Source organism: Aethalodelphis obliquidens, unplaced genomic scaffold, assembly GCF_003676395.1.
Source record: "Aethalodelphis obliquidens isolate GAN/ISIS:26980383/991018 unplaced genomic scaffold, ASM367639v1 scaffold64, whole genome shotgun sequence".
In the NCBI taxonomy this organism is placed as follows: domain Eukaryota; kingdom Metazoa; phylum Chordata; class Mammalia; order Artiodactyla; family Delphinidae; genus Aethalodelphis; species Aethalodelphis obliquidens.
Window position 1 is genome coordinate 1,784,276 of NW_020838008.1, and position 144,179 is coordinate 1,928,454.

The 144,179-nt window shown below is 41.4% G+C and overlaps 2 protein-coding genes across 2 annotated transcripts; one reads left to right on the forward strand and one right to left on the reverse strand.

Annotated features, from left to right (window-relative positions):
- The first annotated feature begins 17,331 nt into the window (after positions 1–17,331).
- RIGI (RNA sensor RIG-I) lies at positions 17,332–50,255 on the forward strand. The gene is given in 20 exon segments (XM_027088903.1): positions 17,332–17,473; positions 18,512–18,628; positions 20,326–20,427; positions 21,180–21,333; positions 21,911–21,924; positions 21,927–22,053; positions 22,055–22,163; positions 24,436–24,541; positions 24,544–24,594; positions 26,030–26,107; positions 28,115–28,138; positions 28,255–28,353; positions 28,356–28,411; positions 29,350–29,483; positions 30,230–30,380; positions 32,918–33,008; positions 35,822–35,992; positions 37,687–37,838; positions 45,360–45,501; positions 47,069–50,255. Coding segments are annotated over 20 exon segments (2,346 nt in total). The 5' UTR covers positions 17,332–17,346; the 3' UTR covers positions 47,410–50,255.
- Positions 50,256–52,949: 2,694 nt separating this feature from the next.
- ACO1 (aconitase 1) lies at positions 52,950–112,795 on the reverse strand. The gene is made up of 21 exons (XM_027088902.1): positions 112,705–112,795; positions 91,776–91,894; positions 90,554–90,722; positions 89,364–89,501; positions 81,724–81,793; positions 81,410–81,593; positions 80,701–80,840; positions 78,867–79,038; positions 77,472–77,572; positions 75,953–76,069; positions 74,691–74,850; positions 73,292–73,427; positions 70,805–70,889; positions 69,868–70,024; positions 68,366–68,490; positions 66,410–66,514; positions 65,798–65,940; positions 63,161–63,308; positions 58,867–58,989; positions 55,415–55,600; positions 52,950–53,827 (listed from the first exon to the last, which is right to left on the reverse strand). The coding sequence occupies exons 2-21, from the start codon at positions 91,870–91,872 to the stop codon at positions 53,714–53,716; spliced, it is 2,670 nt and encodes an 889-aa protein (XP_026944703.1). The 5' UTR covers positions 91,873–91,894; positions 112,705–112,795; the 3' UTR covers positions 52,950–53,713.
- Positions 112,796–144,179: the final 31,384 nt, after the last annotated feature.

The following is a 144,179-nucleotide window of genomic DNA, read 5'->3' on the forward strand; positions in this document are numbered from 1 at the left end:
ATCTGTTGTATATAGTCTGGTTTTTTCTATAACACTTCAAAAATGTTAAAGCAGTTTTTAGCTTGCAGCCTGTAAAAAACAAGCCACATACTAGATTTCCCTGCAAGCAATAGTTTGCTAACCCATTACCTAGCAAGACCTCAATCTGGATGAACCCAGCTCTTGTCCCTACATGCGTCCTGCGAAGTATTCCTGAAGGAATCAGTAACTGTATAGATTGGTATCACCGTGAAAACACAATCACCAGCCTCAGCTTCATATATACATTACTGTACAAGTTTATTATTCTTCCCCATTGACATAATGAATATTTCACACCTTTTCCTCCTCAAATCTCCCATTTCTCTCTACCACACAACTTTCCATATTGGCTGGGCAGTTCTGGTCAGTGTCAAGGTCAGGCAAACACAAACTCAGCCTGTTTATCAAAAACAGTACCTCTAGCACATTATTAGGGACACTGCCTGCTTACTTGGTCTCGACTGGCTTTCTCATGTGTTCAGTCAACTGGTGGGCCTGCTGATCTAGGATGGCCTCAGCTGGGATTATGGGGCTCTTTCCATGTGGTCATTTGTCTTCTAGCACATTAGCCTGAGCTTGTTTCTATCGTGGTCACAGGGGTCCAAGAGAGAGCAGAAGTGTGCAAAGTCTTTTGAAACCTGGGCTCAGTATCAACACACTGTCATTCCCTCATTGTGTTGCCTACGGCAGTCATAATTCCAGGCAGATGCAAGGGGAGGGAAAAGAGACTCCACTGTTGATGAGAGGAACTGCAGAGTTACACTGTAAAAGGTGTAAATATTGGGAAAAGTGACTTGTAATTTTCGCTCTCTACCTACCATGACGTTCATCTCTCCACTCAGTGGATGAAGCCCTCTTTCTCTAGGCCTCTGTTCTCAAACTTTCACACGCATCAGAAGCATCTGGAGAGTTTGTTAAAACATGGATTGCTGGGCGCCACCCCCACAGTTTCTGATTCAGAAGGTATGGGATGCCAAGAATGTGTTTTTCTAACAAGTTTCCAGGTGGTTCTGATGCTGCTGCCCTGCAAACCAGTTTGAGAACCACTGATGGAGGCTAATCCTCCCTATGTGCTCTGGATTTCACTTACCGTCACTTTAATCACAATTTTGAGGTCTCAGTTATCCTCCTTCCTCCTTTATCTCTTGTTTTTCAGTGACTTTGCTACTCAGAGTGAGGTCTGTGGACCAGCAACGTCAGCATCACCTGAGAGCTTGGTAGGAATGCAGAGTCTCAGGTCTACTGGATCAGAATCTGCACTTTAACAAGACCTGTGGGTCATTCGTGTGCGCATTAATGTTTGAGAAGCACCGCCTGTGGGTAGTTCTCATCAGCAAGCAAGCGAGCATGTTCTTGATGTCCTCCTCCAAGCTTGCCTCTCTTCCAGTGTCCCTGTTAATAGTTGGCACCACCATTCGTGCAGCGCCTCAGGTTAAACAAATGGGAGCTCTCCTTGACTCCTCTCGCGCATATCCTTCATCCAGTTCAACAGCAAGTTTTGTGGGATTTTAAGGTTATATATCTAGCAACTTCACCACTTCCACTGCTTTGATCCTAGTCCGATACGCCATGTCTCGCACTGGGACTACTGCTATAGCTTCTTACCAGGTCACTGCTTCCCCCTTCCCCCTTGCAGTTTGTTTTCTGTTCTCCCTCTCAAAATCCTGCAGTGGTACCCCAGCATATTTAGGATCAAAACCGTTGTTCTTATCTTGATAAGTCTGTCAGGCTTTACGTGAACGGCCTTGGCCACCTCTGTCTTCCCTCTCCCCAACCCATTCCACCCCACAACCCTGCACACCTTTTCTTTTGCGGACCCAGTTCACTACTGCCTTCCCGCCTTGGTACCGTCTCTATTTTTTGAGTGGAATGCTCTTCACGCAGTTGGCATGCCCTCACTTCGTTTGTGTCTTCCCTGATGAACTCATGTAGTATAAGTAGCCCCCGTTACTCTTTATTCCCTTATTCTGCTTTATTTCTCCTCATTGCCCTTACTGCTACCTGGCATCTACCAATACTTTCTTATCCGACTCCCACACTAGAATGTCATAAGCTCTAAACTTAACTTCTCCATTTTAGTCATGGTGCTACCATTTTCACAGTCATTCAAACCAGATACCTGGACTGTAGCCTTGATTCTTTATCCTCTTCTTTTCTGCTGCCGTTCACGCAATTCTATCACTAAAATATATCTCTTCTTCTACTCCCACTGCCACTGTGCTTATCTAAGCCCTCATCATCTCCTACTTGAGTCACCTCCCAACCGAACTACTCGTTCTGTGTAGGAGCCAGAGAGTTCTTTCAAAAAATGTGATGAGACTATGTTATTTTTTGCTTAAAACCCTGCAAGGTGTTCCCAGTGTACTTCATTCCTTGTATTTCAAGGTCCCATTTACCTCTTCATCAGCACTGCCTACCATCTACCCCTTGTTCTTGAAGTTCCAGCTACAAGTGTCTTTCACTTTTTCTTTTTGACCTATTTCTGTTTCTGTCCCCCTGCATGGAATCCCCCGTCCCAGCTTTTTTTGAATAGTTGATTCCTTCTCATTCTTAAAGATTCAGCTGAAATATGACCTACTCAGAAAAATATTCTCTTACCATTGTATTAAAATAGTTTTTTCCAATGTCCATTATTTTCCATCTCATGACTCTGCTTGCTTTCTTTGTATTACTTCACATTTGGCAATTTCTTAATTGTTTACACTTTTACATCTTTATTGTCTGCTCCCTCCTCCAATCAGACTCCAAGCTTCTGAGGGCGACTGTTTTTCACGTATCTCCAGATACCCAGTTCTTTTCACAATACCTGACATACAGTAGATACTCTGTAAATGCATTGGATGAAGTAATGCCCAGGTGAGGTAGAGAGTCTGCTGAATCCTTTCTTCTCACCATTCTGTGACACTTCCCTTCTTCCCCGACCTTGGTCAGATTTTACGTACAGATCTATCACATGACTGTATCTCTGGGACTTCAGTTCTTTGAGATTCTACACTATAATTGTTGATGTTTAATAAATCCACTGTTATTCAAAGCTCTGTTGTTTCCTACTGGTAGCATAAAAGGAAGCGTGTCTTTTTTTTTTTTTTAAGGAATTTTGGATCTGATTTCTTTTTCTCAGTTAAAAATCTAAACCCAACTAGTGGCAGAATAGCTTGTATAAGTGATAAAAATGGACGAAATATAAAGAACAAATACTTGAAGGCACTGAAAAAAAATCAAAAGGCAGAAACTAGAGGGAATTAGACTACTGAAAGACAGGAACTGTACTGCATGAGAACTGCATTTGGCTTTTCTTCTAAGGGTTCCCCCCCACCCCCAGTCCACATGGAGGTTTGTAGACAAGCAGAAAATCACAGGCATTGAATTAGAAGATGAACCCTGGGGCTGCCAAAGTGATGATACTGAAGGGGAAAATTCTGAAAGAAAGGAAACACAACGGGGGACTCCTAGAATTTGTATATAACCTTCACTCAAATCCTTAGCTGTCCTTGCAATGTATACATGCAGGGGAGAATCCAAGGGGCCCAGGTAAGCAATAGCTGGAAGGCTGGAAAAGCTCAACAGATATCTCAGCTGGGAAGGGAAGGCCGAATTTGGAGTCTGAGTCCCACCAACTTGGAAAGGCAGTGGAAACATGTAGGGCTTTTCACTTGAAACCCCTCAGGGCCCTGCCTTAGCAGAAAAGACTATACCCCTGAATAAGGGAGTCACCTTTCATTAAAGGCAAAACTTTAACAGATGTGTGAAACCCACCACAATGTGTGAAACAAGGCCTCTGTAATTTCAAAATGAATAGCTGGTAAGTTAGCATGCTAGAACAAAAAGCAACACTCTTCAGAGAAAATAATAGAATCCAGAGTTTCTACAGCATATCTGTAAATGTCCAGTGTAAAATAAAAAATTATTAGACATGTGAAGGAATCCATAGGCAAGAGAAAAAACAGTTACAAAAACATGCTGTGAGATAATCCACATGATGGAATTAGCAGACAAAGACTTTCAAGACACTATTATAAATATATACATGAACTTAAAGAGAAGATAGCTATAATGAACACAGAGTTTCTCAGCTGAGATATTGAAAGTAGAAAAAGCCAGTAGAACTGTTAGAACTTTTCAAAATAATACTTGAAATGAAAAATTCACTGGAGCCTAAACAACATATTGGAGGAGCCAGAAGGGAAGTGACATCAGATGGAAAGAAACCAGTATCTACAAATGGGAATGAATAGCATCAGAAATGGTAAAAAGCACAGGAAAATAGAAAAGACGCTCATTTTCTTATTTTATTTAAAAGACAACTGACTTTTTACAATAAAGCTTATAACGTTGTATTATGTGGTTTATAATATATAGAAGAGTAAAAGTTAGGACAATAGCACAAATGATGGGCTGGGGTGGATGGAATTACATGGTTGCAAGGATTTTTTACTTTATATTTACTTGATCTTATCATATTGATTATAAGTAGACTGATATAGGGGCTTCCCTGGTGGCGCAGGGGTTAAGAATCCACCTGCCAATGCAGGGGACACAGGTTCGAGCCCTGGTCCGGGAAGATCCCACATGCCACGGAGCAACTAAGCCCGTATGCCACAACTACTGAGCCTGCGCTCTAGAGCCCGCGAGCCACAACTACTGAAACCCACACGCTTAGAGCCTGTGCTCCGCAACAAGAGAAGCCACCGCAATGAGAAGCCCGCGCACCGCAACCAAGAGTAGCCCCCGCTCGCCGCAACTAGAGGAAGCCCGTGCACAGCAACGAAGACGCAACGCAAAAATAAAATAAATTTATTTAAAAAATTAAAAAAAATAAGTAGACTGATATAAATTAAAGATGCATGTTGTAAACAACAGAGCAACCACTATGTGTACACATATATGGGTGGGGGGAGGAAGAGAAAGCTAAAAGAAAGAATTTATAGCTAAGAAAGATAAAAGTAAAATATATATTTGATTAACCCAAAGGAATAGAGCAGAGGAACAAAATCAGATGCAACAAACAGCAAAATTGCAGTTTTAAACCCATATAATAATTAAATGGAAATAATTTAATGCTCCAATTAAAAGGCAGAGATTGTCAGACTGGATAAAAAAGGAACACCTAACTATAAGCTATATACTAGAGGTGCACTTCAAATATGAACAGAGAGGTTGAAAGCAATAGGATGGAAAAAGATATACCATGCAAACAGCATAAGAAAGATGTTACGGGTTTTGTAATAACACATGACGTAGACTTCGATATAACAAGTATCAAAAGGACATTTCATAATGATAAAGACATAATTTATCAGGAAAACAACAATCCTAAATGTGTATGCATCTAATAACAGAGCTACAAAATTTATGAAGGAAAAACTGATAGAACAAAAGGGACACATGGACAAATCAATAATCATAGTTGGAGATTTTAACACCCCCCTCTCACTACTTGATATAACAAGTAGACAAAATTAGTAAGGGTATAGAATACTAGAACCACACTAATAAACCAACCTGACATAATTGAAATTTATCAAACATTATACTCAAGAACTGCAGAATATACATTCTTCTTAAGTGTATCTAGAAGATACTTGATATATCAAGATAGTCATTATATGCTGGGCCATAAGGCAAGTTTCAGTACATTTCAAAAGACTGAAATCTTACAACGTATACTTTTGGATCACAACAGTTTAAAATCAGAAGTCAATAACATCAAGCTGTTTAGGAACTTCCCAATATTTGAAAAATAAACAGCACACTTCTAATTAACTCATAGGTTAAAGAAGAAATCACAAGGATACTAGAAACTATTTCAAATGGAATGACATTGAAAATACAATGTATCAAAACTGATGGGATGTTAGAACTTAGATAAGAAAAGGGAAATTTATAACCTTAAATGCTTATATTAGGAAAGAAAGATGTATAAAATTAGTGATCTAAACTTCTACCTTAACAAGCTAGTAAAAGAAGAGCAAATTAAACCCAAAGGAAGTAGGAGAAAAGAATAATTTTAAAAAGGGCGCTACATCATGACCAGATGGGATTTATCCCAAGAGTTCTAGGTTGGTTTAATATTCAAAAATCAATCAGGGCTTCCCTGGTGGCGCAGTGGTTGAGAGTCCGCCTGCCGATGCAGGGAACACAGGTTCGTGCCCCGGTCTAGGAAGATCCCACATGCTGCGGAGCGGCTATGCCCATGAGCCATGGCGCTGAGCCTGTGCGTCCGGAGCCTGCGCTCCGCAACAAGAGAGGCCACCGCAATGAGAAGCCCACACACCACCACAAAGAGTAGCCCCCGCTCGCCACAACTAGAAAGAAAGCCGGCACATAGCAACAAAGACCCAACACAACCAAAATAAATAAATAAATAAATATCAATGTTTAGTATGTTAACAGAGTATATGATCACCTCAGTAGATACAGAAAAAAACATTTGAGAAATTCAACACCGATTCATGATAAAAACTGAGCAAACTAGGAATACAAGAAAACATTAATCTGATAAAGGGCATCTAAGAAAAAACAACAGCCAACTTGTTTACCAAGTGCAAGCTTGTACTGCTTACCAAACGACAGGCCAATAAATCAAGAGATGAGGTGTTGGGGCAAGGAATAGCGACTTTATTCGGAAAGCCAGTGGACTGTGAAGATGGTGGACTAGTGTACCAAAGAACCATCTTGCCTGAGTCACAATTCAGGCTTCTTTTATACTAAAAGGGGAGGGGGTGTGGCTGGTTGCTGCAGACTTCTTGGTGCAGGAATCCTTTCTTCTTGCAGCTGTCGAGGTAGCCCTGGTCACATGTTCCTATAAACCCCAACAAGACAAATGCTATTCTCTGTTCTGCAACTTTTAATCTCTATATGAATGGAAAAGTGTTACACCTTTAAAGGTCAGAGCCTTGAGAATGGGCTATCCTGTCTATTTCAGGCTGGAGGCAATATTCTTTTGAGTTTGAGGAGCCCTTGGTGCAGAGCCAGCATGACTAAGCACAGGCAACAGAACACGAAGGTTAGAGCTAAAGGAATAGATTCAATATGGAGTCAGGTTTGTTCTTCTCTGTTACAAACTTTGTAATTAAAGTGAAACATTGTTTCCCTGCTGAGACAAATAATAAGGGTGTCAATTCTCAGCAGTTTTATTCAACTTTCTGTTGGAAGCCATAGGAGGTGCCATAAGGAAAGGAAGCAGAATGAAAGGCATAAGGATTGGAAAAGAAGAAGTAAAAAACATGTATTCAAAAATGACATGATTGTTTACCTAGAGATTTTTAAGAAATCTATAGAATAATCACTACAACTAATAAGTGAATTAGTGAATTCTATATACTAGCAACAAACAATTTGAAAATGAAACTTTAAAAACAATTCAATTTACAGTAGCATCAAAGAATATAAAATAGTTAAGAATAAATTTAACAGATATGTAGAAGATCTGTACTCTTAAAACTATACAATATTGCTGAGGGAAATCAAAGACCTAAATAAATGAAAATTTACGTTCATGGGTTCAAAGGCTTGACATTGTTAAAAATGTCACTTCTCAAGTTCATCTGTAGGTTCAATGTAATTCTGATCAAAATCCCAATATAGTCAAAATCCCAGAATAGTCAATATAATCTTTACAAAGAAGAATAAAGCAGTATCAGCAACTAGATAAGTGGATCAGAATAGAGTTAGAAATAGACCTGCACACATACAGTCAACTGTTTTTTTTTGACAAAGGTGCCAGAAGCCATTCAATGGGAGAAGGAAGAGTTTTCAACAAATGAAACAGTTTGTGCCGAACAATTGGAAGTGCAGTAATAAAATGAAACCTTGACCTCTGCCTCACACCACAACAAAATTAATTTGAGATGGCCACAACCTAAACGTAAAAGCTAAAAGCACAAAGACTCTTAAAGAAAACACAGAATATATTTATGACCTTGGAGTAGGCAAAGATTTACTAAAGAGGACACAAAAGGCAGTAAACAAAACTTTTAAAAACCCTATAAATTAGATTGCACCAAAATAGATTTGTGCTGAAAAGACACCCTGAAGAAAATGAAATGATAAGTCACAGACTGGGAGAAGATATCTGGAGTACATATATTTGACAATAATGCACCATTTCACACCTGGCAAAAAACCAAACCAAACCAAGCAAGCGAACAAAAAAACTGACCGACGCGTGTATTTCCTGGATGTGCATCACCTGGAGCTGTCTCACACTCCAGGAGGGAAAGGACCATGGGATGGCCATTTTGGAAGACAGGTGACAGTTCCCTGTAAAGTTAAGACACTTGGCCACAGGACCCACACAACCTAGGGAAGGTGGTTACACACGCATACATTTTCCAAAACTCAGAATTGTAAATTAAAATCTGTGCATTTTATTTTAACTAAATTTTACCTATGTAAAAGCAAAATAGAAAGTAAGATGAATAAAATGAACATCAGAAAGCAATTCGCAGGGTTCCTCTTGGGTCCCTCTGGATCAGCCTGCGCCCGCGGGTGGGCGGGCCCGGCAGCCAGAGAGGAAACGAAATCGCGCAGGGGACCTGCGCGAGCGGAGACTGGGCGGCCGCTGCCTCCCACCCCTGATTGCTGTTTTGATTTTTCCTTGGCAGTCCTGGTTTCCCTGCAGCTTCGCGTCTCGGCGCTGGGTGCTTTTCTTGGACAATCCCTCTCGGCTTGCTGGGCTTTCTTGGGAGCTGAGCGCAGGGAGCGGAGCGCAGGCGATGCGAGGACCTCGCGGGGAGCGAGGAGCGGCAGAATCTGCACGCCTTCCGGGACCATGTCAGGAACATAGTGGACTCTACCTACATCCTGAGCTACGTGACCCCCTGGTTTAGGGACGGTGAGTGGTTCCCAGCGGCGCTTGCCCCTTGGGGCAAGAAAACAGTTCAGGACTTATTTCCGCCTTGCTTTTCCCCGGTCTTTCAATCAATACAGGTAGCCTACTGGGAACACCGGGTTTGTGGCAAGATCTCCACAGCGTTTTAGACTAGAGATTGTCAGAGTTTGAGGAGCACTTGGAGGCCCAGATGGGGAAACTGAGTCCCAGCGAGGTGAAACGACTTGCTTAGGGGGGCACATCTATTTAGATTTAAAGCTGGGGAAACAAGTCGCTGTCCATTTCATTTATTTTTACTAATACTTGGCACCTCCTGTGTTTGTCTTTGGGCTGACATCAGAGATTCAGAATAAGATACAAGCCCTTCCTTAAAATACTTTAAAGTCCAAGGGTTTGGAGATGGAAGACTGTTGAGCACAGAAGTACACAAATGATTGCAAAGTGCTGTCAGAACTCAAAGGAAGTTGAGGCTTACTCTGCTGGATCTCGATCTTATTTGCATTACCAAATAACTGGAAATTTTTTTTTAATTTAATTTTTATTTTATATTGGAGTATAGTTGTACAGTGTTGTATTAGTTTCAGGTGTACAGCAAAGTGATTCAGTTATACATATATCCATTTTTTTTCAGATTCTTTTCCCATATAGGTTATTACAGAATATTGAGTAGAGTTCCCTGTGCTATACAGTAGGTGCTTGTTGATTATCTATTTTACATGTAGTAGTGTGTATACGTTAATCCCAGACTCCTAATTTATCCCTCTCCCCTAGGGTTCCCCTTTGGTAACCACAAGTTTCTTTTCGAAATCTGTGAGTCTGTTTCTGTTTTGTCAATAAGTTCATTTGTATCACTTTTTTAGGTTCCACATATAAGTGATATCATATGGTATTTGTCTCTGTCTGATTTACTTCACTTAGTGTGATAATCTCTAGGTCCATCCATGTTGCTGCAAATGGCATTATTTCCTTCTTTTTTATGGCTGAGTAATATTCCATTGTATATATGTACCACATCTTCTTTTTTTTTTTTTTGATACGTGGGCCTCTCACTGCTGTGGCCTCTTCCGGACGCGCAGGCCCAGCGGCCATGGCTCACGGGCCCAGCCGCTCCGCGGCATGTGGGATCCTCCCAGACCGGGGCACGAATCCATGTCCCCTGCATCGGCAGGCAGACTCTCAACCACCGCGCCACCAAGGAAGCCCATACCACATCTTCTTTATCCATTCCTCTGTCAGTGGATATTTAGGTTTCTTCCATGTCTTGGCTATTGTAAATAGTGCTACTGTGAACACTGGGGTGCATGAATCTTTTTGAATTATGAGAGGAGCAAGACTCCCTGGAGTGAATGGCTTTAGGCTTCAATTCAGGTGTTTCCCTGTGGTTTATAAGTCCCTTGATGATGGATAATGGCCATTTTACAAATTTGTATTGAAGTGCTTTGTGGCAGAGGTGAGCAGAGGCTTGGGGAGAAGAGAAGGGAGGTGGTGCCTGGAAGGGTTGAGATGAGAGAAGGAATCTGCTCTAAGTGCCTACGTAGCTTTCCTGATGTGAGGTGGTTTTTGGAAATTGCATTAAAGCAGACAGGTAACTTGAGTGCTAATTGTTGTGCAAAAGCAAAGCACAGGTTGTGTGGAGTGAGGAGTGAAAGAATGCCACCAACACAAATAGACCCCTACTTTCTAGTTGTACCCAGAGAAAAGTAACAAAAGAGTAGCTTGGGCCCTTGGAGAATGTAAGCCATGCAAGACATCTGTCTTTTCTAGAAATCCTTGGAATGAGTGAAACCCTAACAATGCTAGGAATCCCATTCTTTCATGCACTCATGTATTGATTCAATTACCAGCAACTTAACCCCAGTTAAGGTGTGTGTTAGGCATTAGGCTAGCATTGGAGACAATTAACACATATTACTACATATATTATTTAATAGGAAGCATCCTGTTAGGAACTGAGGGTTCACTGGTGAGCTGGATAGAAATGGTTCCTGCCCTAAGGGATTAGAGTGCACATGTGAAGGCAAGTAACAGAACAATGGTAATAAAGTGTGCTGAGTGCTTTGATGGAAAACCATAGTGTGCTAAGGGAGCATATAAGTGGGATAGCTTTTAATATATATTAGTTTTAATTTATAGTTACAATACAATCACAATAAAAATACCAAAAGCTAAGTTAGGAAAGCAAGCTGAAGAACACTGTATAATATTTTCTTATTTTTGACTGTTAACGATACCATAGAGTTTTTAGTTCGAGCCCTTTCCTGGAGGCAGCTGTTTTCATTTAGTTGGTTTACATCTTTCCTGTTCATTTCTTTATATTTTATCACATAAACTCTTTGCTTTCTCCCCATCTCTTTCTGTTTTCTGTTATATTGATAAAGTTTTCTATCCCCTATTTTTTTTTTTCTTGGCTGCTTTGGAAGCTCTGGATTCTATTGGTTAACCTTAACTGTGACAAATATATTTTATCATCAGGATTCAGTGAAGGAGCACAGACACTAAAGAGCATTATGGCTGGATAGAAGCTTCTTGACTCATTTTTTTTTTGCCCTCATTAGAAGGCAGTGGGAGCTTATCCATACTCTCCTTATGCCCATACATTCCCCATACACACACACACAGATACACCAATATGTTTAAATTACACTAGCAACATCCACTATCTCTTACTATAATCCTTCTCTCCGCATGGTGGATATTGTGCATGAGGTGCCTCTTGCAACAGGAGCACTGCAGCCATGTTTCTTCTGGAGAGTTTGCTTGGTAACTGGGGTACCTCAGGGCTTTGCTTATTCACAAGTTATCCAGGATGTTTCAATGTAGACCTGGGTGTGGGCTACAGATTTTTTGTAATATGCCTTTGGAGTCAAGACTAACCCTTATCCTGGAAGGGTGCTGGTGGGCAATATTCTAAGCATTTCTCCATTCCTTCAGTAACATATTCTGGACACATGCATGAGCCGGGTACTTTGTTGATGATTAGAAGACAAAGATGCAGATAAAATGAGTACAACATGCTCATGGTCGTGGTCTAAGGGAGAAGACAGGCCCCCAAATGATTACCATATACTATGCAGTGTCAGTGCTCCAGTCAGAGGCATGTAAATTAACTGAAAGCACAGGGAAAGACCAAGAAATTCTGCCTTGGGGAGCTGAGGATAGCATCACAGAGTGGCCAGGATGGCAAAAGGAGTGAGAGATGCTGCCTGCCCAAAAATGCGAGTTTCCATGCATTGAACTCCCAGTGCTTTTGAGGAAAGTTACACTACCTAGTAGCAGCAGATATTGGGGCCAGGCAGCATCACAGTGGGCCCAACCACGTGCAGAGTAAAACTAAACTGCCCAAGATCTGGCGAGGCAGTTTACCTGGGAAGGTCTCAGTTGTGACTAGACGCATCTGGACCTCCATGTGGACTATCCGTAATGGCTCATAGGTAGCACGTCTAGCAGAAGAACAAACAGCAGCGAAGCCTGGGAGCAAGAACCCAGCTGTAAGGACTAGGTTTAGGAAAAGGATTAACTATTGCAAAGGGTTGTGTGCCCAAGGATGCTGGGATAGGGGACAAGATAGGTTACTGTTATGGATTGAATTATCCCCCAAAAAAGATATATTGAGGTCCTAACCCCAGGCTTCAGAATGTGACCTTATTTGGAAATAGGATCTTTACAGAGGTAGTTAGTTAAGATGAGGTCATCCTGGAGTAGGTTGGGCTCCTGATCAAATATGACTGGTGTCCTCCTAAGAAGACAGCCATGTGAAGACATAGAGGAACAAAGAGAATGGCATGTGAAGGCAGAGGCAGAGACTGTAGTGATGCGGCTGCCAGACAAACAGAGGGGAAGGTAATGTGAAGAAAGAGGCAAAGAGTGGAGTGATGTGGCCGCAAGCCAAGGAATGCCAACAGCCACCAGAAGCTGGAAGAGGCAAGGAATGCCTTGTCCCTTACAGCCTTCAGGGAGAGTGTGGCCCTGCCAGCACCTTGGTTTCAGACTCTGGCCTCCAGAACTGTGAGAGAATACGTTTCTATTGTTTTAAGCCACCCAGTTTGTGGTAATATGTTACTGCAGACACAGGAAACTGGCTAAAATTAAAAAGATAGTAAAAAGTGTTGGCAAGGATGTATAGAAATTGGAATCCTCATAAATTGCTGGTAAGACTATAATATGGTGCAGCTCCTTTGGATAACAGGTTGGCAATTCCTTACAGCGTTAAACATGGAGTTACCATAGGACCCAGCAATCTCATGCCTAGGTGTATACTCAAGAGAAATGAGTACATATGTCCACACAAAAACTTGTACATGGATGTTCATAGCATTACTATTCATAAAAGACAACATGTAGAAACAACCTAAATGCCCATTAACTGATGAATGGATAGACAAAATGTGGTATATCCATACAATGACATATTATTTAGCAAGGAAAAGGATTGAATGATAAATGATACACAATAGATGAACCTTGAAAACATTATGCTAAGTGAAGGACCACAAAGACCACATATTATCTGATTCCATTCATATGAAATGTCCCAAACTGGCAAATCCAGAGAGACCCAAGAAGATTAGTGGTTACCTGGGGCTAGGGGGAGGGGAAATGGGGATGACTGCTAATGGGTACGAGATCTATTTTTACAGTGAGGAAAAGGCACTAAAATTAGATTTAAAACTCTAAAAACTATTGAATTTTACACTTTAAAAGGGTTTGTTTTAGTGTTGCAGAGGAGGAATGCATTCTTTCCTTTCTTCTTTCATTCATTCAGCATACCTTTATTAGGTGTATATTAAGTACTAGGTCTTCTTCTAAACTCTGAAAATACAGAGGTTAACCAGCCAGACAACTGGCTTACTCCATTGGAATTTACATTCCATTGACAATGGGGAAAAAAATGGAAAATTATCAAATGTCAGGTCATGCGAAGGCAAAGTTTTGGTCACCAGCCCAGACGTGGAGTTAGTGTACAAAATCAGTATGACCACCAGCTGGTTGGTGGATAGTTTTCTGTTACCTGACCTCACTGTGTTTCTCTTTAGCTTCTTTTGCTTTCTCTTTTCTGCTATATTTCCTACTGTCTGTTGACCTGAAATGAATAGACTGCCAGATATTTCTCCAGCAAAGATGGGTTTTTTCAGGGTCAGCAGAGAATTGCAATCTGGGGTCTGCAACCATGGCAGCCGTGTGCAAGTCCCTGCAGGGCAAAGGGAGGAGAACACTTTTTTAGAGAGGAAAGGAGGCTGGGAGGGCTGTAGTAAACAAAGAGTCCATGGCTTTTCATTGGCCGAGTGGTTACCGGGAAAGAAGAGTCTGTCTTCTTCCTCTTGGGCTCTGCTATGTTCACAGGGCATGAGAGCGACCCCTTCTGGTCTCCTGACTATTTAATTGAGATTTCTGTTTATTAATTTTTTTACACGTCTTAGCGAAAGCCTGGAAAAAGGACAATGAAAGTATCTCTGTTTATCCTAACTCTGCTTGCTGTGTCCACTGTAACTGTTACTGATGACATGAGTGGTCCTATCCTCCCACTCTTTTAGTCCTGTAATTAATTTAGACTTTTGAACAAGAAGCTATCAAAATGTTAGAAGAAGACTTTGTTCTTCCACCTAACCCGGTGCTACCCTAACTTCTCTCTTGTTATGGGGAGACTCTTGCAAACATCTTTAAGAAACTCCTTTTCTTAAGGACTGCCCTCCAGCATGTTCCCAGACTTCCACACCAAACTATTGAGAAGTTTTCAGAGAGGATAGGAGGGGGATTTGGTCAAGAATGGGCGTGATTGGCCTGGGCAGAGAACTTGCTGCCTTCCTGCAGTTCCTTTCGTTGCTGTGATTTGTTATACTCCCCAGTATCATTTGAGAAGGGGTCTGACAACCAACCCTTCCAATGATTAATGGTTTTACTTCCAATGATTAGTTTCTGCAGTTTTTTTTTTTTTTTTTTTTTTTTTTTGCGGTATGCGGATCTCTCACTGTTGTGGCCTCTCCCATTGCGGAGCACAGGCTCTGGACGTGCAGGCTCAGCAGCCATGGCTCACGGGCCCAAGCCGCTCCGCGGCATGTGGGATCTTCCCGGACCGGGGCACGAACCCGTGTCCCCTGCATCGGCAGGCGGACTCTCAACCACTGCGCCACCAGGGAAGCCCAATAAGGTACTATTATTATTTCTATTTTATACAGGAAGAAACAGAGGCTTAGAGAAACTAAATAACTTGCCTAAGATCACACCACTAATAAGTGTTTGAGCTTGGATTAACAAAATGTATTTGTGTCCAGAACCTGAACACTTAACCACTGGAGTCCATAGCCTTTTTTCTTTTTATCCTTTTTTAATTAATTAATTAATTAATTAATTGGCTGTGTTGGGTCTTCGTTGCAGCACGTGGGCTTTTCTCTAGTTGCGGCGAGCGGGGGCTACTCTTCGTAGCAGTGCGCGGGCTTCTCTTGTGGAGCATGGGCTCTAGGCATGCGGGCTTCAGTAGTTATGTCAGACGGGCTCAGTAGTTGTGGTTCGCGGGCTCTAGAGCACAGGCTCAGTAGTTGTGGCACACGGACTTAGTTGCTCCATGGCATGTGGGATCTTCCTGGACCAGGGCTCGAACCCATGTCCCCTGAATTGGCAGGCGCATTCTTAACCACTGCGCCACCAGGGAAGCCCCCTTTTTTCTTTTTATTTGCTAAACTGTTTGATTGTATTTAAGTTTGCATAAAGTATTATTCTCAAAAGTAATAAAAGAATTTTATCTGAAAATAGGGCAAACCTGAAAAAAACTTGCGACACAAAAATTACTCAGATCACAATTAAAAGTACTCTTCTAGGTAATTATGCCTTAGATTTGAGGACTTTTGTAGATTTCAGTGATCTTGCTCAGGTCTAAAATAGCATAGAAAATAGAAGACATTCCCCATGTTCAAATTTTTTCCCCAAATTCAATATTTAATATTAATTAAAATACTTGAATAATTTCTTCACATTCCTGATTAATTAAACGTTCAGATATTTCAAGAAGGATACCTTTTGGATTGATCGTGGTTTTAAATTCTGGTTGTAAACACTTTAAAAGTAATCTGTACTCCTCCAACCTTTCAATTTTTTGGAAGTCCCAACTTTCAATGGCATCATAAAGTCCAGAATAACCTGAAAAGTAGGAAGAAAATGGGGCTTTTAGAACGCCAACTAAAAAATACTTCGAGATTAATATCTCAAAATCATGATATGAAAGAGAACTGAAAACATATCTGTAAATCACCTCCATTATTTATGATCTTTCAAAAAGAAAATTCAGTATTCATTTTAGGCACCCCACATTTCAGGTCCTCTAACAACGTTTACCATCTCTTAGGAGAAAGTACTAAGGATAAATTTGAAGTCTTACATTTGGTCTTAGTATGAAATCTTCCTTCCAAGGTACCCCATGGACTTCACCTCAGCCTCTGATTTGCCTTTCAAATGAGTCAAACCGTCATGCTATTAAGTATCTCCTCAGTGCAAATTAGTAAAAAAGGCAAAAAGAAATAGAAATTTTAATTCCCGCCCCTCAGGGGCTTACCTCCTACATTATTCCAAGAAAAGAATAGTAAGTATAATGGGAAATTTGAGGAGAAAAATTTATTTTCTACTGTAATAATTCAAGAATGCTTGGCCCTAAGATTCTTAGCAGAATAACCAGGCTTGTCTGACTATAAGGCCCACACTCTTTTCATTAGGCTATAAAGACTATAACCACAGGGCTTCCCTGGTGGCGCAATGGTTGAGAGTCTGCCTGCTGATGCAGGGGACACGGGTTTGTGCCCCGGTCCGGGAATATCCCACATGCCGCGGAGTGGCTGGGCCCGTGAGCCATGGCTGCTGAGCCTGCGCGTCCAGAGCCTGTGCTCTGCAACGGAAGAGGCCACAACAGTGAGAGGCCCACATACCGCAAAAAAAATAATAATAAAATAAAAATAAAATTAATAATAATAATAGTACCTTATTAAAATGGTATTTTTATAGGAATTGAATGAGATAATATCTGTAAAGTGCTTACATATCCCTGGCACATAATAAGTGCTCAATAAATTTTAATTATTGTGATTAATAATAAAAGTCATGTAAGTCCCACTACCCAGAAAAAAGCATTTGTTAATATTTTGTCATATCCTTCCAAATATACCTATGCCAATATACCCATATTTTGAATGGGTGTCAGATAGGTTCATTGTCTTCCTAATATAGCTGATGATGATACATATAACATCTCAGAGGAGGTAAGAACACATGGCTTGACATGTTGATATCACATGTAGAGGACAAGGATGAAGGAAAGCGTATCTTAAATGGTTGAGTTGGATGGGGCAAGAACGGTCATGAAGGAGACCTAGTGAACCAAAGTACACAATGATTTTAAATCAGATAGTAGTTGAATTGATATTTCTTCAGTAAAAACTCAAAATGAAAACTTTTGAACTTGATCAATCAACTGCATTTGTCTTGCTTAGATTTGTTCCAACAAGGGGCTGATGGCAGGTGCAGAGAAAATGGTTGAATGCCTTCTCAGATCAGACAAGGAGAACTGGCCGAAAACTTTGAAACTTGCATTGGAGAAAGAAGAGAGCAAGTTCAGTGAACTGTGGATGGTAGAGAAAGGTAGGGTATTTGGAAGGGTGGGAGGGTCTGAAAACATGCCCTTCCTCATAGTTCTACTTAGGGCTTCCTTCAGTCCTGCCTGTTTTTCTCTCACTGTCAGAAGCATTTCCCCTGCAAATACTCATGGTTACATCTCTAGTGAGAGACCAGCATGAAATTGAGTTCTGGAAGGCAGGTGGTTTTTTAATCTACAGAATTAGTTAGGTTGTATATAACCCCTAACAAACCACTCTCATCCAGAATTAGCCCATCCTGCCCAAAGCATTTGGGTAAGGCAGAGTCTGAGCTCGCCGTCTGGGTTTAGATTATCAGAGAAATACCTTGAAAATTCTAGAGTTAAAGGTTCAAACTCCAGGACTCACCCCCTTTTCAGAGTAGAATCATGATGGACATTGCCTGGTTCTCTTGCCTGGAAGCCATCTGGAACTGAACTAGAACAGGATTGGAAAAAAGAATCTGTTGTGATTAAGTATCTGAGCCATCATTTGGCTTCCTGAAGCTAATAACATCTTCTCAGAGCATTATTTTAAAGGCTGAGTTTCATAAACCATCTGAGCGTCTGCTCTTAGCCTTTTTGTAGGCTTCTTTAAGATCACAAATTGTTCCAGAAATAATCTGTCTAAATATACATCTGATTTCTTGGGTTGGGTCAGGAATGGAAGACAAGAGTGTCTGCTAAATCGTGCTTCTCTTTGGTTTGATTGTACATCACAGGGGAGCTTGCTAAGATGCAGATTCTGATTCATTCGGGGCTCAAGAGTCTGCATTTCTAACAAGCGCCTAAAGAAGTTGCTGGTCCATGTTTCACACTTTGAATAATAAAGTTCTAAATGACACTGGAGTTCAAACTCCAAATTGAGATTTCAATTTGAAATCAAAAAGATTCCTTTGGTTGTTTTAAAAGGTGGAGGGAGTAGTTGTGAGAAATCTTAATGGAAGTTTAAAATTTTAGTATTATGATCTCTTTGTAGGGCTTTCACCATCAAGATCGTAATCAAATAATGTAAAGATTCTAAGATGTGTTTTGGTCTCATAAAGGTGCAAAAGATGTCAAAATGAAAGATTTTGAGGATGATGAAATGAAAACTTTGGATGTACAGGTTTTCTACTGGGAAGAACCAGAAAACCAGAATCTTAATTCATGCCCTTCTTCAGGTACTCAGCATCGTTTGTTCTTATCCATAATGATGCTCTTTAGGTATTTTGTGTGGGGTCATGTTTTGCAGTGCCAAAAGTCATAGCCTAATGAAAAGTTATTTAAGGAAAAGTCAGAAAGAAAAGAGAATTTATATTAAAATGGATACTTTCTCTGTAATTAGAAATGTCATTCTCTCCCTTCCATAGCTATTGCTAGCTTCTCCCTTTTTTTTTCTTCTTTTTTGTCTTCTTTTATCACTAAGTATTTGCATGTATACATTGAAAATGCAAATAGAGTCCTCTCAGAAACTCAATGTCTATGAAATCCAAAATCAGCCCTGCTTTCTAAAGAAATACTTCTACTCTTTGTGAGTCACCTGCTCAGTTTCCTCTCAATATCTCAGGGCTGCAGTGTATGTTGATGAAATGTGTGCCCTGCACAGACCTGTGGAGCTGAGAGGTTGAGTGGGGCTGAGATCCAGCCTGTCTTGTTTGGCAAACAATACACTGAGGGGCTGTGTCCTCCAAAAGGGGCTCCTTTCTCTAATTCTCACATAAGTTAGCAACGGCCCTATAAGGCCCACTTTATGTTTCTTGAAGCATATTTTCATGAGGAGACCAGAAAGTTGCATAATAAGCCATAGTAAAGAGTTACTTATAGGGCTTCCCTGGTGGCGCAGTGGTTGAGAGTCCGCCGGCCAATGCAGGGGACGCGGGTTTGTGTCCCGGTCCGGGAGGATCCCACATGCCGCGGAGTGGCTGGGCCCGTGAGCCATGGCCGCTGAGCCTGCGCGTGCGGAGTCTGTGCTCCGCAACGGGAGAGGCCACGGCAGTGAGAGGCCCGCGTACTGCAAAAAAAAAAAAAAAAAAAAGAGTTACTTTTAAAAGGGCATCAGGGAAACAATTAGGATCGGTAATGAATAGTGTTAGAAGAAAGATGTGATTTGGGGATAACAACATGAGGTGAAAATTTATAGATTACTTCTGCAACCGAATGATACACATTTTTTGTTATTCCAGAATAAAATCAATGAATGTAAATTGCTTTCATTTTTTCTGACATGTAAAGGTCCTTAGTGAACTCACTTAACCTTTTAGAAATTCCCATTTTCTTTAAAATGGGTAGGTTGGACTCAACAGATGATTTCCAAGGTCTTTTCTAGCTCTTAATATTCTGTATGCTTATCTGTTAGTGAGAAAAGCCTCTGATTATTTTTTAAAACTTCTGATTCTATGAAGAGAGAATACCATGTGAGAGCCTGCAGAATCACAAAGCATGGTTGTTTGTCAATAAGAGATTACTTTGGGAGTTCATTATTCACAGTTAGGTGTTTTTCAAAGATCTAGGAGGGGTTTGTGGTTGTTTTGTCTCATACAGCATTTCCTTTAACTGGTGGCCATCTATCTTGCCCTGAATTAGGCCATTCTTGCTTTAGTTTCTCCTTATTAGGCTTCCATGATTGTTTCAGAAAGAAATCTTTGTGGGTTTGTTTTTTTTTTTTTCCTTTTTGCCATTGGTACTTTGTCATTGGGGAGAATTCTGTACTTCAAGTCAGTGCAGAAGCTGGAATGGTTAATTAGAGACAAGGATTCTAAACTTTCTTGAATGAGGCCTTTCTTTCTAGAGACAGAATTCTTGTCTGTTGGACAATACCTGTTGCCTTGATTCCTCAGAGCAGTCACTGTTTGGTAACTTAGTTTCTTCTGTTTTACAGAAGTGCCTCATACTTACAGCCCATTGAAGCCAAGAAATTACCAACTAGAGCTTGCTTTACCTGCTCAGAAAGGAAAAAACACAATAATGTGTGCTCCTACTGGTAAGCCAATTGCCATTACTGATATAGTTTGTTTCTCTTTTGCTTCCTTTTTTCCCCTTTATTGAACACTGGGACACAATGGGCAAGTTTCAGTTTTTTGATTGTTCCATTTGTCTTTTGAGACAACCATTCTATTAATATAGTCTCAAGGTATTTAAGGAACATGAGGAAGGAAAGAAAAATGCCCTCATTTATTTTTTAAAATTTATTTATTTATTTTTGGCTGTGTTGAGTCTTTGTTACTGTGCGAGCTTTCTCTAGTTGAGGTGAGTGGGGGCTACTCTTCATTGCGGTGTGCAGGCTTCTCATTGTTGTGGCTTCTCTTGTTGCAGAGCACGGGCTCTAGGTGCGCGGGCTTCAGTAGTTGTGGCTTACGGGCTCTAGAGCACAGGCTCAGTAGTTGTGACGCACGGGCTTAGTTGTTCCGTGGCTTGTGGGATCTTCCCAGACCAGAGCTGGAACCCATGTCCCCCTCATTGGCAGGCGGATTCTCAACCACTGCACCACCAGGGAATCCCCCGAAAAATGCCCTTTTTTAGCTTCCTGCAGGCCCTGACTGTCTGAATGCATGTTAACTAGGACGCAGCTTGGTTTTTCAGTCATAGTGTAAATTCTGCAGTTGTTAACCTGCCCACTTCACCAATTTACTGTCAGCTCAGTGGGTTTAGGGGAGCCTAAAATAATGACCTTTCTACAGAAGTATTTTAGTATACTATTAGTTACATGTTGTCTTTCTCTTTATATGTTAAAAGGTTGTGGAAAAACTTTTGTTTCACTTCTTATATGTGAACATCATCTTAAAAAATTTCCACAAGGACAAAAGGGGAAAGCTGTCTTTTTTGCTATGCAACTCTCAGTGTATAGGCAGCAGAAATCTGTGTTCTCAAAGTATTTTGGAAGACTTGGGTAGGTATAAGTTGGTCCAACTTCTTTTTCTCTAGCTTCATGTAACTGATGTGTTTTCTGCTTTGTGTTGCTTTTGGAAAACCATGATTCAAAAAATTTATAGTAGATTAAGCTTTTATATAATCTAGATGTAGTTCCTTCATGGATTCAAGTCTTTTTTGTTAGATAGACCTGAAATCCTAAATTCCTTTGATTAGCTCTTGTCGAATGAGTAAATGACTTAAGATAACTTTTATATTTAAATGGCACATTTAACTTTTTAATGATTTTATAATTTATTTAATATTACTCTTTTCCTTACTATTTTCTTTCTCAGTGGCTTACAAGAGTTACAGTCAGCCCTCTGTATCTGCAGGTACCACATGGAATATATTCTACTAGCAATTCTTCCTAGCTTACATTTATTGATCACTTACTATGTGTCAGGCTTCGTGCTGGCACTTAACTTTTCTCCAGATCTGTTCCTTTTGAACTTAGGGAGAATTTAATCCCTCGATACTCTGACCTGGTATTTCATATCTTTGTGGTTCGTCATTCACATCATGGTTGGTAATAGGAAATTTCTGTCATTTTCCAGGTACAAAGTTGTAGGCATTCTGGAGTAACATGTGACAATGTCTCAGTGGAACAGACTGTTGAGAACAATGGCATCGTCATTTTAACTCCACAGATTCTTGTGAACAACCTTAAAAATGGGACTATTCCATCACTCTCTGTCTTTGATGATATTTGATGAATGCCACAACACTAGTAAACATCATCCTTATAATATGATCATGTTTAATTGTCTAGATCAGAAATTTGGAGGGTCTTCAGACTCACTGCCCCAGGTATCTCTACAGTCAGATGGATTTCTCAGAAGAGTTCTAACCTTCCTAAATCCTGTTTATTTACCCTTGTGGCCATACTGAGGATGTCCTTCTGAGATCCTGAGTGCACATTGTACAACTCATTCGTTAATTTTGATTGATTCATTCATTTATTCACTTAACAAATATGTATTAGGTGCCTCCATGTGTCACGCACTGTGCTAGGCACTAGGGTATAAATATAAAAAGACATAGTACTTGCCCACAAACAGCTTAAGTTTTGTGGGGAGCAAAATATGTGAGAATTATGTTATAATTTATGGTGATGGCACATGGTGGAGTGGTACAGAACAGAAATGACAGAGATCCTAAATGTGCTATGAAAGTAAGGCAAGACCTAACAGAAGTTAGGATAGGCAAAAACTAACAAGAGTTTACAAGATGGTTTTCAGTAAAGGCTACTGTATGTCCAGAGGCAGAGAGTTATGAAAGAGCACGGGGTGCTCAAGAAGCTTCAAGTTCTTTTTTTTTCTTTGGCCACACTGCATGGCTTGCAGGATCTTAGTTCCCTGACTGGGGATTGAACCTGGGCCACGGCAGTGAAAGTGCTGAGTCCTAACCACTGGACTGCCAGGGAATTCCCAAGAATATTGAGGTTCTTGATATTTCCTGAGTGCAGAGCGTGAAGTAGTGAATAGCAGCTGGTGAGGCAGGATGGGAGAGAGGGAATGACTGACAGAACAGGATTCCAGGAGAGACCAGAGGGTATGGGATAGGTAGGCAAGTAGATGCATTAGTACGGGAGAGCAGATGAAACACCATTTTTGGTGTCATCAGAGAGGAGTGGCTGAGGAGAGTCAAGACAGAGAGTAGACGGAGGCAGGAAGGGTAGGGAATCCCTGGCATATAACCTCTCTTTTCTCTCGAATGTAGGAGAGAGAGATCGTTCACTGAGGATAATCAAGATGGGAATGGAGGAGGGAGCTCAGGGTGTATGGAGAGGATTTGAAATGGTCGAGACAGAACTGAGAGGAACACAGAAGAATCGCCTGGTCATACTGGGGCCAAATGAGGTTGGAAACCATGACTATGGTTTACTGATCTCACATTTGAGTTATGTTCTCTAACCTTAATAATTACCCGTTTAGGAAGCACAGTTTAAAAGAAATTCAGTATGGTGCCCATAGACAAAATTCAGTAGAAATCACAGTTCTTACAGATTTTTCTTCTAGAATAAAATTGGTAGTTAACTAGATTCCTTGCTTGATTGAATGATTCAGTCATTCAATATTTGAGTGGCTATGAGAGGAAGGAATAAATACTTATTAGGAGACCATTAAACTAAATTCTTTACAAATGTTATCTTACTGAATTCACACAACTACCGTTTTTTAAAAATTGAAGTATAGTTGATTTACAATGTTGTGTTAATTTCTGCTGCACAGCAAAGTGATTCAGTTATACATAGATATACATCCTTTTTAATAATCTTTTCCATTATGGTTTATCACAGGATATTGAATATAGTTCCCTGTGCTATATAGTAGGACCTTGTTGTTTATCCATTCTATATATAATAGTTTGCATCTGCTAATCCCAAACTCCCAATCCATCCCTTTCCCACCCCCCTCCCCCTTGGCAACCACAAGTCGATTCTCTATGTCACACAGCTACCTTTTTTTTTTTTTAAGTTTTTTATTTTTTGGCTGCACCACACAGCATGTGGAATCTTAGTTCCCCGACCAGGGATCGAACCCATGCCCCCTGCACTGGAAGCATGGAGTTGTAACCACTAGACCGCCAGGGAAGTCCCACAGCTACCATTTTAAATGGCTGTTGTTTCCCAACTTTAGAGACAGCTGAAGATACTTGTCCAAGGACACACGGACAGTGTGACATGGCTGAGATTGGAATGCAGGCGTGTCTGATTTTAGTCCTTTTCCCTTTCAGTATGTTGTTCTACACATCATGGGGGAAACAAGGGTAAAGAAAAGTCCTGCCTTGAAAGGGTTTATTCTCTTGGCTTCTATGCTGATTTGTGTTTAGCTGCTGAGTAACTATTCAGTGCTGAGTAACTATTCCTGCATTTCTTCAGTGCTTTGCCTAATGGGGACCTTTCCATTTTTGATGTCATGGAGAATGTCAGAAAAAAAAAATAACGTTCTTGCTCTTTATCTGAAGTTAGTTTAAAAAACAGAACAAAACCTACTTTAGCAGGAAAGAGTTACATGAAGGGTTGTGGAAACATCATGCTATTTCCCAGACATCTAACGGTTTGGAGTGCTCCTCACAGGTCATTGGGCTGACTGCCTCGGTTGGCACTGGGGATGCCAGAAATACAGCTGAAGCCACAGAATATATCTGCAAATTGTGTGCTTCTCTCGACACATCAGTGGTAGCAACAAAGACAACTTGGAGGAACTGGAGGAGATTGTTTATAAGCCCAAGAAGTGTAAGTGGGATCCAGTAACAAGCCCTTCGGGACTTTGTTACTCTCTGCTATTCTTAGTGCAGGGCCATTTAGATGAACCCTGAATTTTTACCCTTCCTCTGTTTAGTGGAAAATACTTAGCCCCAGACTTGGGAAGTAATCACATTTCCAGCTTCTTTCCCCAACGAAGTTCAGGAGTGGCCTGTAGACAGCAAACATTCTTACTCTTCATTTCTGCAAAACTCTTATAAATGTACTGGCAGTGAGAGATGGGTGCTTAGAAAATCATGTAGGTGGCTCAGTCCTTCCCTGCTTTCCGTGCATGAGGCAGACACTGAGTTCCCATTCATCATTTGAATATGTATCTGGTGATTTTGGTTGAAGTGAAATTATCTGAACTCATATTTTCCCTCAAAAGATCAGAATAGGATTTTATTAATAAAATCAACTAACAAATGTTTCTTGAATATGAATGCTATATTAACCCAGCAAGGGAGATGGGTACAGAAGATGCATATGAGTTCATCCCCTTGCTCTCTGAACAGGATATAACTGAATGAGTAAAAGGCAGAACATACATACCTGAAATAGTCAGGGAGCTGCTTGTAAGGAGTGTAGAGAAGGTACCCGGTCTACACCTTTTAATATCACGTACAAATTTCTTTATAGTCCAGTCCCCCCTGCCCCCTGAGTTTCATCTCCTCTCACGACCCATAAGCCCAACCAAGTCGCATTCCTTGGGCTCCTCAAACGGGTCATGTGTTGTGTTCTGTCTCTAAGCTTTGTCCATCTGAGCATTTGCACATGACTGTGCTCACTCCTTCTTGCCTCTTTATCCCACGACACTGCCTCCCCGGGAAGAATGAGAGAGTCTTTCCCATGCTCCATGACACCTTGCACATACTGTGTCACAGCACTCTGTGTGGTCATTTGGCTGTGTATCTTTCTCTCCCCTAAGAAGACAGACCTCTCTGGAGCACAGAGCCTGTTCTTTTCAGCTATCGCCAGAACGCGGCATGTGGTAGATGATTAATAAGTTTCTGTGGATACAATGCAAAAATGAATGTTAGGAACATTGTGAACACTCCTGGGGGTTGGGTGGGAAGGGAGAAGATCAAAGAACAGAGACAGGGTTTAAAATGTGGCATTTTCAGGAACAAGATGGATATCAGACTTGTCAGAGCAGGGCCTATGTGTTGAGTAACAGGAAAGCCTGAGTAAGAAGTTGAATTAGACCCAGACAGTGAAGGAGATGTTAGAATCAGTGCATTAAACACTAGGGAGCCGCTGCAAGGTTTCTGAGTATTTGTTTTATCATTCAGATGACTTGCCTGTGAGCCTGGGGCCTAGGGTTTTACAGAGGAAGTAACAAAGGCAGAGAAAGGTTTGGAGAGGCATGCTTTGAACTATGAAGTGTGCTTCCTGAAAAATACTCATTTTCCTTTGATGGCTCTAGTTTTCAGGAAAGTGGAATCACGGACCACCAACAGATTTAAATGCAACATATCTCAGTTGATGATAGAGACAGAGTCTGGTAAAGAGTATCTTTGAAGAACTTGGTACCATAACTCTTGGTGAGAATAACCTCATTTTGTACTCTCTCCATATGGGAACAGCCATCTATTGTTCACTGGTGTCTTGCACTCTCCTTAGTTCAGACAATGTCAAGACCATATCTAGAGGTTGACTTTCTTGATTATAGGTTATTCAGGAACCTTCTTAGTCCTCCTTTATTTTCTCTTGCTTTTTTTTTCTCTTTTTAAATCCAAAGTAAATCCATCTGGACATGCACACCTGAAAAATACTGTATTTAAATCAATTCATTGCTTTCGTGGCCTTCCAAATTAGCTTTCCATCCTGACCTCCCTATTTATATGAATGAAACCACCATTCCCGTGAAGGCTCAGATTCAAACCTAGGGGTGATCTTTGATGCTTTCTTCTTTTGAGGTTCTCATGAAGTCACCAAGTTCTGTTCTCCTTTTTAAAATTAATTAATTAGTTAATTAATTAATTCACCAGGTGTTGTGCCAGGTACTATGCTAGGTAATGGAAACACCAAGATTAAAGACAATCTTGCCCTCAAGGAACTCACAGTCAAACAATGAGAATCAGATGCGAATAGTTGCCATGCCGTCGGGCAGAGTTACACACTGGGCATCATGGGAGCATATGGGAGCTTAGACATGGACTGGGCTGCAGGGAAGACTTCCCGGGGGAGGTGATGCCTCAGACAGATCTTGAAGTCAGCCAAGTTAAGACGGAGAGGTAATCAAGTGAGGTCGAAAATGCATCAGAGTGACTTCCCTGGTGGCGCAGTGGTTAAGAATCCGCCTGCCAATGCAGGGGACACGGGTTTGAGCCCTGGTCGGGGAAGATCCCACATGCTACAGAGTAGCTAAGCCCGTGTGCCACAACTACGGAGCCCACGAGCCACAACTACTGAAGCCCATGTACCTAGAGCCCTTGCTCTGCAACAAGAGAAGCTACCACAATGAGAAACCCATGCACCCACAACGAAGAGTAGCCCCTGCTCACCACAACTAGAGAAAGCCCTCACGCAGCAATGAGGACCCAACACAGCTGAAAATAAATAACTAAAATAAATAAATTTATAACAAAAAGAAAAGAAAAGAAATGGCATCAGACGCAGAAGGAAGGAGAGAGTGCAGTGAATTTTAGGACCTGCAAGATTTCGTGATAATTCTAACAAGTGAGTAGTAGAAAGGAGTGAGGCTAATGGGAGAGGCAAGGGCCAGTGAAGGGCCCAGTAGGCCAAGCTGAGTTTGAATTTTAGCCTAAAAGCAATGGGAAGCAGCGGGTGATTTTAAATTGATTAGTCCTGAGATGTGGACACCAGTGAATGAAGAGAGCCAAACAGAGGCGGTGGAGATGGGGTGGTGAAGGGAGGAGGCTTGTGCAGACAGGAAGTGTTCAGCTTTAAGGGCTAGCTGGCTTTGGGTGGGAATGAGAAGGCGGGGGGGGGGGGGGGGGGGGAGGGTGGCGTGGCACCTGTGTGTGCGCCAGCAGGTGGTACTGGTTCTAGCGCTAGGAGCAGCTTCGGCAGACACAGGTGAGTTCAGAGTTTTGGAGATGTTGAATTCTTGATGTCTGCAAGGTAACTCCTGGTGTCTCGCCTTCTCTCACACTTAATTTGCTTTTCTCTTTCCTTTTCTTTCACAGCTTGATTTCAGACTTATTCTAACACCTCATTTGTCCACCTCTGTTTCCCATTGAACCCCCATTACCTGGCTCGTCTGCCTGAAATTACCAGTTTTATCTCGTCAGTGTCCTGCTGGCATCCTTGTTCTTCCAGGCCGAGCTCTAACCTGCCCATTTGAGCCCTGCTCGTGCAATCTGGTTCCGCTTCTCTTGCCAGGTTTCCCCTGTATCCTAGCTCTGTGACTTAGCATAATGATTTTGCTTCTCTGAGCTTCCATTTCCTAATCTGTAAAATATAATATCTACCTCATGGGGTTGTGAACTGAAGTGAAATTTTAAATGTAAGACATGTTGGTTCTTGGTACATAGTAGGTATTCAGTAAACAAGCGTATATGTACACAGACACACTACTGAGAGGAATATCTGTGTACAGAGAGTAAGGAAGAAAATTAGAAGGCAAGGCATGCTTAGAACCTTAAATGACTGGCCAGATGGCACAATGAAAAACTTTTTTTTTTTCAGAAAACTTATCTCAAATTCAAAATAGGAATTTTGGAACACAGAGATATGAACAGTGGATTATCACAGTTCAGAAAGCATGCATGGTGTTTCACATGCCAAAGATGAAGAAAGCAGGATTTGTAAAGCACCGTTTTTCTACACATCGCATTTGTGGGTATGTGGCTTCTTTGGAAAAGCATATTTCAGTCGTGTCACTACTGGGAGCTGCACTGTGGCAGCTGAGAGAGCATCACTTAGGAACTTGCCAGGTGGTTCTTATGAAGCAAACTCCAAAAGTTATCCCATTCAGCGTCTTCTTTGCTCTCTGAAACCTAGCACTAGAGGCAACGGGACAGAAACAAAGGCCGAGGTTGTATGTTGTGCCTCAGCATTCCCATAATTGGCATAATTGGAAAACACTGGGTGGTGATGCACATTATTGTAGATACGTGACCAGTGACAGCCATCTTTAAAGTTCAGTAGGTGGGTTGTGTTGCCATATCCTGAAGCACATGTCTTTCTGCTTTTGGTCAAGCCACATGCTGAGAAATCCAGAGTCTCTGGTTGTTTGCTGGCTAATCAAGAAGGTAAGCAACAACAACCATCATCACCTCTGCTTGTCGTGCCATTGAAAATATTTTAAAATGCACTCAGTCAGTATGAATTTGTAGAATTTTAATGAATTTAATTGACTATCTGGTGTAAGTGGTCAGCACCATCATTCTGAACAGGTGCCATTACAATTCAGTGATGGCTTTGGGTGTATAAAAAGGTTAAGTTGAATGTCTGAATTACATTTTTGTGTGATTTAATCTTTGACATGCATTTTTCTTGGAATTTTCTTTCTCTTCTAAGGTAGAATTCTAGAATCCAAAGTGATCCTAATTAATTAATGAGTCTAGCTAATTGAGGGTTTCTTTTTTATAGTGTGGTTCTAAGGTTTTATTATAGTACTGTTAGAGACCATTCATCTTAAAAAAAACTAAGTTGGAATAGATTTGAGACAAGTTTATTATTAAAATTAATTCTGTGTTAATTACAGCAAATTGAACTTGAGTACAGCGAATGCACTAGGCATTAGAAACATACTGAAACTGTTTTCACTTTCAACAGAGATACAATGATGCCCTCATTATCAATGAGCATGCTCGAATGAAAGATGCTCTGGATTACTTAAAAGACTTCTTCAGAAATGTCCAAGCAGAAGGATTTGATGAGATTGAGCAAGCGCTCACTCAGAGATTTGAAGATGGGTAGCATTTCCAGGAGAGGAAGGCCAGTGGAGCCTGGAGACTCCAAGGGCAGCCTACACATATTGTGTCACACTTAGCGACACGTGGTTACGCTCAGGGACTTGTCCCGGGCTTAAGAAGGTATTATACATGTCAGGACTATGATGCTTCAGGGAAATCTGGTGCTTATGAAAAGAAGCTGCTGCTTATACTATTTCTTGTTTTGAAGAAGGAAAAAATAATAGGATTTGCAAAGGGTACATCCCATCAAAATAGTCAACTGATAGTAGCATTTTTTGGTTTAACTTTTAGTAATTTTATAAAGGTTTAAAAATTTTTTTAAAAGTGTTTTAATGATATTAAGACTGTAATTATATATATGTCTTTATAAAGAAGAAAACCAACATGGCTCATAATCCCACTGCCTTCATATTAAGAAAAATATAGGAAAATATTAACTGAAAAATCTCTCTTCTTCCTCTCTCAAATGCTTTTCCCAAAGGTAATTACTGTTAATTTTTTTTGCCTACCAAAGTATTAACTATACATATGTGTGCTGCTAAACACTGAACAACCAGATTTCTGGGGGAAAAATGTATGCATTTATCAGTATATTTAATGTATGCATTAAATTGATGGTTATTCCTCATAAAATTCTGGTCAGAGATTGGGAGATAAACTGTTCGAACTATAGCTAAAGGTCACAGTGTGTTCTACGTTGCTAGAACTTATAAACCTTTTGTAAAATGTTCCCCTTTTGCAGAGAAGCTGCAGGAACTAGAATGTATTTCCATGGATCCCAGCAATGAGAACCCTAAACTCAAAGATCTCTGCTTCATCTTGCAAGAAGAGTACCACTTAAGCCCAGAGACCAGAATCATCCTCTTTGTGAAAACCAGAGCACTCATGGATGTAAGCTTCTTCCGCTTTGTGGGTAACAAATTGTCCCAGTACCATTTTATTGAAAAGATTGGCCTTTCCTCATTGCTTTGCAATCAAGCATCCATATATGTGTGGGTCTGTTTCTGGGCTCTTTATTCTATTCTGATTTTCTGTTTGTTTATCCTTACACTAATACCTCACTGTCTCAATCACTCTGATTTATAGTAAGTTTTAATACCCATAGAGAAAGCACTTCATACTTTTTAATTATTTTCATCAATTTAAAAAATTTTAGCTATTGTATGGGTACCTACTGGTACCTCACTAGGGTTTTAATTTGCATTTCACTAATGACTAATACGGTTGAGCATTTCTTCATACACTTATTAGCCGTTCATATATCTCCTTTGGTGAAGTATCTGTTCACATCTTTTGCCCATTTAAAAATGGGGTTTGATTGGGTTAATTATCATATTATTGTTGAGTTTTTGAGAGTTCTTTTTTCTGACAAAAATGTTCTGTGTCAGAAATGTGATTTGCAAATATTTTCTTCTGATCTTTTCATTCTCTTAACAGTATCTCTTACAGATTGAAAGCTTTAACTTTTGACAGAGTCCAGTTTATCATTTTTTTTCTTTTTGTGGATTGTGCTTTGCTATTATGTCTAAGAAACCTTTGCTTACCCAAGAGCACAAAGATTTTTTTCTATGTTGTCTTCTAGAAGTTTTATAGATTTACATTTTATATTTAAGTCTACAGTCCATTTTGAGGTATGGGTTGAGATTTTTTTTTCTTTTAGCATGTGGGCATCCAATTGTTTCAGCATATATGGTGAAAAGACTATCCTTTCTCCATTGAATTGCCTTCATAACTTAAAAAAAAATCAGTTGACTGTATTTATGTGGGTCTATTTCTAGATTCTCTATTCTGTTTCATTCATTTATACATCTATCCTTGCACCCATCCTACACTGTCTTGATTACTGTAACTTTATAGTAAGTCTTTAAATCAGGTAGTATGAGTCTTCCAACTTTTTAATTCTTTTGAAAATTGTTTTAGCTATCTTTCTTTACCTTTCCATTTTTATTTTAGAATCAGCTCATCCACATCTACAAGAAAGTCTGCTGGAATTTCATTTGGGATTACATTGAATCTATAGATAAAATTGGGGAGAAATGACACTGTAACAATATTGAGTCTTCCAGTCCATGACCATAGTATATCTCTTCATTTATAGAGGGCTTCTGTATTAGTTATCTAGTGCTGATACAGGTTACCCCAAAACTTAGTAGCTGGAAACAACAGACATCTGTCACCTTTTAATATGTATGGGTCAGGAATCTGGAAACAACTGGGTATTTCTGTCTCGGTGTCTCATGAGGCTGCAGTCAGGGTGCTGGCCATGGCTGCAGTTATCTCAAGGCTTGACTCAGAGGACCAGCTTCCAACCTTACTGTGTGGCTTTTGGCAGAAGATGTGCTTCGCTCACTCACGGGCACCTCTCCACAGGCTGGCCTCGCAACATGGCCTCTGGCTTCCTCTAGAGTGAGTGATCAAGAGAGGTTGAGGTCAATATGGAGGTCACAGTCATTTTACAGCTTCAACTTGGAAGTGATTCCCCTCAGGTCTGCCATATTTTGTTCATTAGAAGCAAGTCGATAAGACAACCTGCTATATTTAAAATAGATAACCAACAAGGACCCTGTATAGCATAGGGAACTCTGCTCAATATTCTGTAGTAACCTAAATGGGAAAAGAATTTGAAAAAGAATAGATACGTGTATATGTATAACTGAATCACTTTGCTGTATACCTGAAAGTGACAACATTGTTAATCAACGATACTCCAATATAAAATAAAAATTAAAAAGAAGAAGCAAGTCAGTAAGTCCAGTTCACACTTGAGGGGAGGGGATTAAACAGGATCTGAATACCAGCAGGTGGAAATCCCTCAGGGCTACCTTCGAGGCCACCTGCCACATATTCTTTGGTTTCTTTTATCAGTGTTTTGTCGTTTTCAGCATACAGATTCTGCACATATTTTGTTAGACTTATACCTAAGTATTAATGCTATTATAAGCCGTACTTCTAATTGTTTGTTGCTGGTATATAGAAATACAACTGATGTCTGTATATGGATCTTGTGTCCTGAGATCTTGCTAAATTCACTTATTAGTTCTACATACCCACTATTCTGAACCTTGCCTTTTTCACTTAAAAAATATCTAAGAGATTAAACCATATCAGATTATAAAGATCCATACCATTATAGTTAATTATTGCATAGACTTCAATTACAAGAAGCTTTTTTCCCTCAGGTTTATTAGTCTGAAAACTATGTAAGTATACTTGTCTGTATACTTTTTTTTAATTGAAGTATAGTTAATTTACAATGTTGAATTTATTTCTGCTGTACAACAGAGTGATTCAGTTATACATATACATGCATTCTTTTTTGTATTCTTTTCCATTACGGTTTACTTTAAGTTTTTTGCATATATTCAATATTGAATTAATACAGATAGTATACAAATAGTATCCAACTGATAATTGCTTTGTATTTTCAGTCTTTAAAGAAATGGCTTGAAGAAAATCCTAAGCTCAGCTTTCTCAAACCTGGCATATTGACTGGACGTGGCAGAACAAATCAGAAAATAGGTATTTATATATAGTGGATTAGATTTAGTATACTATATATATATAAGAACATATATAATATATTTGAATTCTTTCTTATTGCTTGTATCAGTCGGGGTTCAACCAGAGAAGCAAAACCAGTAGGAGATTATACATACATACATATATACGTACATATATATATATTGAAACATACATATGTTATACACAGACACACACACAGGGATTTATTACAAGGAATTGACATAGACACTTGGACTGGCAAAGCAAGTCTGAAGTCCATAGGGCAGGTGCAGGACCAGGTGGAACCCCACAGGCACGAGCTATTTGGAGTCTCTGAGCTCAGGGGTCACCTAAGCTCTCTTTTAAAGGGCTGACTTGATTAGGTCAGGCCCACCTAGGATGAAGTCCCTTTTGAGTAACAATGTCAACTGATTTAAGAACTTAAATTACATCTGCAAATTCCCTTCACAGAAGCACCTAGGTGAATATCTGGGGACTGCAGTTCAGCCTAACTAAGTGGACACATCAGAAAGCCATCACAGTGCTCAAATGCCAGAAATTTGTAGACTTTGCCTCCTTCCATAAGTCCTATAGACAAAACCAAAGTTTTTCTTTTAATATTGTTTGAGTATGTTACTCTCTTGCTCAAATTCTCAGCCAATAGATTAAGATTAACTGGAAACAGAAATGTTCTCTTTCTATTTTATTGTTATTCTTTAAACTATAGATACTTTATAAAATATTATATATCTTGTAATTTTTAAAAAAGTCCTAGAGATAATCCTGAAATCTAGGTAGGGGGTTAAAGGACGAAAGGCTGGGCTTCCCTGGTGGCAAAGTGGTTGAGAGTCCGCCTGCCGATGCAGGGTACACGGGTTCGTGCCCTGGTCCGGGAAGATCCCACATGCCAAGGAACGGCTGGGCCCGTGAGCCATGGCCGCTGAGCCTGCGCGTCCGAAGCCTGTGCTCCGCAACGGGAGAGGCCACAACAGTGAGAGGCCCGCGTACCGCAAAAAAAAAAAAAAAAAAATGGATGAAAGGCTACCTCTGTTGTCACCCAGGAGGATTCTAGGTGGCCGGTCCTCATCCTGACATTCTCACAGCCATGCTCCCCATGCCTCAGTGACCGGCAATGACAGGTCCTTACTGTATATCTTATTTAGTGTTATTTATAATAAGCAGTCCCCTTGCTGCCAGTCCTCGGTTGTCACCCTTGCACTTTCCCCTTATGCAAAATTTCAACTTCATGAATCTAAAAAGTAAAGTCAGATTTTGAAAAGTTGGCTTACCAGATGAAGTCCAACACCACATTACTGTGGTTGGAATTCAGAGTTCTCTGCCATATGACTCCAGCGTGAGTCTAATTTGATTTTCAAACTTTGTTATTCCTCCACACATAAGCACCCAGAAACTATTTTCATACTTGTTTGCTCGTCCGTCCCTCCATTCATCCGTCCGTCCGTCCATCCATCCATCCACCGCATTCGTTTAGAACTTACTCTGTTCCAGTCACTGTGTATCTGCCAAGCAGCGTTCCCCTCCTCCTAAGACTAGACCACCAGGGAGGGGTATCCCTCCTCCAGGCCCCGCAGCACCCAGTTCCGCCCCCATTTCATTGCTCATCACACTGAATTGTAGTTTCCTATTTATATCCTTCTTCCACAAACTAGGAGCTCCTTGTAGATAAAAATGAACCTTTTCACCATTCCAGCCTTATCTGACAGACCATAACTGCTGAATGAATATTTGATGAACAAATGGATAAGTTCAGAAATTAGTGAAGTATGGTGTCTGTCTTGGGCATGTTCATTGTTCAGTAGAAATGATGGTGGAAAAAAATTGTTTTGGCCTCAACAAAATATATCTCAAGATTTTGGCTTTCTATATACTAGGGAAAAAATGGAACTTTTATAAATTCAGGACTTCCCTGGTGGAGCAGTGGTTAAGAATACGCCTGCCAGTGCAGGGGACACGGGTTCAAGCCCTGGTCCGGGAAGATCCCACGTGCCGCGGAGCAACTAAGCCTGTGTGCCACGACTACTGAAGCCCGTGTGCCTGGAGCCCATGCTTTGCAATAAGAGAAGCCCCCGCAATGAGAAGATGTACACCACAATGAAGAGTAGCTCCCGCTCACCACAACTAGAGAAAGCCCGCAGGCAGCAACGAAGACCCAATGCAGCCAAAAAAAAAAAAATATATATATATATATATATATAAATTCTATTAACTCTGAGGTGGAGACCACTGAAATTCTTTCCTTCTCAGTGTATCAGTGGCTGGGAACTGCATACTGCTGAATCCTAGACTTAAATTCAAAGCCCGATTCTGCTGCTAGCTAGCTGTCAGTTTACTATACCTCCAAAACGTCAAGATCTTCACCTATAACAAAGGGGAATCTTAACGTTTGCCACATCAACCTAAAAGGGCCTTGTGAAATTCCAGTGAGTAAGTAGATGTGAAACGGTCTTGTTAGCTGAAAACTGCTGTGCGTGTGCAAATGTGCTAAAATTAGCTGTTAATATTTTTGCAAAAAAATCAATATTTGTTTTGATATACCATGACCAAAGCCACATAGCTAGTAGTTGCCACAGCTGGGATTTTAGGTCAGGCAGACTTGTGGCAGAGTCCAAGTTGTTGGACCCCACCTTAAAAATCCTCTCAAAAACAAAGACAAGGATAGGCCCTATCGCTAAGGGTTGTTGTAAGATCATGAATGTAAAGCACTTATCACAGTACCTGGCATGTCGTAAGTATTCCATAATTAATAGCTATTTTTTCAAGGGTAAAGTTCCCTCTTGGTGAGTTATACCTGCCTTCTGACTCTGACACAGGAATGACCCTCCCAGTACAGAAGTGTGTATTGGATGCATTCAGAACTGATGGAGATAACAAGATTCTGATTGCCACCTCAGTTGCTGATGGAGGCATTGTCATTGCTCAGTGCAATCTGGTCCTCCTATATGAGTATGTGGGCAATGTCGCCAAAATGATCCAAACCAGAGGTAAGAAAAGCTTTCATACCATTACTAAATGGCTGCCATTTTATCTGATTTGAGAATGTCTGTCATTCCAGCCTTTCTCCTTTACTGTGACCAATGGCACAGTGGACCCTGGTATCATTGGCCCTAAAGGTGGCTTACTTGGTCAGGACTGGGTGGCTACAGTTTTGTCCACTAACATATACTCCATTTTGGTTCTTGTTCACAATGAATACTGATTACTGGACCGACATTGGCTGACATATTTATTGAAGGATAATTCCAACTTTGATTGACGCTTTGGCAGTCACATGTGGACCTTTTCTGGTTGTGCTTAGGTGCTGGTGGGCTCCCTGTATTCCAGAAGAGACACTCCAAGGAGTTGTGTCCCACTTGAACTAGACAGTCTCCTAACTGGTCTCTCTTACTTTTTCTAATTTCCATAACAACGGCTGCCACATCTTTTTTCCAGAAAAACAGCTCCGAGCATGTCCCTTGCCTGTTTAGAAACTCCAGTGTTTCCCCAATTTTCTTGGTGTTAAAGCATTTTCAAAATCCAGCACCCACTTATCTTTCCAACCTTATTCCGCATTCTTCCATTTTATTCATTAGCCACTTCAGCCTACCTGACTGTATCATTTCTTCCTTTTTGAAGGAATTGTACGAGTACTGCTTCTGCTGACCTTTGTTTTTCCTCTTCTCCTGCCTCCACATCACCTGTCCCTAATTCTCCCAGCTGGCAATAATCTCTAATTTGAATGCCCATGACCCTTTTATCCATCTTTCTTTTTTTAAAAAAAAAAAAATTTATTTATTTAGCTGTGCCAGGTTTTAATTGTGGCATGCAGGATCTAGTTCCCTGACCAGGGATATTAAACCCTGGCCACCTGCATTGGGAGCATGGAGTCTTATCCACTGGACCACCAGGGAAGTCCCTATCCATCTTTCTTTTTTTTATAAATTTATTTATTTATTTTTTGGCTGTGTTGGGTCTTCGTTGCTGTGCATGGGTTTTCTCTAGTTGCGGTGAGCAGGGGCTACTCTTCCTTGTGGTGCGCGGGCTTCTCATTGTCGTGGCTTCTCTTGTTTCAGAGCACGGGCTGTAGGTGCGCAGGCTTCAGTAGTTGTGGCACGTGGGCACAGTAATTGTGGCTTGCGGGCTCTCAGGCTCAGTAGTTGTGGCACATGGGCTTAGTTGCTCTGCGGCATGTGGGATCTTCCCGGGCCAGGGCTTGAACCCGTGTCCCTTGCATTAGCAGGCAGATTCTTAACCACTGTGCCACCAGGGAAGCCCTCCCTATCCATCTTTCTTATAGCAGTTATCATTTTCCACCTATATTCCGGTGGTTGTGAACATATCTTATTTCCCCATTTCCCCATCTGTTTATTATTCATCTTTGGGGCCCTCACCATGTCATCCTGAGGGTTCATACCAGATTGTCTTTAAGCAGTATTTCCAATAATGTGCCTGTCCAGTCACACTGTACCATGGAGACCCTGAGGAAGCCTGCCTAAGGTGGGCTCCTTGTTTATCCGAATGTTTAATATGCAGGTGCACACCTGAGTTAGACTTCACACCCTACCAGCTCAGCTTTTCTAGAAAGTGGGATTCAGTGAACCAAAGTTGAATTTTAGGAATACCCCTATTTCTCTCATATTCTCAGATTTATCAGAGTTTTAAGTCAAAGACACCAAATAAAATATTTATTTTCTAATAGGCAGAGGAAGAGCAAGAGGGAGCAAGTGTTTCCTTCTGACTAGTAATGCCGATGTAATCGAAAAAGAAAAAATAAGCATATATGAAGAAAAAATGATGAATGACTCCATTTTAAGCCTGCAGACGTGAGATGAAGCAGTATTTAAAGAAAAAGTAAGTCTTTGTATCTGTGTTACTCTTTCAGAATCTGACTGTAAGTCACAAACAGTCCCTGTTTGTGAGCATGGCTGGTACCTGTTATCATATTGCTCTGAGTGTTATTTTACTTTACTATTCCATTCCATTCCATTCCCTGCACTGTGCGGCTTGTGGGATCTTAGCTCCCTGACCAGGGATTGAACTGCGCCCTTGGCAGTGGAGTCCTAACCACTGGACTGCCAGGGAATTCCCTGAGTGTTATTTTATTTTACTTTAAAATTTTTTTTTAACATTTCTATTTATTTATTTAGGCTGCGTTGGGTCTTCATTGCTGCGTGTGGGCTTTCCCTAGTTGCAAGCGTGCGGGCTTTCCCTAGTTGCAACGAGCGGGGACTACTCTTTGTTGCGGTGTGCGGGCTTCATTGCAGTGGCTTCTCTTGTTGTGGAGCATGGGCTCTAGGCACATGGGCTTCAGTAGTTGCAGCACACAGGCTTCAGTAGTTGTGGCACACGGGTGTCAGTAGTTGTGGCACGTGGGCTCAGTAGTTGTGGCTCGTGGGCTCTAGAGTGCAGGCTCAGTAGTTGTGGTGCACGGGCTTAGTTGCTCCACGGCATGTGGGGGGTCTTCCCGGACCAGGGCTCGAACCCTCGTCCCCTGCATTGGCAGGCAGATTCTTAACCACTGCGCCACCAGGGAAATCCCCAGAGTGTTATTTTAGAACCATAAGTTTATGCTTAAAATTTCACCCTGTAGTGAGCATCAGATTCATTCTGCTTTGAGTCTCAGTGAGTTAAAATATATTGTATTAGTGCTAATACCTGAAACTATGTTTTTAGATCTAAAAGGCAAACTGAGCTAAAATTGCTCTTAAGTTGACAGTTCATTATGAGCACTACACCCTAACACTGCAAGACACAGCTCTTCTTAGTCTTTTCCTCAAATCTCTCTCTCTCTAACATCCAGAGTCCTCAGGGAAAAGCTTCCAGTGCACTGTGCCTGGGAGGTGTGCCCAGTGTTGGAAGTACGTAGGTATGGATAATAGTGTGAACTTTGGAGTGGCGCACTGATTCAGTCCAGCATCTCGGTAGTGACCTTAGTTTGGTTGTAATTTCCTTTATAACACAGAAAAATGGCGGGGGCAGATTGGGGAAACACACACATGCACACACACACACATACACCCATGCTTTCTGCAGACCATTTGCAGAGATTTTATCTCAGACTCTTTGGAAGCATTGAACTCTGCAGGTCTGGGGCAGGAGCTTTAACATTAGAATCAGTGGTTCCAGTCCCAGTTCTGCCACTTACAAAATGTGTGACTTCAGGTAGTTCCTCTTTGAGATCATCATTCTCCTTGTTTGTAAAGTTGGGAAAATAACAGTATTTGACTCACAGGGTAGTTTGGGGGATAAAGTGAGACATATGCATTGCTTCCTACAGTGCGTGGTATAAAATAAGTGCTCAAAAATGGGAGTTGTTACTGGACAGAGGCGTGAGGCCTACTTTAAACTTCATGAAGATGAGTCTTACAATTTAGTAGACTGATTCCATAGGGTTCGTAATTTTGAAAAGTCATAATTTGTAGCTCAAGAAAGTATTGAGAAGCAATGAATGATCTAAAGCAAACTAATACTTATTTTAGGAAAAAATTACAGTGTTATGTCAGCGTTGACTCATTTTAAAGAACATTTCTTCCTAAAGTTTGGAGAACAAGATATTTAAAAATACCTCTTCCACACTTTCACTGAACAGAATTGAAGGGCAATTCTTTAGTTCCTCTTAATTTCCCTCCTTAATTTTACTTAGGATAGGGTTTTTTCACTGAGCCACTTCTCCATTTTGTAGCATACAGGGACACTGCTAATAAAGGCTTTAAAACCATGTTAGCTTTGGCATAATTCTTTATCTCCCTCACTGAGTAACAAGGTGCTTACACTCACATGTGGCAGAAGCAATAGAGTAAAAGTCTTGAGGCAGACGGAGGCTGGAACAAACACATAGACATTCTTTTGTAGGCAGTACACCAGGCCATAGAATGGGGTGAGGAGAAAATGGTTTAATATCTGTTGAATTAGGCTATTTAATAGCATTTGGGATTCCCCTAACACCCACAGATCAAAAACCGGCAGAGGTGGTAAAGAATCAGCAAGGGCCCAGCACAAGTGTGGCCACGAGTCATTGGCAGCTGGCAATGCCATGGCAGCTGGGAGCTCAGAGTCTTGGTGTCATCCCTGTCCTATCCTGGTGACCAGCCTCCACTGCTCTGTTGAAAGAAGAAGACCTTACTTTCAAAGGCTTAGGAGAAGTGTATAATAAGTTAGGGAAAAACGGTATGCTCTTAAAACTAGAAGGAATTATGGTTCTTGGGGTAAGCCCCCTTTCTCTGGTGTTTTGTTAAGGGTTGGGCATTGGATCTGAGCACCTGGGCCCTTCATATCAAAGAAACTCTGCAGAAGAGAGGGAACCAGTTCAGAGATCTCTAGGGTAATCCCTGGGTAGGGGGGAGGGAGACTGTACACTCTTTTCTCTGCACCCACAGCTGCATTGTCCATTGTCTACGTGTGGCTGACCTTCACCAGAGCACTGTGGCCCTTGGGGAATCTCTGGTTACTCTCCAGCCATCTGAACATGTAGAGAGCCCAGAATCATCCAAGAACTTATTTCTATGATGGAAGCTTCAGGATCTGGTAGTATTTCGTTCTGGAGGAATAAAGTATAAAGGATATTTTTCACAGTTCTAGTTGTGGAGGGTCATTTGAAATCAAAATGAGGAAGCCTACTTTCCTTTCTTATGAGTAGAGAATAAGTTATGGGTTGAAAGTTCAATTTGACGGAATAATTTCCAACGTGATGTGTACCCATGACTGCACGCAATCGGGGTTTCATAGTTTCGCTCTTTCCACCTCAGTGCAGGGAGTTAGGCTGCTTCTCAACCACAGGTGGGCAATGGGGAAGCAGTGTGCTCTAGACTTAATTTGTGACTTTGGTTGAACCTCTTTATCCAGTTACTGAGTTTTACTTAGTTTTCAGTATAGCAGTAATAGTTAGTTTTAATTTATTAGGATTTATATTTATTGCCTTTAGTGACATTTAAAATATTTGAGGTTATTAATAGTTAATGAATTTTAGTATATAATTGAATATCATTAGATATAAGTGATTTTTTTAATTGGATGCCCAAAGGGCAAGTTTATATTTTTACCCTCTTTCCTATCAAATCCCCCCCACCGTGAGCCTGCATTAGGTAGTGATCAGAACCGTGTCTGAGAAAAAGAAATTAAAATTGCTCATAGGGAAATGTATATCATGTAACCCAGGAATTTCACTTCTAGAAATTTACCCAAAGGAAATAACGGGATTAAATATACATAATGCAACAGTTTTACGGCAGTGAAAACTTGAATTGAAAATAGGAAGCATTAAGCATCCTTTATTCTTACAAAAACAATGAAGGTAATTTCAAGTCGGATGGGGTGGGGAGTTGGGGGACAGAAAATCATATTTTGATTGTTTTCCTAACCTATATTCCAGGCCTAAATTTTTAAATATAAATCAAATTTTATTTGAATTTGAAGTGCTTTAGAGATCAATGGATTCTCTATGGATGATCAGTAACCAATACAAGATATACGGGGGTGGGACATTTCCATTCACAGTGACAACAATAACTGTGACTCATACATGCAGAACATGGGCTCTCCACCAAGCCCTGCAAATGCTTGTTTATTTATATCAACGGGCCTCACAGAGTTCCATGTGGTAGAGCCTCTTATTATGTCATGCTCCAGGAGGGAAACAGAGGCATGGAAGTTTTCAGTGTCAGTAGACCACACAGCTAGTTAGGGGTGGAGCTGGCAGGGCCCATCTGTTTAACTACTACATCTATTGGCCTAACCAGAAATGTTTGAAGTGTAAATAAGGACAACTAAAAAAATTTTACTTAGAGATAGAAGGTAGATTAAGACAAAAGAAATGCCATGCTCTTGAATGGAACGCCTGAATATTTTAAAGATGTGCATTTGCTGCAGATTCTCTTATAGGTTTATCATAACCCATAATCAAAGTATAAATGATTTTTTAAAATTTATTTCTTTATTTCTTTTTGGCTGCATTGGGTCTTTGTTGCTGCGCGCAGGCTTTCTCTAGTTGCGGCAAGTGAGGGCTACTCTTCGTTGCAATGCGCGGGCTTCCTACTGCGGTGGCTTCTCTTGTTGCAGAGCATGGGTTCTAGGCACGCGGGCTTCAGTAGTTGTGGCACGTGGGCTCAGTAGTTGTGGCTCGCGGGCTCTAGAGCGCAGGCTCAGTAGTTGTGGCGCACGGGCTTAGTTGCTCCGTAGCATGTGGGATCTTCCTGGACCAGGGCTCAAACCCGTGTCCCCTGCATTGGCAGGCGGATTCTTAACCACTGCACCACCAGGGAAGCCCTAAATGATATTTTAAGTTGGTAAAATGGTTCCTGAGTTTATACAGAAAAATAAATAAATGAAAATAGCTATGACATTTCTGAAAAAATAACTCATGAATGGGTATTGCCCTACCCAATACTAAAGTACAAATCACCATCATTAACATTTTCATGGTTCTCAGCAAAAGACTAGCCTAACAGACCGAGGCTAACAACAAGGAGCATTAGAGCTACGCCAGGCAGCCCTGAGCAATTATTAACTCACCTTACCTCCCAACAGCCCACAAAGTAAATGCTATTACTATTCCCATTTTGTATAATAATTGAGGAAACTGAGGCACTTGCCCCAAATCACACAGCTGCTGAGTGGTAGGAACAGGGTTTGCACCTAGGCTATCTGGTTCCACCTGGAACACTTGATAAAAGAGAGGCAGCGCCACAAACCACTGGGACAGAGCGGATCCTTCTACAGCTGATACTGTGGAAATCACCATGTTTCTTCTTCCTTTATGATGTTTCAAGTTTTCTTCTTTTATCATGTCCTTCTGTTTAGAGAACTTCCTTTTGCTCTTCTTTTAGGGAAGGTCTACTGGTGAACAAATTCTTTTAGTTTCCCTTCATCTGAGAATGTCTTGATTTCCTTTTCATTTTTGAAGGATATATTGCTGGATATAGGCGTCTGCGTTGACAGGTTTTTCTTTCAGCATTTGAAAAATACTGTGTCACTTTCTTCTGCTCTCCCATAGTGTCTGCTGAGAAATCTGGTGTCATCCAGATTGTTTTTCCCCTATAGGTCAGGTGTCAGTTTTTTTCTGGCTGCTTTCAAGATTCTTTCCTATGTCTTTAGTTTTCTGAAGTTTAATTATAATGTGTCTTGGTGTGGTTTCTTTGGGTTTATCCTATTTGGATTTGTCCAGCATCTTGTATCTGTAGGTTTATGTTACATTATGTTAAATTTGGGAAATGTTCCGTCATTATTTCTTCCAGTACTTTTTAAGCTCTGCTTTTTCCCCTCTCCTTCCAGGACCCTAGTGTCATAAATGTTAGATATTTTTAAATGGTCCTAAAGGTCCCTGAGTCTCTGTTTATTTATTTATTTATTCATTTATTTTGGTCTGTTTTCTTTCTGTTGTTTGCATTGGGTCATTTCTATTATTCTGTCTTCCAGTTCATTGATTCTTTCCTTTTTCCTCTCCATTCTGCTGTTGAGCCCATCCACTAAGTTTTTTATTTTGGTTATTGTATCTTTTAGTTGTAAAATTTCCATTTTGTTCTTCTTTATGTCTTCCGTTTCTTTGTTGAGCCTCTATATTTGTTCGTGTTTCGAGTGTTTATGATGACTCATTGAAGCATTTTTATTATTGCTACTTTAAAATCTTTGTCAGATAATTCTCACATCTCTGTCATCTCCATGTTGGCATCAATTGGTTGTCTTTTTTTTTCACTCAGTTTGAGATCTTTCTGGTTTCTGCTATGAAGAGTGATTTTTAATCAAAACCCAGAGATTTTCATACTATATGATGAGACTTGGGATCTTACTTAACCTTCTGTGTCAGCTGGCTTCTTTCTGATATCATTCTGTCAGGGGAGATGGGGGACATTGTTTCATCACTGTCAGGTAAAGGTAGAAGTCTTGGTTTCCTACTCAGCCTTTGTTGATACCAGCAAGGGGAGGCTCCTTGTTACTGCTGTGTGGGGATGGGAGTTCTGGCCCCTCATGTGGTCTCCATGGACGCCACAGGTGAGGGGGGCTACCATTTGGCAGGACTGAAAATCCTGGCTTTCTCTGACACCAGCAGGTGGGAGTGTTGAGGTGCTTTGTTAACAGACCTGCAGAGTGGAAATCTAGGTTCCACACTTAGCCTCAGGGTTCAGGGTTTTTTGTTGTTGTTATTGTCGTTGCTGTTTTTTCCTGTGGTGTTTGGTAGAACAGCTATTGTCTGAAAGTTTTCTGTCTTGCTGGCTGCCCCTGTTCTGGTGGCTGCCCCTGTCCTGGTCTTTTGACCAGTAGCTAGAGAGATAGGGTTTTGTTGAGATTTCTTTGTCTGTCCCCATAGTCATTTCTGGTTGCCAGCTTCTTCAGCTCCATGTCTGGGATATAAGAGGCAAAACGAAAACCCAGGAAACTCACTACCATGTTGTTTCTAGGGTCCCAAGGTTCCTAGCTGGTCTGCCTTCCTCTCTTCACCCTACAGAATCTTATGTTTATTTTATATATAATGTCCAGGGTTCTTAGTTGTACTTAGCCAAGGCCTAAATTTTGAGATAGAATGTGGTCATCCTATACAGACATTTAATTTTACTGTAATTCAACAATACTCTCTGTGGTTGGAAAGGAAGAGAGAAAAAAGATTTTAGGTGGTGAGGGACTCTTCTGCCTACTGTTCCATTCAGTGAGTTTATGCCTTGAGAGTGGGTGTAATTATTCCTGAAACAGTTAATGCATATCATATGTCTGTTTGTGAAGGATTTTTTTTTTTTAAAGATTTAATTTTATTTTATTTTTGGCTGTGTTGGGTCTTCGCTGCTATGCAGTTGCAGTGTGCGGGCTTTGTTGCAGTGTGCGGTGGCTTCTCTTGTTGTGGAGCGTGGGCTCTAGGCGTGTGGGCTTCAGTAGTTGTGGCACACGGGCTTCAGTAGTTGTGGCACGTGGGTTCAGTAGTTGTGGTACACAGGCTTAGTTGCTCCGCTGCATGTGGGATCTTCCCGGACCAGGAATCGAACCCATGTCCCCTGCGTTGCAGGCAGATTCTTATCCACTGTGCCACCAGGGAAGTCCCTGTGAAGGATTTTTAAAGTTTTACCAACTACTAAAGTGGAAAGCATGGTTCACATCACTATTTCACGGACATCTTTAGTGCTTTTATGGGCATCTTTGATGAAGATATTAAAAGGCTAATTGGAGGCCACAATTAAACATTAACTAACAAAGAATTCTCCTATTAGGAGAATCAATAAAATTACCTATGAGATTTTTATGAACAAAGCCAGGTACTGTATGTTCATGGAAGTTGTATAAGAATGAATGATTATGTACATATATATGTGTGTGTATATATATCCTAGTTATATTCAAATTACATATTTGAGGAGGTTCTTTTGTTTGTTTGTTTTGTTTTTTTGCATCTAGGTTTGCCAGATACAGATTCATGAAAAATTCATCAGGGATAATCAAGGAAAAGTAAAACCTGTGCTTGATAAGGAAAATAAAAAACTGCTCTGCAGAAAGTGCAAAACCTTTGCATGTTATACAGCTGATATAAGAGTGATGGAGATAGGCAGTCTTTTTAACAAATAGCACTGGGTCATTTTTTAGCACTCATTAAAGCTTATTATCTATCAGTGAGATATTTATAGTAAGAATACTATTATTCTGTTGTTATCATGGCCATGGTCCATGTATTTTTAAAAGGCTAAAAAGTTTAAAAGAAACCCTTGATGTTCAACAATAAAGAAATAGCTTAAAAATTGCTGCACAGCTACTTAATTATATATTACGTAGCCATTACAAATAATGGTTATGCTAAATGCACCATGGTATCCTGGATTAGATCCTAGAACAGATGAAGGATATTATTAGAAAAAGTGGTAAAACCTGTAGTTCAGTGTAAATCTGAAATTACTCGAAAATAAAGTTTATTAAACAAAGTGATTAGGAAGCTTATATAGTATAATGAAAAACTTCTTACAAACTAATGGTACAGTGGGAAAATTAACGAGGATAGAAAGTAGTAAATATGCTATGATCATAGCAGTGCAAAATAATAGCAGCAATACCACCATCACCACCACCAAAAAACCACTTACGTTTGTACCAAAAAAGGCTAGAGGAAGTACACTAAAATGTATTAATATTTTGCAGTGAGACACCATGATTTTTCCTCTTTCTACTATTTTGTGTTTTCTAAACTTTCTTCTGAGGATATGGATCACTTTTACAATGGAAGCAAAATCTCCTTATTTTAAAAACATGACATGGGCAGGTTAGCTTTCTAAAACTCTTAGATAAGGGTTAGAAAAATCTCCAAAGACAAAAATTGGATGTAACTATTGCTGCCGATTGGGGAGGGTGGAGGGCCTGGGCTGGGTCAGATGATGAGTTATTACTTTAGGGTTCTGTTTAGTCTTCAGAAAGCTGAGTCTTTAATCAGTCCAACATTGGAGCAAGAAGCGTATTAGGGGTAATACTGGCAAGTTCCCATACCTTTCTGAGTCTTTTTCTTTAGCAGTAAAAGGAAGGTCCTTTCAGCTCCAATTTGGGTGATCTTCTGTTGAAATGGCCCTTTTAGACTGTGTTTTCCCGAGGGACTGGTTATGTAGGCTCTGCGTTTGTTCTGTGCACCGTGGTGTTTGTTCAGGTTTATTCTAACGTTGACTGGGGGCGGGGCCAGTGGACACATTAGTCCCTGAGCCTCTTCAGATACACATTGACCCTTTGTTGTTGTTCTCTGTATCCATTGGATTCTTCCTGTCAGGGCCACTGGTGAACTCAGGCTTCACAGATCTTCAATAAATACCTCTTTGTTTCTGAATTAATAAGGAGTATCTATTTTGGGGAGCCAGGTTGCCTGGTCCTCCTCTTCATGAGGTGTCCCCTGCCCCCTCACTTGCACCTCCACCTCCACCCTAACCTCCACCTGTGTCACTGGGGGTCAGGCTGCGTGGATTCTACTCTGGCCTTGAGGCAAATCCACATTTCCTTCTTACTCCATCTGTAAAAGAATTGGGATCCCGCCTTCTCGTCATCTCTGATTATTGTGGAGTTTTCTTTTTTTTAAATCACAATTATGTTCTGGTTCTAACCTTCTGTTTTGTATGCTACTCGATCCCTTCATCCGTAGGAATGCCATTTCCCTATGGTTGGAGTTGCTTTCAGGGAGCATTTTGTGAGTAAGTTACACCCCAGACCAAAGAGCTTTGGGAGTTTTGAGAAGAGAGCAAAGATCTTCTGTGCCAGGGAGGACTGCAGCTATGACGGGGGAATCCATGTGAAGTATAAGGTATTTGAGATTCCAGTTATAAAGACTGAAAGTTTTGTGGTGGAAGATGTTGCAACTGGAGCTCAGACACTGTATGCAAAGTGGAAGGACTTTCATTTTGAGAAGATCCCATTTGACGCTGCAGAAATGTCCACTTGAGCTCAGGACCTCAGTCTGCAGGGAATGGGTGACCTTGAGTGAGGAAGAAATTAGACCAGTGGGTGAATCACAGATCACTTGTACCACTGTCAGGATATTTTCCCTAAGGCTTGTACTGTACTGAGTATATATCACTTAACTTCTGTTGTTTTCAGCAGTTTGTACTGTATCACTTACATAAAACACGAGTGAATGAATCACAGCACTCAGTGAATCACTTTGTAGGTCAGTAGAGCTTGGGAAAAATGAAAAAGGCTTAACTTATTGCCATTCTTCCCTTCAGAACCCACTGCCAGTGTGCACCGCTAGCCACTCAGTACACATTGAGATAAATGAATGAGTGAATGGAATGTTGAAAGGTTTTCCATACTTCCCTTTCTTTCCTTAACCTACTGTAAACTGGCTTTTGCCCTTAATAATCTACTGAAATTGTTTTTGTCAAGGTCACCAGCGACTCTGGTGGCCCAATCCACTGGGCACGTCTTAGTCCTTCCCTCTGTTTGACCTCTTTGCTGCTTTTGGCCCTGTTGAATACTCCTTTCTTGGAACTCCCTCTTGGCCACTAGCGCTTCTAACTCTACTCCAGTCTTTTCTATTGGCTCCTTTTTGCTGATCCTTTACACGTTGGTAATTCCAAAGGTTCAATATATATACACATACAGGCATAATAGTCACATACACTTGTGTTCTCTATGTGTGGCATCTGATCTTAAAATTCTACCGTGGACAATTTTTAGTCATGGGGGCATTTAAATAATACAGTACTCATTGAGAAGTTGATTTCTGTTCTTTTGGTTTACTCTACATCTTGACCGATTAATTTGTTTTCTTAACCTGTGCCATTGTTCCCTTCGAATGGTCATTTCAAGCCATTTTCCAGTAATAGTTGATGGTCAACATTCGGACTCTGTTCTCAGGTAGGTCCCTTGGATGATACTGAAGAGGCAGTTTAATTTGGCTGTCCTTTCTACTTAAAAACTTAGAATACATATCCGAATGGCATTCCTGTGTCACTTAACAAGGCTGATGCTCCAGAGCTTAGTTTGGGGTTTTCCAGACACGGGGACAACTACCTGAGTTTTACTGTCTCCATCCAGGCCAAGGTATTTTATGTTCCGCTCAGGATAGCCTCTGTAGTAATTTAAGCATCTTCTTAAAACAGATTCAGATTAGTTGTTTGTAATTCACTAGGACCATCAATGGCTTTAACAAACCTCCAAAACATCATAAAATGTTAATATGCTCAGCATAAGGGGTCGCATAACTCTATTCAGATAGCACTTATATCTGAAGGCTTACTGGTGTCCAGGAGGCCACCCAGACCCCCAGATCAGTCCTGGAGATCAGTGGGGTGACCTGCTGCAGCCACTTCTTCCTCCTTTTGATCTGATGAGAGTCAGAGAACTTGCCAGTTACATAACTTCTCCTAGGCTTAATTTTCTTCATCTGTGAAACAAGGATAACACATACCTGTAAGAGTTAGTAGAGAGTTTTTAACTGAAATAACATAAAGTACTTGATATACATAGTAGTTGTTTGATAATGGTTATTAATAGTATTCTTAGTAAGACACAATAAAATGGGTTATTTAAGCCAACTTGCTTGCTAATTTTTATTCATTTTCCATTTATATTTTATTAGAGTATTAACGTTCTGGTCACCAGTTTTAATATGGGCTTTGTTCCCACACCACCAAGCAATTCACCAACGGGGTGTCCTACCATTCAATTCAATTCTGCCACTATCTGCCTGGAGATGGCGTCAGATCCCTACAAGTTAAGGGCTCAGTCCTACAAAACTGCCCCACCTCTTCCCTACTTCAGAAGCCAAATTGTTATTACCTGTGCCTCTGACCAATTGAATACAGATGAGAGGTTACAGCAACCTCCTCTGTGGGCTTAATTTGCTAGAGAGGCTCACAGAACTCAGAGAAACCTTTTACTTACTAGATCATCGGTTTATTATAAAAGGAAGTAACTCAGGAGCAGCCAGATGAAAGAGATGCATAGGGTAAGGTTTGGGGAAGGGGCTCAGAGTTTCTGTGTCTTCTCTGAATCTCTACGTGTTCACAAACCTGGAAGCTCTTTGAACCTTGTCCTTTGGGTTTAATGGAGGTTTCATTACGTAAGCATGATGGATTAAATCATTGGCCATTGGTAATTTATTCAACCTCCAGCCCCTCTCCCCTCCCCTGAGGTCAGGGGATGGGACTGAAAGGTCTAACCCTGTAATCACGTGGTTGTTTTTCCGGTAACCAGCCCCCATCCTTAGGGGTGGTCCAAGAGTCGCTGGTTAACATAACAAGAGACACCTTTGTTGCTCTTATCACGAAATTCCAAGGGTTTTAGGAGCTCTGTGCCAGAAACTAGGGACAAAGACCAAATATATATTTCTTATAAATCCCAATCTAACAAGTATCTCTTTGTATATGTGCGTGCCCTTTTTGGACGCTGCTATTTAAGGACTCCAACAGGATGTATACAACATCCACTGGAAATCTATTTGAGAAAAGTTCTTGCAAGTATCTAAATAATTCAATTTGGATGAAGGTGAATAGTACAGCCAACAGAAGAATGCAGTCTAAAGCTGAAACAAGAAAAATAATTTCCTTGTTTGACTTTAGCCTGGAGTCAAGCCATTGCAGGCATAGAGCATGGAACAGAGTAGGCATTTGGTTAATATTTATTGAATGAAAGAAACCAGTAGGTAGGGTTTTAAGAATTGCGCACTCTTAACTGATGTCCAAATGCTGGTCGTTGGATTTCTAGGTCAAAGGCTACATTTCAGAACCAACTGGGGAGTCTTTTTCATGGCACATGCCCAGCCCCCTTAGAACATCCTGCCAGGGTGTGTCTAGCCACGTGTACGTTTTGAAGTTCCTCAGGTGGTTCTGATATAATCTGATAACAACCACTCGATCTTGTTAACTCTGTGGTCCCCACCAGTGCTCACCTTGTGATATTTTCACCTGAAATGAAAAGTCACCTTCAGTCAAATGCCTGATTGTGTCACAAGGCCAGTAAACTGATTCCCACCCTTAAAACTGACATTATTATTTGAATTTAAAAACAAGCCATCAGGTCAGTGTTTCCTCACGTATGTCGTTTGAAACCCAAGTGCTGTGAGATGCTCTGAAGAAAGCAGTTCTGTGGGCAGATAGGATTCTGTATTGTCTGCTGCCCCCTCTCCCCTCAAATGAGTGATTTCCAGTACACACTGCCATTGTGTGTCCTTATGTCAATTCTGTGTAATAAGGCCCGTTTAACCCAGTGGTTCCCAGATACCCCGACCCTGGACCCCTTTTATTCATGGGACGTTGTTAACATCCTGTAGAAGCACAATAGCAGATACTCAGCCCTGATGCTGACTAGACAACCAGAACCAAACTGGAGTATTAATTTCAGGATCATACCAGTAACTCTGTTTTATTATATTATGTAATAAAACTAAATTCCACTCAACAAATCTATTTAAAAAGTAGATCTCAGTTTTGGGGATGCAAATTATTAAACCTGTTAAAAATATCAGCTGTAATTCTGTAATCTTTGTGCACAATGATTAGGCTGTCTGGGTGAACAAAAACTACTTGGATGTTAAATTCTGTTTGTGGTCATGACATTTAACAACTTCCAAAGAAGGTAGCCAGTGGAACCTTGGCTCCTGTTTTTCAGAAGCAGCTCTCCGTTGCTCCTCATAACCTGCAGGGTGCGCCACACTGTCCTAACTCAACCCTGAAAGGCCAACTGTGCCAAAAGTAAGGTTCTTCATTTAGGTGACTAGCAAACTTCCAGTATGTTTAGCCTAGGGAATACTGGGAGACAGATCTCTACAACCACAAATTATTAACTGTGACCCCAGAGCTGCCAGTGGCCATATCCCCCCGCACATGGCCCGCCCCAGAAAGAGGCCATCACAAATGAAGGGCGAGAGGGGAAACGATAGGGAAGGAACCTGTTTGAGTCATAGATCCAATCAGACCTGCCGCCATGGCCACCCGTGTTCTTCAAGTTCTTTGAGCCAATTTTTTTTTTTTTTTTTTTGCTTTAGGCAGTTTGAATTGTGCTTCTAACACTACAACTAAGAGTCATGACTAATATATCCTTCTCCTAGATTATTCTTCACTTACACGAAGGCTGTCCAATAGCCAAAGACACATGTGCTTATCTGCTGCATTAAAAAAGTTGGTCAGTGAACTCACTGTGCACACCAAGGAGCGCTTGTTTCCCTAGGAGAGATCAGGCAGGAATGGATTTAGAAAACTAAGAACAAAGGAGATGGGAATCCCATAGAGAGGAAGGAGGGGCTGGGTCTAGCGTAGAGCAGCACACTTCTAATCTGGAGAGTAAGCAGCCCAGTGCCTTCTTGAGAAACCAGGTAAAAGGGGTCTATTTGTTCAGCCTTGTGGAGAGTAAGGATGGGACACTGGCTGAGACATTTTATCAATGAACAAGATAGTGTGTTTGGAGGTAGAGGAGGGGAGTCCAGAAGTGAAGGGACCCCATTCCAGAAGTCATAGCTGCAGGAATCTGTTTCCTCATAAGCACTGATTGTGGGGAACCAGGCTGCTCCCACGCTCCGCAATGGAGGGCTAAGGGGTGGACGTCTGTTTTCTCAACCCTTCTTAGTGTTTTTATCCTAGGACTGCTCTTAATTTGAGGGTCACAGCCTTTTCTTGTGCAACAGGGTTCTGTTTGTAATTTTTATTCATGAACAGAAGCTAGATCCCAGGACGTCAGAGGCAAGGACGCTCAATAACCTGCCTTGTCCGTCATCTGGGAAGAGGTGGAGACAGGATTTGATCCTAGGTGTTCTACTGACCAGCGCACAAACCCTGAGTGCTAAAGTTGAGACTTAAAATTCATTACAAGATTAATTTGTAAGCTGTTAAGGTGCCCTGTTATGGACTGAATGTTGTCCCCCAAGATTCATATGTCGAAGCCCTCCCGGACACTGTGACTCTGGAGATGGAACCTCTAGGGAAGTAATTAAGGTTAAAAAAGGTCACGAGAGTAGGGCCCTTGTAAGACGAAGACACCAGAGAGCTCATTCATTCGTGCTTTCTCTCCGTGCACATGCACTAAGGGAAGGCCATGTGAGGACACAGTGAGAAGGTAGCTGGCTGTAAGCCAGGAAGAGAGAGAGCTCTCACCAGAAAATGAATTTGCTGGAACCTCAATCTTGGACTTCCAGACGCCAGAACTGTGAGAAAATAAATTTTTGATGTTTGAGTCACTCAGCCTATGATATTTCATTATGGCAGCTGGAGTAGCTTAAGACATGTGCCCTGAAATGACTTCAGTGATGAAAACGAGCAGATAACCTAGATGAAAATAAAAAAATTATGATCCGTTCACCAGACTACATGATTGCTACTGCTACCAGGCTATTGCTACCTTCTTGTTTGCTCCCAAATGAGGTTCAACACAGCCATTTAACCTGCATATTACTGACGTGGTTACAAAAAGAGGAGAACTCGAAGGTCATCCAGGCTTCAGGATCCTGCAGTCTGAGATCTGCTCTGCTCTACATATCCCAAAACGAGGGGCACACACACAGCAGAATTCAGTACCAAAGTCAAAAAGTTTTCCTTGAAAATAGATTTAATCGTATTCAAATTAGAAATGTTCTGCATCTCTCTCCAAAACCACATCTAAAGTTCTCTCGATACATGAAACATTTTCTGGGGAAAATGTTTGAATATAGTAAAAGAAACCTCCATATTTCTTCAGTGTTGATCTATCAAAAGGTACATAATCAAAAAATTTCAACCTCTGAGCCATCCACGAGGTGTCTGGATCATTCACTCTGGAGGAAAAGGCGGGGCGAGGGGATCACAGTCATGGCTAGGATTTGAAGTGTGAAAAAGTTCTTCTCTGCCTTGTCAGTTAACTTTGGGACAGTATGCAGAGGCAAAGGACTCTCAAGGGAAAGGTTTCATTGAGCAGAGGGTAACAGAGGAACCAAAAATCGGGCAGGAGACATTTGTGTTCAGCTGAACAGTACAGGCTAAGAGTGAAAAATCAACATATTCTGTGATCAGTAACTGTAAAGGGCTCAGCTCTCCCTTCTGGCACAACTGATAATCCCACCATTCTAAGCTTCCAAATTCTAGAAAAAGATAAAAAGATTAAGAAAAATACAGCATGTAGAGACTGCTGATTTTGTGTGCACCGGAGGGCACTGGAACCTTAGGGCACCCTGGGCTGGAAGCGCCCCTGCGTGGAGGGGAGGAGAGGGGAGGGGAAAGGCTGGGGTGGAGAGACTGCCATGCCAGGGCCTGCGGGCTGTAGGCACTGCGCTTCCTCCCCGCTGCGGCCAGGATGCCCATCTCCGAGGAAACCAGGGCCTACTTGGCCATCTTGCGAATCATGTAGTTGAGGATGCCCCCGTTGTGGAAATAAGTGAGCTCCACGTCGGTATCAAACCTCATGACAGCCTGGAAGGTCTTGCCGGTATCCAGCTGGGAGGACGAAGAAGCAGAGAAGAATCGCTGAGGGAGGAAGCGAGGCAGCCCTTTCCAGAGGCATCCTGCCCGGCCTGCCCTCAGGCTACCCCTCCAAGTGTGGTCCACACTCCGGCAGTGCCGGGGACAGGCGCACGCTGGCCCCAGCCCAGACCTGCTGAGCAGTAAGTTGCATTTTATTTAACAAGATCCCCAGTGTACTGATCTACACGGTAAAGCAAGCACTGCAGAGAATAAGTGATGGAAGTGAGAGACCTGAGAATTAGAAATAGCCTCTCAGGGCAGTAGCTAGTAGTGGCGTTTGGGATATTTTTTAAACTTCCTCCAGGGACTGCCCGAGGATGGAAGTGTCGGCAGTCACCAGATGTTTCGTTAAGGTTGTCCATTAGGCACTGGCCCAGCTGCTGACCCTGGGACACAGCTCAGCAGCTTAGTCTGTCGGGCAGCTAGGTCACTCTGGGACCATGGTGCTGGTTCTTCATCCTTACCTCATCCAGGGCACTGTGTTTTTCACCTTTGGGCTAATCAAAGTCGGCCGCTTGGGGGTGAGGCTCAGGATGGGGTGAGTGTGTCTCTTTTCACAGGTTTATAATAAAAAGGTGTTTTTTGTTTGTTTTTTTGCGATACGCAGGCCTCTCACTGCTGCGGCCTCTCCCGCTGCGGAGCACAGGCTCCGGACGCGCAGGCTCAGTGGCCATGGCTCACGGGCCCAGCCGGCATGTGGGATCTTCCTGGACCGGGGCATGAACCCACGTCCCCTGCACCGGCAGGCGGACTCTCAACCACTGCACCACCAGGGAAGCCCTAAAAAGGTGTTTTGTTTTGTTTTTTTGCGGTATGCGGGCCTCTCACTGTTGTGGCCTCTCCCGTTGCGGAGCACAGGATCCGGACGCGCATGCTCAGCGGCCATGGCTCACGGGCCCAGCCGTTACGCGGCATGTGGGGTCTTCCCGAACCGGGGCATGAATCCACGTCCCCTGCATCGGCAGGCGGACTCTCAACCACTGCGCCACCAGGGAAGCCCTAAAAAGGTGTTTTGTTTTGGTTTTTGCGGTATGCGGGCCTCTCACTGTTGTGGCCTCTCCTGTTGCGGAGCACAGGCTCCGGACGCGCAGGCTCAGCGGCCATGGCTCACGGGCCCAGCCGTTCCGCGGCATGTGGGGTCTTCCCGGACCAGGGCACGAACCCGTGTGCCCTGCATCGGCAGGCGGACTCTCAACCACTGCGCCACCAGGGAAGCCCCTAAGAAGGTTTTTAAGGTAATGTGAAAATGCCCTTTCGCTGAGATTTCATCACCGTTCTCTGGGCTGAGATTGGGAGGAACAGGAGACAGTGGGGCTGGCAGGTTTGGGAGGAAGGATGGAACTGATAACTCTATGAGTAAACAGAATAAATAATAAACCGACATAGTGTGGCATCACTGTGCTGGCAGGTCAGAAAGGTGCTAGTAGAACTCCTAAGTCTAAAGCATGTCTACTGAGGGATTTATTTTTCCTTCCAAATCCCACTGATTTCCTTCTAACAAGATTGATGATGAACACAGGGCCTTTGAGCTGGGCCTGGCATGGAAAGGCGCCGACTTACCTTGACCTGGACTTTCATTCGTGGTTTGAGGGTTTCTGGAATGCTGATAGTGTATCGTTCCCGCCCTGTGAGTCCTAGGGTGTCTGCATTCTCCCCGGGGAGATACTCGAGGGGGATCACCCCCATCCCGACCAAGTTACTTCGGTGAATACGCTCGTAACTCTCAGCCAGGACAGCTCTGATTCCCTGATGAGCCAACAGAGTAGTTTGGACAGTTTTTCTTTAGTTACACAGACACTTTACAAAGGCTTCGTAAGTCAAAACTCTTCTCACACCTAAATTCTTCATAAGTAGCAATTAATTGTTTACATAAAACATTGCCCGCTAGTTATAAATAACACAGTAGCCAGGCTTAACTGATTGCCTGCACTGTGTAGGCAGCATGTAGGCGCTGAAATGAACTCTCCTCCCACCCTCCCCCAACCCTTGCTATTATTGTGCCCCTGTACCCTAGTAGTCAGTGGTTTACCCAATATCTGAACCCATGCAGTCTAACCACACACTTAGCCACTTTGTGATACAACATTTCTCAGCAAACTTCCACTGTATCTGGAAACATCAGCACAAACAAACATAAAGAAAATTCATTTTTCCCCTTGAATTTTGCTATTATTGTAGATGCATCAGCAGACACCGAAGATTTAATAAAAACAACTTTCAGAACATACTACAGAGAAAGTAAATGATTACCTACTGTGTGCTGCTTTTATACTTCCTGTTTCAGGGATCAAATTACATTGAATATAATCTTGATATAAAGCTTCCTATAAAGTACATTTTACTATGATCTATAACTGGCAATGTACAGCAGTGATCAATAAACCAGGATACTTGATTAACTAGAATATCCCATCCTCAAATGTTAGTTAACTGTAATATAATAGTAAGATACCCCTAAAAGGTCTCAATATCTAGGGTACACTTTTAAGATCCCCTGAATCAGGGTTACTCAGGAAGCTTGTTAAAAATGTAGATTCTTGAGTCACAGATGTAGAAAACAAACTTATGGTTACCAAGGGGGAAGGGAGGGCGATAAACTGGGAGATTGGGATTGACATATACACACTACTATATATAAAATAGATAACTAGTAAGAACCTACTGTATAGCACAGGGAACTCTACTCAATATAATGACCTATATGGGAACAGAATCTTAGAAAGAGTTATACATATGTATATGTATAACTGATTAATTTTGCTGTACAGTCGAAACTGACACAACATTGTAAATCTATATTCCAATAAAAATTAATTTAAAAAAATGTAGATTCATGGGTACTACCCCAGGTCTACTGTATCAGAATCTCTAACAGGGAGCATGGGTGGGAGAAGACAGTGATTCTTTTAATTTAGGAGAACCATGGCTATAGAGCAGTAGTTCTCAAACTCTGCTGAATATTAGAATCACTGGGGAGACTTTTAAAAGCCCGATGTCCTGGCCTTTCCCCTTACCAGTTAAACCAGAATCTCTGGGAATGAGATCCAGGCACAGGTGATTTTTTAAAATATCAAGGTGTTTCCAAATTTAAAAGCAAATTTATAGAGGAAGGGCAGATTCTTTAGGACAGTAGATATTTTGTATGGATTTATGTATATATGTACTGTATACTTATTTTGGGGGAAGTGGTAATCTTTGTAAACACAGGTCATTCACATCTCAAGCTCTGTGTAAAGGGCCTTGCAGCACTGCAGATCACAGCTGTCTGTCCCTCTCTGCATGAGGACAGCCCGGGGTTGCCTAGTGGCCGAGGCTGGGCAGCTACAGAATGAAGTGTGTACTGCTGTCTGGGCAGACAGAACTTGGAGCAGTTCTGTAGAGAAGTCTAGACGTGTATGGTCAGGCCCCTCAAGATGGCTGTTCTCTTGCTCTTTGTACATCCCCCTGCTCGACCAGTCCCTGCTTCACCTCCGCCCTACTCACATGAATGTGCTTGCCCCCTGCCCCTTAAGTCAGAACGGCCCCACCTGCTAGTTTATTAAAGGGAAACATCTGCCCTAGTGGTGGTGGTTAACCTGAGGGGCTGTGAGGCACAGGCCCCAGCTGCTGGTTTCCCTGGTAACTGATGAGCCAACCTGACGTCAATCCCCCCCTATAAATGGTAGCCTCCTTCTCCCCCAGGGGAGGGAAGACTTGCTGTGTCCTGCTTGCTGTTTGCTGCACACGGTGGGGTGTTGCCCCAGGACCTTGCTTCCGATGTGTAAGAGCCCCCCTCTATTAAACCACTGATGTCTCTGTCGCTGTATCCGGGCTCCTTCTTTGGTCTTGTGGCTGGTGCAGCCCAGCGAGCCTCTAGAGAGCCCCTCGGTGCCAGGTCTCTTCTTATTTCCCCAGATCTCACTGTCCCCACCTGACTGCTCCCTGCAGCGCCCAGCTCCCTTCCTAAAATCCTTTCTTCTGTAATTTCTTAGGTTCTTTTCAGCAGTTTCTAGAAAAGGCAGGCCTTTGACAAATTACCAACTAATAAGAACATCTCCCCCCCACCCACTGCAAACTGATTGCCTAAAAAAAAAAAAAAATAGGTGTGATGTTCAAAGACATTTTTCAGAAGCCTGGGAGTCTGGAGGGCTGCCTGCCAGACAGCCATCTTTTTTTTTTTTACTGTACTTGTGGATATCAACTTACTTAGCATCTGCCAAGTGCATTGATTTGCTCGAGCCATCGTTATTTAAATTGATATCAGCTAAGCTATTCTACCCTATCCTGAGGATTAAAGTCAGTCACCAGGAGTGTGTCCTGCTTTCAGGGCAAGCAAATGCTCGAAAGGTAAAAGGTCCTGCGTGGCCCCTCCCACAGGGACACCTGATGCAGGTCAAGCCCTGAAATGGCTGAAGGTTCCAAAGAGCTGACTGTCTACATACAGAGAGGGCTTCCTTTTCTACTGAGCCTGTATGCAGACTTTTCACAGGCAGTGATAAGCAACTGTTAAAAAGTGCATTCCCCAAGCTTATCCAAAGCTCAGGCTCCTTACTTTTTCCCTTCTGTGAACCTGACGATACAGTAGCAGTAGCTTATTCCTCACATTCACCTGGGACAAGAGCCTTGAATAAACTTCAGGTGTTAACCTCTGAGAACGTTATGAAAACCATGAAACCTTCCCCATTAAAAAAAAAAAAAAAAAAAGACACATACTACACACTTCTGGATGGATAAACTTCGGGACCCTCCCCCCAACTGCTCTGTAGACACCCCCAAAGATCCACAGCTCCCAGGACAGCAATGTTTGATCTAAGGGAAGCCGGTGAACTCTAGATTACCCTTCACTCAGTGAAGTAAATCCTAATCTACCAAGAAGCAGGAGATGAATAAACATTCCCTGCTTTCCCAAGCTTGCTTTGCTCTTCAACATCTTGGAAAGTAAAGCAAAGCATTTTATTTCTGGCCTCCCTCCCAGCTTCCCTTCCGGTTCAGAGGGGCAGCTGCCTGCAGGGGTGTCTCTGCATCCTACTCACCAGTAGGAAAGGGCCCTTGGCCGCCCAGTCTCGGGAGCTGCCTGAGCCGTACTCTTTGCCGGCCAGAACTATCAGGGGAAGGCCCGCCTGCTGGTACCGCTCAGAGGCATCGAACACGTCAAGCTGAGGAAGAGAAGAGGAAGGTTTTACAGACACAGTAAAGGCACAGAGTGTGGACACAGGGCAGTGAGTCCTGGTGGGACATGCAGGGGCAGAAGTGTCTGTAGTCGGCCAAGCCAACGTAAAGTCAATGTAACACTCAACCAGTCAGTTGCCTGGTCTACAAATTTCCAGTTAACTCCATCTACGTACCTCTGTCAAATTGAATTTTATACTGTTAAGTGAAATGCCTAATTGTCCTAGTTTTAGAAAAACATTCAAATCCTAGGGCATCAGGGGAAAAATAGGAAATTAGATCAGTTTTTTTTTTTTTAACTCTTCCATTGATTAAAATATTTTACAGCTAAAGCAGAGAATCCCACCTAAACCTGGGTTTTGACTGAGTACCAGAAACTCAGTGATGGTCAGTTGTGAAGGGTAGCCAAACAGAAAGAAGGTCACGTGTTCAGAAATTACATAAAATGCAAACTCTTATTTGTCACCCTTCTACATGGAGGTCAAGGTAGAGACAGTAGAAACACTGATGGAAGCACCAATCAATAAAGGACAGGAAAGGATTAATGGACCTTTTAGTATATATGAGAAACATCTTACACAAATAGATTCATTTGTTTCTCACAGGAACTCTGAATATTCCGCTGAGCTGAGACTTCACAAAGAGATGATATCATTGCTGGTGAGTAATAAAACATTGTTTTCTCCTGGCTACTTAAGTCAGAAAATAAGATCTGTCCTAAAGAAGGAGTATTTGATTTGAAAGGAGCTCTAGAAAGGTGTCTAATCAAATTCTCAAGTAGGCTTTCACAAATTACTATTGCGGTGAAAGGATGGAGACTGTGGTTGATGTCACACGGCATCGCCTAAATCTGGGTAGGATTCTGTATGTCTTTAGCTGGATAGAGCTCATGAATATAGAAACTGTTTAAAAACAAACAAACAAACAAACAAAAAACCAGTGAAAGCCTGCTCTAGCCAAATAGCCTGGATCCTTTCAAAGACCAGAAAGAAACAACCTACCTGATATTTTCAGAGATATCTATTAGTAGCTTTGTATATTAAGACTGTGGGAGTGTGTGTTTTTTAAAGTGCTTTCAAAACTACCGCAAAGCTGACAATCCCGTGGCAAAGCAGGTCTTGGAACCCAAGATGAGTGGGACTAAGCAGGTCTAGAATTGCGAGCTCCTGGCTTTTCTCATACGTGAGCCAAACTGAGAGTAGCAAGCAGCTTATAAAGCATCAGCTCCTGTACTCTCCCGCTCTTCTGAAGAAAACATAAAATTTAGTGGTTTCTTCTGTATTGTGCCTCTGTATCCCTAAGTATTTAATCAGCCAGTTCTTCATTTCTCCTTTTTTATTGTTAATTTCCTACTTTGATGATTTAGTTCTTTTAACCACCGCGCTCCTTCCCCTGCCCCACCCCCTACTCTCCGTGGCCTTCTAATATCATTGTCATACATTTTGATTATGTAAATGCCACTTATAGCTGAGCCATATAATATACTCTGATTTCCTTTTCTTGGCAATTAAAAAATTTTTTTCCACTGGAATAAAATTTTTGTATGTGTGCTCACCTATTTCTGTGTCCCTACCTGTTAATTAATTCCCAAATGCACTGCCTAAAGTATCAATACAGGTCTTCTCTAAAGACATTCAAATCTATCAGGCAGTCTAATTTAAAAATCTTTTTCATGGGGTGTCACTCCTGGAACCCAACATTCCTATGTGGACTGATGGCTCTCTGAGGACATGGTGCATTCCTATTCTTTCCCCAACATCCTGTCGATTCCCTGTATTTCTTTTTCTTGGATCCTACATCTTCCTGTTTTTTTGGTTTATTACCTCATTTTGGTGTAATACATTTACTAAGTAGCTTCTTGAGACTGGGACTGAGGGTATTTTTAAAGTTTTTGAATAGCTGAATGTGTTATTACTTTAATCTCACTTGGCTGGAAGTATGAGGGACACAGATTTTAGGGTCCCAATAACTTTCCTCAGTCTGTTTCCTGGGCTGCTGTGAGCGCGTCTGATCCCCAGGACAATGCACATAAGCTGTTTTTCCCTCTCTGAAGTTTCTAGATCTCCTTACCTCTGCTGTTCGTGCCGCGCGGCTTGTGGGATCTTAGTTCCCCAACCAGGGATCGAGCCCAGGCCCTCAAGCCGTGAAATCGCGGAGTCCTAACCACAGGACCGCCAGGGAATTCCCAACTTTGCTGTCTTAATTTCATAATGATGTCACTTGGAGTGGGTCTTCTTTAATCATGTGGCTGGGCACTCAGTGGACCTTTGAACCTGCAATCTCAGATTTTGCAGTTGAGGAATTTTCTTGTGTTAATTCTCTAATAATTTCCTCTCAGATCTTGTCTGTTCTTTTTAGCATCTCTATTCAATCAGATGTTGGCCCTCCTCAGTTCAGTCTTTAATTTTCTTACATTTTCTAATTTCCCCTTTGTCTTTCTATATTCTGGAAGATATTCTCAACTAATCAGCTTTTCCTGTGAAATTTTAGGGGCTTTTTTTTTTTTTAAGGAGCTCTTTCTTGTCTTCTGATTACTTTACAGCAACAGAAAATCATCTCTTATCACTGAGGAGACAGTTGTTTTCCTTAGTTTTCTTCTACTCTTTCCATTATCTGTTGTCCTTTATATTCCTCTGTTCTTTGTCTGTCTTCCAAGTTCAAGGCCTGACTCAAATGTCTCTTCATCTCTCATTCTGTTTCCTTATTTAAGCTGAGGCACTAAGCAACTGACTAGGACTTCTGTGCAATGGCAGGGCTGTAAATGAGGGAGATTCACTGTGACAGTATCCTGGAGGCCTCCAAAGTCTGTAACTGCAAGTCCTTCCCCTTCGTCTCTCGGGGATTTTACCATTTATTTGTATCTTTTTCACTTAATAGTTTATCATCCCTGCTATTCACTGAGCAGGTATCTCCTGGGCACTGACTTTGTGCTGGATCCAGGTGATCAGAGTGTCTATGATGAATCTGCTTTACAAACATAGAACCAGTTACAAGTGAGGCAGTGTGTCTGGTGGTCAAGAGCGTTGACTTCGGACAGAGCCTGACTCCATGGGTTTTAATCTCAGCTCCTCAGACTTGTGAATTTAGGGAGTTACATGAGCTCTCTAGGCTCCACTTGCCAACTTAAAACAAGGAGAATTATGGTACCTTCCTCAAAGGGTTGTTATGAGGATTGAACAAGTCAGTATATGCAAAGAGCTTAGAACAGCACCTGGGATGGAGTAAGTTCCACAGACGTATTTGGCCGTTATCATTTTAAAATGATTTGTGAGGGTTATTTCTTAAGTAGCTTAACCAGTTTTCATGCGGTTTCACAGCATTCACTGGGAAGGGAAGTGACCCTGAGGACCTGCTGCTGTGCCAGATGCTATGCTAGGTGTTTTACGTGTCGTTCCATTCCAGGTTAAGCCTCAGAGCCTTAAAAAGTAGATATTATTTCTACTTCTCAAGTAAGAAAAATGAGGCTCAGAGAGGGAGATAACTTGCTGAGGGCTCCACAGCTGATATGAGGTGGAGCTGGGACTTGAACCCAGGCCTGTCTGACTTAAAGTGCAGGCTTCCCCACCTCTCATATGCCTGCCATCTGTGCACGGACAATTCCAGCTGTAATATGCCAACTCCAAGTGGTTCCTATTAGGACCCAAGCAGGCCTGCACAATCCCGTACATTCCTTCTTTTCCTAGTGATATGGTAGATTAATTAAATGCTATTAAAGTTATATTGGGTTGGCCAAAAAGTTCATTCGGGTTTTTCCATACGAGGCCACCGAAAACCCAAACGAACTTTTTGGCCAGCCCAATAAAATAGCACTTCTTCATAAATATCCTCCACCTTAACCTGGAATTTCCCCTTCAAGTACTCTGAGCTGACGAACTTTCACTCAGAGGTTTTTAAGCTCAACTCCGAGGAGACTAGACTTAGTTAAAACATGAAGCAGAATCTCTAAGCAGGAAAAGCTTTCCCAGTGTAAAGGGCCTCTCCATCAAGGATGAACTCTGATATACATGGACACCTGGCAAGAGGGACTGTACAAAGCAAGAGGTAGGATGAGCTGTGAAATAAAAATAAGACCAAAAGGAAAGTGATGGTGCCAACATCCAACCACCCAGAGCCTGAGAAATTCTGGCTTCTTAATGAAGTAGAAGACACAATACTCACAATTTCGCCAGTAGGCAGGTGGATAGTCTGTGGTGCCTGCTTGTTCAAGAATTTGTTTAATAAGCGGATATTGGCAAATGTCCCCCGCGCCATGATGGCGTCGTTACCTCGGCGGGAGCCGTAGGAGTTGAATTCTCGTGGAGTCAAGCTGATAACGAAAGCAGGAGGGGAACTGGTTCAGTGAACTGAGAGAAGATTAAACTTGGCTTACCCCGAGAAAAGAGAAAACCCACAAACCTAGGTGTTTCTCTAAGTCTGCTAAGTATTGTTCTCCAAGGCAGAAAAGCTGTTCCCATGGCTTCAACTGAGGGCAGAGTGAGAGGTGGCAGGTGGGATTGTGAATCAGTATGCTCCCAGCAGCAACCTACAGTCTTATAAACCTGAGTAGAGCAATCGGGAGGGACTTTAATAAGAGTATTTATTTTACTGATTCAGTAGGGTAGCCTATAAAGCTTCACAAAAGGTAAAATACTAAAAATGGGTAAAAAAAAAAAAAACAAAGGAAGCAAAGGGAATACTCAGGGTAGGCCAGTCAGGTAGAGCCAAGAATGGGGACACATAAAATACCTTCTATAAACTAAACAGAAGTAGGTTCAAATTTGTCCCCAAGTTACCAGGAGCTCAGTGCAGTGAAAAGACACATAACTGGCGACATGACTTAGAATTCTCGTAAGATCAAAATCAGGGCAGTGCCAAAGAGGCAGACAGGAATAGCTATCGGTGGTCCTAAAATCAAAGAAAAATCTTGTCTGTGGGTCCCAATGAAAGGACACTTTGCAAAATGAGTAACAACATCTTAAAATGAACATGGTGACCAGTTCACTGGGCTGTTTCTTATAATGCTAGGAAGCGTGTGGTTAATGATTTATTAGTTAGATCTAATTTGAAGATTGAGAGTCTATGGGCTTCAGGAGTAGGTGAGTGTGGCTATGAACCCCTGAAATTATGTCCAAAATGTGCATGTACATTTTTATGAGAAGGTATATCTCCTTTCATTCAATTCTCTAGAGTATCAATAATCACCAATCTAAAAAGGTGTTGGTCACTGCTCATTTTCTAGTTTCTTCCTCCAGCCTCAATCTTGTGTTTCTCTAGTTTCTGTTTGTTCTTAGAAGCCTTTTCTCCCATTCATTCACTCAACAACTTTTTATTGAGCACCAACTATGTGCCAGGAGCTGTTGTGGGTGAACAATGAACAAAACAAATTAAGATCTCTGCCTTTGCAGGGCTTACATTCTAGAAGCTGGAGACAAAGAAATTTTTTTAAAAAGCATCCTACGCAAGTGTTCCTAGATTGTGGTTAATACCTCAGAAAAAAGAAAAGGTAGACCAGGGCAAGGAGAACAGGAGTATGGTGGGAGTGAACTCATGGAAGGAGACTTGAACTTCGTGAACTCATGGAGGGAGACTTGAACTTGGTGAGAGAGTTAGCTCAGAGGGTATCTTGGGGAAGGGCATCCAAGAGGAAAAAACAGCCAGCTCAACCAAAGGCTCTCAGGCAGAAGGGTACTTGGCCTTGCTTGGAACATTCAATGAACAAGGTGGTGGGCAATGTGTCCCGAGCAGTGTGGGTGAGTGGAAGAGCAGGGACTCACTGACTCATCTTGAATATCACCTGCCCTTTTCTACTTGCTGATGGACTTGTGTCTCCCACTCAAAGCAGAATCATATCCCTTTAAAATCTCACAATATGTATCTGTGTATAGGCAGTTCCCACACATTTTGAAAAGTAGTTGCCCTGCGTTAAAGAAAAATCTTGACACAGACCCACTGTGCATCATCTCCTCTAGATGTGGGCTATCTTCTTAAACTTACAACACTCACATTTCTGGGGAATATGAAATATTCTTGGTCTGAATGAATAGACTGTCCCATAGGGTGCACTAGGAAAAGGCAGAGATGAGTGAGCAGGATAGAAAGGGAAATTCATGAAGAAAATGGGTTAGTCACCAGGCAAGTGAGATGAGGGGCAAGGCAGCTATCCTCTCCTACTGGAAAAAAAAAAGTGTTGAATTTCGTTCCTCAAATTGGCTCTGGGCCCCATCCCTGAAGAAGCTGATTCAGGAGGTGGGGACGGGAACCAGGAACTTTTAAATCCCCAGATGACTCTCATGGAAAGTCCCATTGGGGACCGACATTGATTGATAGTGGTATACTAAATAACAGTGGATAATACTGCTAAAATCGGTATGTGACTGAAGGATTGCTGAATGGATGCGTAAACTGCAAATCCTTGAAGTGGATCTCTGTAAAGAATATGTCTCTCAACCAGGAAATATCAATGCATTTCCAGTTCTAGCCCTGTCGAGTGCTTCAAGTGTAACCAGACTCTGCCACAGGTGAAGAGCAGAGCCTTGTACTTTAACAGTCAGCCAAGCTGGGGGCTGGGATGACAGCTGAGTCTAATGAGTACACCTGCTCAGAAAGAAGGTCCTCATCCCTGCTGGGGTTCACGTGCTGATGGATCCTCCCAAGGAAGCTTCGAAGCAGCAAACAGAAAGACCAATTGGTTTTCAAGCCCCAGGGTTCAGTGAAAAACCGAAGTGTGACTCCAAGGAGACCTCATGAAAAGAGAACTGCTGGCCTCACTCTCTCCATTTCTGCCTTCAGGCCTTCCTCCCCTTATTCATTACTTACCCTCTGTTAGTTAAGTAGCGAGCAGCAGGGCTATTTCTTGCAATATTTCCAGCCGGAGAGATGTGGTCCGTTGTTACTGAATCTCCCAAATTTAACAGCACGTAGGCATCCACTATCGATTTAGGGGGCCGAAGATCCAAAGTCTACCAAAGAACACAGTAAGTCAGTGTTTGCCCAGGTTTTCTCCAACATGTCACCAGGGGAACCCCAACAGTAGCGGTCCATGGACCTGAACCAGATGACAGCCCTATATCAGCGCATAGAAAATTCTAGTTTTATTGGTTTTTTCAGGGGTGTTTAGAAAGGTGAGGTGAATTTATGCAAAATATTCATATCTCACGCTTGAAGGGAGGTGAAGTATTGGCACTGTCCCCTCGAAAGCAACAGGGATGCTGCTGCAAACGACATTCTCTTTCTCCACATCCAGAGAAGGCCTCAGATGCTAAGGACAGCAGGAGTCCTCCCCGTCCCACCCAGGGCAGTGCAGACTCCTTGATCATCAGTTTCAGAGAAGATTTCCCTTGTTTTTATGGATATAAGGTTTAAATATGGATTTTGCAAGGCAAGAAACTTTTTGAAGAACTCGTTTTGTTAAAAAGTAAAAAGTCCTACCAGGTCTTCAAAGAATGGTGGTGACTTAATGTATGTAGATTTGGGATTCCAGTAATATAGCTTATCTGATGGGGCTGCTAAGGCATTCCAGCTCTCATTCACAGTCTTGGGGAAAAAAGAAAAAAGGAAAGGCATATCTAATCACAGTCCATCCTAAGGAAAATTTAACATGCGAACACAAACATATATTCAAGCTAAGAGCACAGTGAAAACCATTCTTATTCTAAATGGTCACACAACAGAGTTCCTCTATACTAAGACAACACCATGCTAAGTAATTTAAAAATACATGTGCTCTGTGATAGGCAGCGTCTGGAATGGCCCCCACGGACCTGCCTTCTAGGATTCACACCCCTAAGTGATCCCCTCCTGCTGAGTAGGGGCTGGGCCTAGTGACTCACCTCCAGGATTAGGTTATAAAGAGACTCTGCCTTCTGTCACTTTCACCCTCTTACCCTCGCTTGCTTGCTTACTTGCTCTGATGGAGGCCAGCTACCATTCTGTGAAGAGCAGGTGAAGAGACCCACTAGTAAGGCACTGAGGGCAGCCTCTAGCTGACAGTCAGTGAGGAGCTGAGGCCTTCACCCACAGCACGTGAGGTCCTTTATCCTGCCAACAACCACATGAGTGGTCTTAGAAATGGATCTTCCCCCAGTTGAGTCTTCAGATGAGACTGCAGCCCCAGATGACACCTTGACTGGGGCCTTGTGAAGGCACACACACCCTGTTAAGCCGCACCTCCATTTCTGACCCATGGAAACTGTGAGATAAAAAAATGCTTGTGGGCTTCCCTGGTGGCGCAGTGGTTGAGAGTCCGCCTGCTGATGCAGGGGACACGGGTTCGTGCCCCGGTCCGGGAAGATCCCACATGCCGCGGAGCAGCTGGGCCTGTGAGCCATGGCCGCTGAGCCTGCGCGTCGGGAGCCTGTGCTCCGCAACAGGAGAGGCCACAACAGTGAGAGGCCCGCGTACCACAAAAAAAACCAAAACAACAAAACTTGCTGTTTTAACTCACTAAGTTTGGGGGTAATTTGTTGCAGAGCAATAGATAACTAATACATATACTTATAATTTATGAAATAATCCAGATTGTACCCCAGGGGAAATTATGTATGCTCTGAAGATTCTGGGAAGTAGACCTCCAGGTCATAAGGACATTAGCTAGTAAAAGACAGCTGCTATGCATTCAAATTGGCTTGAATTAGCTCTACATGTCCATTGACTCAGACTTTGGAGAAATACATTTAACCCAATATCTACCAAACTCCCTTGTACCATTTCCCAATGAGCAGCTTGCGGGATTCACAGTGCATGAATATGACCCCCGTGTGACTCTGCTCCCCAGTCTGCCCTCTTGTTTCATTCAAACCAACAGCCCCAGGCTGAAGCCCTTGGGTCAGCCTATCACAGAGACTAGGGAAAGTGGTAACATCCAAGGGGCTCAGAAAATGATGCTGAGCCCCATACATTTTCCCTGTATTTGTAAAATGCACACCAAGTTTTTTTTTTATTTCGGTAGTTTGATAGGGTGGTGTTTCCTACTGAGTGGCTTTTATTTTTATTATTATTTTTTAAGCATGCAAATACATCTGAGAGGTGCATTCAACCATTTGATGCCTCAGTGACACACTACAGTGACATCAGGGCGTCCTCAACCATAGTTGATGCACGCCCCAGGCTGCCTGAGGGAGGAAGTAGCTGTGGAGAGCTGGCCAGGAACCACACACAGCTGAGGCCTTTCCTCCTGAGGCTGCCGCTCACTTGTTCAACTCTGGGAACATGTGGGGAGTGTGGGGTCTGGAAAAACGTGAGTCTTAGGAGAAAAATGATGGATAAGCACTTCCCCAATCATCTGAAGAAATGTTACTTTGTATAGCTGACACCGCCACTGGCCTCAAGGGTGGCAGAGATGATGCATAAGAGCAGCTTTCCCTCACAGGTGGGCTGGGACCTCACCTCTATTTTCTGATAGACCTCCTTGAACATCCCAGGGATGACATACTGACGCTCCACTGCCTGGATCTCATCTCTGGTTGGCCAGATATCTCTCAGAAATATCTGTTGTCCCTTTGCATTTACCCCTGGGGAAAAAAATGTTTATTAGAAAAACATCTCATACCCCATTTTCATCGCCACATACAGTCAGTCAAGTCTCGTTCAGGGTAGTTACGTTCTGTAAAGCCTACGTGCACACTCAGAGAATACTCAGTCACTGCCCCCAGGGGACACACAGGTTAGGCTCCCAAGAGCCTCCATCCACAACACGGTCGTCAACTGACCAAGACATAACCCTGTTTTATGTGTGTTTCTGTTTCATGACACCTTACTTCATACATACTGTTGATGCATTCACACTGAACTCGCGAGCCTGTCTAACACGAGGCCTGTCACAGCCTTCTTGGGCTTAGGAACGCTACACAGCACTTTAGCACTACTCTTGGTGGTCATTTTAAACAGTGAAATCACCAATAAAAGGCACAAAAATGTGAAAAACATGGTGCTAAACAGAGCTCGAACAGGACACTTGTTTGCAGTATAAGACCTGCAATAAAAAGGCAGAATGGAGCTTCCCTGGTGGCGCAGTGGTTGAGAGTCCACCTGCCGATGAAGGGGGCACGGGTTCGTGCCCCAGTCCGGGAAGATCCCACATGCCGCGGAGCGGCTAGGCCCGTGAGCCATGGCCACTGAGCCTGTGCTCCACAATGGGAGAGGCCACAACAGTGAGAGGCCTGCGTACAGCAAAAAAAAAAAAAAAAAAAGGCAGAATGTTGCCTTGTTCGACCTCAGCTGAGAGCAGGCACAGTGAGGGACTCAAGGTTTTCACACCTGCACCCCTCCCCGCCCCCACCCCGTGCACATCTGTGAGTGACCATGGGAGAGTGATGAGCATTGATTTTGGGGTTAAAATCCATTTTAATGAGTAGTCAAATTTGCAAATATGGAATCCATATATAATGATGATCAACTGTATGTCTAAAGCTATGATTTCCTGAAAGTAAATTCCAGGGCACCATTTTCATATTATCTAATCTGCTTATTAGCATGGGTTGAGGAGGGTACAGCAAAGAGACCAGAGGAAAGGAAACAAAGCATCCTGTCCCCAGAATTTCAAGAAGCTGTACTATGTGGATGTGTTCCTACAGAGGAGACATTAAAACAGTGCCTATCATTAGATTAAAGTGGGAGCTGGAAAGGAAGGGACTGGAGAAGAAGCCAGAATGGCAAGATCTCCACTACTTTGGGTATTTCTTTCCCTTTTGTCGTCCCTCTCCCTTTAGTAAATTCTTGTTTAACTATTTCAGTTATGTCTTAGCTGTGTATTGGGGCATAAAGAAAAGACTCCTCCTCTGATCTCTGGAGGGTCTAGCCTTCATTATTTATTAAGGAAAGCAATAACTTCTCCCAGTAATGTTTTCAGATACATTGGAAAAACTGTAACCCCCCAGAAAAGATCTTACCCAGTGGTTCTTTCTCAAAGTCAATCCGGATGGTCCCGGCAATTGCATACGCTATTACTAAAGGCGGAGAGGCTAAATAGTTGGCCCGGGTATTGGGGTGGACTCGCCCTTCAAAATTCCTGTTCCCAGACAGTACTCCAACAGCAACAAGGTCCCCCTGTGTGAGGCAAGGGGAAAAGCAGGTCGCAAAGAGAAGAGAATGCCTAGGCTCCATTTGTCAGAGTTTTCCCTTTATCTTCCCCTTCACCTGGTCCTCTTCCTGGGAAGAAGAGCACACAGGGTGACCCTATGGGAGACACTCTGGGTCAAAAGCAGCTGAGAGACACATTCAGTGGTTTCTGCTCATGAGAAAATAGCAGGTTGGTCAGGAGGCGGCATCCTGGTTATTTTGCTGCTGGGGCCTGAGAACAGGCGGGGAAGACTGCAAGTTGAAAGCTAAAGGAAGCCACACTGACTGATAGGGATTCTATAATTAATGCAAAGCAAACCAAATAGTATTTCTCAATGCTACAGAATTTATGGGCCAAAAATCAAGCCAATGCAATTTAGTTTACATTCATTTGTCTGACTTGGAACCAGTTTTCAGACAACAGGAACAAATGATTTTGGTGCCTTCTGCAGTCAAAACCATGTTTAGGGAGCACACGTGTGCCAAGTGCTGCACTATGTCCTTCGTGTCCACTATCACCTTAATGCTCACAACTCTATGAAACAGGTGCTATTATTGTCTCCAGTTACAGTTGTGAAAACTGAGGCACAGAGGTTAATTAACTTGCTCAAAGGTATACAGTTAATAAGTTTCGCTCAACTCCGAAGACCGTACTCTTAACCACATCCCATACTTCCCTGGACCTTCTTAAAATTACCAGCCTTTTGATCACACATCATATGAAACATGACAACAGCTCTTAAGACCCACAAATTCCTCTGTAATCACCTGCGTGATGGCTTCTACCACAGCTTCAGGTAAGGGCCCACTGTTGCCAATGCAGGTCATGCAGCCATAGCCCACCACATCAAACCTAGGTGCAAGAGAGAAGCACAGGATGGAGAATGACTCTCAGTGGGCTCACCTGTTGGTTACAGTTCCTGGAGACCACTGACTTAAGTAAGTTTAGTACAGGGCTGTCTCTATAAAGCTTTCATTCTTGGGAACATTTTGATCTACTGTTCATCCATTCTAAATCATTCAATTAAGAGTCCTTTTTATAATTTACTTTTTTAAAAAACTGAAGTATAGTTGATTTATAATATTATGTTAAGGTGTACAACAAGGTGATTGTCATATATAAACACACACATATTTTTTCAGATTATTTTGCACTAGAGGTTATTACAAGACATTGAATAGTGTTCCCTATGTTATACAGTAAATCCTTGTTGTTTATCTTTTTTTTTTTTTTTTTTTTTGGCCACGCCACGCAGCATGCGGGATCTTAGTTCCCCAACCAGGGATCAAACCCACACCCCCTGCAGTGGAAGCCCGAAGTCTTAACCACTGGACTGCCAGGTAAGTCCCATATCTATTTCATATATAGTAGTGTGTATCTGTTAACCCCATACTCCTAATCCCACCTCTCCCCACAATCCCTGCTTTCCCCTTTAGTAACCATAAGTCTGTTTTCTATGTCTGTGAGTCTGTTTCTGTTTCGTAAATAGATTCATTTGTATTATTTTTTTTAGAGTCCACCTACAAGTGGTAATATATAATATTTGTCTTTCTCTGTCTGACTCACTTCACTTGTACGATATTCTCAAGGTCTATCCATGTTGCTTCAAATGGCAATATTTCATTCTTTTTTATGGCTGACAAGTATTCTATTGTGTATATGTATCTTTAGCCATTCATCTGTTGATGGACACTTAGGCTGTTTCAATGTCTCAGCTATTATAAATAGTGCTGGTATGAACATGGGGGTGCATGTATCTTTTCAAATTAGAGTTTCTGTCTTTTCTGGATATATTCCACTGACTGCTGGATCATATGGTAGCTCTAGTTTTAGTTTTTTAAGGAAGCTCCGTACTGTTTTCCATAGTGGTTATACCAATTTACATTTCCACCAACAGTGTAGGAGGGTTCCCTTTTCTCCACACCCTCTCCAGCATTTATTATTTGTAGACTTTTTGATGATGGCCATTCTGACTGGTGTGAAGTGATACCTCATTGTAGTTTTGATTTGCATTTCTCTAAAAGTTAGTGATGTTGAGCATCTTTTCCTGTGCCTGTTGGCCATCTGTATGTCTTCTTTGGAAAAATGTCTATTTAGGTCTTCTGCCCATCTTTTGATTGGGTTGTTGGTTTGTTTGTTTTTGATATTGAGATCTATGAGCTGTTTGTATATTTTGGAAATTAATCCCCTGTCAGTCGCATCATTTGCAAATATTTTGTCCCATTCGGTAACTTGTCTTTTCGTTTTGTTTATGGTTTCCTTTGCTGTGCAAAAACTTTTAAGTTCGATTAGGTCCTATTTGTTTATTTTTGCTTTTATTTATTTTGCCTTGGGATATTGCTACAATTTATGTCAGAATGTTTTGCCTATGTTCTCTTCTAGGAGTTTTATGGTGTCATGTCTTACATTTAGATATTTAAACCATTTTGAGTTTAGTTTTGAATACGGTGTGAGACAATATTCTAATTTTATTGATTTACATGAGGCTGTCCAGCTTCCCAACATCACTTGCTAAAGAGACTCTTTTCTGCATTGCATATTCTTACCTTCTTTGTTGAAGATTAATGACCATAGCTGTATGGGTTATTTTTGGTCTTTCTATTCTGTTCCATATAATTTACTTTTATAAGTAATTTACTTTTTAAATTTATAAGAAAATTATAAGGAGTCTATCTGAATGATCTGGAATTTTTAAAAGTTGAAATCAGATATGCCATTTGATGTCTTTATTCACTACTCTTATTATATAATCCCAAGGACTTCTGACTTTTATGAGGCACATGACAAAAATCTATGTCATCCAAATTAGGAATAGTGGATTAATTAGAGAAACTGTATCTGGCAACAAATAACTAATTGACTTCAAGGAATCAGAACATTTTCAGGCATGGGAAATAATTATTTTCATACCAAAGGGCAGATTCAGTTGCAGAGCCAACACTAGCCCATAGCACACCTTCATACAACTGAGAAAAGACGCCCCCTGCCCCAGGAGTGCAGCGCTACAGCAGAGCACAGGCTTGATATCAGCCCCTGCTCTCTTCACAGACACCCTTGTCTGATGAACAACCAGTACAACTGTACAGGAGGGCCCTGCTCTGTCGGAATGTGAGGGTTTGTCTGTTTACCATCTGACAGAAGACTACACAATTAGACACCATCAGATAAGCTTACATCCATTACAAGGTGACTTAGCAAAATACCTGTGGAATACAATAAAACAAAAGCAATGGTGCAAGAGATTTCTCCCTCACCCAAGCTGAGACAGGTAAGGCATGACTCCACTTTCTCGCAGGTAGTAGGTGACCACACCACTTCCAGGAGATAGGCTAGTTTTGATGTAAGGCTTCACGTTCAGGCCAGCATCCACAGCCTTCTTTGCTAACAAGCCTGTGAAATGGTAAACACAGACACGGTGTGTGGGGCTGCCCACTCTAGGTGCCATGGACATTTCAGGAAGGAGACTGACTTCAGTCTGCACTTCCTGCACTGCCTGACAGAGCCCCATTCATGTTGATGCTTTCTGCCATCTTTGTTGCCTGACAGAAATCAAAAGCTCGCTGGCCCAAAGTCATTTACATGTATTCAGTAAACTCAAAATTAGCCATGGACATGAAGAAAAAGATAAAAAGAGCTGTGCCTTTTTTTTTTTTTAAAAAGAGATAAACCTGAACCATTCATGATTATATTATAGAATGAGTTTTTAATTTTTGGAGGGAAAGCAGTCTTTCTAATTATATTTTATTTAGATGAAAAATAATAGGAAGGGCCCCTTCTTAAAGTATATGAATTGTGTACTTGTTGGTGAGGAATACAGTCTGCCTAGAAGGTAAAATCTAGTCCTCAGATATTTCTTGAAGAGGAAGATCAAGGGCTCTTGGGCCACTTGACTCTGGGCAAATACAGACTATTTATTACAGGGACACTGGGTGCTCTGACTTAGGACATATCAGGGAAGTAGGAAAGAAATAAGGAGTCAGGGGTATAAAGAGACAAAAGGCTACAGACAAGCTGGTATCTTATCTTAAGGAAATTGGTTTGTCCAAAGCTTAGGTGGCAACAGATGAATTCCTGGACAAAGAAGGTTCTCCTTACACACTTGTCCAATTCATAAAGAAAGAACTGTTTGTGGACACAAGAGGAACTCTTAGGGATATTTTAAAATTTGGAAACTAAAGGGACATTAGAGTAATGAAACTCTGCATGTAAATATTAAATAATTAAACAGAATTGCATAATAGGTAGATAAGTTTTATCGACCAGTGCCCTGTGCCATAATTCAGATGCACTTGACAATGCATCTAAGACAGACTAAATTCTACTGTACAAAAAGGCCTATCAGGGATTTTATGGAGAAAACAGTCTGTGAAATGAAAACAGGTTTTTTCTTCTAAAGTCTGACATAAGATTCTAGGCTTTACCAGAAATTCATCTTTCTTTCCTCTCTTCTCCTTCTTTTCTGTGTTGATTCTAAAGACTATACTACTTTAAATACTTTGCATTATTTATTGTATAAACATTTCTGGGCCAATTAATCTCTTCATCTGGAAAGGATAAGGCTCAGGGAACTATATGTAGAACTCAGTTAAGCCCCTGGGTCATGTCTTGGGAAATTTTCACCCACACGTCCACATGGCCATCAAAGGCACTTACCTGCTCCTAACATCACAGATGGATTACTGGTGTTAGTGCAGCTAGTAATGGCAGCGATTACCACAGAACCGTGAGCAAGGGTGAACTCGCTATTATTATAGATAAATGTCTTATGGTCATTATGATGGTCCAGAGCAACCTGGAATCCTTTAAATCCTTGCTATAGGAAGAAAAAAAGAAAAAAAAAAATATATGGTCAAAAGTTCTCACTTTGGAAGAAGAAGAAATACTTTGGTAACTATAGTTTTAAAGGCCAATTCTTAACAAAACATAAACATCTCAGCTGGTAAACTCTGAAATGCTACAGAAAAATTAAATTTACTCTTTTTAAATCTTTATAAAAGGGAGTCATGATTTCTGAATCTGATTTTGCTTTGAAATTATCAACAATTCTTCCCCACCTCAAATACCGAAAGACTAAAACTACAAATTTAGCTTAGTCTCATTAGAGCTAATTAGTACAGATGTAATGGCTACACTGAGGGCGCTGATACTAACCTTTATGGAAATTTAGAAAAAGGTGCCATTTTGGCCAGATTCAACCAATCATAAGCAGTAAGGCTAACACAGTGCAGCTGAACATTTGGTAAAATGCTGGCATCCCGCGGATAAAATCCATCACAAATCTTATTCATTTGAAAAATCTTCATTGAAAATCTACTGTGTACAAGATACTATGCTGGGCACTTTGTGGGATACAAAGGTGACTGTGCATAAATCCTATCCTCAATCTACAGTGTAGTAAAGGAAATCAGACATGCACATATTATACAGTACCAACAATGAAAGTAAAGGCTATGAAACACCATCACAGGGTTTCCCACTGATGCCATGAAGGTTCAAATGAGGGAGAGATGACTTTGTGCTATGGGATTTGAGGCCACATTGTGGAAGAGCTGAGAGATTAGGGCATGCAGACGGGGAAGGGACATGCAGGCAGGGGATGGCATGAACAAAAGTACAGTGGCCAGAAAAGTTTGGGCAAGCCGAGTGAACACCATGGTGAGTCATGTGAAAAGGAGGTATGCTTTGGAAAAGGAGGGTTGAGTTGTGTTTACAGGCAATCAAGTGCTCTAAGGAAGCTGCCTGGCTCTTAGCTAATGCAGAGGGAGGCATCGAGGACTATAGGATGGAGAGGAAACGCCCGCAGCACCAAGGCTTCAGGAAGACTCATCATCGAGGGCGGTGAAGCCTGTGCACAAAGAAGCCAAGCATGGGGCAGGACTGGGAAGGATTTCCATCCACCTCTCCCAGGTCCCTACCTTGGCTCCAAGGCAGCTCTCAAAGTCCTTTTTCATGTCAGATACGGCAACTTTGTCCTGAGGCCTTTTGGGTCCACTGCAGCAAGGCACTACTGTTTTCAAATCTAACTCCACAACCTGTGCACCCAAAAGAAAAGGAACCGTGGAATTGACATTATACTCACAAAGAAAAAAACACAGCCATGCCAGAGAATTTAAAACACCACAACAATAAAAATAAACTAAACTACCACATTCAAAACCAAGGAAGTCAATGTCCATTTTACACTGAAGGGATGAATTTCCAAAGTTCCAGATGAGCACTTCGGTAGCATGGGACAGGCAGAAGCCTTGCCACCTCTCAGAAAGACCAGGGTGGGCATTGTGGCTGCCGCCAGGGTCTTTCACTCAGCCATCTTTGCAAAGCAGCTCATACATCCTTTTTATTGCTTAAGTTAGTCAATGAGATGGATTTTCTACTGAAATGATAGATAAACCATTGTAATTTTTCTAAGATGACTGGGGGAATGCAGCCATTAACTCATCAATGCCAAGAAATGGGCCCTAGTCTAATTGAATATTTCCTTCCATCAATGTAATATGAAACAAAACAAGGATCCTGCATCTGGTTTACCCTCCAATCTTGGCTGCTGAGAAAAATGTGGATTCAGTTTGCACCCTAGAAAATGAATGAAGATAAGTACGTCGATGGGTAAATCAGAACAAATTGATTCGCTTGCACCTCCATTTCTTTCCCCATCTATAATAATGATGTGCTTATCAGCCTTTAAATAGCTCCAGTCCTTCTAAACTCCTTTTCCAAAGATCTTCCACATAAGAGGAGTAAAGCAAAAAAGGGGAGCAGGGCTTCCCTGGTGGCGCAGTGGTTAAGAATCTGCCTGCCAACGCAGGGGACATGGGTTCAAGCCCTGGTCTGGGAAGATCCCACATGCTGTGGGGCAGGTAAGCCTGTGAGCCACAACTACTGAGCCTGCGCTCTAGAGCCCACGAGCCGCAACTAATGAGCCCACACACCACAACTTCTGAAGCCCACACACTCTAGGACCCACGTGCTGCAACTACTGAAGCCCTCACGCCTAGAGCCCATGCTCTGCAACAAGAGAAGCCACCGCAATGAGAAGCTCGCGCACCGTAACTAAAGAAAGCCCGCGCGCAGCAACGAAGACCCAACGCAGCCAAAAAATAAATTAATTAATTAAATTTATTAAAAAAAAAAAGCGGTGGGTGGCGGGAGCATACTCAACCTAATGGCCAGGAAGAATGGGACAAGTTACGTTATTTTATGTCTACAATTCCTTATCTTTTTGATTTTTTTAGCCTTTTACCACACTGTTCTTCTGCGATAACTTGGCAGTGACTAATTTCCTACAAATACACCCCCCAAGAAAACACATTCACAACTAAAACCACAGGCTTGAGAAAGAGGATACACATGCCCAGCACTGTGTGCTAAACATTTTAAATGCATTATTTCATTCTCTAATCCTTTATCATGACCTTATGAAAGGCACTCTCATACCTGGGCAAAGTCTGGGTCTTGAGCGGAGTCACTGAAATCCCGAAACATTCCTACAGCCTGAAGATACTTTTTAATATGCTTTACTTTTTCTTCATCACGACCTAATGGGCATTTTAAGAAGTAACAAGTAACAGATGTTAATATTTCCTGATTAAACTAATGCCTCTACCAGAAGCTATACAAGTAATGGGCATTTCACTTAAACACACACCAAGAGCTCTGCTGATATGGCAGCTTTCAGGCTAACAGTCTGACTCTCTAGCCGATGCTGCTGTTTACTAGGGGCCATTAACTGATCTGCTGTTCTATCGAAGTGACCATTTCCTGTAGAAGATTCTCAGTTATAAGCACTCGTCTCTCTTTGGTTATGGGTCTTAATTAAGAGGATCCTAAGCCTCAGCGAATTGTCAAAGCATACCTCTGACGCATCTGCCTTCAACTGGCCACAGACCCTCAGCATTCCACATTATTCTTGTTATAGTAATCCCCGCAGTCTCCCACCACAGATCACCAGCTGTGTGCCCAGCACTGTGTGCTAAACATTTTAAATGCATTATTTCATTCTCTAATGCTTTATCATGACCTTATGAGAAAAGCACTGTTATTATCCTCATTTATGGATGGGGAAATAGTGGCTCAAGAAGATTAACTTTCCCATGGAACACGGGCCGTAAATGGCAGAACCAGGATCCGAAGCTGAGTTTAGATTTGAGTTCAAAGTCCTAACTCGTGATGCTATATCACCAGGAATATGACCCTGAAAGCTCTGCTGTTTCATTCTGATCAAGACCCTGGTTGCAGGAGATAATACGCACGGTTTGCCCAATGGACACGGAGTTCTCCCAGTTCTCTGACAGTTAAATAAGCCTGTTTGAGAGCTTGATTCTTGGATCCACAACAGATCAGCATTCTTTTTTTTTCGCCTCTTCATTTTAACTGAATTGTAAAGGTCATCAGCTTTCAGCATGGACCTTATAACAGATGACTGTCTGATCTTCGTTAACATTTATCATGACCTGTTGTTGGGCCCCAGTGTTCATTACATCCCCTGTCATCCTCTCCACGAAGACATGCAGGAGAAATTTCTTTTAGGTTTCAGTTTAAGAAAGTGTTCAACTTCTCTGAAACCATTGGTTTCAAATCAGTAGATGTTACAAATTCGGTACCAGATCAGTAAGAGGTTCGGTGGCCACCTCTAGAGCCATAGAAACTAATCTCATCTCTGGATGTATTTTGCAGCTTTCCCCTCCCCACCATCCCTTCCCTTCTCTTCTCTTCTTTAGGTTGAATGCCTCAGCTATTTAATCGAGGGACAGAGGCAGAAGGTAGTGCTCCAATTCTCAGCGTTCTATGAACTTTAGAAACGGCCTTCTGTTTTCAGGGTTCTGCACTTACCTGTCTGCACCAGGTACTTGATACTGACTTCATCAACTGGGAAAAAGGCAGCAGTGGCTCCATACTCTGGACACATGTTGGCAATTGTAGCTCGGTCGGCAATGGACAACTGGGCTACCCCTGGCCCGAAGAACTCGACAAATTTGCCCACTACCCCAACCTGGCGGAGGTGCTGAGCAACAGAACAACAGCAGAGTTTGAGACTTGATAACCTGTATTTAAAATGCAGAACTATCCCCTTGCAATTCTCATAAAGTAGCCTTGTGAGTAAACACAAAAAATGAATTAGCCCAACATATGTTTGATTACTTTTAAAAATAAAACTTAAAAAGTAAGGCCAACTAAATACAACATGGTATCTTGGAGTAGATCCTCGAACAGAAAAGGGATTACTGAAAAAACTGGTGAAGTTTCTAGTTTAGTTAAAAATGTCATACCGATGTTAACTACTTCTGTTTCTGATAAATATACCATGGTTATGTAAGATGTTAACATCTGGAGAAGCTGGGAGAAAGGTAACAGGAACTCTGTATTACCTTTACATCAAGTCCCCTGTAAATCTAAAATTATGTTGCAACATTTCTTTAAAAAGAAAGAAAAAGTAATATAAAAACACAAATAATAAGAAAAGTTTTGCCAAATGAGAAAACTTCTTTCTAAAAATTAAATAAATTCTTTCAACTTGAATAAATTATGATTTGCACCTGTTGAATAAGCAAATGCCTTGTTTTCAAGGGTATAATGAACAAATATCCTGAACACAGGTATAAGTCAAATGTAACCAAAAGATCCAGGCAGTCTGACTCTCACACCTTTTCCATACAAGCCATCAGCCAGGGCTGGAGCCTCACGACTGGCTTGGCTCTGCATGAAATCAGCTGTATGAAGTGTGGACAACCACACGGACAGGCCCTTTTGGTTACATGGAATTCTGCCAAATTTTGTGGGCAGAGCCTATATTATTCCACACTTGAACGATGCGGACATCTCTGATGAGCTATAGTGTTCAAATAAATCCGATTCCGATGTCCATGACTATTAAATCAAAAGTATAGCATCCATCCCACATAACCCAAGCCTTCAAATGATACAACCCGAAAAACTTGTGTGATAATAAAAAAAAAATTACTTTTCTAATAGTCTTTCAAAATGAAACTGCCTTCTTTTTGCCAAGCAAGCAAATCACCAAAAAGGATTATTTCTGACAAGGGCAAATGAAAAACAAAACAAAACAAAACTAATATTTTCCAGCTTGGAGAAACATCTGTTACAATAATGTAACTTATAATACAGAGAATGGAATTTTAAGTAGTCAAAAATTATTCATAGTTTGTTATTTTCATATAAAGAAGAACCATGTGGAAAAAATGTAGAAGTAAAACATATGCATGGAAATGATTTCTTATAACCTCAAGACAGTGATTATCTCTAGAAATGAAGAGGGTGGCTTTAGCCATAAATATTACATTTCACTTCTTAAAAAATATACATACAGAGAGAGCTCTGAAGCAAATACAGCAAAATGTTACCATCTGTTAAGTCTACATGGTGGGCATATAAATGTCATTTTAACTTCTGTGTATTTAAACTATTTCACAGTTTCAAAGAATTTTTTTTAAAGAAAAAGATCCATGCAGCAACAGAAGAGTAAAATGAACATAATGATCTGGAACCTAACTGCAGAGTTCTCTCCTTATGTCATCTCTTTTAAAGTCATAAACGTACTGTTTCCTAGCACTTCTAGAGCACATGGAAACCAAGAGAGACTCCATCATGGACTTTCCTCCTATTTGTCACTGTGACTCAGACCACAGAAGAGGCAGCACATTGTTACCTTGGTGATGGTGAGCACGATGTCAGTGGATGTTACCAGGGGGTGGGGATTTCCCATCAGCCTGTAGCCAATCACCTGGGGAAGCACCATGCTGATTGGCTGGCCCAGCATGACAGCTTCTGCTTCGATACCACCCACACCTGTGTGGAAAGGCGTGACAGAGTAATGCTTTCCTTAGTCCTCACGATATCCCTCAGGCATAGTACACTGTCATTAACAAGTAGTCAACCCACTTATAGTGTTTTACTAGTGTAGAGTTATATTTCCATAAAGGACAGTTATCTTTTCTCTATTTCCGTCTATAGAATTTTTAACAAGTGTTTCTCAAAGTGTGGTCCCCCAAACACCTGTGTCAAAATCCCCTTGATTCCACACTAAAAAGAAGAATGGGCTTCAGGAGTCGCTGTTTTTAACAAACACCCCAGCTGATTTTCGCCTATTCTAATTCCAGCTGCTTATTCCAATTCCAGCTGCTTATTCCAATTCCAGCTGCTTATTCCAATTCATTCTTCCAAACATTATACTGAGTGCCTAAAAGGCATCAGACACTTTTCCGGGTACTGGAAATTACTGGAAAACAGACCAAAAAAACCTCTCTGATATTTGTGGTCACTCAAATTCATGCTGCTGGGATGTAAGGGTATCAAAGTAAATCAAGGTATTTACATAGAACAGCATAAGTGGAATAGGAACCTAGAAGAACACTCACCCCAACCGAGAACGCCCAAACCATCAATCATGGTAGTGTGCGAATCCGTGCCCACAAGACTGTCTGGGTAATAATATCCATCCTGATCAAATACCACTCTTGCCAAATACTCCAGATTCACCTGGTGGATGATTCCTGAGCCAGGAGGAATAATCCGCATGTTGCGAAAGGCCAGAGAGCCCCACTGGGATTGAAAAATGGGGAGAACATGATGAATACCAGACACACCTTTATGCAGCTCACCTCCTTGGCACCTCTTCCTCATACCCCACACACATAAAGAATCAACCAATGGAGCCAAACTCTGCCCATACCTTTAAAAATTCAAATCGTTCTCTATTTCTTTCAAATTCCAAGTCTTGATTCTTCTGTAAACTGTCTGCCCTGTCAAAGAGAAAGACTAAATGTATAAATTTTAAGGCGTAAAATGTTACTGGTCAAATTTATAGGTGATAATAAAGAAAATGGCAGTTTCATCTGCAGGCTTGCTGGGTGGTGGTATGCATTCGTTAACGTGGGAAAGGTAATTAAAGAAAGTAAAAAGAATAATTATTTTTTGGTTTCAGGTGATTTTTATAATGCCTTTAAACATGGTGGGTAGAAAACATTAAGTGGATTTAAGTTAAAACTATTCTAATCATAAAGTCTGACTCTTAGGAACAGACTCAAGACATTTATGATGACAATAGCAGCTTAGATATTTAAAGAAGCTTTCTTTCTGTACTCCTTTCTTACCTATGACCTTGTTATAACACCTCTCTGAGCTGAGCCATATCTGGGCTGGCATTTTCATCTGTTTTATGTTGGGAGGTAGGGAACCAGTGATGCCAGGAGGCACAGGAATTTATAGAATCACAATCTCCTATCTTGCAAAAGGAGGTTTATGAGGAGGATGGTGACACTCAAGAACATGAGTAAAGCCCAGATTATATACCGAGGTTTGCTCCAAGTCATTCAGTTCATCAGGACTGACATGGACAATTCAGGGCATCAGGAAGCTTTTCCAGAATTTTTATAATCAAACTACATTGTTTTGAGGTAGAGTAAGTCATAGTGACAACTCGGCATGGTTAGCACACAGGAAGTGCTTACAAACTGTCATGGGTTGAGTGAACATAGGAAATGATAGTGAAATTAGTAGCTAAGACCCAAGTCAGACTTCACTAATTGATAGTTAACACTTTTGACATTACTAGGAACTAGGCACCAAAGTGCTTTACATTTATTTTCTAAATTTAGTCTTCAAAATAGCCCTTTGAGCTAGGAGCAACTAATATCCACATTTTTCAAAAGAGGAAACAGACACAGAGAGGGTAAGAAACTTGTTCAGGACCTCACAGCTAGTAAATGATGGAATTGGTATTGACACCCAGGCAGTCTGACTCAAGAATGATGCTCTAAGTCCCTATGCTGCCTCCCTGTAGTAGTAGTTGCAGAAACTGTAGCAGCGATGGTGGTGGTGGTAATAGCAACAACTACCATAATAATAACAGCAGGAGCCAAAGTGCAAGACTGCACGGTGCATTGTAGGCTCTAAGTGCTTTACACACATGAACTCATTCAATCATCCTAACAACCCCTCACGTAGGTACTACCATTACCCCAATGTATGGAAGAGGAAGCGGAGGCACAGAAAGATTAGTTAACTTCTCCAAGGTCAGATGCTTGTACATTACAGAGTGGTCACCTGAACCCAGGTCTGACCGGTCCTGGAGCCTCTACCTTAACCACTGTACCCACTTTCTTCTGTCACTTGTTAATGATCTACAGAGCCTACCTGGTGCCACATGCTGGGCATACAAATGTGCAGAAGGGGCATGTGTGCTGCCCAGCTAGAGCTCAGAGCCTAGCCAGAGACACAGAGCAGCAACCCGGCAACCATGAGAGTGTGATTATCAATGTCATGATACGGGAAGTACAGGGTGCCATGGGAGCACCCAGAAAGGGCCATGAACTCAGACCAGGGAGCCAGGGATGCCTTCCAGAAGGCGATGACATCGATGTAGCCTGGAGGGCGAGGGGGAGTCTGCCAGATGAGCATGGGTAGGCGGGCACTCCTTGAGAAGAAAAAGACTGGAGGCACGCACTATTTACTCTACAAATACACATTCAGTTACCATGCGGATGTTTTCCTTTTTCTCTTGATGTGAATATTCTTCCAGATAAGTGTCAGTTGCTTTGATGGAATCAATTTCTGAGAGTATCTTACAGCAGGGGTTGGTCCACAAACTATGGTTCATGAGTCAAATCTGGCCCAATACGGTGTATGTTTGGCTGTCAAGCAACGAATAATTTTTATATTTTTAAAGGTTGGAAAACAAATAAACGGAGACAGTATGTGGCCAGCAAAACCTGAAGTATTTACTGTTGGCCCTTTACAGTAAAAGTTTGCTGATCTCGGGCTTCCCTGGTGGCGCAATGGTTTAGAGTCCGCCTGCTGATGCAGGGGACACGGGTTCATGCCCCGGTCCGGGAAGATCCCACGTGATGCGGAGCAGCTGGGCCCGTGAGCCGTGGCCGCTGGGCCTGCGCATCCGGAGCCTGTGCTCCACAACGGGAGAGGCCACAGCAGTGAGAGGCCCGCGTACCACAAAACAACAACAACAACAACAAGGTCCTTCAGTCTGACGTCAGACTTCCTTTATGAGTCCTCTCCCATCCTCCAGTCCAAACTTTTAGTTTCAGCTGCACTCTGGCCCTCATACTCTCTCAAACCGCACCTTCCTCATGCCTTTGCATGCTCTGTTCTCTCTGTGTAGAATGCCTTTCCAGCTCTTGGCTCTTTGGTAAACATGCCTGGGGACCCAGATTAAGTGACACTTCTGGAAGAGCCCCCCTGACTCTCCAAGTTAGTGATTTGGTTCCTACACTTACTAACTGCATTCAAGCTGTGCATTCCCTAATCTCTCTACTTTTCTAGACTAACCTGCTTCTTGAATAAATACTGACATACAATAGGTCTGTTAAATGGATTTAATTTTACAAAAAAGAGGGAAGGCATCTTGGAACATTATTCTTAATCATGTATGGCCCTGCCCCATCTCTTCTGCTGAGCTCTGAGCACATGTGGACTCCCAGTCATTATGCCTTATCCTTTTGTCTCCGGAAGGATTTCAGAGTTTCTCAAAACAGAAGCAAGGTTGGAAGAGGACCATTTACCCCAGAGAATGCTGGGACCATCAGTTCAATATACATGACATAGTCACAGGACAAGCAGAAGCCAGAAATGCTTAGGCTGCTTTAAGATATGTTAAATTCTAGGTAAAAAAAAAAAAGTTAAATTAAAATTTAAAAAACAACCCTATTTACTCACTAAAACAAAAAATCTTTTATGCTAACCTTGGCTCGTTAACTTAGTTCTAGTTATTCGAATGAATAAACAGACCTAGAATTCAGATTTTTCCACCACTCAGAACTTTCCTAGATTTACCCAATCTGGTAAGCTTTCAATAAGATCTCTGAATGTGAATGGCCTCACACACTAAAGAGGAAATTTCTCCTTATTTATGTAAGTTGAAATCAGATTTGGATGTAGTTCAAAGTTTCTGAGTATTACATTTAATGGTACTCCAGAAATCCACAGACAGTATTTATAGAGAAGATAGCTTTGACACTCATGAAATCTGGTCAGAAATTGCTATGATACTCTTGTTGGGATTTTTAAAAAGGTTATTTCTGAGATAACTTTGTAAAACATTACAATAATGCGTTAGTTAGATCCTCGATTCCTAAAGATGGTGTGAAGCCAATTACTATTATTCACAGCAGGGAAAGAGCTTAGAAATACTTAACTGAGAAAATTCACCATCCCACCACTCCTTACTTCATTCTGGAAATAGCTGGAAATAAGCCCACAGCACACAGTTCCACAAAAGCTGAGACATCACACTTAATTCCTTACAAAAATGAGGAAAGAGACTGGGAGGTCAAATTGCAAAACCAAACTCAAGAAATAAAAACAAAACACTAGCGATGAAAATACTTCTCGGGCTTCTCTGGTGGTGCAGTGGTTAAGAATCCACCTGCCCATGAAGGGGATACGGGTTCGAACCCTGGTCCGGGAAGATCCCACATGCCACGGAGCAACTAAGCCCATGCGCCACAACTACTGAGCTTGCACTCTACAGCCCGCAAGCCACAACTACTGAGCCCACGTGCCACAACTACTGACTAGCCCACGTGGCACAACTGCTGAAGTCTACGCACCTAGAGCCTGTGCTCCGCAACAAGAGAAGCCACTGCAATGAGAAGCCTGCACACTGCAACGAGGAGTAGCGCCCGCTCACCGCAACTAGAGAAAGCCTGTGCGCAGCAAATAAGACCTAACGCAGCCAAAAATAAATACATTTATTAAAAAAAGAAAATACTTCTCATAGAAGTGTTTCTCTTTAATTAAAAAAAAGTGTTTGCTAGATTTGGATATCATTTTGGATCAAAGTTCACCACTAGACTTTGCTATTTTCATCATAATGTTTTTAGTATTACAGTATAAATGAAAAAGGTCCATAAAAAATTGAAACCAGAGTTGATGGATGTCAAGGTTTAAGGAGGAAACCAAGTCACAATGAACTTGGTGCTGACTCAGATTCTTTACCTGCTTAATTGTCAGGAGCTCTTTTGAGTTTTGAGTCAAATAACTTTAGAAATTAAAACAATTACAATTCTGTCTCCACCAGTACTTTCACCTTCCAGGCCAGGGAAATGAAGGTAAATCCATCAACACCAATGAGTCTTCAAGAAAAAGTTGCCCATGATTTTGTGAGGCTACTTTTAATAATTTCTGAAGTGGGACTTTAGGAAACATACTCTCCAATAGGATAATAGTTTGTGTATTTTTAAGTCTTCCCTTTGAAATCAAAACATTAAATTGAGCTTATGTGATTTAAGGAAGAAAAAAAAAAGGACATATTGCCCAAGGATGGGTTGAGTCCAAAGAAAAGGAAAGAGCTAGCAAGTATCCAGTCTGTTTGTTCCAAGAACCATCAATTCAGGAGACAAAGCAGTTTTCTCTCTATTCCTGAATTTCTCTGGTTTGGATATTGGCAATACTAATTTGAGAATGACCAGTTTCTACATTTCTCTTGAGGCTGTATAGAACCCACTTAAATCCCCAAGGAAGCAAATAAACGTTTTTGCTTTTTTTTTGAGTGGTTGGTTTCATATTCTTAAATGACTTTCTATTATAAAAACAATAGCTTTTTATTGTAAAAATAAAGAATAGTTACAATCACTTAGCAGTTTGGCACTTCTCTTTCCAATTTTGTAATCTTTGCCTAGAGTTTCATCGAGCTGAGATCACTCTATACATGCAATTTTTATCTAGCTCATTGAGCCAAGACATGAGCATGTTCCAAATGTTATTAAGGATTAAAATATAACCGTAAAGGTTACTTAATAATTTACTTTAAGGATGTACCATAATTTAATAAATCACTCTCCTTTGTTGGACACCTAGAATGCTTTTAAATTTTCACTATTATAAATAATACTTTAATAAGCACTATTTAGTCATTAAGCTTTTGCTGAATTTCAGATATCTATAAAGTGTATGTTTAGAAGTGGAAATTCCAGGACAAAGGATATGGCACATTGCTTTCATCATTTCTAATTTGTAGTGCTATCAGCAGTGTATAAAAGTGTCTCCCTCATGACACATTTATAATTAATAACATTTATTTTCTAAACTATGTTGATAAGAGAAAATGGTATCTCAAGGATTTAATTTACCTTTTTATTACTTGTAAAGTTGAAAAGGCTTTATATACTGTTTACCATTTGTATTTCCTTTTATTGTGAAATGTCCACTTTCCTTTGCCCATTTATTTGCTGGGTTTTACTATTTTTTAATAGGTTATACATACTCTTTATATATTAGAGATATTAACTCTTTACTGAAAATATTTTTCAAGTTATCTCCTGGTAACTTTGAAGTCATTAAATCTATAGATTTTTTTCCCCTTTGTTTCATTCATTGCTTCTAAATTTAGAAAGGTTTTTCTTATCAAGACATTTGACACTATATAATTAAATTTTCTTCAAAATCTTTGATGATTTAATTTTTAAAATATTAATGCTTTAAATTATATGAACTGTTCTCTCTACCAAATAATTAAGTTTCCCAGCATTGTATGCAGAACAGTTATTTCTTTCTAACTAAAGTTCTATCTAAAGTTGGAAATAATTTATTTAGTTATACTTCTAGGTTAAGATATCAGCCTTCTAGTAGTACCTGGTTGCCCTCCTTGTATCCAAATCCTCGTTGTGTAATCTTGCAGTTACTGGAGTGTACTCCTTCACCCCTGACTTTGGGCTAAATTGTGCAACTTGCTTTGGTTAATGTGATTGTGAATAGAAGTGATCCTATGTCAGTCCTCATCTAAGCCTCAAGAGATGCTGCAGGGTCCCGCTTGCCTTCTTGAGCCTCTGTGATCACCACATAGCTGCTTTCTCCTTTAGCCTGGGCTCCCAAAGAAGCACACATAGAATGGAGCTGTCCCAGCTGCCCTACCGATGTGCAGTGCAGTGTAAGCAGTCAACCCAGCCAAGGCTGGGTGAGGCACAGCTGCCCAACTGCATTCAGCTGAGATCAGCTGAGCTCCCACCCAACTTGTAGATGTGTAAGAAATAAATTCTTATTGTCTTCTGCTACTGAGATTTTATTGGTAGGATTGGTAGGTTGTTGGTACGATTTTAGCAGGAAGAGAGAAGTGGATATCCTGAACAATAGAAGGAAATAAGGAAAAGGGTAGAGTTTATGGACACCCACGTGGAGAGGCAGAGATGGCCAGATATGAAATAGTTACTTGGAATCAAAATGGAATAAGACTCCAGTGGTTGGAAAAAAAAAAAAAAAGCCAAACTCTTTTAAAGTCAAACACATACTTGTATTGACAAGCTCTCATGGCAGAATTTGTATGTGTTTTTCACCCAGACTTCAAGCTTAAACACAGGCTGTTCTCACCCAAGAAGTAAACAGAAAAAAAAAAAAGACTTAATCCCCCCTGCCCCCACCCTGAAAAAAAAAAAAACTTCAGGGGAAAATATTTATTAAGTTTGAGTTTTCCTGAATATACTTTTTAAAGATTTTTCTTCTTTTTTAAATTTTTTTTATTTTTTAATAGATCTTTATTGGAGTATAATTGCTTCACAATACTGTGTTAGTTTCTGTTGTACAACAAAGCGAATCAGCCATATGCATACATGTGTCCCCATATCCCCTCCCTCTTGAGCCTCCCTCCCATCCTCCCTATCCCACCCCTGTAGGTCATCGCAAAGCACCAAGCAGATCTCCCTGTGCTATGCTGCTGCTTCCCACCAGCCAACTATTTCACATTTGGTAGTGTATATATGTGGATGCTACTCTCACTTTGCCCCAGCTTCACCCTCCCACCCCGTGTCCTCAAGTCCATTTTCTATGTTTACCTCTTTATTCCTGCCCTGCAACTAGGTTCATCAGTACCTTTTTTTTTTTTTTTTTTTAGATTCCATATATATGTGTTAGCATACAGTATTTGTTTTTCTCTTTCTGACTTACTTTACTCTGTATGACAGACTCTAGGTGCATCCACCTCACTACAAATAACTCAATTTTGTTTCTTTTTATGGCTGAGTAATATTCCATTGTATATATGTGCCACATCTTCTTTATCCATTCATGTGATGATGGACATTTAGGTTGGTTCCATGTCCTGGCTATTGTAAATAGTGCTGCAATGAACATTGTGGTACATGAGTCTTTTTGAAATATGGTTTTCTCAGGGTATATGCCCAGTAGTGGGATTGCTGGGTCATATGATAGTTCTATTTTTAGTTTTTTAAGGAAACTCTATAGTGGTTGTATCAATTTACATTCCCACCAACAGTGCAGGAGGGTTCCCTTTTACACACAAAAAAGACTTACACTCTGAGATTTTGCACAAAGCAGAAAACCCAACTGTTCATCCTAGTCTCTCACCTTCTGTTGAAATCAACCTGGATGGAATGATCAATGACAAGGTCAGCGGGACAGACAGGGTTTATTTTCTCTGGATTTCCTCCTAACTTTTTCACAGCATCACGCATGGCAGCAAAGTCAACCACAGCTGGCACACCCCTAGGAAAAGGGAGATTAAGCAGAAAACAAATCTGTTAAACAAGTACCATGGGATTTTTCAGCTTTTGCCTCTGCTGATAATATTGGCAATGGGGCTGTTTCATCGGCTGTTTCATCAGTGGTGCTAACAATGGATGTGTTAGAAAAGTGAAAGTGTCTAAACACATCCCCTTCAGCAGAAATCACATCAGTAATAAGTGCCGCGACTGAGTGGTATCTCTATATGCAATTTTATCCCTGCATTGAAGGTCACAGCCAACATGGTCTAAACAGAGAAGCTGTGGGAAAGCTGGCAATTAAAAACTCTTGAACTTTTTCTGCCATCACTGTTCCCTTTTCATATGGTGGGCTGACAAAGACCTGTACAAGATCACACCCTTCAACTTCAGACCAAATTTAAAGGAATGGATATAATTCAGAAAAGTAGGCTATGAATCAAATTTATACTAAGTGAATGCTTTCTTTTTATTAGAGAATAAAATTTGGGTGATCTTTGCTCTAAAAAAAATGAAATTTGCTCTCCAGAAGGAATAAAATAACATCATTTCAAAATGAAACGGTAATGTCTCAAAATGAAGCCGTGATAGGGAGCAATTCCTGGGAATAGCAGGATGTGAACAGAGGCTTAACAGCAACACATCACGCCTTGTGAGCTACGTATCTCCCCTCAGGTGACACATATCAACGTTCCAAGGACAGCTGTTTGAAACCTGGCTCCTTGGGTGATAGGACATAGAGGCGAAAAGATTCCGAGATAGCTCCACTCCATACTGTTTCTTTCAACTTTTGCTAGTACACTTAGGACTAGGATCTTGAAGACCAAGGACAAGGATCTTTGCCACTGGAAAAGGTGGAGTGAGTATGCATCCTGATTTGCCTGAGATTATCTCTTCCCGTCTGGGATGACTGCCCTCTTTTGCTTTCAACCGTCTCTGAATGTTGAGTGAAAAATTATACAGTCACTGTGTTTTTTATTTTTGCTTTTAAGAAGCTTTCTTTAAAGGCTGACAAGGGATGCAGAGAAAAACAGAGTGAAGTGACATGAGGCTCACGTGAAGTCCTGCAGGATGACGCGGGCAGGCTTAAACGGCACTTCTATGTTCTTATGCTGCATGACATTCCAATTTAGGATATTTTCAACATCATTTTTCTTCACCAAAAATTGATCACAGTTCCGAATGGCTGCCTCCAGGAGAACTCTGATAGAAAATGGTAGTCGTCCTAGGAGTAAAGGAGAAAGTATAACAAAACCAAACCCATGAGACATCTTATTATAAGAGCTCTCTAAAGCCAAACTCCATACAAACTTGATACAAGGCATCACACTATTCTTCCAGCAGGGAAAGAGAGTAAATTTAAACTGATTCCAACAGTTTAAAATATAAGACTATTGAATGGATTTAGGAGACATCCAGTACTAGAAAATACCAACAGCCTAGGCAAAAAGAAAATATTACACTTAAATCTTTCATAATAAATGGTTGCCTAGCCTTGGAATCCAGTAACAGAATTTCCCTTAAGTCATCATGAAAGACATGAGTCTAGATAATTTACTGTATTACTGTTAGCAAGTACACACACATACAGTAGTATTTCTCATGAAACCTAGTGTTTAAGAAATGAGAAGATAACCCCTTTACAATTATTATAATAAGACTAAAGAATAGTCAGATACATCTTTCAAAGGAAATAAACCCCTGAACACCATGTAGTGTGGTCATTGGTAACTGTGTTTTCTAGAATAAAACAATGGTAATTCATTAAGAAAAGTTATTTTGTTTATAAAAGAAATGGTCAATCCGGATACATGACAATTATTTACCAGTATTATCCAGAAAAGGCAAGACTACAAAGGTAGAGAAGCATAGGAGTTGGAATAAAAAAGGCTTGTGTTTTCATCCTCTTCTGCTACCTACATAGTTGTTATTTAATCATATCATTTACTCTCTCTGGGCCTCAGCTTCCTCAGGGCTTCTTATGTTTTTAAACATAACATGATAGGGTTGTTATTCAGATTAAACAATATATATGTACAAACACTCTCTATACTAAATGTTATGTAAATGTTACATATATATAATCATTATTATCTACTTGAAAACGAGCAATGTAAGAAAGGTGTGTATTTGTGTGGTTAACCCAAGACCATTCAGCCATCTCTGCTACTCCCTCTTCCAACTCTCCTAAAGCCTAATTTATTAAGTAGCTTACTTATTATGCAAATGATATTCTAATTACTATCAGAGCACTTACATCATAGAGCCATGTACCTACCATATCTTGAATCCTCCAATTTATTCAAATTGAAGAATTTCTTTCCTGGTTGTGCAGGATCCAAAGGCTCAGCGAGGTGTGCAAATGGGTTGCTCATTATTCCTGATGGCCACGTGTCCCTGAAAAGGACAGAGAACATTTAATTTCTACTCTCAAAGCTGGACCTTATTTATTCAATGAGTGTTTGCCCTCTTTAACGATTATGATACATTCACTTCAAGAAATCACTTTTCTTCTCAGAGTAGGGGAAAGGTGGGACATAAATGAATAAAAAATGATATCCTTAGCAAAGAAAGTGGGCTCTGTGAAGCTATTTGTGAAAGCTAGGATTCACCTCTCAAGGGTGCATACAATTCCAAACTTCTTTTGCCTTATCTGTATACAACTTTCCAAAATTCTTGCACTGATAAGTCATGAGGAGGAAGGGAAATGAAGGATGTGTTGCATGGTGAATCTCGAATATGTGGACAGACCTCTGAACTGGACTCATGTTTTGCTTGATAGGAGGTTAAGAGGTCCGGAGCAGGTGACATTGTGCAACTGTATAAAACTCGAACTCTGGAAGAGCGGACTTGAAAGCAGCTGTTTTCTGTTGTAACTGTCTCTGCAGCGTTTTAAATAAACCTGTTAGTTGGAAGTCTTCCCAACTCACTTTTGAGTTGGTAGCAAGAGTGAGTTCACATCAGGTAATCTTTAAGGTACACTGTGGTGGCATAAATGCCCAAACTCCCCAGATATGTTTGGAGAGGACCCTCTACCCCAGCTCTGGGCAGAATTTCTCCTTATCTTTTTTTTTTTTTTGCGGTACACGGGCCTCTCACTGTTGTGGCCTCTCCCGTTGCGGAGCACAGGCTCCGGACGCACAGGCTCAGCGGCCATGGCTCACGGGCCCAGCCGCTCTGTGGCATGTGGGATCTTCCCGGACCGGGGCACGAACCCGTGTCCCCTGCATCGGCAGGTGGACTCTCAACCACTGCGCCACCAGGGAAGCCCTCTCCTTATCTTTTTATAAATTATAAGTGGTGAACAAGAAAGGACACTGTTCCTGGCCTCCACCACACAGATAAACAGCGATTTCAAATAACTGTATAACTTAGAGCAAAACACTCCGGGGTGGAAGTCGGAAGACTTGCTTTCTAGTCCTACCCCTTGGGCAAAAGTCTTTTAATCGATCCATTCTCCAATAGTCTTAATTTTAAGATAATTATAGTAACATTCTCCTATCTAATCCAAGGTTTTTATGAATAAATATTCATAAAACCTATTTTGGGGATGACTGATATGGAATGATCAACATATTACTATAAAATGAAAACAAAGTACAATATCTTACTCAACTTATGATTGGGTAACACCCTGATAAACCCGTTGTAAACTGAAAATATCGTAAGTTGAAATGCATTTAATATACTAAGCTACTGAACATCACAGCTAAGCCTAGCCTACCTCAAATATTCTCAGAACACTTACGTTAGCTTACATTTGGGCAAGATCATCTAACAAAGAGCCTATTTTATAACGAAGTGCTGAATATCTCATGTAATTTATTGAATACTGTACTGAAAATGAAAAACAGGGTAGTTGTCTGGGTACAGAATGATTGTAAGGGTGTCGGTTGTTCATCCTCCTGATCGTGTGGCTGACTGGGACTCGTCACAAGAGAGTATTGTACCGCATATCACCAGCCCGGGAAAAGATCAAAATTCAAAATTCAAAGTGTGTTTCTACTGAATGCCTATCGCTTTTGCACCAAAGTGGTCAAAAAATTGTAAGTCAAACCATTGTGAGTCGAGGACCATTTGTACAGAAAACAACTGTTTGTGGGGATAAAAAGTGACAAGTGGGCCTTGTCTCCATAGACAGGCCCATGTCTTCGTTGAGACACAAAAGAGACAGCGGCCTCGAAGTCAGGATTGGGAGAAAGACTCAGCTTCATTGTATATCCTTTGGTATTATTTGCATTTTTAACTGTACAAATATAACTTTGAAAACTAGTTAAAAACTTAAAAGAGATGATGAGCACACCTACTGTGTCTGAAGTCCAGGGCCAGGCAGTTCTGGGGAGAGGCAGCTGAGTGAGAAGCAACCCCTGCCTTCCTGGAGTTACGAGTGCAGAGACAATGGGATGAGCCGGGCACCGGCAACAGGCGTGAGAGAATAAGAAGGAAGAGTGCGGTGGTCTGCCGAGCACCTTTTTACTGGGAATCGCCTCTTTCCCCTAGTCCCACGTGGTTTTTGCAGGAGCTGCCATTTGGTGGGGGAGAGGGAAGGCCAACTGACTTCTCTAGGAATTCCGGAACTGAAACTAAAGAAAGCCTAGCACGGGATGCTGGGGCGTGCCCTAGATCATCTGCAGTAGAATTACCTGGGGCTCTTTCTTGTTAAAAATAGGCTCCCGAGTCCCACCGCTGAGCTACTGAATCAGAAGGGACTGGGGGAGGCGCCAGGAATTCGACAATCTCCCAGGTGTCTCTAGCACGTGTCCAGTTTGAGAATCATTGCTGGACACTGTGGAGGACCAGGTGAAGAAGGTACACTTGATTCAGAAAGCAGGGAGGTACCATGGAAAGTATATGTTTGAGAGGGGGAGTGAATCGCAACCAAAATACCACACGGCTCAGGAAGGGGGCCTGAACAAGTGAAGCAGGCAGCACAGGGGCTTGGCAGCCTGGGCAACGTTTGCCCGGCTAAGGGAGCGGCAGCCACTTGGCTCCAGCCGCGGGCTGCATGCTGGAATATGCCAGCCCAGTGTGGACAGAGCCAAGTTTTCAAGCGAGGCTGGCAATCTGGATTTCTACACGAACATTCTTGATTTATAAATGTCAGTAACTAGATTTTTCTAAACTACTGAGTGGGCCTGCAGCACAATGGCCAAACCAAACATGCCTGAGGGGCACGACCTGACCTGTGTTCTAACTTAGCCTGGCAGATGTTTTGGAGGAATGGGAGGTAACTACAGAGAGAAAACTCAGGCAGGAAACTCCGGAAGTGGTAGGAACCCCTCGCTGAACTGGGCACGGTGGGCTGTTCATATCTTTCAAAAGCCTTAAGTCACTGAATCATCCCTAAAGGGGCTCAGTTTGCCAAAATTCTATGGTTAAACCAGTTGCCAAATTGTACCCATATTTGCCATGATGCAGTGAGGACACAGGACACAACGTGTCAGTTTGCTTCCCCGTACCTTATAAATGCCCTGGCAGAACTCTGGAAGCCTTACACGATTCCTGCTGTTCCTACCACCCTACAAAGCCAGCTGGTATTTCAGGATGGTTATAGTGACCAGTATGGCTCTTGTAGAAAATGTGTCGTATAAAGCACTCTCCATCTGCCTCCTTTTTTCCTTAGAGACTAGATAATTGTGTAGTTTCACTATATAAATGAAGGAAATTTTACTTGCAGAAGTTAGGAGAGAGAAGAGCCAGTGACTAATTACTAAGTACCAGCGCGTGCCAAGTGCTTCATACCGTCTTCTATAACTCTGGCAACATCTCTGTAAATTCCAGCCTATCATTACTCCCATTTTACAGCTGAGAAAACTGCAGCTCAGAGAGATGGAAAAACTCGCCTCAGGGCATACATCCAGTAAGAGGCAGAGCTAGGTTTTGAACTCTGGCTTTTTCCACCAGCCCCTTGGGGCTGCCTCTCCAGGTGTGGCAACTCCTGGTTTGAAGATGGCGCTGGCTGGAGGTCACCAACCAACCCCCAGAGCTGAAAAAAGCCAGGAGACGCATGGGCCTGAGAAATCCTCCTCCAAGAGGCAGTTCTGAATACTAGAGTTGCCTTTCCTTCTTTCTAGGGGTCACCCAGCACAGTGGCCTGAGCCAGGCATTGATTGTCACATGTCCCTTGCCACTCTGAGCCACAGGTCAGTGGAAAGCAACAGGAGCTGTGTTTTTGCAACCCCAAACTGGTTTTGCTTGGAAGTTGGGAAATGGACCTCCCCCCCCCCCACCACCACCCCCTTATAAGCCTGTTGGGTTCTGGAAATCAGAGCCACTCCACAGTTTCACTCATTCTATCACTCTTGTTTCAAATGACCTTATAGGAGTTCCCAGTGCTTTACTAATCCCAAGAGGGAGCCAAAACAACCACGTGCCAAGCAGGGTATGAGGGGAAAGATCTTTGGTTTGGGAACAGTCCCGATACAAAGTAGAATCTAGGCATTGTGAATGTACCTAGGTCTGCCTTACCCTGGCCAGAATCCTAGCCCATCCCCAAACCTTGAGTATTACCCCAAATTATCCCAAAATCTGTGATTTTGCTAGAAATGCCACCAACTGGCCAGGGAATCCTGTCTACTTCCACAACCACAGAAAGCACAGACCCCACTGTTTCAATTCCTTTCTTATCTGCATTGTTCCTGCCTTTTTTTCTGTTTTGTCTAATCCCCATTCAATACTAATAAAAGAGAGGAATGAGCAAACAGAGAGGATCTGGGGGGAGAGGGTGGAGTGTCATCCTAGGTTTTTTTCTCTTTTGGAAGAGGGAAGAATTAGTATGCATGGAAATGTGTTCGGGTTGCTGCCTCTTGTGTTCCACAGAATAAGGTGGTACTGCATGGAGGCAAAGGAAAAAAAAAAGAGAAAAAAAAAAAAAGGAAAGAAGGGCAAATGATATCTTTTAAGCAGCGCGTTTACAGCTCACTCAGAACTTGCCCTTCCTGAACACTTGTGTTGAGAAGGCTAGGACTGCTGATATCTGCCTGGCCTCTGAGTCAAGTGGGACCCATGGACAGTTCTCAAAGAAAAGGAATCCAAAAAGAGACACTTGCACCATCTCTGAAACCCTTCACTACATCTGTTCACATTCGGAAAGAAAAGATAATTATTTGGTAGCAAAACGGTGTCTCTCAAAGCTAACCCATCCTGAAATACCAGCTGGGTGACTTGGCATGATCCTTACAGATACATTTTGTGCATCGAAGAGTAGGGGTGGGGAAGGGAGTGCTGGACACCAGATTTTTAAAGTAAATTACTAAAAATACTAAATAGTCGGCACAGGCAGGCAGATCTGAGACACTTAACACATGAACTACTCTCCCAGTAAAAAAGGTTGAGGGAGTTCAGTGCTGGGGATCCTCTCCAGCCACAGACAGTGTTGCTGCCAACTGACCTTTGGCCTCAATTTAGGACACTGGCATGTGACTTACTTGGAGAGGCACCTTCACTTGTACATGTGTGGTCTTGGCATTGATCCGTCACCACAGGCTAGGGACACTTTGATCTTAGATGCTAAGGAGGTAATGAGATAAATCAGAGAATGGTGAACCTACCTTAAAGAACTTTACCTAGGACTACATCAGGGGACCAACATTCCCCTGATGAGAAAATAGAGGCCCTAAAAGGAAGTTGATGGCCTGGGGTCACAGGATTATAAGGGGTAGCACCAGGAGAAATATAGCTGATTTTCCCTCCAGTAAAAAAGCAAATTTCTGGCAGAGAAAACAAACAAACAAAAACACCTTAAAATCCTTCATAAGTAGAGTTGAAAAAAGTACTACTTAGGCGTATCACAGTCTTCTGGCACTTTTGTAAGTTAGTTCTATAATCATTCACTGAACCTTCCGTGGTTCAAAATTCCAGAGAACTGACTGACAGCTAAACTTTGGGAAAACAACCTGTGGTTAAGTTTTTAACTGCTCTTGATGACTAGTTTATTCCAAGAGAGGCAGAGGAATGACAAATCAATTCTGTTGATGTAAATATCAGACCCACATACCATTCATATGCAAATGAACACAAAAAAGAAAGATACAGAGTAAAGTTAAGATATATAGATTGCCAACAGGCACATGAAAAGATGTTCAACATTGCTAATCATCAGAGAAATGCAAACCACAATGTCAGTGGTTTTGCAAATGAAAACCACAGTCTCACACCTGTCAGAATGGCTACCATGAAGAAGACCACAAAAAACAAATGTTGGCGAGGATGTGGAGAAAACGGAACCCTCAAAACGGAACCCTCGTACGCTATTGGTGGGAATGTCAATTGATGCAACGACTGTGGAAAAGAGTATGGAGGTTCTCAAAAACTATAAACAGAACTACCACATGATCCAGCAATTCCACTGCTGTATATATACCCGAAGAAAACGAAAACACTTATCTGAAGAGATACATGCATCCCGATGTTCAAAGCAGCATTCTTTACAGTAGCCAAGATATGGAAGCAACCTAAGTGTCCATCAACAGATGAATGGATAAAGAAGATGTGGTGTACATATATACAATGAAATAGTACTCAGCCATAAGAAAGAATGAAATTTTGCCATTTGTAACAACTGGACTTGGCGGGTATTATGCTTGGTGAAAAAAATCAGACAGAGAAAGGTTATCACTTACCTGTGGAATCTAAAGAATAAAACAAATGAATGAATATAACAAAACAGAAACAGCACAGAACAGACACTTAGATCAATGGGACAGACTATAGAGCCCAGAAGTAAACTCACATACTTATGGTCAATTAATCTACAACAAAGGAGGCAAGAATATGCAATGGAGAAAAGACAGTCTCTTCAAAAAGTGGCGCTGGGAAAACTGGACAGCTACATGTAAAAGAATGACATTAGAACATTTTCTAACACCATATACAAAAATAAACTCAAAATGGATTAAAGACCTAAATGTAAGACCAGAAACCATAAAACTCCTAGAAGAAAACGTAGATGGAACACTCTTTGACATAAGTCATAGCAATATTTTTTTGGACCTGTCTCCTAAAGCAAAGGGAACAAAAGCAAAAATAAACAAATGGGACCTAATTAATCTTAAAAGCTTTTGCACAGCAAAGGAAAACATGGACAAAACAAAATGACAACCTATAGAATGGAAGAAAATATTTGCAAATGATATGACCAATAAGGGGTTAGTTCATATCCAAAATATATAAACAGTTCATACAATTCAATACCAAAAAAACAAACAACTCAATTAAAAAATGAGACCAGTTATAACCTATGTGGAATCTAAAAAATAAAACAAATTAGTGAGTATAAAAAAAGACTCACAGATATAGAGTATAAATTAGTGGTTACCATTGGGGAGAGGAAAGGGAGGAGGGCAAGACAGGGGTAGGGGTCTTCGAGGTATAAACTACTATGTATAAAATAAACAAGCTACAAGGATATATTGTACAGCACAGGGAATATAGCCAATATTTTATAATAACTATAAATGGAGTATAATCTTTAGAAATTGTGAATTACTATATTGTACACCTGAAACTTATATAATGTTATAAATCAACTACACTTCAATTTAAAAAAAAACTTAGAAAAAAGATCAGAGGGCTTCCCTGGTGGCGCAGTGGTTGAGAGTCCGCCTGCCGATGCAGGGGACATGGGTTCGTGCCCTGGTCCGGGAAGATCCCACATGCCGCGGAGCGGCTGGGCCCGTGAGCCATGGCTGCTAAGCCTGTGCATCCGGAGCCTATGCTCCGCAACGGGAGAGGCCACAACAGTGAGAGGCCCACATAACGCAAAAAAAAAAAAAAAAGATCAGAAAAATACATTAAAAGAAAATTTTAAAAACAAAATTTTTATGTATTTATTTAGGCTGCGCTGGGTCTTAGTTGGGGCACCTGGGATCTCCGTTGTGGCATGTGTGATCTTTAGTTGCAGCATGTGTGATCTTTAGTTGTGGCATGTGAACTCTTAGTTGCAGCATGCATGTGGGATCTAGTTCTCTGACTAGGGATCAAACCTGGGCCCCTTGCATTGGGAGCATGGAGTCTTAGCCACTGGACCACCAGGGAGGTCCCTAAAAGAAAATTTTAAAAATAGATGCTCATTGTGGAAACACTATTAATCAGCTATAAAAAATGAGGTAATCCTACCATTTGTGACAACATGGACTTTGAAGACATTATGCTAAGTGAAATGAGTCAGAAAAAGACAAATACTGTATGATCAGATTGCACTAATGTATAGAAGTAGAACCTAATTAAAAAAAGAAACACAACTCACAAAAAAAAAGAAAATGCAAGTGAACAAAAAGAAGAAAATGAAAGTCATCTGTAATACCATGGTTTGGAGTTTCATTTAACATGACTTTTAAATGTACTTGGATTTTTAAAAAATGATTAGACCTCACATTGTTTTGTAACTTGCTTTTTTTTCCACTCAGCAGTAGACCACAAACATCTTTATAGAGCCATCATGTGATATTTTATATCACTTTTAACTACACCATAAAAATCTATCATTCAGATATATAATTTATTTAAATCTCTTATTATTAAAATACACAGGTTGTTTCCAAGTACTAACATTCAAATACCGCTTGCAACTTTTGTATACATTTCTTCGAATAGCTCCTTAATCCATTTCCTTAAAATAAACTCGTAGCTATCAGTTCCTAGAAGTAGGACAGCTGGGTGAAAGGATCGGATATCCCCATTGGCTTGCACATCACCAGGTTGCCAGGGAAAGGCTGTACCAATTTTATGACCCTTCTCTGAAGCAGTGAGTAAATGAAGGTGCCTAAACCAGGCAACATAATTGGTCTTTACCTTTTGCCAAACTGAGAGATTAAAAAGCTAACCTTGGGCATTTCTCTAATTGCTAGTGAAGGTGAATACCTTTCCATCCCTCTCTGTTAGAATCTGAATTTCTTCTTTTGTAAACTCCCTGTCTGCCAGAAAGGGCAAACTGAGGGTCACTAAGATGGCCTCTGGAGACCAAATGTTCTCATCTCCGAGGGGACTTCACTGCACTGTTCCTGTGGGTGAGACTCAGCTCTGTAGTCCTGGAGAGGCAAGGACTGCCTGGGGCCTCTACCTGATCTTGAGACTTGCAGTGTGTAAGATTCCCCTTTACCTGAAGGGAGCCCTAAAATCTAATGCACAGTTTGACCCCATGCTCAGGTGCACTGGGAACCTAGTTGGTTATAGCTAAGTAAGTGACCAAGTAGCTTACCTCACAGGCAGAATCCCCACTGGGGTCAGTGAGCTTTGCTACCTGTAACCCAGACCATTTCCAAGCCCAGGCAGCAGTCTTGCCAATGGGTTTTGTGAGGGAGCCCGAGTACAGCATATGGACAGTACAATGCTAAGTCACTGCTCTTGCTAGAGGATCGCCTGGGACTATACCCCAGCTGACAGTCATGATGCCTGTTTGGTACAGCCAGATTTGTAGAGATGTTTGGAATAGTCGACTGATTTTAGCTAAATGCCAACGATCAGATAAAATAAGAGTCACGTTTTCGGGTGTTTTTCCAGCCTTTGGAGTATATAAATCTAAGATTTAGCTGCTTATGCTGTCGGAATTGAATCTTCTTAGGTCTTATGATAGAGAAAGAGGCATGCATATGAATGGGCCCTACCACCAACCACAGGATTTCCACGCATCAGTGGGAAAGAGCAGAGGACAGGCATAACCCTGGGCAGCAGAATTCCCCTCAGTAATGGGATGGGGAGAATAAAGTTGGGGGGTGGGGTGGAGATTGTGTGTAATCAGCTTCCTGGAGAGTTTGGATAGTCTGAAAGAGCCTTCAGGTGATTAGTTGAGAATCACTGCTCTGTGTGGTCTAAAGTACAGACAACACACCCTCAGAACTGTTTATTTAGGATATCTAAAGACACACAAGAGTAGATTTTTTTTAAATCTATGCTAACAACAGAAAGAGGTTTCTTCTGTATTCATGTGGTTTACCCACCTCTCTTCCTCTCTTCTCACATTTTCCTAAATATACCCTCCCTGAATTTTCATGGCTTCCAACTCCGAAGTTAAAGCAGTATCACTGCATCTTTTAGGGTTTACTTCAGTTCACTAAAAAGATTAGCTGTGCTTCATTTTTTTCTGTTTAAAGAGAAATTAATTGGTCCCACCCCCAAACTGTTGTGTATCTAAACATCATGCTACTTATAAACAACTTTTTGTCAAAAGTGAGATTCCAAGGATGTCTATAAACAAGATTGAGGTCAGAACCATTCAGGCCCTCAAACCACCATGGCTTGTCAACTTGGTTCTTTTACAAAGCGGAGAACTAGAAATATTAGTTCTTTGCTTTATTTGTTGCAGACGCATCTGGAAAAATGGAATAGCTGAATAGCTCTGAATTTTCCCAGAGACCAAGTCACTTCTTTGATCTTCTTAGCTGTTCATAAAAGTATTGAAAAAAAAATACACACACACCAAAAACAACACAAAAATCTCTTAAATGTGATACTTGTAACCAAAAGAATTTTAAAGCCATAAGTGCAATTGTATATTTTGGGAGAGAATGAAAAAGAAAGAAAGGAAAAAAAAAAAAAAGAAAAATGGAAAAAGAGTAGTACTGTTGTAGGGAAAATGGGGCATGAGAGAATGGTCATGTCCCAGGCCTAGAGTCCTTGGGATGGCTGGCCAAGTGAGTGAGCCATAGTAAAGTGAAAGTGGGTTTATTTACAGAGGTACACACTCCACAGAAAGAAGCAGCCCCAGGGGTGGGGTCCTCTTGGAAAGTGAGAGCAGCCTCTGAAATGTGGGGCTGGTTAGTTTCTATGCGCTGGGCAATTTCATAGCTAACAAGTGGAATATTCTATCTTGGAGAGGGAGCGGGGATTTCCAGGAATTAGGGCACTACCCACCTTTTGGCCTTTCATGGTTGGCCTCAGAACTGTCATGGTGCCTGTCTGTGTGTTGTTTAGCATATGCTAATATATTACAATGAGTGTATAATGAGGCTCAAGGTCTACGGGAAGTTAAATCTTCTGCCATCTTGGACCTAGTTGGTTTTAACGAGTTTTTGTCATATCCTCAGGATATGTCATTCTTTTAAAGGTTGTGCCTTGCCCCTGTCCCTCCTGTCTCAGTGCAGAAGGAGGGTCTTAGAGAAAGAATGACATTATGACAGTATAACCAAATCCATCAACACATTTTTCTTGGGCACTAATTAATGCAAAGTGCACTTTACACCACAAAAGTCAACAAGACTCTGCTTTCAAAAAGCTTTGCCATCACACAATAACTTGTCACTTTTTGCTAAAATTTTAAGTTATCAGTCTGTTTTCACTAACTCTTTTGTCTCATCTTGGACCACTGACCAGAGTGCTCCACATATATTCCTAGAGTTCTAAAAAGAGCTATAACAGTTTTTAAATGATTCAGTTTCATTCTGAATAAGCCACATAAACTTTCTGTGCCTCAGTTTCCCAGTCTGTAATATAAGGTTACTTGATGATCTAAAAAGTCCCTTCTGGGTGAAAAAATTCTGTTTCATTCATTCATTTGTTCAACACATATTTATGTTAACTGCGTAATGTGTGCTGGGAACTGTATTAGGCACCAGGGATGAACCCGGGAACAAAATTGACAAGGCCCCCTCATGGTGCTTCCATTTCAGTGGAGGTAGATGGACTAAACAGTAAACAAACATAGAAGCAGAACGTTAGACTGTAACCAGTTCTGTGGATAAAGCAGGACAGGGCACTAAGGAGTGTCGCTGTGAAGCGTATCAGGAGATCAAAGAAGGCCTCACTGATATGGAGCCACTTGAGAACGAGCTTGAAGGAAGTGAGGGGGCAAGCTCAGCGCAATCTTGAGGAGGGGTCAGATCATGTGCAAAGGTCCTGAGGTGGGTCTGAGAGAAGGCAAGGAGGCCAGAGCAGAGTGAGCGAGGGCAGAAAAGGAAAAGATTGAGGTGGGGAGTGGCAGAGTCAGCTACTGTAGGAACTCTGACTAAGGACAAAGTACTTTCCTAACTTTACACTTCGTTTAAATTGTATATTTCCAACATCAGAATTTAGGTTTGGTAAGATATTAACTCATACTATGAAAACATTAAGTTGCCATTTAAAAAGTAGCTACTTCCTGAAATCTAACCCTTCTGTTTCCCTGAACTTCATTAAGTAACACTGGAAATTTTCAGGATGTATCATAAAAATGATCATGACTCACTCAGCAGATGTCCATAGCCACTGCCAAAGGTAATGGTCAGGATTTGGGGGACCAGAGCCGTGACCACGGCACTGTCTGATCAGGCAGCCCCTGCCCCAGCACTGTGCTGTGCTCAGTGGCCAAGACAGCACAATCGTATGAAATTCCCAAGAGAAAACTTCCCTGACACATCCTTTAAGCTCATTTTAAATTAACTGCAGTAGCACAAACTCCAAAGAACAGAAATAGTTACCTTTATTTTCTGGTATTACTATGAACTAATATAAACAGAGTTTCACAAAAAGTCTTGCTGAACTTCAGATTTATTATTCCAGAGATGCACTGAGAAAGGAAAGTCTTTGTGGGGTCATGAAACATTTGTCCAGAAAGTAAAGGAAGAAGCAGGGCAGGACCCCCTCAGAACCAGGTGTCCTGGCCAGTCCTCAGCTCCTGACCTCATCCTCTCCTTTTTTTTTTTTTTTTTTTTTTTTCCGGTACGCGGGCCTCTCACTGTTGTGGCCTCTCCCGTTGCGGAGCACAGGCTCCGGACGCGCAGGCTCAGCGGCCATGGCTCACGGGCCCAGCCGCTCTGTGGCATGTGGGATCTTCCCGGACCGGGGCACGAACCCGCGTCCCCTGCATCGGCAGGCGGACTCTCAACCACTGCGCCACCAGGGAAGCTCCATCCTCTCCTCTTTAAGGCCAGTCCTCAACCCCTTCCCAGACTGTGGGTCCCCTACCCTGCAGCAACCCACCATTGCCAGCAGGGCTTCAAAAATGATGCCTGCAGAGCCCCGAAGTCCTACTGCATCTAAGTCCTAAGCGTAGGGGGTGCGAGGGGGCAGCAACTGTAGTTGTTACTAGCATTACAGAGCAGGCCTCGTCGATAGCCATCCTTTAAGAGTAGCGTGATTTCCTCAAGCTCCAAACTCATTTCATAGATCCTTGGTAACAAACTTTTCTAACTCAAATTTTAGGAATTAGAAAGAGTGTCACCACGAAAGGCTGGGTGTCAGGCTGCCGGAGGTCTCACAGGGCAGCATTTCTCTCCATGAATTCACCATGTTTCTGAGGTCATCTACCCCAACCCACTTCAGCACTGCTCAGACCCAAGAATGATGACTCGTACTAATAGAGTTCCCAGAAGCTTGTGGTATAAGCCTACGTTTCTTGGTTTTCGAGAAGAAAGGCAGCTGCCGGGAGGACCTGAAGCTCCTGTTTTCTGACCAGCACGTTCTTTCCCCGCAGTGGTATAACCATGTGGTTAGGAGCTGGGAAGCTGCAGCCAGACTGCAGGCGTGCTGAGAGGGAACTCAACCCAGATGGAGGGAACGTCCATCTGGCCTTAAGCCCAGCTCTTAAGCAATGATGCTCTAGTCCCATCTCAGCGCCCCACAGAGTGGCATGGCATCTACATGCAATGGCCATTTCATTGGGTCAAAGATGTGACAAGTAATAGAGCAGCATTCGACCATGACACATCTACTACCTGGGCCTCGCCAGCTTGTCTAAGGAAAGGGACTGACCCAGATTCATTCATACATTTGACATTGATAGACACTGATTTGACATTGATGGGAAAAAGAGATGAGTCCGCTTGCTCTTCAGTCACACACAGACTGGTCAGGAGTTTATGAGACTATCAAGCAGTCCATGCTACAGCAGCAGTGGATGGAGAGCGATAAAGAAGCACCTAGGGGTGCTGGAATTCCTTCGCGGTCCAGTGGTTAGGGCTCCGAGCTTCCACTGCAGGGGGCACGGGTTCGATCCCTGGTTGGGGAACTAAGAGCCTGCACGTTGCACGGTGCAGGAAAAAAAAAAAAGAAGCATCTAGGGATAGCACCTAATCCAGCATGGGAGGGGGTCAGGAAGACCTCTGGGGACAGGCACGCCATGCACAAGCCTTCCAGAACTACACTGAGGGAAGGAGTCGGGGAAAAAATATTCCAGGCAGAGAAAACAGCACATGTAAAGGTGCGGAAGGGCTTCCCTGGTGGTGCAGTGGTTGAGAGTCCGCCTGCCAATGCAGGGGACATGGGTTCGTGTCCCGGTCCGGGAAGATCCCACACGCCGCGGAGCGGCTAGGCCCGTGAGCCATGGCTGCTGGAGCCATGCGCGTCTGGAGCCTGTGCTCCGCAACGGGAGAGGCCACAACAGTGAGAGGCCCGCGTACCACAAAAAAAGAAAAAATGTGCGGAAGCGTGACCCTGTGGGAGCCATAAAGCAGTTCCATGTGGACGAAGGACAGGGTTCACGATGGGCAGGGTAAGAGGAGAGGGAAAGGGAGAGGCGGGGTCCACATCATGAGGGACCTCGCAGAAAGGCTCGGATTTATCCTGAAGACAGGGAAGCACATTAAAAGATTCTAAGCTGGAATCTTCAAGACCTGATTTGATTTTCAGAGATCACTCTGGTAGTGGTTAAGAGCTGACTTGGGAGAAGGATGCTAGATGGGTGTCAGGGAGGCAGATTATGGTGCTATTACAGTCATCAAGTCGGAAGAAGGGGGCAGGGGCAATAAATCCCAGGGAGAGTTAAGAAAGGAGAATGGACTGAGGGTGGGTGAGAAAGAGAGATCTGGGATTTTGGGCAAACTGGCAGAGCCAATGACCACAATGGGAACCGGGATGTCGGTTTTAGACATGGGGAATTTGGGATGAAGAGGAACAGCAGGCAGCAGCATATATGTGCCAGGAGCTCAGGAGGTCTGGGCTGAGAGAAGTTTGGGCAGGCATTCTGCCATGAGTGCTATATCACTCCATAGGCACTGCAGCCTGCTGACATGTGCCGAGTGCCCGTGGAGTGCCAGATATCTTATCCACATTGTCTAATATGGTCCCTCAGCAACTGTGAGATAGGGACTACCATCCCATTATACAGATGAGAAGACTGAGGATCAGAGAGGGTAACTTGCCAATGCCCTGTGGCTGGTAAGTGGCCAGATTGGGAGTGAAACCCAGGGCCCCTGATGTCAGGGCCAACTTCCTCGCACCCTGCTGCTTCCAAATAGGCATAGCATTTTATAGCCACTCCTCATCCCAAAACCCACATTCACCAAATGGACTAAAAAAGTTAAATCGCACTTTAAAACAGTCTTCAAACTGTAAGGTGTATATGCGAGGACTAGATAGTCAACCTCTAATTTCCCCTAAAATATCCTTGATTTTGGCAAAATTTGTATGACAGATAACTTTTAAAGTATGGGTTGATGTCAAAAACCCATCACCAGGCATCACCAACCCTTAAAATGTAACTGATTCCTTATCTAAGCAAATAAGGCTTTTATGAAACATAGCAGTTCTTAAGACCAGTCTGGAGGCTCGTCTTTATCCCACCACTATTATAGAACTGTCCTGCACGTATCTGTGTAGCTCTTGCATGTAACCGACTGTCCACAATGATTCGTTCACTTCTCCGCTTCTCAACCAAAAATTCAAACCTGGCAATCCTGTAGGAGGACACTGTCTTCAACCAACATGCCTTCTTCATGAACTAGGCCACAATGTGTACAATTTGCTTTGTAATTTTACAGTAATGGTCATGAAAGGATGACGAGGTTAAGGAATAATTAAGGGTTCCATACATGTCAGTCTGAGCAACAGCTCAGGCAGTTCACACTGTTCAAAGATGGGCTTCCCCAGATTTCTTCTTAAGTCACGAAAAGAGAATGAGAGAGAACCCCAGCAGCACGCAGGCACAGCAGCCTTGCCAATTCATCAGAAAGTGGATTAACTTCTACGACAAAGACTAAAGCAGAACCTGAGGAATCTGGGAAGTGATTGGCTCAGAGAGTGTGATATCACTTTGATAGTTCTACGCAGTGGGATATACATACTTACTTCAAGAACCTAGTCTGGCTCCCAAATATATGTAGTGCTTGGAGAGAGAGTTTCCCGTCTTTGCATGTTCCCAACATCCAATCCCAAAGCCCTTTGGTTTCCAATCTACACTTAAAATCAGACTCTGCCACTTTCTGCCGTAGACAAGATTCACTCTATCTGCCTAAGCCTCAGTTTACTTCTTTGCAGATTTAAGGCAACAATAGCTGCCCTGCACTGCCCTGCCCAGCTCACAAGGGCCACTGTGATAATTAAAGGAGGCAATAGATGAAAAGATGGTGCACACTGGGAGCAACTCTGTACCTGTGAGCTGCCGTTATTCATGAGATTGATACCAACTTACTTCATGGGGCATGTGGACCCTAAACATAGCCAGTTTCTTCTACTGAAGATTTAAACCTACATCTTAAAACATAATAGATATTCTAATGTTGTCAGAGTCACTCTTCCCTACCAAGGGAAAAAAAGCATTCTAGAATAAGAGAAGACCTAAACGCTCCAGATATATGTGAAAAAAATGACAAAAGACCATAAAGACCATTTTCCTCAAAAAAAAAAAAAAAAAAAGATGTCTTCTTTATACTGGCTCAAATTGAAGATTCTTTTTGTTGCAGTACTTTAAAATCTTTAAAAATCTTGCAGGTGAGATAAAATGTCCGTGGTCCTAGGCAATATCTGAAATTTTTCCTTTGAACATAATGCATTTCTTTTGTAATCAAAATTTTTCTCCAATGAACTTAATCAATTTAAATTAATTTAGCATCTATTTCTTGAGCATCTTCTTTGCATTAAGCATTTTTAAGTAGCATAGGAGAAAGGGAGATAAGGAAAATCTTGTTTTACACGAAGATTATGATCTAAGGAGACTGAGATAAGCTCACAAAGAACTATAATATGCTAAGGGTCATAAGAGAGGTCAGAGGAAAGTGACAGCTATAACTAAGGGAGTTGAGAAAGGCTTAACAGAGAATTGGAAGAAGAAAAGAGGGAAGACTGATTTAGCCTAGAAGGCAGAGAAGAGAGGAAATGCAGAAGCAGAGGAGGGAGACCACACAGCAAGTATTCGAAGTCTGCCCGGGGGTTCGGTTGTGCTGACATTAGGACAGAAGTTTTAAGATTTTGTTAAAGCAGTTAGTACATGCTTGTTACTAAAAGACATAACAAAGATACTTTGTTAGTTCATACAGTTGAAAATGAAGATGCTAACTCCTGGAAGAGGGAAAAAAAGAAGTGAGTTTGAGGAAAGGTCCCGATGAAACAAGATCGGTCAAATGCTAATGTTCATAATTGTTGAAGCCGGAGGTGGGGGTATACTCTCCACTTCTTTGGATGTCTGCAATTTTCCATTAAAAATGGCTAAAAAAGAAATGAAGGCCATTCAGTCTGGTCAGCTGATGGCTTCTCAGGTGATGGTGCTGATCCGATAAGAACATTCTAACCTCTAGGTCAGTTGGAGGGAACGGGCAGGACTGAGGCTGCAGCTGACTCCACAGGCAGAAGTAGATACTGCACAACATAACTAAGGGCTGTTTTCGGTTCCCCATGCCTCTCGCTCCATACTTCTTTCTCAATTTCCCACTGAGAGGAAGGGAGTAGCAGGGGTCTGCTACTGGCCAAGTTGGTGCTAAGTCAGTCTAAGAAAAACGAAGCCAACTATGTTGCCCTCAATGTACAAATAACTGTAGGAGTTATTTTTGGTCAAGTCAAATTTTTTTTAAATTTTTAAATTTTATTTATTTATATTTGGCTGCGTTGGGTCTTCGTTGCTGCGCGTGGGCTTTCTCTAGTTGCGGCGAGGGGGGTCTACTCTTTGTTGCGGTGCGCGGGCTTCTCATTGTGGTGGCTTCTCTTGTTGTGGAGCACAGGCTCTAGGTGCGCAGGCTTCAGTAGTTGTGGCACGGGAGCTCAGTAGTTGTGGCTCGCGGGCTCTAGAGCACAGGCTCGGTAGTTGTGGCACCCAGGCTTAGTTGCTCCGTGGCATGTGGGATCTTCCCGGACCAGGGCTCGAACCCGTGTCCCCTGCATTGGCAGGCGGATTCTTAACCACTGCGCCACCAGGGAAGTCCGGTCAAGTCAATTTTAATATTTGTTTAGTACTTGCTAGAAAATATTAATAAGCAAAGTGAAGAGAATTAAAAACCCACTGTACCCCGCCACCAAGAGAAAAACCACCCAGCGTTTGGCACATCCTTTGCCTCTGTCCACGGGTGTGCACATCTGTACATACACGCACATGCTTTCTCTCCTCGTCACGGTAGGATCACATTCTTGGGTAACATGTTTTTCAATTTTAAAACTGTACGTCATGGCATTTAATGAAACAGCGTTTTACAACATCAGTTTAAGGGCTGCACAGTAGTCCATTAGAAAACAGTCTGATCTGTGTGGATGGACCTAGAGACTGTCATACAGAGTGAAGTAAGTCAGAAAGAGAAAAACAAATATCGTATATTAACACATATGTGGAACCTAGAAAAATGGTACAGATGAACCAGTTTGCAGGGCAGAAATGGAGACACAGATGTAGAGAACAAACATATGGACACCAAGGGGGAAAAGTGGCAGGGGGGTGGTGGTGTGATGAATTGGGCAATTGGGATTGACATGTATATACTGATGTGTATGAAATGGATGACTAATAAGAACCTGCTGTATAAAAAAATAAATAAAATAAAATTCAAAATTTTTTTTTAAAAAGTCTGATCTGGTGCTTCTAACCTTGGACAGGGGCTTACGTCAAACAAATATTGTTCAGTAAAATGCTTTGGTCTGAGAGGGCTCTCTCTCTCAATATTACTTTGAGTTAATATATACTAGTATCATATATACTAGTTTAGAAATAGGATGCAGTAATTTGTTTTAGCAGGAGAGAGGGAGTGATGGTAACATTCTAACAGAAATAATCCTATCTTCCTTGAAAAAGTATAGGTTGTTGGGATTTTAGTTTTTTGTTTTGTTTTCAGGTTGTAAAAGCAAGACATGAATGCTGCAAGGCAGGCAGACATATGTTACCACAAAGAGTAACAAAGATAATTTCCCTGCCTTCCTTCCGACTCCACTGTCCAGAACTGGCTACTGTTGATAGTTTGGTATGTCTGTCTTCCAAACATTTATAAGGCTAAATATGTATGTAATTTCTATCTGGAATTTGTGCTGACAGAACAAGGAGCCACGGAAGGAATCCAGTGAGTGATCCCACCTACCACACAGCAGCATGCAGGGCACTGGGCTCTGGCAGAGGCTGAGGAAGGACCACTCACAGGGACACCCCTCTGAAAGTGGAAAGTGAAAGAGCACCAAGGCTGGGTGCTCTTATTCACCAGTCATATTCCAATAAACTCAAGGCTGCTCAACCACAAACAGAAATGATCATGGAGGACAGGAAGGCAACAACACGCCTCCCTATTCTTTTGCAAATCACTTCTCAAACACTTGCAAACTCTCACACAAACCCCTCCACACTTGGCATGGGGTCCCCATGGGCACGTCTCCGAATGCGTGGGTCCTGTGTGCCACATCACTGCTACAGTCTGGACTTACGCACAGGTCACCTCTGCAGGAACAGAAATAACCAAAGGCATCTGAGAGCCTTGCCAGTTTTCAGGAGGCCAGCAGGGCTCATCATGCCTTATGTGGGGACCTAGTTCTTGGTTTCCAGAGTGGGGTCAAGCTTGGTTGCAACTACCAGAGGTTAACCATCCATGCATGGTGTGGTGTGTGTTCCCATTCAGAGGAAGGATCACAAACAAGAAGCAGGCCCAATGATTTAAGCCTCTGAAGCATTTCCTACACCGGTGGCTCTCAAAGTGTGGTGCAGGGGACTCTAGGGATCCACAAAGTCAAAACCACTTTCGGGGCTTCCCTGGTGGCTCAGTGGTTGAGAGTCCGCCTGCCGATGCAGGGGACATGGGTTCGTGCCCCGGTCCAGGAAGATCCCACATGCCGCGGAGCGGCTGGGCCCGTGAGCCATGGCCGCTGAGCCTGCACGTCCGGAACCTGTGCTCCGCAACGGGAGAGGCCACAGCAGTGAGAGGCCCGCGTACCACAAAAAAAAAAAAAAAAAAAAACACTTTCGTAACAATGCCAAGATGCTATTTGACATTTTCACTCTTACATTTTCTGGAGTACACAGTGGAGTTTTCCAGAGGCTATATGACATGTAATACTGCAACAGACTGAATGCAGAAGCAGATATAAGAATCTAGCTGATGAAAAAGCAAATGAAAAACAAAAAAGGAATCTAGCTGCTGTCTCTTAAACCTGACATTAAAGAGATTTGCAAAAATATAATTAATACAATGTCACTCATCTCAGTAACGTTCTGTTTTGAAAAGGATGGTTATTTTCATAAAGATACGTTATGTACAATACGTCCACTATTATGTCTAAATGCATTACTAAATATAGTAAAATATTCTCAGTTTTAGTTATATTTGGCAAATATTGAAATATATAACCCACATAAAAGTTCCTTAGTATACTGATTTTTAAGAGTCTAAAGGGGTTTTTGAGCACCGCCCCCAGAAAAGTTTGAGAACTGCTACCCTAGAGGCTGTCCCCGACTCCCTACCCCCATCCCCGCCAACACACACACACACACACACACACACACACACACACACACACACACACGCCATTCTGATGTGCTGGCTGAATTAGTTAAGGCAGCCCGTGCTCCTTCCTGGATCTCTGAATCTATTAGGATGGGCTCTATCCCCACCCCTTCCACCGAGGGTCTCTTCCCCTCGCACTCCGTTTTCCTCTTACCACTTGGTGTGTTTTCCCCCATCTGTCAGAACCTCTGAGGATTTCCCTATCCCGCCACCCCCAGCTCGGCGAGGACTCCCCGGTGAGGCCCGCACACCCTCCCTGAGGTTAGGACTCCCCAGTTCAGTCGGCCGGAACAGTCTCAGCGTGGACTCTGGGCGGCCCGCACAGCCCAGACAAAGAAGGCCTAGGAGAGCCATTTCCAGTCCCCAAGACCTGTCCTCGGCTCAGCACAGGCTGGGGACAGGGCGAAGGGGTCAGTCCCCAGGAACTAGTCCCCGATTTTCCCCTCGGCCTTCCCCGGATCCCCGCCCCGGGCCGCCCGGCGCGCTGCAGTCCGGGCAGTCCAGGCTCAGGGAAGGTGCCCGGGGCGCCGCGGACTCGCGCCCACCCTGCCAGGGCCAGGGCGGCCGGCGCTCCCGCCCGGGGCCGGACGTCGGTCGGGCCGCGACGTACTCACTTACCGCGAACTGCACTGCAGGCTCCGACCGGCGGCCGGGAACCAGGCTGCGGGGCACGATCCCGTGCGCTGCGCGATTCCAGACGCCGAGCTCCTCCCCTTGTCGCCCCGGGGCCACCGGCCGAGGGGCGGAGCCGGGGCGGGGCGGGGTCTGCGGGGCGAAGGAGACCTCGCCCCCTGCGGGAGGGAGGGTTGCTAGGGGCCAGCGGCAGGCTCCTCCCATGCGGGCCCAGGCCTGGGACTCGCTCACTCGGCCTTGGAGTGTGACTGTCCAGCTCTCTAGGAGGGGAGCCGAAGGGACGAGGGGAAAATGCCACTTTTTAAAATGATTTGGCCGTCAAGCTGGAGGCTTCCCTATCTGGCACCCCGGTACGTGTGGTCACCTCCCCTTTCTCCCTTTTGCCCTCACCCCATCGCCACTTTAATGCCTTGTAAAGCGTGCTGAGTGACCTGGCGGGACTTCAACGTTTCCGTGGCTAGGAGTGCAAAGTTTCAATGTTTAATCAACTTACTTATTTTTAACGTGTAACAACTCTTCCTAATGTACGCTGTTCACCCTGTCAGAAGTCAGAGAAATGGCTCAGCATACACTGAGAGGGCCTTCTTCACCGCACCTACTTTCCGTAGGTTGGTTGGAGTTGCGCCCGCTGAGGTAAATGTGGGTGATTAGATCTTTCTAGATGAAAGGTGAGGTTTTCCTGCCCAACTTATATAGAGAGTTATTGTCGTTTTCTATCTTATCTGAATAAACAGCTTATAAGATGACTAACTAATAGCTGATACTGATACTGACCTCTACTAGTTACCACGCTCCTACTCTTTGCAGGCTTCGATGATGGGGTCTTTACATATGTTATTTAGTTCGGTTCCTCCAGTTGCCCCATGAAGTGAGGAATATGACCCTGTTTTACAGACATCCATAGCTGGGATTCAGTCCTCAGCTCTATCTGACTCCTAAGCCCACACTTCATCATGTTGCACTGCAGGGTACAGCTATTCCCTGGTTATATTTAATTTTGAAAGAGAACATATTTGCTATATTTCGTATTACTATAGTAAATATTACGTATTTACTGTATGGGAGAAGACTTTCTTCCCACCCACTTCCTAAAGTCCTTGCATTCACATTCATTGAGCAAACTTTCCTTGAGTGGCCACCATATACCAGAGGCTCACCACAAACCCCGAAAAATAATACTGGGGTCGCCTCGGAAGTTAGAGTGTAGGGAAAGCTGAGGGGTAGGGAGAAAAGACATCCAGCTACATTTTGGTTCTTACTGAGAGAGCCCTTCAAAAAGCAAAGTTTCTTAATGTTCAGTGATAACATACATATAATATAAGAACTGGTAATCGTTGACAGGAAATAATTAAGTCAGAACTATAAAAGGAATTGAGATTTGTTAGTAAACACTCTGGCCAAAACCATGAAGGAAATAGTTCCCACGTCACTCTGCTCTTTTGCTCTGGGAAACGTCACCAGTGATGTGCGGATTGCAAATCCAGTGACCTCTCTTCTGCTCTTGCCCTTGCTGACTGCTCTGTGGTGTTTGACACTGGTTGACAGGTCTTTCCTTGAGATGTTCACCTCCTTTGGCTTTAGAGCCTCCTGCTCTCATGATTCACTTCTGAATTTGGTCCCTCTTTCTTAGGCCCTTTCACTGCACTCTTTCTCCTCTCACTTCACATGTGACTCCATACACTGATGAATTCTGCTTCATTTACTTTCTCTGTATGCAAACTTCCAGCTGAAGTCCCCTCTGCCTCCGTCATTGACCTTAACCCTCTTCAGATCTCCACACTCTTTGTCAGCAGCCATTTGTGGGGCATCACCACCTGAGTATTCCCAAGGCACTTGCCATTCTTCACATCTAAAGGGGCAGCTCAGTGTCTTCTCTAGACATCTGCCTGTCCCCTCCAACCCATCCAGTTTCTTCCTCATCCTGAATCCCACATCCTGAGTTTGGATTTCATGGTGTGTTGAGAAAGCATTTAAGGGGGTTAGAACCATATCACTATGCTCATACAAGTTTCGCCTAATAAATATTTCGGTCATGATACAAAAGATTCTGCAAGTGGCCCAGAGGAATGTGTAGACTTTAAGGGCCTTCTGAGAGGAAGCCCTCCAGATGTGGTAACTGCTCAGGCACCATGAATCCGCTCCAGGGGCCAGTGGCAGAAGGGCCTTCAGTGAGGTAACAGCACTGTTCTATCAGCCTTACCTGCCAGAAGCTTATGCTACTATAAAGAGAATCATGAGGACTTCTCTGGTGGCACAGTGGTTAAGAATCCGCCTGCCAATCCAGGGGACATGGGTTCGAGCCCTGGCCCGGGAAGATCCCACATGCTGCGGAGCAACTAAGCCCATGCGCCACAACTACTGAGCCTGCGAGCCACAACTACTGAGCCCGCATGCCGCAACTGCTGAAGCCTGCACGCTTAGAGCCCATGCTCTGCAACAAGACAAGCCATGGCAATGAGAAGCCTGCGCACTGCAATGAAGAGTAGCCCCTACTCGCTGCAACTAGAGAAAGCCTGCTCACAGCAACAAAGACCCAATACAGCCAAAAATAATAAATAAATAAAATAATTTAAAAAGAAAAAAGAGAAAGAATCATGAGGTTTTGGTCAGAGACCTGTTAAGCTCTGAGGAATACCTCATTATACTCCACATTGACTTCAGTTGCTTGTATAAACTGGACCCCACTAACTTGGCATCATGCTTTGCTGTCATAATGCATTTTCACACATATTATCTAATAGAAAGGAAGTGGTGTAAGAGAAAGGCAGTCTAGGGACTTCCCTGGAGGTCCAGTGGTTAAGACTCCGATCGTCCACTGCAGGGGGCATGGGTTCGATCCCTGGTCAGGGGACTAAGATCCCACATGCCATGCGTGGCCGAAAAGGGAAAAAGAGAGAGAGAGAGAGAGAGAGAGAGAGAGAGAAAGGCAGTCTAGCATGGCAGTTCTCAAACCTCGAGGTTCATTGAAAAAACACATTCCTATACTGCACTCTTAGACAGACTGAGTGTGAGGGTCTGACTACCCTTTGAGTAACACCAGTGGTGGTTCCCAAACTGGGTGTTAGAATTTATTAAAAATACAGCCTCCTGTGCCCCGACCTAGAATTAGTTCAGGAGTAGGATCTGTGCTCAGAGTTTGAGGGCTCTAAATACTACAGGTGATTCTGCTCTTACATGTTCAGCAGATTGCCCCCAGGGAGCTGCAAGCTGGAAATGTACCCTCCCTGAAGGTGGGATAATGTCAGTTTGCTCATCACCCCTAACACAGAGCCTGGCGCATAGAAGGTGCTCAGTACAAGTTTGCTGACTAATTACTGCCTTCTACTCTGTGCTCTCCATTGGTGTTCAGTGTTCTCTAGCATAGTAGAACCATTCAGTATTCTCTAGCATAGTAGAGGGGAGATATCTGTATGGCAATGAATGAAGTATAAAGTGGTCCCTTCTGAAATTCCTGTTTGGTATGACTCAAGAATGCCTGAGTTCATCACTGAATGTATTTCTTCCTCATACCAGAGGAAGTTTGAGATAAATGTTTTCTGTTCTTCTACAAAAAAATGCTACATTCATAAAAACGAAAGGCAGTTCTTAGGCTTATGTTGGCCCCCCATAGATATCCAACTGCCATCCCCTTCCATGCCTCTCATAGTCTTAATTTTTGTGCTTTCTTACTGCCTAAATGCCTGAACTCCTGAGCTGCCTTCCCCGGGAACCAGGGTCCTCTGGCCATTGGCTTTACAATTAAGCACCGTTCCCCTCAACAAAGCTAATAATAAAAACCAAATGTGATTAAATGTCCCATTGAATCTTTACGAGAACACTTTGTATCTGGTGGCATGTTACCATTTCACAGATGAGGAAACTGAGATTCAGAATGATTATGTAATTTGCTTCAGGTCACATAACTTGTAAATGGTGATGCTGGGATTTGAACAAAGCCTGGTCTTAATTCCAGAGCTTGTGCTTGAAACCCTGTGCAAACAAATATAATTTTATTTAAATGAAATCATTGGATACCATGAGATTATAAGTTATTAATTCTTTGCAGAAAGGAAGAGGTGCTTAAATGTTCTAGGAGGGAACTTTGGTCTGTTCCCATATGGTCTAGAATTCCTTATTCACAAATTTTCAGGGCTGCTTCTCCCTTATGGTAGTATGGAGATCCCTGCTGCTGCCCTGTGATTTAGGTGCACACAGGTAAAGAAACTCCCCATCCTGGGGATGGAGGTGTTGGAAATCAGGAGCAGTAATTTTACTGTTCTGAGGCTGCTCCTACTGACTTATTTAATACTTTTTTCCAGAAAATGATTTGATAATGAGTCTTTCACTGCTGAACATCTACTTGATATTTATGTTGTACATGCTTGTATTGTAAATGCTCATGAAGTCCAGAAGGGATTCTTTCATTCAGGCACTGTGGCGTGTAGAGAGGTAATCTCTGTCCTCTTCCCGGCCGTCTCCCAAAAGAATATAAAATCTGAGAAGAAATGGAAATCACAGCTCTAAAGACTTAAATGGTGGCAGCTCAGAGAGGCAATTTCCCAGTACAACATCGCCACCTGCCGGATGCAGGCACTAAGTACACCCCTTTTAAAAGGTGGGGTGGCTATTAATGTGTTGCCAAGCTGAATGCCTGATCCATGCATAGAGGGCTTAGGACTCTGCAGCCTGCTGTCTCCACTTTTGGGTGGGTCAATTCAGACTTGACAACTAATAAGGGAAAGTTCCAGTCTACTTGCTTGTCAAATGGAGATTGTATATTTAAGGACACAGTGACCTGGCCCCAACAGCATCTCAGTGTATATGAAAAAGGGGCAGCTATTGTTTTGGAGAAACTTTCTTCTCCATTACGTGTACAACCTGAAATAAATCCATTGGTTTAATGGGGCCCTTGACTCACAGAGGTTCTCCTTAAAGCCTAACCCTTGTTCACTGGTGGTTTGGCTTAGTTGGATCCTGTTAGTGTCCACCGGGCTGCTTCAGCTGTTCAAGTGCTGCTCAATATATACCATCTTGAAAACTGGTGTGGTTGTCCACATAGTGGGCAGAACTCAAGGCCATTCTCATAACTCTGGCCAATACTCCTTTTGATGAAAGATTTTTTTTTTAATTGATTCTTGGGATATTGCCAATGAGTTAGCTGCCCGGTCTGCTATCTGGTCTGTCAATTGAAATACTATAGACTCATAGATTAAACAACCCTGGCACCTCTGATGGGAACACTTTAGACCCAAAATGTGTAAGGGTGGGGGCAATTAATAATCTCTTTGTCCCCTAGATCCACCACTGCCACTTGAGTCACATAGCAGCGGCAGCTGACATTCTATGGACATGGCTGATTCTTAATTCTTCTGCTGTGCCTGATGCCATCAATAGCAGCTCTCAACACGGACCCCCTTTAAGCAGGTACAAACACACGGGCTGGCACAACCTTGTTTCATTCTGACTGTTATAAATTCACGTGCTTTTCTGATGCTTGAGAGGTTTTAGGTTATGCCAGCTACAACCACTCAGTGACACTGCCCGTGTGACTTAACCAATGTTAAGGCTGATCCAAATCAAGTTTAATGAAAAACCTGATCAGAATTACCTGTGCCTGTTTGGGTTTGCATATGACTGGAAATGGGCCATAGAATATCTCTCCATTGGGGATGGATGTTTTTTTTGTTTGTTTGTTTTGTTTTGTCTTGGGTGTTTTTTTGTTTTTTTTGTTTTTGGCTTATCTGTTGCCTTCTGTAATTATTGGCAATGACACCAAAGATCAGCAGGTCTGTGTAAACTCTGTTTCATGGCTTGTAATGGATAATGGACTGGCCTTACACTAGACTACATCCTGACTGTCTGAAATAAAATCCTCTGGTCTCCCCGGGCCAGTTGTCTGACTCCAGGACCCCCAAAGGCATATTTGAGGTCAATACTACAGGCTAACTTTGTCTGGCTTGTTTGGAGTCCTATTGATAGTAACCTTAATTAAATGCTGTATGAGGCCATTTGAACAGATTCAGTTCTAGCCTCTGTTAGTTAAATTAATCGGAGTGGTCAACAGAGTGGCATGTTTGTGAATTTTGCCAGAAGCCAAGACGTGGAGGGACAACAGGTAGATTGATGGGGAAGGCAAACTTTCATGGGCCCTGAGCAGCCCTGCACATTTTTGCTGGGTATGCCAAGTACGCAAGGTCCCGACTACTCTTTACCCAGGCCGTTCCTTAGGGTGGTGATTACAGAGAGCGGCTTTGAGCACTGCAATTATATAAAGTCAGGCATTTGCTTCAAAATTACTAGGTGGGGGGAAGAATTGAATGAGGGTATAGATGAAACAATATTGTCTAAGAATTTATGATTGTTGAGTCTGGGTCATGGGTACATGTGAGTTCAAAGTGCAGACTTTGTTATCGCCATAAAAGCAGTGAATTCCCAAGCTCAGTGCTCCTCTTCTGTAGCACAAACCCGTTGTATGTATTACATCCTTCTGGACCCTCCACATCTCTCCCATGGGACCCGAGGCAAGGACCTGATGCTCATGCTGCTCGCTGTGCCTTGAGTAATAACATTTTTCTTTGACTTAGGAGTCTCCTGTCTCCTGCCCATATTCATAAAATAGTAACAGGCTCTTATTAGCTTGTAAGTAGGGTAAAATCCCAAACCCTGATAGGTATCTGTGTTTTTTGGGGAAGGTGAAGGATGCTCTGGTGTTTGCTTGAAATCACCAGGCACAAATTTAGTTGTGTAAATTTGTTTTTACATTGAGGGGAAAAAATTCAGTTTATTAAACTTGTCTTGCAGCTGTGCCAAATTCTGCAAAGCTGGAAATTTAGAACTTTTTAATTTCGTCACTTTTTCAGCTTTATTTAAAAGATTTAAAATAATGAAAAATCTCAGCCATTTACAAAAGTAGAGATATTAGTATTATGAGCATCCATATAGACATCACTCAGTTCAACTGGCTCATAGCCAGTCTTCTTATTTCTATATCTGCTTCCCGTCTCTGATAATTTTGAAGCATGTTTATAAAATCATATAATTTCATTTGTAATATGTTTTATTTTAAAATCATTAACTGGAGTTTGCTTTGTTTTAAAGTATCTGTATTCTTCGAATTTCTCAAGAGCTATTTTGTGCACATAGGGTATATTGCTCCACTAATAATAATTATAAAAAAAGCATCACAGTTCTCCTTCTCCCTGACACCTGAAATATTTTGGAGGTAACCAAAGCTGTACATAGTGGTAAATGTATCGCTTAAGCTTTTTATTTTAATAAATCTACATAAATACACATGAAGTTGACATTATTATATCACCAAAAGTTGACTCTAGAAGAAATGAAAAACTTGGCTAGTACAATAATCACTCAAGTAATAGGAAAAGTTATCAAAGAGATACATTCAAAAATGTTCTTACATGAGATGATTTTGCCTTTTAAATGGACTTTTTTTTTTTTTTTTTTGCGGTACGCGGGCCTCTCACTGTTGTGGCCTCTCCCGTTGCGGAGCACAGGCTCTGGACGCGCAGGCCCAGCGGCCAAGGCTCACGGGCCCAGCCGCTCCGCGGCATGTGGGATCCTCCCGGACGGGGTCACGAACCCGCGTCCCCTGCATTGGCAGGCGGACTCCCAACCGCTGCGCCATCAGGGAAGCCCTGGACTTTTTATTATGGAAAATATAAACGTATAAAAAAAGCATAAAAAACTTTAGAATGAACCCCCATGTACCTGTAAACAAAAAGAACAAAGAGTGTCACCCTGATCCAAACCGTCAAATGGAAACCCGCTGCAGTCTCCCATGCCTTAGCACGCCCAGTCTTAGCACACCTAGTCTTAGCACGCCTGAGGGGAATTCAGGATGGAGAAAAATGGGAAAACGGCATTCTGTGCTTTGGGTATGGGGCCACTAGATAGTTAAGATGCATATCTAAGGAAGAATTTCAACGACCCCAGATTCTTGCATCTTCCCATTCATAGAAAAACACTAAAGTCATTAGCTTGATTAGCTTGAGATATCTTTTTTTGTAATTAGCAGTAACCTTTCGCCAAGATGTATGCTTGACTACATGTATTTTCCAGCCAAAAAATTCATATATAAACTAGCTCCTCCCCTACCTCTTCAGAGCAGTTCCTCAGAGCTACCTGAGAGGCTGTCTTCTGGGCTATTGTCCTCAATAAGGTCTCCAAATAAAACTGAAACTTACTACTTTTACATCATATGTTTTTTTTCAGTCAACATACCCATGACCCAGACTCTACAATTATAAATTCTTGGACAATTTTCTTTCTTCTATATCCTCACTCAATTCTTCCTCACATCTGACAGTTTTTGTTTTTTTTTAAATTTTTACTTTTTAATTTATTTTTAGTTTTGGCTGTGTTGGGTCTTTGCTGCTCCGCACAGGCTTTCTCTAGTTGCAGCGAGAGGGGCTACTCTTTGTTCCTGTGCGCGGGCTTCTCATTGTGGTGGCTTCTCTCATTGCAAAACATGGTCTCTAAGCACGCGGGCTTCAGTAGTTGTGGTGCGTGGGCTCATTAGTTGTGGCTCTCGGGCTCTAGAGCACAGGCTCAGTAGTTGTGATGCATGGGCCTAGTTGCACCGCAACATGTGGGATCTTCCTGGACCAGGGCTTGAATCTGTGTCCCCTGCATTGGCAGGCAGATTCTTAACCACTGCGCCACCAGGGAAGCCCAACCTGACAGTTTTGAAGTAAATACCTGTCTTTATACAATTTCATGTATTATATATTTTGTTTTAAAAATGTAACTATAGTATCATCACGTAACAAAGTTAAAAATAATTCCAAAAATCATAAAATATCCCATGTTCAAATTTCCCTGTCTTATAAAGTTTTTGGAACAATTTATTTAAATCAGGCCCATTATCTTTTCTCTGTTAAGTTACAGATTTACACTCTATTTTTTTTCTTGTAGTTTATTTGTTGCAGAAATAATTGTGTTCTACCACCTGGATTTTGCTAATTGCATCTCCATGATGTCATTAATATGTTCTTCTGTCCCCTGCAAATAGATACATGTATCTTGAAGCTTGATTAGATTATGGTTCCCATGTTTTGCACAAGAATACTTCAAAGATGATACTGTGTACTTTTATCAGGAGGTATATAATACAGTAAGTCCAGTACATACGAACCTTCAAGTTGTGAAATTTCCAGTTGCAAAATTTCAAAGATGCATTCCATCAAAGTCAGGCGTGAGTGAAACTGCAGCTTGCCCTCCATCTCCTATTGCTGACGATCCTTCAGCCCTACCATCTCCCACCTCCTCTCCCTCCTCCAGTCAGTAACTCTTCTTGCCTGTTCACTCGATGCCAGCTCCTGTATGCCAGCTGTTGTACTGTACCACTATACTTTTCAAGGTACCGTACTGTAAGATTAAAAATGTGTTCTCTATCTTTTGTGTTTGTTTTTTATATATTATTTGTGTGAAAAGTATTATAAACCTATTACAGTACAGTAGTATATAGCTGATTGTGTTAGTTGGGTACCTAGGCTAACTTTGTTGGACTTAGGAACAAATTGGACTTACGAACTTGCTCTCGGAACAGAAATTGTTCGTATGTAGGGGACTTACTGTATCTGACTGTCTCTCTTTTTTTGTGAATGTGAGCAGGCATTGATGATCAATGTTTAGACTCATTAATCATTAGGGGTTGCAAATGAAGATATTCTAATAGAATCTCTTCAAGTTGAGTCCTTTTGACAGAACTCAGTCATCCTTGATACTGTTCTTTTTTTTTTAAACATATTATTTAAAAAAATTTTTTAAATTTATTTTTGGCTGTGTTGGGTCATTGTTGCTATGTGTGGGCTTTCTCTAGTTGCAGCGAGCGGGGCCTACTCTTCGTTGCGGTGTGCAGGCTTCTCATTGTGGTGGCTTCTCTTGTTGCGGAGCATGGGCTCTAGGCACGCGGGCTTCAGTAGTTGTGGCACATGGGCTCAGTAGTGGCAGCACGTGGGCCGTAGAGCACTCAGGCTTCAGTAGTTGTGGCGTGCGAGCTCAGCAGCTCCATGGTGTGTGGGATCTTTCCTGACCAGGGATCGAACCCGTGTCCCCTGCATTGGCAGGCAGATTCTTAACCACCGCACCACCAGGGAAGTCCCTTGATACTGTTCTTGCTTTCTGGTGTAACAAGAGCTTCCTTACTTGCTTTGTACATTTTCTGCTCCTGACCTAGAATCTGCCATTTCTCAAAGGAGCCCTGGTTCCTCTTAGTGGGAAATGGTATTTAGAGTCATAACCTGGGCACTAGGGGTCCTCATTGCTGTTGGATTGGTCTTTGTAGAAACACTGCCTTTTCAGTGGATATAGTTTTTGTTTATTTGTTTATATAATACATCATTAAAAAAATTAAATATTATTTATGATTATTTAAATGATTTTTATGGTTGCAAAGTTGTGATATTGTGATTTGTAGTAAGAAACATATGTTTGGTCTTTGTCCCTGATCCTGGCACAGAGCTCCTAAAACCCTTGGGATTTCCTGAGTGATAAGAGCATAAAGGTGTCTTTTGTTATGTTAATGACGTGGCTTTCGGAAAGCACCTAAGGATGGGACTTGTTTGCCACAAAGGGACAGGGTTTGGAGGGTTCCAGACTGGTGAACATGTGGAGATTTGGGAAGACTGGTGTGCCTGGAGAGGGCATAGAAGCTCCATGCCCTTTCCCCATACTTTGCCCTGTGTGTCTATTCCATCTGGCCGTTCCTGAGTTATATCCTTTTATAATAAATTGATGGATCTCGTAAGTAAAATGTTCCTCTGAGTTCTGTGAGTCATTCTAGCAAGTTAATTGAATTTGAAGGTCATTGGAGCCTCCAATCTACTGTTGGTTGGTCAGGAGCACAGGTGATAACCTGGGCTTGTGATTGGTGTCTAAAGTTGGGGGTGTCAGGGGGACAGTCTTATAGGATGGAGCCTTTAACCTGTGGGATCTGATGCCATCTCCAGGTATAGTCAGTGTTCAGTTGATTTGTAGGACACCTAGCTGGTGTTGAAGAATTGCTTGTTGGTGTGGGGACTCCCACTCCACATACACACCTACATGGTGGAATTGTTCACCAGAACCTCTTAAAGTCAAATCTGTAAAACAAGGTGAATGTAGAGAAGTCTAGCTTCTGTCTCAATCTTCTTCAACCTATTCTTTCCTACCTCCAATGGGTATCTTGTTTTTTTGGTTTATCCTTCAACTTAATTTAATAAAAGTAAATATGTGACTGTGTTCTTATTCTTTCCTTTCTTAGACAAACAGCAGCATCCTACACACATTTTCTCCCTCTTGCCTTTTTTTTTTTTTTTTGCCTAACCACATATCATGGAGATCACTCCATGGCTGTATATAGTGCCTTTTCTCATTTCTTTTTATGACTTTATAATATCCTATTATGTGCATGTACCATTGGTAGACTTTTGTCTCCAATCTTTGCTATTATGAATAGCATTTCAAAGAAAGATCATGTATCTTTCTGCATAGAGTACTAGCAGTGGTATTGATGGGTCAAAGTGTAAGTCCATGTCATTTTTGCTAGATATTGCCCACTTCTTTTCTGTATTAGTTGGGTTCTATGATGGACTGAATGTTTATGTCCTTCCAAAATTTATATGTTGAAATCCTGACTCCCCTAATGTGATGGTATTTGAAAGTGGGCCCTTTGGGACATGATTAGATCATGAGGGTGGAGCCCTCATGAATGGGGTTAGTGCCCTTAGAAGAAGAGTCTAGAGAGCTAGCTAGGTCTCTTTCTGCCATGTGAACATACAATGTTAGCAGTTGTAACTTCTTCTGCAACCCAGAAGAGGACTCTCACCAGGACCCGACCAGGCCAGCACCTTCATCTTGGACTTTACCTTTCAGAACCATGAGAAATAAATGTTTGCTGTTTTAGCCACCCAGTCTATGGTAACTTGTAATAGCAGCCTAAACTGACTAAGACAAGGTCACATTTGGAAACAGAGACCACACCAGTTATGTGAACCAAAAGAATTTAATATAAAGGCTTGTTCATTAGGTATAATGTTATTAATAGCTGAAGGTAAAAAGAGAACTTTAAGGTATCAAAAGGCAGCAACTGTAGGCAGCTGCTCCCAACCCTCAGCTGAGGAAACTTAAAGGAGTGGTCCTATGGAGCTGCAACTCAGAACTCCGAGGAGATGGTACTGCTGGACTGGTGGGAGGTTCTGAGTCTGATACGGGGAGCCTTATGGGCCTGGGGCCCAGGCCTTGCAGGAGGAGAGGGCCAGCTGATTCTGATGTCTCTGTGGGAGACAGGGGTTTGCAAGTATGGGGAAAACTGAAAACTGAATTTGGCTGCTGCTCTGCAAAGGTACCTGCTGCTGCAGAGTGAAGGCACTGCAGGGCCGGCTCCTGGGAACGGCAAACAAACAGGAAGCCCCCAGGAAGCAGACGGGAAGAAGCAAGTCCCTTCGTCTTCCTGTAGCCTCTCAGGCTCCCACTGACACATCCTAACTTAGAGCCACCTGACCAAGCAGAAAGGTGGTTGGAGAGTCCTGGCCCCAGGATCAAAAAGCAGAGTACGAAAGGTTAGATTTGGAGCTGAGAGGCAGCAATTTCATAATCTCCACAGGTGTGGTAGAACTGTTAAGCATGTCAATTACCCAGTGCCTTTTCACCACAGCCTTAGCGATGGAATATTTCATCAGACTTGCAGATCTTTGCCATCAGATGATTCTTTTAAACAACAGGTAATTATCTGCCCTATAAACTGTTCTGAAGTAGAGAAAAAGATGGAAGATATAATAGTTCTTACTGCTTTTATGTTTATCATGCATAATGGCTTTAACAATGCTTGTAAAACACTACACAACTATACAGAAACACAGCTGACACAGACTAATGGACAACTCTATGACCAAGGATAAAATGGTTGTGCAAGATGGCCTAAACCATCTGTTGGCAAAAGCGAACAGTGGAATCTTCTGTATTTCTATCCCTTGGAAATTTTAGTTTATCCTGCTCAGATTTAAGCCTAGAACAGCTTTTGCTATAAATTAAGACTTTTCGTTAAAAAACGTTTTTACTCCTTGCTTATTTTAAGATTACTTACATAAAAGGGACCATTTAGAAAATACCCCTGTAGTTTGTTTTCATTTCATGTATATTTTGACATTCATACATATTTTTATGAAGGCCAATTTCTCATCTACAATTTTTATACCTGTACTGATAAAATAATTGTTTCTTGACTTCTCCCTAGCTAGGCATCCCAGTCTTTTAAGTATATTGAGGATCAAAATATGCCTCCTGCTGGGGAAAACCACTCAGAGATACATCCTCTTACATTCTAGACACATTCTTCATAAGTTTTGAAATCTTTGATTGAAATCTGTAAAGGTTAAGTCATCATATAAATAGCAGCACTATTAACAATCACAAAATTAATGAGAATAATAATGAGCTCAAGCATGTAAAATGCCAGAGTTAGCATAAACATTGTAATGCCTCTTTGTATGACATTTTTGTTTTGCCATAGGGAAAAGTTCTGTGAGCTTTTTCCCTAAGTGGAGCCAATACGTTATTACTGCAAATAAACTGCTCATTATCTAAGTTGTTTTTGCAACTTTTGGAGAAAGCAAAATGAGGTATTCATGAAGGAGACATTTATGGCTGTGCAGTGAAATAAAAAAGTGGTTTTAAATAGAAATTAAGAACAGTTTTGTACATCACTTTCATTATCATTGTAAAAGTAAAACACGTACACTGCAGAAAACTTTGAAAATATACCCATGTGCACATGCACACACACACACACACACACACACACATACACACTCAATTAAAAACTGCCCATAATCCTACCACCCATGAATGACTTATCACTGGCAGTATGTTTAGTTCTATTGGTCTCCGTCTTATCTCAATAGTGGGGAACACACAACAGGTAGTTTTGTATGTTGCATTTTTGTCAAAACATAACATCAAAAACTTTTCTCAGACCATTGAAAGTTAATTGAAACCATGATTTTTGTATTGCTGCATAATATTACATCACACAAATAGATTGTATTTCATTGGGTTGGCCAAAAAGTTAGTTCATGTTTTCCATTAAGATGTTACAGCAAACCCCGAACGAACTTTTTGGCCAACCCAATATTTAACCATTGACCATTCTACATTTTTAGCTATGTAAAAATTTCCTTATTTTTCCATTATAAAGATGAACATTTTTATGCATAAAATTCTGACCACATTTATAATTATTTCCTTTGCACAAATTCCTAGAAGAAGGGGGTCTTCCCTGGCAATCCACTGGTTAAGACACTGTGCTTTCTACTTCAGGGGGCACAGGTTCGATTCCTTGTCAGGGAACTAAGATCCTGCATGTCACACAGCATGGCCAAAAAATAGGAAAAAAAATTCCTAGAAGAAGAATTGCTGGGTCAAAGGGTTTGTACATTCTTAAAACTTTTAAATTATGTTTATAAATTATCCTCCAGAAAACTTATAATAGTTTAAATTTCCACCTTCTTAGGCAGAATAACTGTCTTTTGGGATCCTTCATAATGCTGGATATTAATTTTTTTTAATTTGATGGGAGAAATTGATAATTTGTACTTGTTAAAAATTTCTATTTCTTGAATATTAATTTATAAATAAAATTATAAGATCAAAATATTCCTGATTTAGCTTTGATCAAAATTATAGCTGAAACCAGAGGCCACACATTTCAGTAGCAGGAATCTTGAGAAGAAAAATAATTGTTGACAAGGATGGTTTGAAGGTGTAAAGCACTGAGATTTTATGCTATTAAGGAGATGAGGGCAAAAGCTGAAAACTTGATATTTTTAAAGTGTAATATTAACCAGAACCACACTGTTTTGGTTACTATAGCTTTGTAATATAGTTTGAAACCAGGACATGCGATACTTTCAGCACTGTTATTTTCAAGATTGCTTTGGCTGTTTGGAGTCTTTTGTAGTTCCATATGAATTTTTTTTTTTTTTTTTTTTTTTTTGTGGTACACGGGCCTCTCACTGTTGTGACCTCTCCCGTTGCGGAGCAACAGGTTCTGGACACGCAGGCTCAGCAGCCATGGCTCATGGGCCTAGCCGCTCCGCGGCATGTGGGATCTTCCTGGACCAGGGCACAAACCTATGTCCCCCGCCTCGGCAGGCGGACTCTCAACCACTGCACCACCAGGGAAGCCCTCCATATGAATTTTAGGATTGCTTTTTCCATTTCTGTGAAAAATGCCATTGGAATTTTGGTAGAGGTTGCATTGAATCTCTAGATTGCTTTTAGTAGTATGGACATTTTAACAATGTTAATTCTTCCAGTTCATAAACATGGGATATCTTTCCATTTATTTTTGTCTTATTCAGTTTCTTTCATTAATGTCGTATAGTTTTATTGGTTAACCAAGTAGATCTTAAGTGTTTCACCACACACACAAAAAGGGCAACAATGTGAGGTGTTGGATGTGCTCATTAGCTTGCTTGTGGTAATAATTTCTCAATATACATATATCAAATTATCACATTGTATACCTTAAATATACAATTTTTATTTGTTAATTACACCTCAGTACAGCTGGAAAAAATGGTTTAGCCCTTTGGGAAAAAGAAGTATAAATATTAATTAGGTTGGAGAATAAAGTTCTAGTCAAATTTTTAATATATATATATATGTATAAATATATTTTTGTCATCATGAATTTGGATCTGGCTAGTTTATCAGCAAGATTTTCTCCAGTGACACACTGATTTTTAACTTTGAGACTATTTTAAAAAACTATTTTGGAGTAGAAAATTTTATTTATTTAACACAGGTTATAGACATTTATATTTGGATTTCATACTATTTCACTAACTGATTATGACTTTATTGACCTTGTTATAATTAAACAAAAATATAAAAGATTCTCTTGGATATACATGGGCTATATGGTAGAAATATTTGGTATTTAAAGCAGAAACATTTAAAAACCAAACACAATTTAAAAATTACAATAGCAAGTATTGATGAGGATGTGGAGAAACTGGAACCTTCATACATTACTGGTGAGAATGTAAAATAGTGCAGCCACTTTGAAAACAGTTTGGACATTTTTCAAAGGTTAGACACACTTACCATATGTCCCAGCAATTCTTCTTCTAGGTATAAACCCAAGAGATATGAAAACATATGTCCGTATAAAAATTTATACATGAATGTTTATGGAAGCATTATTTATGATGGCCAAAAGTAGAAACAACCCAAACGTCTGTCAACTAAAGAATGTATAAACAAAAAGTGGTATATCCATATAATGGAATATTATTTGACAATAAAAAGAAATGAAGTATTGATACATGCTACACCATGGGTGAATGTTGAAAACATCATGCTAAATGAAAGAAGTCAGTCATAAAAGACCACATATTGTATGATTCCATTTGTATGAAATGTCCAGAACAGGCAAATCCTCAACAAAATATTAGCCAATCAAGTTTACCAACTAAATAAATAGGATAGTATATCATGAAAAAGAGATTTATCTCAGGAAAGCAGGAGTGGTTCAACATTCAAAAATTAACCACTGTAATTCACTGTATCAACAGACTAAGATAAACTATAACTACCTCAATAGATGGAGAAAAATCATCTGACAAAATTCAGCATCCATTCATAATAAAAACTTCAGCAAACTAGGAATAGAAGGGAACTTCCTCAACCTGATAAAGGGCATCTATGAAAAACTTACAGCTAATGTCATACTTAATGGCAAAAGACTGACTGCTTTCCCTGTAAGATCAGAAACAAGGCAAGGATGTCTACTGTTATCACTTCTATTTGATTTTATTCCATATACAAGCCAGTGAAATAAGCCAGGAAAAAGGATAAAAGGTATACAATCTGGGAAGAAAGAGCTGTATTCTATTCGTAGGTGACATTAATGACTATGAGGAAAATCCCAAAGAATTTACAAAAAGATTACTAAAACTAATATTAAGTTTAGCAGAATTTTAGGGTACAAGTTCAATATATAAAATTCAATTGTATTTTTATAAATTAGCAATAAACAGTTGGAAATTAAAGACCAGTACTATTTATAATAATATGAAAATTATACAATACTTAGGTATAAATCTAAAAAAATATGTGAGGGATATATATGTGGAACTACAAAACACTGATGAATGAAATCAAAGAAGAGCTAAGTAAATAGAAAGCCATACAGTGTTCATGGATTTCAAGCCTTAATATTGTTGGGATATCAGTTCTTTCCAAGTTGAACTGTAGATTCAATGCAATACCAATCAAATCCAGCAGGATTGTCTTGGTAGAAGTTGATAAGCTAATTCTAAAATTTCCTATGATGGAAAGACAAATGAAATAGAATATCCATAACAATTTTGAAAAAGAAGAATCAAGCTGAAGCATTCACTGTACCTGATTTCAAGATTTATTGTAAAACTATTTTAATTAAGTTAGTGTAGTATTGGCAAAAGAACAGACACATAGATCAATGCAGGAGAATAGAGAGTCTGGAAATAGACATGCATACATATATGTATCTTTTTCAAAGAAAATTGATTATCAACAAAGGTGCAAATGTAAGTCAATGGAAAAAAAGGCAGGAACAATTATATATCCATATCTAAGAAAATCGGTTTCAACCCATACCTCATATTATATTCAAGAATTACTCAAAATAGAGCATATTCTTTTTTTTTTTTAACCAAAATGTTATCTTTACAGTTTATAGAATACACAAACACATGTTTAACTAGTTCCCTCCACGTGGTGGAATTTAAGGTGACTTTCAAGTCTCTATTTGTTTTAATTTTTTAATTTTATTTAATTTATTTTTTTATACAGCAGGTTCTTATTAGTCATAAATTTTATACACATCAGTGTATACATGTCAATCCCAATCGCTGAATTCAGCACACCACCATCCCCACCCCCACATGGATTTCCCCCCTTAGTGTCCATACGTTTGTTCTCTACATCTGTGTCTCAACTTCTGCCCTGCAAACCAGTTCATCTGTACCATTTTCTTAGGTTCCACATACATGCGTTAATACATGATATTTTTTTTCTCTTTCTGACTTACTTCACTCTGTATGACAGTCTCTAGATCCATCCATGTCTCAACAAATAACTCAATTTCGTTGCTTTTTATGGCTGAGTAATATTCCATTGTATATATGTACCACATTTTCTTTATCCATTTGTCTGTCGATGGCCATTTAGGTTGCTTCCATGACCTGGCTATTGTAAATAGTGCTGCAGTGAACATTGGGGTGCATGTGTCTTTTTGAATTGTGGTTTTCTCTGGGTATATGCCTAGTAGTGGGATTGCTGAATCATATGGTAATTCTATTTTTAGTTTTCTAAGGAACCTCCATACTGTTCTCCATAGTGTCTGTATCAGTCTACATTCTCACCGACAATGCAAGAGGGTTCCCTTTTCTCCACACCCTCTCTAGTATTTGTTGTTTGTAGATTTTCTGATGATGCCCATTCTAACTGGTGTGAGGTGATACCTCACTGTAGTTTTGATTTGCATTTCTCTAATAATTAGTGATGTTGAGCAGCTTTTCACATGCTTCTTGGCCATCTGTATGTCTTTGGAGAAATGTCTATTTAGGTCTTCTGCCCATTTTTGGATTGGGTTGTTTGTTTCTTTAATATTGAGCTGCATGAGCTGTTTATATATTTTGGAGATTAATCCTTTGTCCGTTGATTCATTTGCAAATATTTTCTCCCATTCTGAGGGTTGTCTTTTCGTCTTGTTTATGGTTTCCTTTGCTGTGCAAAAGCTTTGAAGTTTCATTAGGTCCCATTTGTTTATTTTTGTTTTTATTTCCATTACTCTAGGAGGTGGATCAAAAAAGATCTTGCTGTGATTTATGTCAAAGAGTTTTCTTCCTATGTTTTCCTCTAAGAGTTTTATAGTGTCCAGTCTTACATTTAGGTCTCAAATCCATTTTGAATTTATTTTTGTGTATGGTGTTAGGGAGTGTTCTAATTTCATTCTTTTGCACGTAGCTATCCAGTTTTCCCAGCACCACTTATTGAAGAGGCTGTCTTTTCTCCATTGTATATCCTTGCCTCCTTGGTCATAGATTAGTTGACCATAGGTGCGTGGGTTTATCTCTGGGCTTTCTATCTTGTTCCATTGATCTATGTTTCTGTTTCTGTGCCAGTACCATATTGTCTTCATTACTGTAGCTTTGTAGTATAGTCTGAAGTCAGGGAGTCTGATTCCTCCAGCTCCGTTTTTTTCCCTTAAGGCTGCTTTGGCTATTCGGGGTCTTTTGTATCTCCATACAAATTTTAAGATTTTTTGTTCTAGTTCTGTAAAAAATGCCATTGGTAATTTGATAAGGATTGCATTGAATCTGTAGATTGCTTTGGGTAGTATAGTCATTTTCACAATGTTGATTCTTCCAATCCAAGATCATGGTATATCTCTCCACCTGTTGGTATCATCTTTAATTTCTTTCATCAGTGTCTCATAGTTTTCTGCATACAGGTCTTTTGTCTCCTTAGGTAAGTTTATTCCAAGGTATTTTATTCTTTTTGTTGCAATGGTAAATGGGAGTGTTTCTTTAATTTCTCTTTCAGATTTTTCATGATTAGTGTATAGGAATGCAAGAGATTTCTGTGCATTAATTTTGTATCCTGCAACTTTACCAAATTAATTGATTAGCTCTAGTAGTTTTCTGGTGGCATCTTTAGGATTTTCTATGTATAGTATCATGTCATCTGCAAACAGTGACAGTTTTACTTCTTCTTTTCCAATTTTTATTCTTTTTATTTCTTTTTCTTCTCTGATTGCCATGGCTAGGACTTCCAAAACTATGTTGACTAATAGTGGCGTGAGTGGACATCCTTGTCTTGTTCCTGATCTTAGAGGAAATGATTTCAGTTTTTCATCATTGAGAATGATGTTTGCTGTGGGTTTGTTGTATATGGCCTTTATTATGTTGAGGTAGGTTCCCTCTATGCCCACTTTCTGGAGAGTTTTTATCATAAATGGGTGTTGAATTTTCTCAAAAGTTTCTGCATCTATTGAGATGATCATCTGGTTTTTATTCTTCAATTTGTTAATATGGTATATCACATTGATTGATTTGCGTATATTGAAGAATCCTTGCATCCCTAGGTTAAATCCCACTTGTTCATGGTGTATGATCCTTTTAATGTGTTCTTGCATTCTGTTTGCTAGAATTTTGTTGAGGATTTTTGCATCTATATTCATCAGTGATATTGGTCTGTAATTTTTTTTTTGGTAGTATATTTGATCTTTGGTTTTGGTATCATGTTGATGGTGGCCTCATAGAATGAGTTTGGGAGTGTTCCTTCCTCTGCAATTTTTTGGAAGCGTTTGAGAAGGATGGGTGTTAGCTCTTCTCTAAATGTTTGATAGAATTCACCTGTGAAGCCATCTGGTCCTGAACTTTTGTTGGTTGGAAGATTTTTAATCACAGTTTCAATTTCATTACTTGTGCTTGGTCTGTTCATATTTTCTATTTCTTCATGGTTCAGTCTTGGAAGGTTATACCTTTCTAAGAATTTGTCCATTTCTTCCAGGTTGTCCATCTTATTGGCATAGAGTTGCTTGTAGTAGTCTCTTAGGGTGCTTTGTACTTCTGCGTTGTCTGTTGTAACTTCTCCTTTTTCATTTCTAATTTTATTGATTTGAGTTGTCTCCCTCTTTTTCTTGATGAGTCTGGCTAATGGTTTATCAATTTTGTTGATCTTCTCAAAGAACCAGCTTTTAGTTTTATTGATCTTTGCTATTGTTTTCTTTGTTTCTATTTCATTTATTTCTGCTCTGATCTTTATGATTTCTTTCCTTCTGCTAACTTTGGGTTTTGTTCGTTCTTTCTCTAGTTACTTTAGGTGTAAGGTTAGATTGTTTATTTGAGATTTTTCTTGTTTCTTGAGGTAGGCTTGTATAGTTATAAACTTCCCTCTTAGAACTGCTTTTGCTGCATCTCATAGGTTTTGGATCATCGTGTTTTCATTGTCATTTGTCTCTAGTTATTTTTTGATTTCTCCTTTGACTTCTTCAGTGATCTCTTGGTTATTTAGTAACGTGTTGTTTAGCCTCCATGTGTTTGTGTTTTTTACATTTTTTTCCCTGTAATTCATTTCTAATCTCATAGCGTTGTGGTCAGAAAAGATGCTTGATATGATTTCAGTTTTCTTAAATTTACTGAGGCTTGATTTGTGACCCAAGATGTGATCTATCCTGGAGAATGTTCCGTGTGCACTTGAGAAGAAAGTGAATCTGCTGTTTTTGGATGGGATGTCCTATGAATATCAGTTAAATCTATCTGGTCTATTGTGTCATTTAAAGCTTCTGTTTCCTTATTTATTTTCATTTTGGATGATCTGTCCATTGGTGTAAGTGAGGTGTTAACGTCCCCCAATATTATTGTGTTACTGTCGATTTCCTCTTTTATAGCTGTTAGCAGTTGCCTTATGTATTGAGGTGCTCCTCTGTTGGGTGCATATATATTTATAATTGTTATATCTTCTTCTTGGATTGATCCCTTGATCATTATGTAGTGTCCTTCCTTGTCTCTTGTAACATTCTTTATTTTAAAGTCTATTTTATCTGATATGAGTATTGCTATTCCAGCTTTCTTTTGATTTCCATTTGCATGGAATATCTTTTTCCACCCCCTCACTTTCAGTCTGTATGTGTCCCTAGGTTTGATGTGGGTCTCTTGTAGACAGCATATATATGCGTCTTGTTTTTGTATCCATTCACCAAGTCTGTGTCTTTTAGTTGGAGAATTTAATCCATTTACCTTGAAGGTAAATGATATGTATGTATCATACATACATACATATCATATCATACCTTGAAGGTAAATGATATGTATGTATCGATATGTATGTTCGTATGACCATTTTCTTAATTATTTTGGGTTTGTTTTTGTAGGTCCTTTTCTTCTCTTGCGTTTCCCAATTAGAGAAGTTCCTTTAACATTTGCTGTAGAGCTGGTTTGATGTTGCTGAGTTCTCTTAGCTTTTGCTTGTCTGTAAAGCTTTTGATTTCTTCTTTGAATCTGAATGAGATCCTTGCCAGGTAGAGTAATCTTGACTGTAGGTTCTTCCCTTTCATCACTTTAAGAATATCATGCCACTCCCTTCTGACTTGTAGAGTTTCTGCTGAGAAATCAGCTGTTAACCTTATGGGAGTTCCCTTGTATGTTATTTGTCATTTTTCCCTTGTTGCTTTCAATAATTTTTCTTTGTCTTTAATTTTTGTCAATTTGATTACTATGTGTCTTGGTGTGTTTCTCCTTGGGTTTATCCTGTATGGGACTTGCTGCACTTCCTGGACTTGGGTGGCTATTTCCTTTCCCATGTTAGGGAAGTTTTCGACTATAATCTCTTCAAATATTTTCTCTGGTCCTTTCTCTCTCTCTTGTCCTTCTGGGACCCTTATAATGTGAATGCTGTTGCGTTTAATGTTGTCCCAGAGGTCTCTTAGGCTGTCTTCATTTCTTTTCATTCTTTTTTCTTTATTATGTTCCACAGCTGTGAATTCCAACATTCTGTCTTCCACGTCACTTATCCGTTCTTCTGCCTCAGTTATTCTTCTATTGATTCCTTCTAGTGTAGTTTTCATTTCAGTTATTATATTGTTCATCTCTGTTTGTTCTTTAATTCGTCTAGGTCTTTGTTAAACATTTCTTGCATCTTCTCGATCTTTGCCTCCATTCTTTTTCTGAGGTCCTGGATCATCTTCACTATCATTATTCCGAATTCTTTTTCTGGAAGGTTGCCTATCTCCACTTCATTTAGTTGTTTTTCTGGTGTTTTATCTTGTTCCTTCATCTGGTACATAGCCATCTGTCTTTCCATCTTGTCTGTCTTTCTGTGAATGTGGTTTTTGTTCCACAGGCTGCAGGATTGTAGTTCTTGCTTCTGCTGTCTGCCCTCAAGCATATTCTTAAATCTAAAATCTAAAACTATAAAAGTTCTAGAGGAGGGCTTCCCAGGTGGTGCAGTGGTTAAGAATCTGCCTGCCAATGCAGGATACACGGGTTCAAGCCCTGGTCTGGGAAGATCCCACATGCCGTGGAGCAACTGAGCCTGTGTGCCACAACTACTGAGCCTGCACACCACAACTACTGAGCTCCTGTGCCACAACTACTGAAGCCCACATGCCTAGAGCCTGCGCTCCCAACAAGAGAAACCACTGCAATGAGAAGCCTGTGCACCGCAATGAAGAGTAGCCCCCACTCACTGCAACTGGAGGAAGCCTGCATGCAGAAACGAAGACCCAATGAAGCCAAAAATAAAAAATATAAATAAATAAATATAAATAAAAAATAATTTAAAAAATGTCATTGCCATACCTAAGGTCATCTAGACTTTCTCCTACATTATCTTCTAGTTTTCTAGTTCTGATTTTGCATTTAGGTCTGTGATCCATTTTGAGTTAATTTTTCTGAAGGGTGTAAAGTCTGTGTTTTGGTTTTTTGGTTTTTTTTTTTGCATGTGGATGTCTAGTATTTCAGCACCATTTGTTGAAAAGACTGTCTTTGCTCCATTGTATTGCCTTTTCTCCTTTGTCAGAGATCAGTTGACTATATTTTTATGGGTCTATTTCTGGGCTCTCTATTCTGTTACACTGATCTATTTGACTATTCTTTCACTAATATCATGGTCTTGATTACTGTAGTTTCATAGTAAGTCTTGAAGTCAGGCATTCAGGTAGTCTGTCCTTTAATATTGAGTTGGCTATTTTGAGTCTTTTACCTTTCTATATAAACTTTAAAATCAGCTTGTTTATATCCATAAAATAACTTGCTGATATTTTGATTGGGATTGTGTTGATTCTATAGATCAAGTTGGGAAGAATTGACATCTTGACAATATTGAATCTTACTATTCATGAACATGATATATCTCTCCATTTTATTCAGTTTTTCTTTGATTTCTCTCATCATTGTACATATTTTGTTAGATTTATACCTAGACATTTCATTTTTAGGGGGTGTTAGTATAAATGGTAATGTGTTTTTAATTTCAGATTCCACTTGTTCATTGCTGGTATGTAGGAAAGTGATTGACTTTCATATTTTATTTTTGTATCCTGCAACCTTGCTATAATATCTTATTAGTTTCAGGAGTTTTTTTGTTGATTCTTTTGAATTTTCGGCATAGACAATCCTATCATCTGTAAACAAAGTTTTACTTCCTCCTTCACAATCTGTATACCTTTTATTTACTTCTCTTGTCTTATTGAATTAGTTAAATCCAGTTAGGAAGTTGGGAGTAACATATACACACTACTGTATATAAAATAGACAAACGACAAGGACCTACTGTATAGCACAGGGAACTATAATCGGTATTTTGTAATAACCTATATGGGAAAAGAATTTGAAAAACAACATATATATATATATATATATATATATATATATATATATATATATATGAATCAGTTTGTGGTACACCTGAAACTAACACAACATTGTAAATCAACTATACTTCAATTAAAAAAAACCTTCCAATAAGATGTTAAAAGCAATGGTGAGAGGGGACATTCTTACCTGCTCCTAATCTTAGGGGGAAGGCTTTGAGGTTTTTGTTATTAAGTTTGATGTTAGCAATAGGTTTTTCTGTAGATGTTCTTTATCAAACTGAGGAAGTTCCCCTCTATTCCTAATTTGCTGAGAGGTTTTTTTTTTTTTTATCATAAATCGGTGTTGGATTTTGTGAAATGCTTTGTCTCCATCTATTGATATGATCATGTGATTTTTCTTCTTTAGCCTGTTGATGTGATGGATCATATTAAATGATTTTCAGATGTTGAACCAGTTTTGTGCATAGCTGGTTTAAATCCCTTTTGGTTGTGGTGTACCACATTAAAAAATTCATTTTTAATTTTTTACTTATAAAAATGTATTTATTTTTTAAATATGTATTTATTTATTTGGCTGCATTGGGTCTTAGTTGCAGCGCACAGGATCTTCATTGCAGCATGTGGGATCTTTCATTGCAGCACACAGGCTTCTCTCTAGTTGTGATGTGCAGGCTCAGTAGTTGCGGTACGTAGGCTCTCTAGTTGCAGGGCGCATAAAGATTTTTACTTACTTACTTATTTATTTATTTATTTATTTTGGCTGTTCCGGGTCTTAGTTGTGGCTTGCAGGCTTCTTAGTTGCAGCATGCGTGATCTAGTTCCCCGATCAGGGATCAAACCCAGGCCCCCTGCATTGGGAGCGTGGAGTCTTGCCCACTGGATCACCAGGGAAGTCCCTACCACATGTTTTTAATACATTGTCAGGTTTGATTTGCTAATATTTTGTCAAGGATTTTTTCATCTATGTTCATCAGAGATATTGATCTGTGGTTTTCTCGAATGTCTTTGTCTAGTTTTGATATTAGGGTAATGCTGGCTTCACAGAATGAGTTAGGATGTATTTCCTCTGCTTTTATCTTCTGAAAGAGACTGTGGACAATTTGTAATATTTCTAACTTAAATGTTTAGTAAAATTCACCAGTGAACCCATCTGAGCTTAATGCTTTCTGTTTTGGAGGGTTATTAATTTTCCTTAATAGCTATAGGCCTCTTCAGATTTTCCTCTTCTTTTTGTGTGAGTTTTGGCATATCGTGTCATTCAAGGAATTGGTTGATGTCATCTAGGTTATCAAATTTGTGGGCATAGAGGTTCATAGTATTCCTTTATTATCATTTCGATGTCCATGAGATCTATAGTGATGTTCCCTCTTCCATTTCTAATATTAGTAATTTGTGTCTTCTCTCTTTTTTGCTTAGTTACCCTGGCTAGAGGCTTATCCATTTTACTGATTTTTTTTTCAAAGAGCTAACTTTGCTTTTTGTTGATTTTCTCTATTGATTTCCTATTTTCAATTTCACTGATTTCTGTTCTAATTCTTATTTTTTCTTCTGTTCACATTTGCTTCTTCCTGTCTGAAACTTCATAGTTTTCATTAAGGCTCTTATTTCTTGCTGTTTATAAACCTCCCTGATTTTAGGTCCTCTTAAGTTGTTTCTTCAGGTCAGAGATTCAATTTGTGAAGGATTGAGAGGTCAAGGGACTTGTGGGAAAAATCTAACAAAGCCTTTTCTTCTTCCTACAACAACTGCAACTATTACTAAAATCTACCATTTATTATTTACTAAGTGCTAGGTATTTAAAAACGTATCGTATTTAATCTTCAAAACAGTCCTACAAGGTAATTAGTATTATTTTCATGTATACATGAGGAAAGAAGGTTCCAGAGGTAAAATAACTTACTCAAGGCTGCATACTTTGTATAAGTGGAAGAATTGGATTTTAAACTCAGATCTGTAGAATAATAATATAAGAGCTGTACATATAAATAAATTCACTGCAGATATATAGTCATATAGATGTTGCAACATCACAGGGGTTTTGAAAACATCTTATGCTTTAAAAAATTTTAAGGGAAAACTTTTGTTTATGAGAAAGTGGCATTGCTTTGTCAGATGAAGGGAATGACTTATTCAAAGGTAGAGATTTGTTGGTGGGTGAGGAATGGTAAGACTGGTTCTGTCTCAATTTTTAGTATTAGTTTATGAAACATGCTTACAAAATTGATTGGACCTTTTGGATGCCCATGTGTTTTGTCACTTATAAGGTGTAACAAATGAGGATTGAAATGTTGTCATGTCCAGATTTCACTCAGCCTTTAAAAGTGATTTAAAAATAATTGTCGGGCTTCCCTGGTGGCTCAGTGGTTAAGAATCCACCTGCCAATGCAGGGGACATGGGTTCGAGCCCTGGTCTGGGAAGATCCCACATGGTGCAGAGCAACTAAGCCCACAAGCCACAACTACTGAAGCCTGCGAGCCACAGCTACTGAACTCCGCGCGCCTAGAGCCCGTGCTCCACAGCAAGAGAAGCCACTGCAATGAGAAGCCTGCGCACCGCAACGAAGAGTAGTCCCTGCTTGCCACAACTAGGGAAATCCCGTGCACAGCAACGAAGACCCAATGCAGCCAAAAATAATAAATAAATGAAACAAATAAATTTATTTAAAAAAATAAATAAAAATATAAAAATAATTGTCACATCCTATGTTGGTTTAGACTAAGTCTATGCATAATACTTCTTCATCTTATTTTGGAAAATTTGGCTTGACTTCCTTTAGGAGGTGGGGATTGTGATCCAGCAAGCCTCTCAGCCGAGCGATAGTGCCATGAATTTAATTTCTATAGGTTTATTAGCTCCTAAAAGTAAAAAGCTTAAAGCAGGGGAGATGTATTTAATTACTGACAGTGGAAACTTCTTGAGATTCTTAGTGGGGGAAAACTTACCATAACATAATAAGGGAACATCTGATTCCAAGATATTATTTGCAATATTAAATTGTGCCAATAGATGGAGAAGTTGTTCCATACAAAACAGAATGCTTGGTTTCTCCATGAAGACTAAAGAAATCCAGGTTTCTGGCAAGTGGAAAATGGATTTCCTTAATAAAAATGTGAAACAGGAAAAGTGGGTTACTTATAAATATTAATAATAAATAACTTTAACAGGGGACAGGAATTTCACTAATTTCAATTATATCTACACGAAACCCTTAGTACCTGCACTGTTTTTACAATTTGGCCGTAGCACTTTTAGATCTGTACATATGAATATGTGTATGTCTATGTTTATTTTGTACAAAATGCTCTCGTACATAAAGGATTTTTAGCAATGTACAAAATTTTATAGGATAAAAAAGATAAAACATAACTAGAACTTCCTTGGTGATGCAGTGGATAAGAATTTGCCTGCCAATTCAGGGGACACAGGTTCGAGCCCTGGTCCGGGAAGATCCCACATGCTGCGGAGCAGCTAAGCCCGTACGCCATAACTACTGAGCCTGCGCGCTAGAGCCCACGAGCCACAACTACTGAGGCCGCATGCTCAACTACTGAAGCCTGCACGCCTAGAGCCCGTGCTCCGCAACAAGAGAAGCCACTACAGTGAGAAGCCTGTGCACCGCAACGAAGAGTAGCCCCTGCTCACTGCAACTAGAGAAAGCCTGCGCACAGCAACGAAGACCCAACACAGCCAAAAATAAAATAAATAAATAAATTTTAAAAAAGAAAAATCATAACTAAGTGTTAAACTGGAGCAAGAAAGAATGGAATGTAGTTAGGGTAATAGCATGTCTTGACTTGATTCACAAATCTGACCTGGAGCTTCCTAGCAACTAATGCTAGTAGGAAAACAGGATCAATTGCATAATCTAGTGTCTATAACATAAAAACATGCCAAGTGCTAGGAGAGCTATAATAATTCTTAGGTATAATGTATTAAGATCAGGAATTATGTCACTTGGGGATTCATGAAGAGGATACTATGTAATGTAATAGATACTATTCTTACCTTACTCTTCACATGTGTCAGCTGGTGGTAGCAACACAGTGCTGTTCAGTTAAAGGAGTTGGAAGTGGAGGATGGAGGGTAAGCACCATGTACCCCCAAGCATTCCTTGTTGTGTAGCTTTCTGATTTAGTTTAGCTGAAGGATACAATTTTGAATCCACGAATCCTTCATAAATATTATTTCTCTAGCTGAGGGATTTGATAAGGCTGGAGAGTTGCTATGAAGACTAAATAACATGTTGCATGCAGAACACTTAGCTCTGAGTCCGGAGGGAGTGAGGCCTCGCTAAAAGCTCTCCACTACCAGCCTGGACCGTGCATAACCCCCAGCCAAAGGGCACACAGTACTTGCTGTGGCTGACTCGTGTGGTTATCTGTGTGGCCTGTTAAACGCAGTGGTGTAGTTTTCAAAAGTCGTTTGAACTAGGGTAGCTTTGGCATCCCTTTCTGGAAGGATTCCCTCCAGCCTCATATTCGCTCATTCATCCCGGTTCCAAACCTCTTGTACGAGGCTCCTGGGTCCTCTTCATGATTCTAGACTCTCTCTTGACACCTTCTCTAGCTCGATCCTTCTCTTGCTCTGTTTGTGATGTTCCAAGGACATTGCTGCTCTAGATCCTGAAACCCACGCCAGACTCCCACTGTCCCAACATTTCTAAGATACTGCTGCCCAGATCAGGTTTCCCTTTATTTCTAGGAAGGAAGATTAGACCACAGCCTTTAGGTTTTATGGCTTCATTCTCGGTCAATTTACCGTAATTTGTGTGAGTCTGTGACATATTTATAAAATTCTCAGAACAGCTTCTGGGGCTAGAAGCTGATTTGAAAAAAGTCCTTCAGCTCCACCCAGTCACCCCTTGGTTTATTCACATCCAGACCCTCTGCCTTCAAACATGGAATCATTGCAGCCTTAGGTTGGAAGTGACCAGAGGTCATTTAGTCCCTCTGCCCAATCACGCAAATGTCCCCCTACAGCTAGTCTCCCTTAGTTCTCCATTGTATTGATTGCAAATTCTACTAAATAGAATGTTGCAATGATTTCGCATTCTATAGCTGGAGGATATGCTAAGGGTATATTTTTGCTTACATTTCTGCATAGTTTGGGAGAATGTGCCCTGAGTTCTGTTTTGTTTCCATTTACCTTTTTCTGAGCAATTACTGACCCTGAGTATTGGAATCCACAAATGGATTCTTTTAACAACTATCCTGTCAGGATGCAACCTCTGTGTGTTATGTGGCTTTTAGTCCACAAATGTTTCCTTTTAATGCATCGATTACCTTAAGAAGTATTTATTTGAGTGACTTTCCCTGCATTAGGATTTCTCCACTGTTTTAGGAAACCTCCAGTCAGAAAAATTTACAGTTCACTTATTGTTATAGCTGGCAACAGCTAGTTAAAACCTTGCCTCTCACTCTTACCTGCTTGAGATCGTCCCAAATCAATGATTCTTTGAATCTCTCCACAGACTTTGTCTGAATCCTGTGCACTCAGTCTTTTTTTTTTTTTTGTAATTTATTTAATTAATTTATTTTTGGCTGCGTTGGGTCTTCGTTGCTGCGCGTGGGCTTTCTCTAGTTACAGTGAGTGAGGGCTGCTGTTTGTTGCAGTGCACGGGCTTCTCATTGCAGTGGCTTCTTTTGTTGCGGAGCACAGGCTCTAGGTGCGTGGACTTCGGTAGTTGTGGCTCGCAGGCTCAGTAGTTGTGACTCATGGGCTCTAGAGCACAGTCTCAGTAGTTGTGGCACACGGGCTTAGTTGCTCTGCGGCATGTAGGATCTTCCCGGACCAGGGCTTGAACCCATGTCCCCTGCATTGGCAGGCGGATTCTTAACCACTGCGCCACCAGGGAAGCCCTGTGCACTCAGTCTTAAGCAAGATATTTGTATCCTGACATATTTTTGCATGTTTCCATCATCCTTGAGAAAATCACACAAATTCTTTCTCAGCTCCGTGCAAAGCAGAAGTGCACCACTGTTATTTAGCCTCAAGTTAGAGGCTGTGTTGAGGAAAAGCAGCCACATGGTTTTGATCTTACAGTATCCAAATAGGAGCCTCTTTACTCTTCAGTGCAGCGCTGATGTTTGTGAAATAGGTTCCCAGGGTTGCCATTAGGGGACAGGTCAGGATTGAATATACTTCTAGAAGAAAGATCCACAGCATGCAGTCTTGGATTGTTTATTATTTTCAGATGATGCTGCCAACAACTTGGGACCCTACAGCAGCAAGCCTGTGGGGACTAGTCCCAGGGAGGCTGTCCAGTCCTCTGGGGAGATGTTTGGTGGTCAGGTCGCAGCAGATAAGTAGGGATTTGTCCTCCTGATAGTGGTATCTTTAATTTTCTTCTCTATTTTCTATTACGGTAAAAATTAAAAACACGCACAAAAAGACCCGTTATAAACAGCGCTTGGTTCCTATCAGTGAGTACATTTTGAAAGCCTTGGAATCTTGGGTGTATATTTTTGTGTATGTGTATGTGTGAGAGCGTGTGTGAGTGCATGTGAAAACTGGGGGTCAGGTGGGGCACAGAGAAGAGACAGGAGGCGCTGGAGACACTGGGGTGGTAAAGGAATAGAATTAAGCTGAAAAACAGGTGCTGCCTACAGTTTTGCTGGAGAGCCAGCCCAGAAGCAAAATGAATTGCATTTCAGACGCCCCACTTCTCCCACCTCACCCTAAACTGCTTGCAATGTTCTGACTCCTAAACCTGAGTTATTGGTGACAAGTGAAATTAGGCAGCCTGGTTTCTAGGTAGCAGGTTGGATTGCAGTGAAATGTCTCTGAAACACCTCAGCCTTTGTCAGAAAGCTAAGCAGAGCTGCCTCCAGATGTTAGCTGGAGGGTGCATTGTAATCTTTCTGCACTCATTACCTGTATTTGCATTTGTGAGCTATAACCCTTGCGGAGCCAAATGCCGACTGAGAGGCTCTAGGAAAGACCCTTTAGCATGTAAAACATCATGCTGGTTTTGGTTGTATGAGGAACTAGTGGTAGCTGGAGATCACCGAGGAAGAGTGCAGACGAATGGAAAGTCGGGAATGTGTGCTTGTATGTGGCAGCAGCTAGTGGGTTCTTCTTGATGGGATAACTTCCTACCATCTCTTTATTATA

Coding starts and splice junctions, on each gene's coding strand:
- ACO1 (XM_027088902.1), bottom strand. CDS start 91,872: ATGAGCAACCCATTTGCACACCTCGCTGAGCCTTTGGATCCTGCACAA. Junction 90,723..91,775: donor ATTGGAGGATTCAAGATATG/GTAGGTACATGG, acceptor CTTTACTCCTAG/GACGACTACCATTTTCTATC. Junction 66,515..68,365: donor AGGTCTATCAGAAAATAGAG/GTGAGGTCCCAG, acceptor TTTTTCCCCAAG/ACTGTGAATGAGAGCTGGAA.